The 115,556-nt window shown below is 46.4% G+C and overlaps 1 protein-coding gene across 2 annotated transcripts; it reads right to left on the bottom strand.

Annotated features, from left to right (window-relative positions):
• Positions 1–4,555: 4,555 nt before the first annotated feature.
• On the bottom strand, positions 4,556–113,361 carry phactr2 (phosphatase and actin regulator 2). Of its 2 annotated transcripts, XM_067988529.1 has the most exons (13): positions 113,030–113,361; positions 67,600–67,767; positions 59,319–59,399; positions 49,594–49,722; positions 43,330–43,569; positions 37,773–38,244; positions 29,306–29,520; positions 27,580–27,736; positions 14,929–14,984; positions 12,358–12,419; positions 10,863–11,000; positions 9,210–9,286; positions 4,556–8,030 (listed from the first exon to the last, which is right to left on the bottom strand). In XM_067988529.1, the coding sequence occupies exons 1-13, from the start codon at positions 113,070–113,072 to the stop codon at positions 8,015–8,017; spliced, it is 1,854 nt and encodes a 617-aa protein (XP_067844630.1). In that variant the 5' UTR covers positions 113,073–113,361; the 3' UTR covers positions 4,556–8,014. The 2 variants fall into 2 exon arrangements, with proteins under 2 accessions (XP_067844630.1, XP_067844631.1); XM_067988530.1 differs by lacking the exon at positions 43,330–43,569.
• Between the last annotated feature and the right edge of the window lie 2,195 nt (positions 113,362–115,556).

Genomic DNA, 115,556 nt, shown 5'->3' with positions numbered 1-115,556 from the left:
ACACTGGCACCCTTTGTTTTATGGGGCCTGAACAGAGGGTCTGTATAACAGGCCCCGTTTATCTGGGGACACCATGCTGACTGGCAGGTGCAGTGTAAGTCTAAGGGATGTCCATGGGTGGAGCATCCGACATTGGCAGCGCGAGTATCCTTGCAATGCAAAGTTCTGCCACTAGGTGGTGGCATCAGCTCAGTGCCAGGACCACAACCTCTCTGCAGTTCCCACTATCACAGGCAATGGATGGGAATGGGGAGTTGCAACAGGTCAAAAAAAGACTGAAGTTTTTAACAGTACATAATATATATTAATGATATATAATAGGTACTGACTCATATATAATGTACATTGATTGTGTTATCATCAGTTTGGCTGAGTTAGAAGGTTTAAACCCCGCTCTGGAATTTGAGTACACAATTTACGTTGACATTTCAGTGCAGTACTGAAGGAGTGCTGCTTTGTCAGAGGTGTCGTCTTTCAGGTTAGTTGTTAAAACAAGCCTCCGTCTGCTTGTTCAGGTGGACGTAAACGATCCAATGATACTATTTGAAGAACAGATAAAAGTGCCCTGGCCAACATCCCTCCCTCACTCAAAAACACCAAAAACAGATGATCTCGGCATTTATCTCATTGCTGTTTGTGGGATCTTGCTGTGCGCAAATTGGTTGCCCTGTTTCCTACATTACAACAGTGACTACACTTTAAAAGTACTTCATTGGCTGTGAAGCGCTTTGGGACGTCCTGAGGACATGAAAAGGTGCTATATAAATGCAAATGTATTATATACTAGTCAATCTCTTGTGACTTTGCACATGGGGAGTTAAGACCAATTGTTGTTTCCAAGTGGAATGGGGTTAGAGGGTGGCGGATAAATAGAGCAGGGCGCAGACATAATTCGGTTCCCATTTTAAAGTCAGACATTACCCCCATATTTATATTTCCATTATAAATTCCTATGTCCACATTTATAATGGGAACTGCCTATGTAAACTTGTCACTGTGTAATTACACCCTCCGAGCAGTGGTGGTGCTGCAGTGCCTTCACTGGTGGGAGGGTGTAATTACAGCCTGACAAGTTTTAAGTGCACGGTTTCCATTATAAATGTGGACATAGGAATTTATAATGGACAAAAGTTGACAGGAAGTGGGTGCAGATTTTTAATCTGTTCCTGATCAACCTCCCGTGGCGTTGCACGTGGTAAGTCAGGGAATACGGTCACTCTCTTACCTGTCTCTGCTGTCTTCGTGTTACTGTCTCTCTCTCTGTCTCGGCTTTTCTGCTTCTCTCCTCGAACTCTCTTTTAGCTCTTTTTTTCTTATCTTTTGGGTGGGAGGAGGTGGGTGGCATGGCGAGGGATGTAGCAGGGAAAGGAGGCAGCAATAGCTGCAGGCTGTATTTGGGGTGAGAGATAAAGGGAAACCATGGACCTCCCATCCCATTTCCTGCCCCACTCATGCTCCCCTCATCCCTTCTCTTCCATTGTCTCTGCTGCCTCTTCCTACATTACAACAGTGACCACATTTCAAAACTACTTGACTGACTGTAAAACGCATTGGAACGTCCTAAGGTTGTGAAAGGCTCTATATAAATGCAATTCTTCCATTCTGTATCACTGTTCAAAAAGGCCCTGCAGATCTCGGGGCCTACAGTCAAATTGACCTGCTGACACTCAGGCCAGAGATTCCACTTCTGAATCGGTGTATAACCGCGGGGCTGGCAAGCACAGGAGTGAAAAACCCAGACCTCACCGTCTAGGCTCACACATGGTGAATGGTGCAGCAACTCGCCAAGGCTTCTTCGGCAGCACCTCCCAAACCCGCGACCTCCGTCACGAGGAAGGACGTAGGCAGCGGGTGAATGGGAACAACACCGCCTCCAAGTTCCCCTCCAAGTCACACACCATCTCAACTTGGAAATATATCGGCCGTTCCTTCATCGTCGCTGGGTCAAAATCCTGGAACTCCCTCCCTAACAGCACTGTGGGAGAACCTTCACCACACGGACTGCAGCGGTTCAAGAAGAAGGCTCACCACCACCTTCTCAAGGGGCAACTAGAGATGAGCAATAAATGCCGGCCTCGCCAGCGATGCCCACACCCCAAGAATTAATAATAAAAAAAACTGGGCAAGAGAACGAAAAGTGAAAAAAAAATCAGGCTTTAACTGCGTATTGTACCCTCAGTGCTCTGCCCCACAATATTGTGTTAATTCCAGAATAAGAAAAGGAGCTGGTTTCTGGAGCCCAGCGAAGAGAGCCATTAATTCAGCGTTGATTGCAAGTGTTGCTGCATCTTGGTGTTAGTTGGGTATAGAAGGATCACTCTCCATTAAGGTAGCTTCTCATGGGAGAATGTAATTGGAAAGAAAGGCACTGAGACACAGACAAATTGCATGTTGCAGACAGCTTGTCTAGATTTTAAAAAATCAGCATGGAACTCAGACTTTTCCCGGACTGGTAAAATGCCAACAGGTTATTCTGTGGCGCCAAAGAAGAGGTTTAAGGATCTCAGGAATTAACGATTGATTTCCAGGGTGATGGAGGTTTGGTTTTCCAGGCATCGAAGTCAATACACAGCCCTGGGACCAGGGTGAGACCCCAATAGACTTTCAATTTTAAGTTAAAAAACACACACAAAAAAAAATGCTGGAAATCTGAAAGGAAAACAGAAAATGGGGAGAACAGAGTTGGTCAGTCACTTTCTATCAACTTCACCGTCTCTCCCTCCACTCTATCTCTCTGCCCACCACCACCCCCAACCCCCATCCTCCCCCACCCAGTCTCTATCTCTCATATTGAAGATGTTGGTACAGTGGTGAGCACAGCTGTGAGATTTTGTGCAATGTCGGTACAGTGGTGAGCACAGCTGTGAGATTTTGTGCAATGTCGGTACAGTGGTGAGCACAGCTGTGAGATTTTGTGTAATGTCGGTACAGTGGTGAGCACAGCTGCCTTCCAAGCAGTTGTAAACAATTTTACAACACCAAGTTATAGTCCAACGATTTTATTTGAAATTTACAAGCTTTCGGAGGCTTCCTCCTTCCTCAGGTAAATGTCAGGAACTCTGACATTTACCTGAGGAAGGAGGAAGCCTTCGAAAGCTTGTAAATTTCAAATAAAATCGTTGGACTATAACTTGGTGTTGTAAAATTGTTTACAATTGTCAACCCCAGTCCATCACCGGCATCTCCACATCATTCCAAGCAGTTGAGCCAGGTTTAGTTTCCAGCCGGTACATTAAGTGCCAGTGAAGTGTAGTACTGCTGCCTCTGAGTCAGAAGTTTGTGACTTCATTCCAACTCCAGGGCTTGAGCACCTAATCTAAGCTGACACTTTGGTGCAGCCTGAGAGAGTGCTGCATCGTTCAAAGAGGAGCAAGGGAGTACCAGGGAACATTCATCCTTCAACCAACATAATCAAGGCAGATTATCTGGACATTTATTTCATTGCTGTTTGTGGGACCTTGCTGTACGCAGATTGGCTGCTATGCTTCCCTACATTACAACAGTGACTTGGAAATATATCGCCGTTCCTTCATCATCGCTGGGTCAAAATCCTGGAACTCCCTTCCTAACAGCACTGTGGGAGAACCTTCACCACACGGACTGCAGCGGTTCAAGAAGGCGGCTCACCACCACCTTCTCAAGGGCAATTAGGGATGGGCAATAAATGCCGGCCTCGCCAGCGACGCCCACATCCCATGAGCGAATAAAAAAAGACTACACGTCAAAACATTAATCTGCTGTGAAGCGCTTTGGGACGTCCTGAGGATGTGAAAGGCGCTATATAAATGCACATTGTTTCTTTCCTCTCTTATTCCTCCCAGGCTCTGACATGCAATCTACCCCCTCACTGCACCAAGTGGCATCAACACTCGTTGCACCCTCTCCATTCATTCATTTCCAGATCCTCAAAAGCTGTAGTGCTCTTACCTTCCACTGGCCTCTCCTTCCTCCTACGATTAACAGGCTTTTAGAACCCACGCTGAGCTGTCAGCCATGGCTCACTGAGTAAGTGGTTGTGGGTTCAAGTCCCACTCCAGAGACTTGAGCACATAATCCAGGCTGACGCTCCAGTGCAGTACTGGGGGGAGTGCTGCACTGTCGGAGGTGCCGTCTTTCGGATGAGACGTTAAACCGACACCCCATCTGCCCTCTCAGGTGGACGTAAACGATCTCATGGCCACTATTTTGAAGAACAGGGGAGTTCTCCCTGGTGTCCTGGCCAATATTGATCCCTCAACCAACATGACTAAAAACAGATGATCTGGTCATTATCACATTGCTGTTTGTGGGATCTTGCTGTGCGCAAATTGGCTGCTGCGTTTCCTACATTAAAACATTGCCTTCACTTCAAAAGTACTTCATTGGCTGTAAAGCATTTTGGGACGTCCCGAGGTTGTGAAAGGCGCTATATAAATGCAAATCTTTTTTATTACTTCTTGAATGCTTCCATTTTCTTCCCAACCTTGGTGTGACTGGCACGAAAGGACCTTCACCAGATTTCTCAATTTTTTTTTTGTTGTTGAAAAAAATGATAATAACTGAATGAACCAAAATGCAAATGAGCATGTGATAGAATTTTATTAAAGAAATCTTGACACATTGTAGGACGAATCAGCCAAGCCGTGTACTAAGGCACTTTAGAAATGTGCGCAGTGATAAAAGCCAATAGTTAGCTTATAACATAATGTTGTCACATTAAATACCCATAAAAGAGAATAATGTACAATGTAGGAATTTTAAAAAGACACACAGACACAAATAACCTGGGTTGGCTGTACAAACATAAGGGGAACAAAGCATGGCATTTAAAACAGAAAGAGCGTTGGTTTTTTTTGGGAAAATATATATATTGCAACACTTTACAAAACACATGGACGGGTTGTAAAATTATCTGTGGATTCGTGACAGCTTACATTTTTCTAGTTATTTACAACCAGTACAATTTATAAATCAAATTTACATTCATCTGTTGTACATCAGTAGAGACCGTCCATGTACAAGACGGAGGACAACACAAAGTTAAAAGAACAATAAAAGGTTAGCAGCTGCCAGTGTTGGTTGTCGGTTGTGTGGGATGGGCTGGGTGATGCTGCTTTGCGTTCCTGGAACGTTTGATCAGACATCAACGTCCAGTCTCGTTGCCTCAAACACTGCCCAAGCGAAACCTTATAGAGATTTGGTTGGGTGGTCAAGACTTGCAGGGAAGGGGAGAATTGCTGACCCATTTATCTCGGAAAAAAAACTGGGATTTAATTTCATGCTTTGAAGATACTTTGTAAACTTGTGAGGATTAGTCCTCTCTCCCCAGTCACACTGCAGGAAACTGCTTTAAAACATTTCCAATATGCATTTTAAAGAATTAAAGTGAGGTTTTTGTTCTCTCTCTCATTAACTTTCTTTGTGTTTCAGACCCTGTTGTGTTAAGAGAGAGAAAGATCCTGTTAAAAAGGATGTGACAGGAGGTGTGACGCCTCTCCCCAAAGGGCAGGAGGATAATCAATAAATAAGAGGGGTCGAGTCTCTTCCTCCTCCATGTTCCCTAGTAGTCTGGTTACGAAAAGTATCAGGGGCCTGATGGGGGGGGGGGGGGGTGGGGGGGGGGAGGGGAGAGAAGGTCACAGTGTCCAGCGTTAGGAGGTTTTACTGGGGTTGGGCAAGTGTGACAGGTGTCTGAGGCAAATCGGAATAAGCAGCCCTCAATACAGCACAACACGGGACAGTTCATCTGGCAACATGCTGGGTTGGCGCACCATTGTATACCAACATCCACTTCTTAAAAGCTCGGTCACAGTTTAGGTGAAGACGTTAAATTCACAATCAGTTAGTGCACATTCAAAGACCTGTAGTCGTTTGCTTTTCTCTTCCCCTCTCCCCCCACCCCCCATTCACAAAAAAGTCATACCCCAATTCCAACAGTTGGTAACCAATGCCCCCCTCCTCCCCCACCCCGGTATCATGGTGTTTGCAACTTTCATGTCCCATTGCAACTGATTGAAATAAATGCTCTCCTGGGACGCTCTCCTGGGACACTCTCCTGGGACACTCTCCTGGGACACTCTCCTGGGACACTCTCCTGGGACACTCTCCAACCAACCCCTGTTAGTGCAGCTTATACCCTCTGACTATTCGACAGTCTACAGCCTGTCCCCTCCTTGCACCCATCCCCTTGGCTTGTCCTATAGAGATGATTGTACATTAAAAATGGCCGGCTGGCGCAATCCATTTGGAAAATTGGCCCTCGTCATTTCCATTTGCTTCCTTCAAGGCTGGAAACAAAAAATGCTGAAATGAAGCTCACAACCTGGTTTCAGTCAGATCTCTCACTTCTCTTCAATTTTGGTAACTTAAAAAAAAACTCCACACCACTAAAAATGTTGTTGAACAAAAGGGACAGTTGAGTCAATTGAATGGATGATGGGGCCACAGCATCTCCCCTCGACAACATGGTGCTGAGGCCAAGCCCAGCTCGACACTGCAATCAGACACTGAGTTCTGACTGTAGCATGCTGCCCTCCCCATCTGTCTTTCAGGTCGAGACCGTCCCCCACCTCCTGAAAAACCCGTAATTCGCAGGTGCTAATGTCTGCGGGCGACTTATGTAGACCTGGCCAAAAAATTGGCCAACACCCTGAAGATTGGACAGGAGGACATGGAGGGTGGGGAGAGAGGAGGGGGGATTCTCTCAGTGAGATGATTGTAAAACAGAAAAGGAAACACGTACATTTATAAAGCACCTCAAGACATCACATAGAGCCTCACCGTCAATTGGATAGCTAACACTCAGCCCCACACTTCCCCTCAAGTGAACAGCTCGGAGAGCCGGAGGGAGCTGTGGTGAAATCGGGGTTCGGGGCCAAGCGGGTAAAAAGTCAGGGGCCATTCTCTCTAACCCCCTTCACCCCACCCAGCTCCCCTCCATTGTCAGGCTGAGCTATCTCAGGAGGAGAGAGGTCCAATTGCAGAATTCCGTTCAACACGTGCCAGCAAATCTTTCTCTTCCCCTCTCCCCACGGGAAAGGTCCCATCCGTTCAGTTATTGATGACTGTCGTGGACCTGCTTCTCTGCAGCTCTCCTCCCACACAGTCCCCTCGCCCCCGCCTCTCCCCCAGTCTGCAAGCTCCTTGTGGCAAATTCACACGTCTAAAAATCACGCTCAGTCTCGAGGCAAACTTTTTTTTTAAAACACTTTGTCGAGAAACAGTAAAACAATATTTTCTTTTTGAGATAGATAGTGTCGACAAGAGCTGTGATTAGACACCCATTAAAAATATCACCGACCTATAAAATTAGCATCGGGGTAAGAGAGAGATCAGTAACAAGACATATGCTCAGGCTAAAGACTGTTTTGTTCAAATGTGTATTTTATGCAGAATATGAGCTGTGTACGGCTTTGAGCCATAATCAGGACAGCTTTCTGTGCAGAGTTGAACAGGTAATAGCAGCAGTTTGCCGTAGTTACATCAAGATACAAAGAAGCTGATTCCCTTTCCAGTCTGATTTTGCTCCCTCGAAGGGACGAAAGCTGAAACCGGTTAGTAAACGGCAGGAAACGATATCCACACCGCGATTTTCGACATGGCAGCAATGCACGACATTTGATTATTGGCGACCTGCCTGGTATCATGTCGACAGCAATAATTTAATGCAATTTGCTCTCTGGACTGGCTTTTAAAAGTGCCCTTAATTCTCTCTGGGTTCAGTTTTCCCCAATGCACTGCCATTACATTATTATGTTATTTTTCCTCCAGCCACAACAAAAAAAGCCAGCCTGCCTCCACTGAGAAAGAATCTTTTAAAAAAAATTACTTAGATATTAAAACTTCTCTTTTGTTTTTAAATCAAGCGGTGCCTTTTTTCTGTTGCTTGTGGTCAGTCGTCCGTTGAACCTCTGCTCCTGACAGGAAGGTGTACAGAACACATGTTAAGTCCAGAGTAGCCTTGGTAGCGATCGACAATGCACCATCTTCAAAGCCTCAATGATTGAGTCACTCGTGGAGCTTTCTGCTGCTTCGTTTATGGCCGGTGGAACCTAGAAGTGGGGGGGGAAACAGATTGAGATTTCATTAGCACCAACAGCAATAACAAACAACTCCCATTTATATACAGTGCCTTTAATGTCCCGAGGTGCTTCACAGGAGCGATTATCAGACAAACATTTGATACCAAGTCACATAAGGCAGACAGGTGGCCAAAATCTTGGTCAAAGATGTAGGTTTTAAGGAGCGACTTAAAGGAGGAGGGAGAGGTTGAGAGGCGGAGGGGTTTAGGGAGGGAATTCCAGAGCTTAGGGCCCAGGCAGCTGAAGGCACGGCCGCCAATGGTGGAGCGAAGAAGGGGCACCGCCATCTTCTCAGGGCAACTAGGGATGGGCAATAAATGCCGGCCTTGCCATTGACGCCAACATCCTGAGAACGAATAGGTAAAAAAACCTGGGGATTGAGCAGTGTGAGTGGGGGAGGGTGGAGAGGAATTGAGGGAACAATCCAATTATGGGCCATAAATTTTACTGTAAAGAATGAAATTACTTTGGGTGGCCCCCGTTTTCTCAGTAGAAGAAAGCAGCAGCAGTTTGGGAGTGAGCAAGCACTAACGCATTAATGCCTGAGTAATTTTGTTGCTGTTCTCAGTTTGATCACCCAGGAGGGTTCAAAGCCTGGCATTTGAAAGGTGACGAGATGAGGCAGTGCCTTGTGTGGGATGCCTGAAGTACCTGAAGCTGACTCATGTTCGAAAGCACTAGGGGGGGGGGGGTGATTGCTGTCTGAAATGGTGCAAATTCATCAGCTGCGTCACTCACAACAGTCGAGGGAGAGGTGTGGGAGGGCCTGATGTCATAATGCAGCATTAACAATAGAGAGGACAAGAACGCTGGTAAACAGTCTGTTGTGACAGAGGGTGAGGGGCGGGAGACAGACAGAGACAAAGAGTCAGACAGAGCAGGTGACAGACAGTGAGAGAGAGAGACAGTGAGAGAGAGAGGGAGAGACGGACAGAGACAGAGGGAGTGGGAGAGTCAGACAGAGGCAGAGAAAGTGAAGCAGTCAGAAAGACAGAAAGTAAAAAAGATAAAGAGAGGGAGTCAGACAGACAGTGAGAGAGAGAGAGAAAAAAAAAAGAGGAGGACAGCATAAGAGAAGGAGAAACAGGGGGAGAGCAAGAGACATGGAGACTGACAGACAGGGTCAGACAGAACACAAGTCCAGCGTACCTCGTTAAATGTCTGCTTTCTTCGTGGACTTCCATTTCTCGGCTTTTAAATTCGTTCAGCTCTTTGCGTATTGCAGCCTTCAGAATCATAGGGAGAGAGAGAGAGAGAGAGAGAGAGGCGTCATGTGACTGAACACAGCAGGCCAGGAATTTAACTGCATCCGATGACTGGCATCTCACTGAATGCTGAGTGTCCTTCAGCAGCAAGCTGCTCTCCTTCAAAACTGTTAGCATCACAAGCCCCGCAATCTGCAGAGACCCGTAACGTCCCTGCCCCCACCCCCCGCCTCCAAATGGAGACGACTGCTTTGAAATCATTCCCACAAAATGCCGTGTCATGTTTCTCTTTTAACAGCATGGGATCAGGTGGACAACATTAACTCCATTATTTTGTTTCTCTCTGCTGCCCCTGGCCATCACCGACAGACGGGGTCTTTCTGTGCAGTTGACGTGCAATGACGCTTGTGCTGAAGGACCAATAATCAAGTGAGAATCGTTGCACCGTTATCAATTGCCAGAAAATAAACCATAGTTACATTTCTGTCTCTGCCCCCCGCCTCCCACCATGAACACTTGCATTTATCCAGCACATTTCACAACCTCAGGACATCTCAAAGGGCTTTACAGCCAATGAAGTACTTTTCTGAAGTGTGGTCACTGTTGTAATGTAGGAAAAGCTGCAGCCAATTTGTGCACAGCAAGATCCCACAAACAGCAATGTGATAATGACCAGATCATCTGTTTTTAGTGATGATGGTTGAGGGATAAAATATTGGCCAGGACACCGGGGAGAACTGCCCCTGCTTTTCTTCGAAATAGACCCGTGGGATCTTTTTCATCTGAAAACGCTCTTTTGAAGCACCTTGGAACATTTTATTACGTTAAAGGCGCTATATAAATGCAAGTTGTTGTTGTACTGCAATGTTTCTGTTCAGCAAGGTCTAAACATTGTCAAATTCAAATAAATATCCATTTCTTTCAAGTCAAGATGGTACACCTGCAGCCTCAAAAAGACAAAGAATATAAAAATATCTGCTTCTGTGCACTTTGGACCATTTAAATACTGTAAGTTGTTTGTAATGCGTCACTATAGAGACTGGATACACCATGGGATCCATTTCCCACATGCACAGCTTTTACACTGGGGCACTGCAGGCTGATCCATCAAAGCAAGAGAGAGTCAGAGAGAGAAAGAAATAAGAAGCCGCAGAAAGGGAGAGACTCCACGAGAGAGAGAGAGAGTGAGAGACACACGCACACACACACAAAGTGAAAAGGGGTCACAGGAGAGAGGCAGATCCTCATTAAAAAGACACACACACACAGAGAGAGAGAGAGACTCAGAGAAAGATAAGTGGAGTGACTCAGGGGTGGGAGGGGAATGGGACTCAGAGAGAAAGACACAGAATGAGAGATTCAGAGACAGAAAGCAAGAGAAAGGGACTCAGAGAGAGAAAAAAAAAGAGGCACAGTGACTCACAGAAAATGAAAGAGAGGAGAGAAGCCAGACCTTGGCTTGAATGACACGAGGACTATTACAATTGGACCCATGTGCTGTTACTTGTCACATTCTGGCTCCAGTACTGCGTAAATGGGGCTTAGCAGAAAGTGTTTCAGGTAAAGCAGTGTCAGGCCAACCGCTCCACGTTCTCACCTTATCAGCAGGCGTTAAGCGAGTCCAGGGCTTGTCAGCACGCCGGTCGTAATCCTGGGCCTCCGTCACTTCCACGTACTCGTTAAAGCGCAGGATCCTTCGGGCTTGTAACTCTGCTACTGTTGGCCTCAGGCTGAGCTGCGAGGGGCAGAGGAGGAGGAGTTGACAGGTTATTAGCCAGGGGAAATCTGCAAGGCCCAGTCAATTAAATACTTCATAGGCTGCACCAAGAAGCTGGATTTCACTGAGGAGCACAGTGGGCATAGTGCTGGATGGGTGCCCGCCAGCACTGGCAGGATGGGCCGAATGGCCTCCTTCTGTGCTGTAAATTGCTAGGATTATCTGACTCAGCCGTGCTGTTACTCAGCAGGCAATCGGAGGATCACAGTAACACAGCATACTTTTTTGTACAACAATGTTTTTTTTCTGCTCGTGACCCCGATGAATGAGTCCTGTGAGCGACAGCGTCAGGTTAACAGTCACAGGGGTATAAAATCACATTGGGCAGGAGCGCAAAACGGGCGATGGCGAATCGGCAGCTCGGCCTGATTTTCTCTTCAGCTGACTCCCGTCGGAAACTGTAAACTGGGCGGGGCTGTAAAACGGGGGCTGCTTATCCACTATCGCCCGATTTGTGCGACGGTCCGAGATGAATTTATATCCCTTTTACAGTATCTAGAAGTGGACTGGAAGGACTTTTCAGCACAGTCTCAGCGGGTAGAGTGCGAGAGACTGAACCCACATTCAACTGGGAAGGTGCAAAGGTCCCACGTTCAGATTGGCCGATGTTAAAAAGAAAAGTCTGCTCTTCCGTATCCCTGCTCGGTAAAATATCTGAGATTTGAAAATCGGGAACTGGCTCCACCATAGAGACAGAGAATAAAATAAATTGCACTGTCATTTCTTCAGAGGCACAGGAGATAATGGTGCTCCTTTCTGGTGAGTCATGTTTTTTCCCCCACACACAGCATCCTCTTAAAGCCGCTAAGTAATTCCCATGTTCTAGGTGGGAAGGCAGCCTGGTTTTATGGACTCCCACAACCCACATGATGAGCAGGGGCCACCCACACCCACTGGACGTCGACCAGGAATTCGGAGCCGGAGCTCCCGTCTCCACTCGCCCGGACTGTCTGGGGCTCCCGTCTCCACTCGCCCGGACTGTCTGGGGCTCCCGTCTCCACTCGCCCGGACTGTCTGGATTGAGATTGGAACCCTGCACCGTCTGACTCGGAGGCTGGAATGCTCCCACTGAGCCAAAGGCTCGTGCTCCAGGTCTCAGATGAAGCTTTGAATTTCCTCGCGCTTCTCAAGAGTATTTTGATTCTACAGAAGATTAATTTGGGGAAAAAAAAGCTCCTACATTTGCTATTTAAAGGCTTTGCCCCAAGGGACCAACTCATCCCATAGCTCAGAGGCAGGGTCATTAAAGTGTGAACAGGGGTTTGTTGCAGAGATTGGGGTTAAATTGCTTCAAGTAATGACAAGTGAGGTTTACCTTGCGAGTCAGTCTCCTCCTGATCTCCAGTCTTTCCTCGTGCTCCTCCTCTTCATTTCTGTCTGTTTTTACAAAAACAGGAAGGGAGGGAGAGCGTCAGACACAATCTAAGGTTCTTGCAAACGCCACCACAGTCATTCAGCACGAGTTACACACTGAGGGAATTCCGCCTCCGGTGACTTTCATTCTGACAGCCCTCTGTGTTTTCTCTTTAAAGCAGTGCCTTGTGACGTATTAAGACACCTCCTACAACCACGTCATCGTGCGTTCCGACAGAGACCTGTTTGTACCTTCCTATTTCTGGCCCCACGTGGCCAGCGACTCACCGCGAGGCAGTGGGGGGGGGTGGGGGCTTCGAGGCTCGGATCTGGCGGGCAGCCATTGTACCGTTTGCGTGACTGAGATTCCCCCCACCCCCAACTCCGGCCCCAGCCCGCTCCCAACGCAAAGCGGGGAAACCGGGGAGGGGAGGTAGGAGTTCTCCTTTTAGAAACACACAGGGGCTTGACGTAGTATAGCGCCTTTAATGTAGTAAAACATCCCAAGGCACTTCACAGGAACGTAATCAGACAAAAACTGACACCGAGCCCACATAAAGAGATATTAGGACAGGTGATCAAAAGCTTGGTCAAAGAGGTAGGTTTTTAAGGAGTGTCTTAAAGGAGGAGGGAGAGGCGGAGAGGTTTAGGGAGGGAATTCCAGACCTTAGGGCCATTGGTGGTGTTGTTTATGAAGTGTTCTGATGCTCCCTCTACCACCACTTGTGGAATCAGAGGGTCTGCAACAGTGCAAGAAACAACAGAGACCCAGGGACGCTGAGATTGATTGGCCTGTATACCCCGAATTACTTTCTTGAGCTCACTGCTAGATCCTTGTTATTCTGCATATCACACAGTCTATTTTTTTGCCAGTGATAGATACCACAAGTCAAAGGATAACAGGATATTAATAGAAATACTATTACGATAATAATAATTCCCCTTCCCCCCCACCAAGGAAAATCTTTACACGACATGTTGCACATGGGGTTAATTCCCAGTGAATCTCCGATCATAGAATCATACAGCACAGGAGGAGGCCATTCGGCCCATCGTGCCTGTGCTGACCCTTTGAAAGAGCTATCCAATTAGTCCCACCCCCCCCTGCTCTTCCCCATAGCCCTGCTATTTTTCCCCCCTTCAAGTATTTATCCAATTCCCTTTTGAAAATTATTGAATCTGCTTCCACCGCCCTTTCAGGCAGTGAATTCCAGATCATAACAAGTCGCGTTTCAAAAAAATTCTCCTCATCTCCCCCCAGTTCTGTTGCCAATTATCTTAAATCTGTGCGGTCTCTGGTTACCGACCCTCCTGCCACTGGAAACAGTTTGTCCTTATTTACTCCATCAAAACCCCTCATGATTTTGAACACCTCTATCAAATCTCTTTGGCTCTAAGGAGAACAAACCCAGTTTCTCCAGTCTCTCCACACAACTGAAGTCCCTCATCCCTGGCACCATTCTAGTAAATCTGCAGAGTCAGGCCGGTGAACCTTGCCTCCAGCTCTGGATGATCTGTGAAATCTCCCCTGATACATCGGCAGGTGACATTATAATCTTTTGTATTACAATTAGGTGCTTAAATTTTATTTTACCGCCACGAACGAGCGGGTAGTTAATTCTATAAAGTGATGGAGAGCAGTGTGACCTCCCCACCCCACCGATCCTCACCTCCCACCCACCAGCCAGAAACCAAGGCTGGGGCTGGGAGGGTGGGGTGAGGGGAGCCGGAAGTGGAGCCGACTTTCCCGCGGCGGTGAAATAGTTACACTGAAAGTGTCAGTGTCTGCATGACGTCACGGGGAAGCCTCCATGACGTACTTGGAACGTGGGAACCCATTCTGGTCGCTCCCACGCACCGGGTGAGTGAGTGGGGGGAAAGCGGGGGCGGATTCCCCTCCCTATCTCCCCCCACCCCCCCCCCTCTCCTCCCACATGTGTCTGCACCCTGGCGCTCTGCGGCAGACAGGGGCACCTTGTTTAAACCTATTAATCCCAAGGCACCGCACCAGAGAAACTCAATTAACATTAAATTTAAGCATCATCTGCGCTGGGTCAGTCAGCTTCTCTTGATTTTAAATAATTTGCTCGCTCCTGCAGTAGTGAAATTATGCAGCATGTGTCATTTTTTTTAAAAAACGAGTATTCATTCTTCATAAACTTTACATTATAAAAAAAAGAGGTCTCTCCCCACCACAGCTTATAAAATGCACACAGAGTTATTTTAACCACAGAGCATCCGGAATGTTATTTATTTTTTGTGAATGTCTGAAATGACAAATCATTGCAGCCCGGACTCCAAACCCCCCCATTTATTCAGATTCAGACCCAGGCAACCTGCTCGAATACCTGGATGCAGAAATTCTGCTGCAGTTTTTGTTTACATTGCAATGGAACTGCCGTTGTGTGTTGTACAGAGGCACGGTGTGTGGGAGAGAGAGATACCCCGGCAGTCTGCACACACACATTAAATTCAGGACAAATTCACAGACACAGTTAAGAGATAAGAGCTTCGCAGATCTGATTTTACTTACATCTTAAGATGTTTCTCTGTTCCAGTTCTTCCAGTGATGGTCTTTGGCTCAGTCTCCTACCGAACACAATAACAATCGAATAGTGCACCATTTTTAAAAATAATAATTCCTTCTCTCTCTAAGTAAAACAAAAAGGCTGGTAGACGGGAAAACCGGCAGAGCACAAGTAATTGATGCTTTCGGCTGGTGAAATCTCCCGATCTCTTCTCACTTCTTGCAGCAGAGGGACCTGTGTGGCTGTCAGCTTGCAATGACTCACTGGCAGAACCTCCACTCGCTTTATATATGCTCTGGCTGACTGTTCCGGAAGAAGTGAGGGGAGGGGGGAGAGAGGGGGAGAGAGGGAGGAGTAAAGAGAAGTTCGTAGCTTCGTAACAAAAAGCTAGATCACATTATTCATCCACGTGCTTTTTTTTATTCTCGCTCTCCATCACTCTCGTACAGATTGGCATTTTTTGAAAATAAATAATATTGTCCTCCTTAGAGCAGGGAAGGTTGAGAGGAGATTGGACGGAAGTGTTCAAAATCATAAAGGGTTTAGATAAAGTAAATAAAGAGAAACTGTTCCCATTGGCGGAAGGGTCCAGAATCAGAGGACACAGATTTAAGGTGATCGGCAAAAGAACCAGAGGCGACATGAGGAAAAACTTTTTTACGCAGCGAGTTGTTATGATCTGGAATGCGCTGCCTGAAAGGGCGGTGGAAGCAGATTCAATTGTGGTTTTCAAAAAGGAATTGGATAAATATTTGAAGGGAAAAAATTTGCAGGGCTACGGGAAAAGAGCGGGGAGATGGGACTAACTGGATTGCTCTTACAAAGAGCCAGCATGGGCTCAATGGGCCGAATGGCCTCATTCTGAGCTGAAATGATTAACATAGCAACATAGGAACATAGGAACAGGAGTAGGCCATTCAGCCCCTCATGCCTGCTCTGCCATTTGATAAGATCATGGCTGATCTGTGATCTAACTCCATATACCTGCCTTTGACCCATATCCCTTAATACCTTTCTATGATGATAGAATTTGTTACACATTTAACCATCAGAGGGAGCTGATATTTTTCCAGAAATGCTTTATTACACCTGTCACACCGTGTACATGAGGGGACAGCAGCTGTCCCTACATCCCATGATGGGCACAAGCAACATCCAACCTTACTTAGCACTTACTTACAGTGCAGATAGGGCAAGTTGCAAAATCTTGCCCCATGTCTGACTGTATTTTTCGATCGTCGAAATGCAGGTCATGGGCTGCGGTTCTAAATCTACACACACACACAGCACAAAGTGCGTGTCACAGTCTATGATCACTGCCCGGTGCTGAACCGCACAGCCATGGGACGGAGAGGGTTGTCTCAAATGTCAACACACCAATATTGACAATACCATGTGCCTCCTCTCCAGCAGAAACCAAACTCCCCAATGCAAAAGTTGAAAATCCCAGTGTTTCCCCCAGAGTAAGGGCTGACAGGAATACAAAAGCAAAATACTGTGGATGCTGGAATTCTGATGAAAGGTCATCGACCGGAAACATTAACTCTGTTTCTCTCTCTCCACAGACGCTGCCTGACCTGCTGAGTGTTACCAGCATTTTCTGTTTTTATTTAAGGGTTCCCAGTGTCACGAGTTCCACTGAGTTGAACAGGCCTGTCCTACCCATGTGTGTAAGCAGTTAAAACAAAAGGCCAAGATAGTCCACTATTCGCAAAAAAAAACACAACCTGGGGGAAATGCCTGTTTTAGTCCAAAATATCAGAATCCCGGGAACGTGCAGCCTTTTAAAAAATTCATTCTCAGGATGTGGGAGTGTTGCTGGCAAGGTCGGCATTTGTTGTCCATCCCTAGTTGCCCTGAGGAGGTGGGCTTTCTTGTTGAACCACTGGTAGCTGTTTGATACAAACTGAGTGGCTTGCTGGGCCACTTCAGAGGGCAGTTAATGGTCACCCACATTGGTGTGGGACTGGAGTCATGTATCGGCCCAGACCGGGTAAGGACGGCACGTTTCCTTCCCTAAAGGACATCAGCGAACCCGTTGAGTTTTTATGACAATCCAACAGCTTCATGGTCACTTTTACTGAGACCAGACTTTTATTTCAACTGAACTCAAATTCCCAAACTACCACAGTGGGATTTGAACTCATGTTCTCTGGATGATTAGTTCAGGCCTCTGGGTTACTAGTCCGGTAATTTAACCACTACACTATCATACCCAGGAAATGTATAATATCTAAGAGTGTGATTTAGTTAGCAGCAATGAATAACAAAAAGCAGCCAATCAGGGAGCACCCTCTAATAACGATCCAGTTACAGTTTAAAAGCGTCTAATAGTTGTGAACAGGATGCTCATTTTTCACACGCAATTTAAAAAAAAATGGAAAGTCGGCAAATGAGCGGAAACAGGTTTAGCGACGAGGCTTTGCAAGTGCTGATGGCATCTGGATCACCCAAAGATCACCCGAAGATATACAACAGTGCCACGTGTGGCAATATGTAATTAATAGCATGAATTCTGCCTCAGATGTCATAGCTGGGAGTCAGGAAGAAGCTGTACAACTTAAAAAACACACACACACACACACACACACAGAGGTAAGGGACTAGCCCAGGATACACACAGATAGGAAGGAATGTAGTAGTTGTTAAAGAAATGTGCAAAACAAATTGCTGCACCAACACAGAGAATTGTTAATTAAGATTAAAATCAATTAATTATTATTGATGCATTTAAGGGGAAGCTAGATAAGTACATGAGGTAGATAGGCTGATAGGGTGAGATGAAATAGGGAGGGAGGAGGCTCGTGAGGAGCATAAACTCTGGCATAGACCAGCTGGGCCGAATGGCCTGTTCCTGTGCTGTAAATTCTATGAGTGAAAGTATCAGGGATTTGAAAATTATATTCTACATACAATAACGGGAGAGAGAATATACTACAGGAAGGAATTTTAATGGTCCAACTCACTACTGGGCTAGATTTTCCACCCATTCATTGTTAACGGTTAGAAAAGCCAGTCCATGGGTCATCACCAATGCTCATGCTTAAAGGAAAAATTGGTAGAGAGCAGGAGGGTAGATTGTGGGACCAGCAAAAGACCCCATGTCATTAAGCAACACACTCCTGGCCATGATAGATCTACACAAATCTGCCTCTGAAAGCAATGGGACCACCATGTCCAAAGCAACAGAGAACCCTGGCAGTCACAGGTCCATACAGGCTAGAATACATCTACAACCAAGATCACAGGAGAGAGCCAAGAGAAGAAGGTCCATTCAGCCCATCCATCCAGGGAAATGGCCTCCCTTGCCTGACCTGGGAGTCCACTCCAAGTGTTGAACATTCTTTATCTGAAGAAGAGTTTCCTGACATCGGTCCTAAATTTGTCTTTCACTGGTTTAGATTTGTTGCTCCATTTAGTAGTTCATCACACACAGGGGCAAACACATTGAACACGCTTTCCACTAGCGCTGCACAACTTAATGAAATTTGCTTTTGATATATCCTCCGGTACTTGGCATGCAGTTTAAGGGCAATGGTGACCTTCCCTGCCACTGCAGTGCAGATGGCAGACTGCAGATCTAACTGGACCATGTGGCACAGAATGCCCAGTGAGTCTAAGCCTCCTGATGCTCTACTGCTCCACCCAAGGCCAACTACATCCATTGCCTGGGGTGGAATGTGCTGTGAACTGTGCACCTGCTATCCCAACCTCCCCCTTCTCCCTTCTCCTCTGCACCACAGCTATACAAATATCAATGGCCAGTACACACATTGGGGGTCATTTTAACTCTTGGCGATAGTGTAAAATGGATGATATTGAATCGGCCGCCTGTTATACACTTGCCCTGGTTTTTCTTAAAGAAATAGTTGCCCGTTTTACACTTCCACCAAAAATTAAAATGACCCCCTGGCCTTGGGCAGAAAACTCCCCAGTACCATTCATCTCTCTCACTGAAATGGCAATAAATCAAAATCCATTACGTCTGTGGGGGAATGCATTGATGTGACATTTTGATTTTGTACAACAGCCATTCTTATGGCTTCTGTGAGTGAGATTGCTAATTTAGTGCCAACTAGTGCCAAATTCTGGGCAGATCTGTGCTGTAGATTCATGCCAACTGAATCGAGACTGCCCCTAGCTCATTCCAAATAGGACCATAACAGCCGATGGAGAGGAGAGGCTTTCATCCTATTTTGCCTTGTTGGATTTGAGCCCAAGTTCCACAGGTGAAAGGGAAATGTTCTGGCAACGTCAACCAGTCCCTTCCACTCTTCCCTGAAATGGAAACCTAGAACGTTTGGCTCTGTGGCCAGGGTCGGGAAAATAAATGGGAAACAATCTGCTCAGATTGACTAGTAATGTAACGGAGGATCATTTCTCCCCTAATCAGAAGTATTTTGAGTGTATCAGGAGTGTTGGGTGATCTGCTTGATAGCAAAACAGAGATCAGGATGGAGGTCACCGGCTTAAAGACCCACTCCCTTCACCACCGGCGCACTGTGGCTGCAGTGCGTACCATCCACAGGATGCACTGCAGCAACCCACCAAGGCTTCTTCGACAGCACCTCCCAAACCCACGACCTCTACCACCTAGAAGGACAAGGGCAGCAGGCACATGGGAACAACACCACCTGCACGTTCCCCTCCAAGTCACACACCATCCCGACTAGGAAATATATCGCCGTTCCTTCATCGTCACTGGGTCAAAATCCTGGAACTCCCTTCCTAACAGCACTGTGGGAGAACCGTCACCACACGGACTGCAGCGGTTCAAGAAGGCGGCTCACCACCACCTTCTCAAGGGCAATTAGGGATGGGCAATAAATGCCGGCCTCGCCAGCGACGCCCACATCCCACGAACGAATAAAAAAAAAGAGCAGCGGGAGGTTTACGGAAGGAATTCCAGAGCTTAGAGCCTAGACAGCTGAAGGCACGGCCGCCAATGGTGCGGCAAAGGAAATTAGGGATGCTCAAGAGTATACCTACCCCAAATTATACAATTATCTAACCCTATGGTTCGTTTTGCCCCTTCCCCCCACAAAATGTAGGTTTTGTGCTCTCCTGAAATTGAAGAGAGTTATGGATGGTCCCTAAAGTGACGGAATCAATGAATCATTGCTCCGCACTTACACAGCCCCTCACACCTTCTGCTGTCATGATTCAGTAAAAGCTGCAAAGGTCACTGTGTCGTTGGAATCCGAAGAAATGCAGGCTGAAGAACCAGTGGCAGTGACCTCATTGTTACACATTTGTCTAGAATTGACTGCAGTTGATTATAGATATTTCTACAGCCAGCAGTTAAATGGGCATGTAAAATATCAACTGAAGCGAGACAGGAAGAATGTCCCAAAATAATTCAAAGTTTTTTTAAAAATGTGTGACGGGATAAACCTTTCCCCACTTCCCTTCCCAGTTATTTTCTCCCAGAGCTACGCCCCTTGTGCATCACAGATGACCCCCTGCCACTTTCAACACCCTCTGAAGTTGGCCGCTAAAATCGGCATAAAGGCAACTTCTCTCTATCATAGTAGGAACAGCACAGGAGGAGGCCATTCAGCCCATCGTGCCTGTGCCGGCTCTTTGAAAGAGCTATCCAATTAGTCCCATTCCCCTGCTCTTTCCCCATAGCCCTGTAAATTTTTTCCCTTCAAGTATTTCTCCAATTCCCTTTTGAAAGTTATTATTGAATCTGCTTCCACCGCCCTTTCAGGCAGTGAATTCCAGATCAGAACAACTCACTGCTCAAAAAAATATTTCCTCATCTCCCCTCTGGCTCTTTTGCCGATCACCTTAAATCTGTGTCCTCTGGTTACCGACCCTCCTGCCATTGGAAACAGTTTCTACTTATGTCAAAACCATTCATAACCTTGAGCACCTCTATCAAACCTCCCTCTCTCTCTCCTTCCCTCCCTACGGGGAGATGCCCAGTGTCCTGTCACGGTAATAGAGTTGAGATTTGGAGCCTGGGCGAAACGTAGTGACACAAACTCATGTCCCGCCGCTGCCTCATGTCTTCCAATTTCTTTAGGGTCAGGGAAATTTCTGCCATTTCTCCAGTGGTTTCCAGCAATCTTCTGCCAATGTTAATGTGGGCGATCAGGGAACCCCCTTTGAAATCGCTATGTGGGACGTCCCAAGTAGTGATTTTCTCATGCTTCCAAGTGACAAATAGGAAAGATACAAAAATAGCTTCTAAAGGAGGCCAAATATAGAGCTTAACCAGAGCTCTGCACCCTCCAGGGGCACCAGTACCTAATTTAAGTGAACTCCTTTTTTACTGGGGCAGTGTAGTGGTTACCGTCCTGGCCTAATAACCCAGCGGTTGCGAGTTCAAATACCACCACGGCAAGTTGTGAAATTGAGTTGAACAATTCTGTAGCCTGGCACCGGATAAAATGACCATGAAAGCTGCTGGATTGTCATTAAAAACACAAGTGGTTCACTGACATCCTTCAGGGAAAGGAACTCGGTCTAGACTCCCGTCCTGTCCCACAGAACATGGTCAACTCTAAATGGCCTAGCAAGCAAATCAGTTTTAAAACAAAATCTAGGGATAGAATTTAAAAGCAGAGGGGTTATGTTAAACTTGTTTAGAACCTTGGTTAGACCACACTTGGAGTATTGTGCACAGCTCAGGTCTCCATTATTACAAAACGGATATAGAGGCACTGGAAAAGGCGCAAAAAGATTCAAAAGGATGATATCAGAACTGAGAGGTTATACCTATCAGGAAAGGCTGAACAGGCTGGGGCTCTTTTCTCTAGAAAAGAGAAGGTTGAGGGGTGACCTGATAGAGGGCTTTAAAATTATGAAGGGGTTTGATAGGGTGGATGTAGGGAAGATGTTTCCACTTGTGGGGGGATCCAAAAATAGGGGTCATAAATATAAGATAGTAATAAATCCAATCGGGAATTCAGGAGAAACTTCTTTCCCCAAAGATTGGTGAGAATGTGGAACTCGCTATCACATGGAGTGGTTGAGGCGAATAGCATAGATGCATTTAAGGGGAAGCTCGATAAATGAGGGAGAAAGGAGTAGATGGATATGCTGATAGGGTGAGATGAAGTAGGATCATAGAATCGTTATAGCACAGAAAGAGGCCATTCGGCCCATCGAGCCCATGCTGGCTCTTTGGGTGGGAGGAGGCTCGTGTGGAGCAGAAACACCGACCAGTTTGGCCGAAAGGCCTGTTTCTGTGTTGTAAATTCTATGTAATTCTAGTCATTTATCTCTGTTTGTGGGAGCTTGCAGTGCGTAAATTGGCTGCCATGTTTCCTACATTACAACAGTGACTACACTTCAAAAATACTTAATTGGCTGTAAAGCACTTTGGGACATCCTGAGGTTGTGAAAGGTGCTATATAAATGCAAGTCTTTCTTTCTTTATGTTACTGGAGAGAAGGTGCCAGCAGTTCCCCAGAGGGGAGGGGAGAATAAATAAGTTAGAGATCGTCGCGACTTCAGCCGGGTTGGTTGTAGAGCACGACAATTGGCTCGAGCATTCCTAAGTTAGGGAGGAGGGGAATTAACAAATCGGGCAGGGTTCCTGCTACTGATCGCCACCCAGCAACCCCTGCCTGAAGTACACCTGTGTGGACATCAAGTGAGGACAGGATTGGATTTGACTGTGATTCCTCTACAGTCGAATAGCCTACCGCCACTCACTGTTTGGACTCGCTCGTGAATAACATGGGTGATATGCTGGAGGGCAGCCAAGAAACCGAACCCCAGGAAGGAGTTCATGCTTTCGGGACAGGAGGAGGGGAGGGGAGAAATACTGATGGGAAGAGAAGCATAAAATGGAGAGCTGCTCTCGTGCACATCCTGCGTGACACAGACCGAGGCCTGAGAGTGGGTGCCATTTCTCCCATTCCTCTTGTCTGGGGGAGAAGGGGTGAACGCTGGAGTTCCGCTGAGGGAAAATAGAGGAGAAAAGATAAGGCCCTCAAAGAGGAAAGGGTGCAAGTCCTCAAAGGGTTAACAGGGAAATACTGTAATCAACAGCTCCTATACAGTAAGGGACCATCTCAAAATTATCATAAAAGGAATAACAGAGAAATTATATAGGGCTCTGGTGAGGCCACGCCTGGAGTACTGCGTACAGTTTTGGTCTCCTTATCTAAGGAAGGATGTTCTTGCCTTAGAGGCGGTGCAACAAAGGTTCACTAGATTGATTCCTGGGATGAGGGGGTTGTCCTTTGAGGAGAGATTGAGTAGAATGGGCCTCTACTCTCTGGAAATTAGAAGAATGAGAGGTGATCTCATTGAAACGTATAAAATTCTTAGAGGGCTTGACAGGGTAGATGCTGAGAGGCTGTTTCCCCTGGCTGGAGAGTCTAGAACTAGGGGACATAGTCTCAGGATAAGGGGTCGGCCATTTAGGACTGAGATGAGGAGGAATTTCTTCACTCAGAGGGTTGTGAATCTTTGGAATTCTCTACCCCAGAGGGCTGTGGATGCTCAGTCGTTGAATATGTTCAAGGCTGAGATCAATAGATTTTTGGACTCTAGGGAAATCAAGGGATATGGGGATCGGGCGGGAAAGTGGAGTTGAGGTCGAAGATCAGCCATGATCTGATTGAATGGCGGAGCAGGCTCGGGGGGCCGTATGGCCGACTCCTGCTCCTATTTCTTATGTTCTAATGAAATACAGTAATCAACAGCTCCTACTCAAAGGGACCATCTCAAAATTATCAACACACAACGATAAGGAGAGGACGGCTCAGTAACATTAACCAGTGAGCAGCTGAGCAGGACCTGATCCAAGGCCTGTGCTGAATTCAGGTGCTTTTACACCACACAAGGCTGCCTTTGTACTGAAGCTAGTTCATTAGGTTGGAGTTTGGAAGACTGAGGTCCACAAGTTCCCGTCTTGTGTTTACACCACTCACTAAATCCGGCTCCCTTATCTCGTAGACCCATGAAAACCTGGATCTCTGATTCTGCTGTCAGGATGAGGGGAGCCAGATTTAAGGGGTGTAAATGCCAGAAACCAGCTCGGCAACACCTGGTCTCCCAGAAGCCAACCTACACCGGCGGCAGATATGTGGTACTCTCTCCGCCAACAGCACCCCCGAGTGACCTGAAGTTCGGGGACCTGACGGGAGTCATAACCCCACAGAACTGAATGCAACAACAACAGCAACAACGTGCATTTATATAGTGCCTTTAACGTTGTAAAAGGCCCCAAGGCGCTTCACAGGAACGTAATGAGGCAAAAATTTGACACTGAGCCACATGAAGAGATATTAGGACAGGCGACAAACAGGTAGGTTTTAAGGAGCATCTTAAATGAGGAGAGGCGGAGAGGTTTAGGGAGGGAATTCCAGAGCTCAGGACCTATACGGCTGAAGGCACGGCCGCCAATGGTGGGGCGAAGGAAATCGGGGATACACAAGAGGCCAGAATTGGAGGAGCGCAGAGATCTCGGAGGGTTGTAGGGGCTGGAGGAGGTCACAGAGGTAGGGAGGGGCGAGGCCATGGAGGGATTTGAAAACAAGGATGAGAATTTTAAAATCGAGAGCCAATGTAGGTCAGCGAGCACAGGGGGTGATGGGTGAACGGGACTTGGTGGGAGTTAGGATACGGGCAGCAGAGCTTGGGGGGAGGATATGGTTGTTCTGGATGGATGGACGATGGGCTGAATGACATCCCCATCCACAAGTATCCTGTGATGCTGCGCATTCTATTAAATTGAAGGGACACAGCAAGGTTTTATGGTGTTTCGATCGATCAATGTGGCGGGTGTATAAATGGGGCTAAGGACTTTGGTTTCAGTGAAGTAGCCATGGCAGCTAGTCCCGCGCACCGTAAAAGCAGGAGAGGGACCCAAAAGCAGGATCCAAGAACTGACAGAGGCGCAAAAGTCGGAGAATCGTTAGCCGACCTCAGCCGGGTCAGCAGTGGGAGGGTCTACAACCAGTCTCAGTGCCCCTGGGCTGGGGAAAGGGAAAACCAGTCAGGCTTCCCGTGCCCGCCAAAAGTTTGATGGAAAGTGCCTGCGTGTGGGGGCAATCGGGTAAGGGCAGGACCCGGCCGGGCTGTGGTGCTGCCGCTTGTAGCTGAGCAGCCTGCTCATCCTCACGGTCAAGGCTCGCAAGCAATGGTGATGGGCGAGGTGCTGGGGGTTTGGGGAGGGGGACGCTTGGCAGCTGTACGGGGAGTCAAGAACTTCAGGACAAGGGCGGTAGAGGGGAATTTAAACAACCATGGTCACCCTCCGTGACACCATCATTTCAAAACTAAAGTACGGGGGTGGGGGGGTCATTTTAAGCTAACCCCTTCCCCCCAAAGCGGGAAACTGAAGGGATCGGATTGGTTGCCCATTTTACACCGCTGAAGTGAACAGAAAGTAAAATCGAGCAGGGTGTAAAATGGGTGGCTGATTTAATCCCGTCAGATTCCCGCTGGGGAGCGTGGGTTAAAATGAGCCCGCTACATCTTTGGGCGTAATGGGGAATGCGCTCTTTTTACCCTGTGGAAACAAATGCAAATTATAGATGGTCCCTAACACACTGCTCATTACAAGGTGCTTTATGCAGTATGTGTGTGTGTGTATCAGAGAGGGGAGGGCTGACTACTGACAGCTTCAAGTGCCACAACCTGTGATTACTGACAGGATTCCCATCACCAGAGAGAGAGAGAGAGAGAGAGAGAGAGAGCGAGAAGCAAAAGAGGAAAATCAGTTTTCAAAAGCTCTGCGTCTCACACCCGCCGCGGATCCCTCGTCGGCGCCCAACGATCGCGGCAGGCAGACGGTGTCTCCTGGTTTATTTTGCTTTGCCCGCAGTCATTCCCCATGTCTGCCCACCCTCCCTCTCCCCATCTCAGACACACCCACCCACTCACCAACGCCGTCTCCAGGCACCCACAGCACTTCAAGCCCACGGCGGCACTTGTTCAGAGACAGGTGGTAACCAGGCATCCATACACAAACCCTCACCCATTCGCTGCATCACTGCGATTGGCGGGGGGGGGGGTTTATAAAATAAACAAAGAGCTGGATTGGATCAGGAGGATAAAACTGCAAGACCCAACTTGCTGTTCCATTTTGATATATATTTTTTTATTTTGTATTTTTTTTGCTTTTAAATTTAAAAAAATGAAACAGAATTCAGACCATCTGAATCATCTGAATCAAAGTAAAGAGGGTGTGACGAGCTCGTCTGTGTAGATGGGCAACAGGAAGCCTGTTTGTAAAAGGATGTCAAGTGTTGGTGGATCATTCAGACAGAGTCATAATGTGAACCAGATCTGTTGCCGCTGTTTATTTAATTCTCTTTCACTTTCATGCGTATTAGCACAATAGAAAGCATTACGTTCGCCAGACGTCACTGAAACTATTACATCTTGGAGGCTAGAAATCACTTTCAACATTTGACACTTCAAAGGGCTATTGCACAAACACTTTCATTATTTGGGTAGCACTCTGGTTTCTGAGTCAGGAGGTCGTGGGGTTCAAGTTCCCACTCGAGAGGTTTGAGCGCATAACCTCGGCTGACACTCCCGGTGCAGTATCGAGGTAGTGCGATATTGTCAGCGGAGCCGTCTTTTGGGTGAGACGTTAAACCGAGGCCCCGTCTGCCCTCTCAGGTGATGTAAAAGATCCCACGGCACGATTTGAAGAAGAGCAGGGGAGTTCTCCCCGGTATCCTGGGGAATATTTATCCCTCAACCAATATCACCAGACAGATTGTCTATGGTTCTATTGGTTCTGTTGTCTGGCCAGTTATCTCATTGCTGTTTGTGGGATCTTGCTGTGCGCTAATTGACTGCCGTGTTTCCTACATTACAACAGTGACTACACTTTAAAAGTACTTCATTGGCTGTGAAGCACTTTGGGACGTCCTGCGGATGCAAAGGCTGCAACATCTTTTCTTCTGCTAATTATAAACAACAGCAATTTCTATACTTAGAACTTTTATTTCCCTTTGTTAATTTACTTTTGAGGGAAATGTGTGCATTTCTGATTTCTGTTTAACTCTCTTGCTTTCCTCAAGCAGCATGGACACCACCACAAGCAGTTACTGTCCTTCCCTAGTTGCCCTAAGTTGTGATTGGTTTCACAATTAGGCCACTTCAGTGTCAATCCTGTAGTGTGTGACTGGAGTCACGTGTAGGCCAGACCAGAGTGACAGGTTTCCTTCCCTGCATATTTTTCCTTTTCAAGCATTTATCCAATTCCCTTTTGAAAGTTATTTTTGAAACTGCTTCCACCGCCCTTTCAGGCAGTGAATTCCAGATCATAACTCGCTGCGTAAAAACAAATTCTCCTCATCTCCGCCTCTGGTTCTTTTGCCAATTATCTTTAATCTGTGTCCTCTGGTTACCGACCCTCCTGCCAGTGGAAACACTTTCTCCCTATCCACTCTATCCAAACCCTTCATAATTCTGAACATCTCTATTAAATATCCCCTTTACCTTCTTTGCAAAAACCCACTAAAGTTCACTAAAGTCCTTTTAGGGAAGGAAACCTGCCATCCTTACCCAGTCCCACACCAACGTGGTTGATTCTTAACTTAAAAGAACCCTCAATTGTATCAAACCTGGCCAATTAGGGAGGGGCAATAAATGCTGGACCTGCGAGCGACGCCCACATCTTGAGAACGAATGAGAAAACAAACCGCGGTGAGGAAGTTTGGCGGGTCGCCTACCTGATGAGTTTGGTCCCAATTTGTTGTCGCAGTTCCATCCGCTCCTCGTCCGAGTTACGAGGCAGGATGTTCTTCTCCTCCAGCTCCTGTTTCGTTGGTCGATTGCGGAGCTTAATGGCGAGCGTGTCTCTCCGTCGTATTTTATTGGCAAGAGCACCTACCGTGGAAGTCACAAACTCGCGGTTACCGAGTGTCGCTGGTTGTGGGAGGGGGATCTGAACACAGACAACGGTTACAGTATACGAACTGCGTTCAATCGAGGTGTTTAAAATGGTAAAGGGATTTGATAGGGTACGGTGGTGTAGTACTTGTATTACTGGACTCGTGATCCAGAGAACATGAGTTCAAATCCCACCAAATGGCAGTTTGAGAATTTGAATTCAGATGAAATTTAAAAATTGGTATCAGTAAAAGTGACCGTGAAGCTGTCAGATTGTCATTAAAAACCCAACTGAGTCAATCACATAGAGTAAGACTGGAGTCACGTGCAGAGCAGGCCAGGAAGGGGTGACAGGTTCCCTTCCCTGAAGGACATTTGAGAACTCCAGTTGGGTTTTTATGACAATCGAGCAGCTTTCAGGATCATTTCGATTCTGGTGTCGGCCCACAAATTTCCAGGTTTATTGAATTGTGTTTCACAACTGGCAACGGTTGGGATTGGGTTACTCGCCCAGTACCAGAACCACTAAGCTGCTGTACCCTAAGGGAGTTCCTGACCTCAGCCAACTGGTGAGGAGGGAAGGGGGAGGGTGGGGGGAAGGTGCTGAGCAGAGGCCAGGTATTTTCTCCACAATGGAGCCTTTCTGGCTGGTTCATCAATATGGAGGCTAAAAATGGACCATGTAGGAGATGTAGAAAGAGCAAAATATGGAGGAGGGAACAGAAATTTTTCTGAACCAAACTAATCATTTGAAATTTGGCAACTGGCTTAAAATTCCCTTCCACGCAGAGAGATTTAGGGATCCATGTACTGAAATCACTAAAAGCTAGCAGACTGGTACGGAATTAGAAAGGCTAATGGTATGTTGTCCTTTATCTCAAGGGGGTTGGAATACAAATGGGTGGAAGTTATATTACAGTTATGTAAAGCTCTGGTCAGACCCCATCTGGAGATACTGCATTCAGTTCTGAGCATCGCACCTCTGGAAGGATATATTGGCCTTGGAGGAGGGGGTGCAGTGCAGATTCACCAGAATGATACCAGGGCTATAAGGATTAAATTTCGAGGACAGGTTGCATAGACCAGGCTTGTATTCCCTTGAGTATGGAAGATTAAGGGGTGATCTAATTGAGATGTTTAAGATGATTAAAGGATTTGATAGGGTGGATGGAGAGAAACTATTTCCTCTGGTGGGAGAGTCCAGAACAAGGGGACACAACCTTAAAATTAGAGCCGGGTCGTTCAGGGGTGATGTCAGGAAGCACTTCTTCACACAAAGGGGAGTGGAAATCTGGAACTCTCTCCCCCCAAAAAGCTGTTGAGGCTGGGGGTCAATTGAAAATTTCAAAACTGAGATTGATAGATTTTTGTTGGGTAAGGGGATTAAGGGTTGCGGAACCAAGGCGGGAAAATGGAGTTAAGATACAGACCAGCCGTGATCTAATTGAATGGCGGAACAGACTCGAGGGGTTGAATGGCCTCCTCCTGTTCCTATGTTTCACGCACTTCCCAAACTGTACGAGGTGTTACCGATGGTGTGGACAGCACAACCATCAGAGTTCTTACTGTTTAAACATTCATCGTCCTCATCATCTTCATCAGAATCATTTCTGTATTGCAGTGAGCCATCGGAATCAGAGTCGCTCCCTGCCGTCTCGGGATAGGCCACGCCAGGAATGATGATGACCGGTGAGGATCTGTCCAGCTGCACACGGCTCTTCTTGGTGAAATGACCTGCCGTCGTCTCCGGTTTCTCACCGCTGTCAATTTCATCAGACGTGCTGCCGAAACAAAGGAGAGAGGCGATTAACACGGGTGGACATTAGCACCAATTTGGCGGCACAATGTTCAACAAGGGCCTTGAGGTGGCATAACAGGCGGCCGGCTCCGAACACAAAAACAATGACGCACAACTCTACCACATTCAAAGTAATGCTGCTGTAGTCTCAGTTTAATGTCTGCAGGTTCGGGGTTGCCAACCCTCCAGGGCTGCCCTGGAGTCTCCAGGAACTGAAGATTAACCTCCTATATAGTGCTGCGAGCAACACCCGGGAGGAAAAAAAAAATCATAGGGCGTTCAAAAACTTTTATGAGTTTTCGTTAATTTCTCTGAATACTTTCATTTATTAGTTATGAAAAGGCTGTTTGACTGGGTGAGGCGGCTGGGAGGCGGGAGGAGCTCAGGTGATGAAACCTCCGGGATTACGTCCTCCCAGAGTTGGTAACCCTACACCCTAAAAAACATCCGATCCAAAATCGGGCCAAACCCATTTTTCAGGCCTCTAGGGCATACGCCAATGAGGGGCTCAAGGCCTGTTTTAAGGACCTTCACAAGAAATCGGGCTGTCCCTGAGTGGAGCCCCTGCTCTGAGGAGAACAATCCCAGCCTCTCCACATAACCAAAGTCCCTCATCAGCTGTTGGGGATGTGGATGCAGCCACTTAAAGGGTGACTGACATTTTTAAAAAACTTTCTGCGAAGCCAGGAAAAGCCGCAGTGTTCCTCCGGGATCCACAGTAAGTCCCAGGGCCGCTGCCACGGCCCCCCTCCCCCTATTCCCACACCCACCCCCCCCTCCCAGAGACTTACCCGAGGGTTGCTGCTGGCCTGACATCAAATGCTCTCCTGGGATGATCTGCCTGTCGAGGTGTGACAGGCACCAGGCTCATCCTGACCATTTAGATGAGGCCTGAGAACCAATTTTTTGCGACCCCCCTCCTCTCCCCCGCTCTGTCTTCAGGGCCAGGGATCATTCCCTGCGCCCATTTAGGATCATAGAATCTTACAGCACCAGAAAGAGGCCATTCGGCCCATCTTGCCTGTGCCGGCTCTTTGAAAGAACTATCAAATTAGTCCCACTCCCCTCCTCTTTCCCCATAGCCCTCAATTCTTTTCAAGTATTTATCCAATTCCCTTTTTGAAAGTTACTATTGAATCTGCTTCCACCGCCCTTTCAGGCAGTGAATTCCAGATCATAACAACTCACTGCATAAAAAAATTTCTTCATCTCCCCCTTTGATTCTTTTGCCAATCACCTTAAATCCGTGTCCTCTGTTTTACCGACCCTCCTGCCAGTGGAAACTGTTTCTCCCTATCTCCTCTATCAAAACCCTTCATGATTTTGAACACCTCTATTAAATCTCCCCTTAACCTTCTCTGCTCTAAGGAGAACAACCCCAGCTTCTCCAGTCTCTCCACATAACTGAAGTCCCTCATCCCTGGCACCATTCTAGTGAATCTCCTCGGCACCCTCTCCAATTTCCCGCGTTAAAGTACGGCCTAAAGGTGTTTCGAAGCCTTTGAGGCAGAGAGGTGCCTGTTGGCACATGATACAGTGTGTGCTCGCTCACACCTTGCTGCTTGGGATTCCCCTCAAGTCAAGTACGTGGTCTTATGCCCACAACTCAGGAAGACTGAAGGGTAGGGGAGAGGAAAGGGAGGAGAAACATTTTGAACCAAGTTTCTAATAAGTAAAAATAAATAAATTTGAGCACTGGTCCATGACATTCTGAGTAAACGTTGTTTGTCTTCATTCACCCGGAAAAGGAGTGGGCAAGAATGATTCAGGGCTGAAGGTTGTGGGATACGTATATCTGCGGATGTTCCTGATATGCCAGGAACACAGTGCGTGCCCTGTGCTGCTGGGGTTCAGGGAACGGCATCGTTAGTGGGTGTAGTGGATTGTAGGCCATTACATTGGGACATCACAGGTGGGCAGATTCTGCACAAAACGGCTGCCTGTAACTTGATTTCTCGAGCATGAAACAGAGCAACAAGAGGTGACCGAGAGATACCAACGATAGTGTCACAGAATCATACAGCACAGAAGGAGGCCATTCGGCCCATCACGCCTGTACCGGCTCTTTGAAAGAGCTATCCAATTAGTCCCACTTTCCCCCTGCTTATTCCCCATAGCCCTGTAAATATTTCCTATTCAAGTATATATCCAACTTCTCCCTTCATACCATTTAGGGTTAAAGGGGGCAATTCATCAGAAATTGTTTCCTCTTTAAGACGGCAAAAAGGAAAAGAATTCAATTGGTGCGAAGGCCAAAAGCACAGTGTGAAAAGTGGGACATGTCAAACCCACCCTGGGCGAGGTAATAAAGATCTGTGCCTGAGACTTGACTGGTTAACTCACACTTGTCCTGGTCCAATCTATATCGTTTAGACAAACAAGTGAGTAAGTACTTGTTGGCAGTACTTAAAAGCACATTCGAAGGCCTTGCCCTTAAATGTCCTTATCCACCAGTATCAGTTTTTTGAAAAGTACAGACCGGAATTCAATTTAAAAAAAATAAAATAAATGAAATCTGCGACTTGAACTTGTGTTTTTAATTAAAGCTCGCTGTGAGATGCTTGCCGTCCTGATCAGGGCCATCACTTACAAGGTCTCAGGACAGAAACATTATGTTCTATCACGTAGTTTCCTAGATCCAGCACCTCCCTCCTCCATCAGTTATCACCCCACAGAGAAATGCCTGGTGAGAGGAGACAAGAAAACAACTGCTCGCCATTGCGTGATATTTTGCGAACTTGGCTCTCCTCGCTTCCCACCCCCACCCCGACCCCAGTGCACTAATGTCAAAACCTGCAGTACAAACTTCTCCACGGCCTTGTCCCATCCTTTCCTTGCAGCATCCTCTAGCCTCGTATCGTCCATTTTCCCTCTCCTCCCCTTCCTTCAACCCACCGAGTCTCAGCACCCTGCAACTTCCTTCGAAAACCCTTCCTCTTTGCTTTCGGTTCAAAACCCTCCTCCTCGGGCAAACCTCCCAAACCCATCCCTCATTTGGGAGTATCCAACCCCCTCCCCTCGAGAAACCCTCGGGATGTCTTGCTTTGCGAGTAGACTCTGTCCAGTGCGAGGTTTTGCAAATGCATCTTTCTGGCATCATTTTATTTTTGTCAAGACAACGTTAGCACCACGAGATAGTGCAACTTTACACAACGACTGTGGCCCTTTAACCTAAGGGTAAGCTTTAGAGTTAAACAATTTAATCAGCAGAATACCAACTCTTTACCCAGGGATTGTTAAACACTAACACTGCCCCACTGAAGCCGGTTATTGAAATATCAACAAGATATCTTGAACCAATATTGATTATTTTTATAATCCTGGAGCAGGTTGAAATGCGGATACGGTTCCATGTGTGTGAGTTTCATTCACAGTAGGTGACTCTTCACTCATGCTAGTTCTGCCTTTTATCCTGATTGGGCCTGCACACACTGCTCCCTGTCCTTGGATGGGATAGTGGTCTCCCCTTGATTCTGCAACGCTACTCTGAAACCAGCTGCATGGATGTTGAGTGACAGTGCACTCCGGGGAATGGCTTTCCCCAATTTCTCCTGAGTGGGTAACCCACTCTCCTTCCTCGTTTAACCCACTGTCATGAGGCTCAGAGGACTGAGCTGTGCTGCGGGAAACTGAGGGACCAGCCAATATTGTCCAATCTGTGGCACCGTGCACTGGCAGTCAAATATAACTGCATGGCACCCTGCGTTGGCAGTCAAATATAACTGCATGGCACCCTGCGTTGGCAGTCAAACACAACTGCATGGCACCCTGCGTTGGCAGTCAAACACAACTGCATGGCACCCTGCGTTGGCAGTCAAATATAACTGCATGGCACCCTGCGTTGGCAGTCAAACACAACTGCATGGCACCCTGCGTTGGCAGTCAAACACAACTGCATGGCACCCTGCGTTGGCAGTCAAACACAACTGCATGGCACCCTGCATTGGCAGTCAAACACAACTGCATGGCACCCTGCGTTGGCAGTCAAACACAGGATGACTTGGTGCTACCTGATTTTTCAGTTGCTTTATACACTTCCAAAAGAAGCAAAATATCATTTGGTTTTCCTTGATGCTGATGTATATCAGAGTGTCCTGAAGGGGGTGCTGTTTCCAATTTATTGACTCGTCAAAATCCATCAGCATCTTTCACCCAAAACGGCAAAACCCTTTCAGATATTTCCTGCACCCCATGTGGATCACTCCATTTATGGAGAATCAGGAAAAGTTGGCATATTTAAATTTTTAAAAACAAGTAGGAGAAAACAATGGTTTATCCTAAAGTAATTCTAAGTCTAGGTAAGCAGCCTTGAGTGTTAAAGAAGTGGTTATCTTATTGGATTGTCTCTTTCTTTAAAATGTATTTTCGGGATGTGGGCGTCGCTGGCAAGGCCGGCATTTATTGCCCATCCCTAGTTGCCCTGAGAAGATGGAGGTGGGCCGCCTTCTTCATGAACCGCTGGTATCGGTTTGACACATCTGAGTACCTTGTTTGGACACTTCAGAGGACAGTTAAGAGTCAACTGCAGCAACTCGCCAAGGCTTCTTTGACAGCACCTTCCAAACCCGTGACCTTGACCACCTAGAAGGACAAGAGCAGCAGGTGCATGGGAACAACACCACCTGCACGTTCCCACCATCCCGACTTGGAAATATATCGCCGTTCCTTCGTCGTCGCTGGGTCAAAATCCTGGAACTCCCTTCCCAACAGCACTGTGGGAGAACCTTCACCACACGGACTGCAGCGGTTCAAGAAGGCGGCTCACCACCACCTTCTCAAGGGCAATAAATGCCGGCCTTGCTAGTGACGCCCACATCCCATGAATGAATAAAAAAGAAACACCTTGGTGTGGGACTGGAGTCACATATAGGCCCAGACCGGGTAAGGACGGCAGCTTTCCTTCCCTAAAGAGACATTAATGAACCAATTGGGTTTTTAAAACAATCTGACAGCTTCATGGTCACTTTTATTGACACCAGCTTTTTATTTCCAGATTGTTTTTTTAAACTGAATTTAAATTCTCAAACTACCATGGTGGGAATTGAACTCCTAGTTCTCTGAATTATTAAATCCAGTAACATAACCACTACACTACCTGACCCCATCACTTGCCCGATATAGAGAGCGCATTCTGGCCCCACAGGAACATGTCCGCATTTATATAGGTCCTAGGTCCATTACAGAGCTTGGGGACACCCAAGTGTGCAAAGGAGGGTGGGGCGAGGTGGGGGGGAACTGCTGGAATATAACCATCGAAAAGCCATGTAGTTTACTAGCACAGAGCACCAGTACACTGTCTAATGCTCGCCCAGCCAGGGCACCTTGCCTGTTAGGGCACTGACTTGCAGGGTTATGTGGACATGAATGGGAAGTATCCCAGCAAGAAGTGACAATTCTCCCCCCCCCCCTCCAGGCTCCAATAGTGAGTGAGACTGGCTGGTCAACTTAGGATAACAACAACAACTTGCATTTATATAGCACCTTCAATGTAGTAAAACGTCTCAAGGCGCTTCACAGGAGCGGAATCGGAAACAATTTGACACCGAGTCACATAAGGAGATATTAGGACAGGTGACCAAAAGCTTGGTCAAAAGAGGTAGGTTTTAAGGGGCGTCTTAAAGGAGGGGAGAGAGAGGCGGAGAGCTTCAGCAAGGGAATTCCAGAGCTTGAAGCTGTAGGCACGGCCACCAATGGCGATGGAAATCGGGGATGAGCAAGAGGTAAGAATTAGAGGAGCGCCGAGATCTCGGAGCGTTGTTGGGCTTGAGGAAGTCACAGAGATAGGGAGGGGCGAGGCCAGGGAGGGATTTGAACACTTTGATTTTGAATTCGACACACTGTGGGGATTGGGAGCCAGCGGACGCTGTCGAGGATGGCGGGTGACAGCCCAGTGGGACTTTGCGTGGGACAGGATGTTGGATTTCAGGCACTCCACTTCAAACCTAGACTGTCCGGTCCAAAACTGGACAGGTGACCTCTACAGACGTTTGTAACACCAGTGCCTTATCTGAATCTCCCTCGAAGGCCATCCTGAGCTGAGGTGCTGCCGACAGTCTCCAATCCTAGTGCACATCATGTGAGAGGTGGCTCCTGAAGTGAGAGCTGAGAGAACTCTACACAAAATGGCCCACAAACGGGGGCTGCCAGCTATATTTCACCAAGGGCCAGAGTCTCCCAACTAATATCTCACTTTAGGACCACTCTTAAAAATGCTGCAGAATTTTTAAAAAAATATTCATTCTCGGGATGTGGGCTTTGCTGGCAAGGCCGGCATTTATTGCCCATCCCTTGATGCCCTTGAGAAGGTGGTGGTGGGCCTTCTTCTTGAACCGCTGCAGTCCGTGTGGTGCAGGTGCTCCAACAGTGCTGTTATGGAGAGAGTTCCAGGGTTTTGACCCAGCGATAATGAAGGAACGGCCGATATGTGTCCAGGTCGGGATAGTGTGTGACTGGGAGAGGAACTTGGAGGTGGTGTTGTTCCCATGCACCTACTGCACCTTCTAGGTGGTGGAGGTCGCGGGTTTGGGAGGCGCTGCTGAAGAAGCCTTGGTGAGTTGCTGCAGTGCATCCTGTGGATGGTACACACTGCAGCCACGGTGCGCCAGTGGTGAAGGGAGTGAATGTTTAGGGTGGTGGATGGGCTGCTGATCAAGTCGACTGCTTTGTCCTGGGTAGTGTTGAGCTTCTTGAGTGTTGTTGGAGCTGCACTCATCCAGGCAAGTGGAGAGTATTCCATCACACTCCTGACTTGTGCCTTGTAGATGGTAGAGAGGCTTTGTAGAGTTAGGAGGTGAGTCACTCTCCACAGAATACCCAGCCTCTGACCTGCTCTCGTAGCCACAGTATTTATGTGGCTGGTCCAGTTGAGTTTTTGTGGCTACGAGAGAACGGAGTGATGGGACAAGCAATCTGCACCTGCAATTCTCTGTACGGTGCACTCTCGTTTCAGTCATATGGTGTCAGCTGTGGCTCAGTGGGTAGCACTCGTGCCTCTGAGTCAGAAGGTCATGGGTTCAAGTCCCACTCCAGAGACTTGAGCACAAAATCTTGTCTGAGACTCCAGTGCAGTACGGAGGGAGCGCTGCACTGTCTTTCAGATGAAAAGTTAAACTGAGGGCCGTTTTGCCCTCTCAATTGGAAGTAAAAGATCCCATAGCATTATTTGAAGACAAGAGCAGGGGAGTTCTCCCTGGTGTCCTTGTCAATATTTATCCTGCAACCAAAATCATTAAAACAGATGATCTGGTAATTTTTTCTCATTGCTGTTTGTCCCAATATCCCACAAACAGCAATGAGAAAAATTGGCTGCGCATTTCCCTATATTACAATAGTGACTGCTCTCCAAAATAACTTAATTAGCTGTGAAGCATTTTGGGACGTCCTGAGTTTGTGAAAGGCGCTATATAAATGCAAATTCTTACTTTCTTTTGTCAGACTTACCTGGAACATAAGGTTGTATAGTGATTATGGTACTTGACCAGAGGTCGTTAGGTCAAGTCCTACCATAGCAAATTGTCAATTCAGTTTCACAATTTGTTATCGATGGCCTCTCGTTCTGGACCCGTCAACTACTGGTAACGATCTGCTACTATCTCTCTGTCTCATCCGTCAATAATTTTAAACACTTCTATCATATCGTCCCACAATAACATATAACAATATCCTGTGTAAACCCAACACCCATGACAAAAGATCATAGAATCTTACAGCACAGAAGGAGGCCATTCGTCGTGCCTGTGCCAGCTCTTTGAAAGAGCTGTCCAATCAGTCCCATACCCCATCTTTTTCCCCATAACTCTACAAATTAATCCTCTTCAAGTACATGTCCAATTGCCTTTTGAAAGTTCCTCTGGAATCTGCTTCCACCACCCTTTCAGGTAGTGTGTCCCAGATCTTAACAACCCTCTGTGTGAAAACATTTCTCCTCATTTCCCCCAGTGCTCTTTTGCCAATTATTTTAAATCTATGACCTCTGGTTACCGACCCACTTTCCAGGGGAAACAGTTTCTCCCTATTTGCTCTATCAAAACCCCTCGTTATTTTGAACGCCTCTATTAAATCTCCCCTTAACCTTCTCTGCTCTGAGGAGAACAATCCCAGCTTCTCCAATCTCTCCATATAACTGGTATCATGCTGGTAAGCCTCCTCTGTACCCTCTCCAAGGCCTTGACATCCTTCCTAAAGTGTGGTGCCCAGAATTGTACACAACTGTACAAAAATATCTTGAGGGTTTACCCTTTTAGTGTTTCTCCAGTTATTTTCAGGCCAGTGGCTGCCTGCTGCTGGGAGACCTCCATTTCTCCACCAGTAACGACGGGCTGAATGGGCTGGCTGGGGTCTGCAAGGGGAGCATCCTTCTGAAGGTCCTGCTGTTTGGACGGGTCTGACTGGGATGGCTGGGCGGCTCCTTGGTCAAAAACCGTATCGGATTTTTCAAACTCGGCCTTTGCCTTCTGGGCGAGATCTCCTGGCTGAGGTGGTGCACGGCCTACTGCCGAAAGTCCCGAGGAGTCGGTTTGGTTCGGTCGCAAAGAAGAAGGTTGAGAAGGAAGGTCAGAATACGTTCCAGATTTCCTGAGAGTGTCTCCCGTGCCAGGGAAACCTGGCGTCTCCTGGGTACGGTTAGTGTTTGTCGCTGAGCGAAGCTGAGATGGAGACTGTGGCGGTGACAATGGTTTGGAGAGTTTCTCCAACTGGCAGGAGTTATCTGCAATCAAATTGTATAATGGGCATCAAACAACCAAATCAAACAGTCTACAAAATAGTTTGCTAACCAGCTGCAGTAAACCCATGAAAGTATTTAAAAGACAAACCATGACTTTTGTGTGACACACTTTATACACGACCCCAGAAAACCCTCTTACATCAGGTATAGAATGAAGTAGATGTACAGCCCACTGGGGTATCTGTCAGCCTTGGCTCAGTGGTAGTGCTCTTGCTTCTGAATCAGAAGGTTGTGGGTTCAAGTCCCACTCCAGCGACTTGAGCTCATAATACAGGCTGACGTTCCCACGGCAGTACTGAGGGAGGTGCTGTCTCTCTCTGATGAGATGTTAAACTGCGGCCCTGTCTGCCCTCTAAGCTGCATGATGTAAAAGGTCCCTTGGCACTATTCCAAGAAGAGCAGAGGAGTTCTCTCTGGGTTCCTGGGGCCAGTATTTATCCCTCAACCAATGTCACTAAAACAGATTATCTGGTCATTAATCTCATTGCTGTTTTGTGGGACTTTACTGTGTGCAAATTGGCTGCTACATTACAACATTAACTATACTCAAAAAATATATACTTCATTGACAGTAACATGCTTTGAGACATTGTGAAAGGAGCTATATAAATGTAAGGTGTTTCTTAATATGAGGTAACCCCAGAGTAAAATGCACTCTATGCTTCTTAGCCAAGCACTTCCAGAGCATGGGATGGGTGCAGAGCAAAACTCTCTTTACATTGCCCTCAATCAATGTGTAACAGTTTCAGGTAACAGACCCTTTGGTTCATCTTGCCCACCTATCCACAATACTCCTTTGGTGCATTTCTAATAACCCCGGATCTCAGCTGTTGACAGGAACCTGTCTAGTTCCTTCTTGAAACCCATTACGGTTTCTTGTTCCAACACCCGTGCCAGTAATCTGTTCCGCATACTTACCACTACCCTTAAAGCCAACTTTAGAATTTCATTAGTGTAGTATTTCCACTCCCTGCACTGGGAGTCCATGCAAGCTTTCCGATGCGAGTCGGACAATTTAAGACCAGCCCTCCTGAATTATAGTCAGTTTTACTGCTGGACGCTGACAGGAAACCAGGAATAGGATTGAAATTGCCCACACTCATCTGACAAAACACCATGACCATGTGAAAGACAAGACTTTCATCTGGTTAATCAAGGCTGGATTCCAAACCAGTTCACTGGGTCAAAAGGACAGTATGTTAACCAACAGTTGAGGCAGCATGTGCTTTCCGGATTGAAACCAAAAGGAGCAGCTTAGTACTGACACTAAACCACTGAATTCTCAACCTGTAGACCTGACTTCAAATTGCTGCTTTTCCAAGCACAGAGTTAGCTTCAGAACGGCACTTGAAAGGAGTGATAGAAAATGGGCACAGAGAGGGAAAGAATGACCAACAACCTTCTGGGAAAGCGGGAGCAAAAAGTTTTACAGAAACTGCGGAATGGAAACTGTTGGGCGTATGTGTCTCTTCACGTTGATGGGTCCACCTTGGGGCTTGTTCGTTGTGGGTTAGGTCTTCCCGTGCTTCCAAAAGCAGACAATTGGGGCACTGGCAAAAGTAGTAGAGAGGAGTCAGAGGACAAAAGAGGGAGCAGAAATATAACCAACCAGTAAAATACCACCAAATAAGTTTGCATGACCAAACCAACCTAAAGCATAGAAGTGTAAGGCAAAAATTATTTTAAGCTGAGTTTAAGTTCTTTAATAATGGCATCAAAAGAGAAAGCTGATATGATTTTACCGAAAGTAATATTATTCAATCCCATTAATGTATGTTTTCCTTATTATTTACAACAAATTCAACCTTCACATACAGTTAGGATTTATTATCATTCACCTGGAAACACTGTCCATTTAAGAAGTTTTTAAAAATTTATCCTTGGGATGCGGGCGTCGCTGGCAAGGCTGGCATTTATTGCCCTTGAGAAGGTGGAGGTGGGCCTGCTTCTTGAACCGCTGCAGTCCGTGTGGTGAAGGTTCTCCCACAGTGCTGTTAGGGAAGGGAGTTCCAGGACTTTGACCCAGTGACAATGGAGGAACGGTAATATTATGATGATCTGGAATGCGCTGCCTGAAAGGGCGGTGGAAGCAGATTCAATAGTAATTTGCATAAGGGCAGTGGATATATAGTTAAAAAGGAAAAATTTGCAGGGCTATGGGAAAGAGCAGGGGGAGTGGGACTAATTGGATAGCTCTTTGAAAGAGCTGGCACAGGTACGATGGGCCGAATGGCCTCCTTCTGTGCTGTATGATTCTGCATGTCCAAGCCAGGGTGAGTTTGAGGGAAACTCGGAGATGATGGTGTTCCAATGACATTGCTGCTCTTGCCCTTCTTGGTGGTAGAGGTTTCAGGGGAGGGAGGTGCTGTCGAAGTGACTTTGTTGAGTTCCTGCAGTGCATCCTGTAGATTGTACATACTGTAGCCCCATTGCACCAGTGGTGGAGGGGAATGGATAGTGAATCCAGTGCCAGGGACACAGATCTAGCAGCTCAAAACTGGGTATCCATGAGGCTCTGTGGGCCATCAGCAGCAGCAGAATTGTATTCCAGCACAATCTAACCTCATGGCCCGGCATATTCCTCACTCTACCATTACCAACAAGCCAGGGGATCAACCCTGGTTCAATGAGGAGTGTAGAAGAGCATGCCAGGAGCAGCACCAGACGTACCTAAAAATGAGGTGCCAACCTGGTGAAGCTACAACTCAGGACTACATGCATGCTAAACAGCGGAAGCAACATGCTATAGACAGAGCTAAGCGATTCCACAACTAACGGATCAGATCAAAGCTCTGCAGTCCTGCACATCCAGTCGTGAATGGTGGTGGACAATTAAACAACTAATGGGAGGAGGAGGCTCTGTAAACATCCCCATCCTCAATGATGGCGGAGTCCAGCACATGAGTGCAAAAGACAAGGCTGAAGTGTTTGCAACCATCTTCAGCCAGAAGTGCCGAGTGGATAATCCATCTCAGCCTCCTCCCGATATCCCCACCATCACGGAAGCCAGTCTTCAGCCAATTCGATTCACTCCACGTGATATCAAGAAATGGCTGAGTACACTGGATACAACAAAGGCTATGGGCCCCGACAACATCCCGGCTGTAGTGCTGAAGACTTGTGCTCCAGAACTAGCTGCGCCTCTAGCCAAACTGTTCCAGTACAGCTACAACACTGGCATCTACCCGACAATGTGGAAAATTGCCCAGGTATGTCCTGTTCACAAAAAGCAGGACAAATCCAATCCAGCCAATTACCGCCCCATCAGTCTACTCTCAATCATCAGCAAAGTGATGGAAGGTGACATTGACAGTGCTATCAAGCGGCACTTACTCACCAATAAACTGCTCACCGATGCTCAGTTTGGGTTCCGCCAGGACCACTCGTCTCCAGACCTCATTACAGCCTTGGTCCAAACATGGACAAAAGAGCTGAATTCCATAGGTGAGGTGAGAGTGACTGCCCTTGACATCAAGGCAGCATTTGACCGAGTGTGGCACCAAGGAGCCCTAGTAAAATTGAAGTCAATGGGAATCAGGGGGAAAACTCTCCAGTGGCTGGAGTCATACCTAGCACAAAGGAAGATGGTAATGGTTGTTGGAGGCCAATCATCTCAGCCCCAGATAATTGCTGCAGGAGTTCCTCAGGGCAGTGTCCTAGGCCCAACCATCTTCAGCTGCTTCATCAATGACCTTCCCTCCATCATAAGGTCAGAAATGGGGATGTTCGCTGATGACTGCACAGCGTTCAGTTCCATTCGCAACCCCTCAAATAAAGCAGTCCATGCCCGCATGCAGCAAGACCTGGACAACATCCAGACTTGGGCTGATAAGTGGCAAGTAACATTCGCGCCAGACAAGTGCCAGGCAATGACTATCTCCAACAAGAGAGAGTCTAACCACCCCCACTTGACATTCAACGGCATTATCATCGCCGAATCCCCCACCATCAACATCCTGGGGATCACCATTGATCAGAAACTTAACTGGACCAGCCAAACAAATACCGTGGCTACAAGAGCAGGTCAGAGGCTGGGTATTCTGCGGCGAGTGACTCACCTCCTGACTCCCCAAAGCCTTTCCACCATCTACAAGGCACAAATCAGGAGTGTGATGGAATACTCTCTACTTGCCTGGATGAGTGCAGCTCCAACAACACTCAAGAAGCTCGACACCATCCAGGACAAAGCAGCCCGCTTGATTGGCACCCCAGCTACCACCCTAAACATTCACTCCCTTCACCACCAGCGCACCGTGGCTGCAGTGTGGACCATCCACAGGATGCACTGCAGCAACTCGCCAAGGCTTTTTCGACAGCACCTCCCAAACCTGTGACCTCTACCACCTAGAAGGACAAGAGCAGCAGGCACATGGGAACAACACCACCTGCACGTTCCCCTCCAAGTCACACACCATCCCGACTTGGAAATATATCGCCGTTCCTTCATCGTCACTGGATCAAAATCCTGGAACTCCCTCCCTAACTGCACTGTGGGAGAACTTTCACCACACGGACTGCAGCGGTTCAAGAAGAAGGCCCATCACCACCTTCTCAAGGGCAATTAGGGATGGGCAATAAATGCCGGCCTCGCCAGCGACGCCCACATCCCATGAACGAATTTTTTAAAAATCAAGCCAACGGTTCTGGAAGGTGATGAGCTTCACAAGTGTTGTTCCAGTTGGATAATTTGAAATTTATAAAGAGAGGCTCTCTTCTGTCAGGTTAAGTTGCTACAGGAAAGACCCCAAATCCTAGACTTCTTGAAGACCACTCTCTGGAGGGATTGAAAGGGCTCCTAAGGTCAATATCCTCTGACTGGAAAGCACCTAATGTAGGTGAAGCCTTGAAGTGGTTATGCAACTCACACCATGATACAATAGCACAATGCACAACGGAAAGGAACAACACAAACACAATCATGTGTGCTTGCACAGTGTTATTGGTTAAAAGTTATACCAGGCCCCTCTCTCTCTCTCTCTTGAAAAATAACACAATCTATCTGATTAGTCCAGAGTCACCAGCAAAACAACACATTATAGCAACGTCAGCACACAGGACACAACTTACGCTCCACATTAATGGTCCAGTTCGTTGGTTTAGGGGGCACGGGAGGGTACTTGGGCACAGGCTGGGGGCTTTGCTTTACAGAATCATCTTCTTTAGCAGCATCAGCAGCAGCAGCAGGAGCAGGAACAGGAGCAGCGATGATGGTGGTGGTGGAGTCAAGCAGTTGGGGAACTGGTAGCGACCCTGGCTGTGCTTCCTGAGAAGGTTGGACTTTGCAAATATGGCAGTTTTCAGGCGTTTCTACAGGATGAGAAAGTAGTTCAAGCACAGAGCAACAAATTAAAGGCCACATAGAGCAAAGCTACAACCTCTCTGCCCTGGAGGAGATTCCAATCACACCCACCACTAGATCAGGAGGGGGTGTTTGGGGTGGGGGGGTGCAGGGGGAGAGAGGGGGGATGCATTCATCATTCCTGTGCTCACAAATTGAAGGATATCAGAGCTGGGGAATGAAACTTTTTCTTCTTTCTTTTCACGCCCATTGTTGGCACTAAGTCTTCCACACAGAACATGCAAGAACATTAAAAAACACCCAAGGTAAGAAAAGGCCCTTCGGCCCATCACAGTTCATTCCTCTAGCTCCCTAAATCCCTCAGTCTGGTATCCAACTGCACCTTGAGCACCCTTAATGTCAGTGTCTCTATTCTTCTGTCAGTTCCTCCTGACCTTGGGATTTAAATTTACTCTTCATTAGTTTATATGTATGCCTTATGGCCTCATGGCCCCGCCTTATTTTAAATTAATATTCTGGACTTAACCTGTCTAACCCATTTATATGCCCCCAAGGTACCCCATCGAGTGAAGACTCTGGGCTGTAGGGGAGACTTTGGCCTTCTAATTACAACTGGGGCCATGGTGCCAGGAGGCTGATACTCCAGTCGGGGCACTGGAAAATGTCACAGTTACCTGGTCCTGCCAAGATTCCGTCTCATTGGTAGAAGTTCTGAGGGGGGCGGGGTGCTGTGGTCATGTTTGGAGGAGTTTCCAGGCTTCCCCTGAAACTCCACCCAGTACCCCCTTTGGAGGCCTCAGTGGAACCAACTGCAGCTGAGAGCTGGCACGGGTACTCCCTGTAGCCCACGGACTCTTCCTGCTAAAAAGGTAATTGATCCCAGAGGCAATCGACTGCCTTGGAAAATGCCCCTACCGGCTCCGTCGAGAGCTGAGAATGGTAAAACTGTACCTGGTCGTTGGGCCCTTCCTGGACCTCCTGTCCTCTGTTGGTCCGAGGGGTCACTCCGACTGTTGCAGGTGGATTGGGGTGGAGTGACAGCCAACGCACTCTTACCCACACACCGAGCCCACGCCCCCAAATATGGAAATGACCCCCATCCTGTAATTTGGAGCAAGGTCCGGGCCTCCTTGCTTGGGTGCTCTTACAGTCCACCATAATTGCACTCCTACTGGCAGAGTAGTCAGGTGGAATTTCAGGGCCCAGGTTTTTTCTAATCTTAGTCCATCCTCCCTTACAATTGGAATTGTTCCTCTTTTCCTCTTCTCGGCATCCTCTCCAACGCATGCGGAATGGTGACTGGAATTGTGCACTCTACTCTATGTGTGCAGCCTCACCAGCGCACTGTACAGCTTTAGGGAAACCTCAGCACCCATGCATTCCATTGCTCTGCCTGCATATATCCCCGGCGTTTTACCAGCTGTTTTAATTGCCCTTCCACAATGTCTGGAGGTCGACAGCGACAAGTCCATTGTTACTCGCAAGCTCCTCATTGAGTCTCGCTTTACTGATCCAATTCCAATCAGTTTGTACTTACCACCAATTGTCAATCTGTTTTGCATTTATTTGCCAGTGTTAAATTTAATTCATCATCTATCCACTATATTCCACAAATGATCCAAACCCTTCTTCAAATCGTTAGCTGCATCTTCCATTTCTACTGCCCTCCCTATTTTAGTATCTTCTGCAAATTTGCTAACGTAGAATCATAGAAAGGTTACAGCACGGAAGGAGGCCATTCAGCCCATCAAGCCTGTGCCGGCTCTATGCAAGAGTAATCCAGCTAGTCCCACTCCCCCGCCCTTTCCCCGTAGCCCTTCAATTTTTTTCCTTTCAAATACTTATTCAGTTCCCTTTTGAAGGCCATGATTGAATCTGCCTCCACCACCCCCTCGGGCAGTGCATTCCAGATCCCAACCACTCGCTGGGTAAAAAAAGATTTTCCTCATGTCACCTTTGGTTCTTTTGTCAATCACCTTAAATCTATGTCCTCTGTTCCTTGACCCTTTCGCCAATGGGAACAGTTTCTCTCTATCTACTCTGTCTAGACCCTTCATGATTTTAAATACCTCTATCAAATCTCCTCGCAACCGTCTCTGTTCCAAGGAGAACAATCCCAGGTTCTCCAGTCTATCCACGTAACTAAAGTCCCTCATCCCTGGAATCATTCTAGTAAATCTCTTCTGCAGCCTCTCTAAGGCCTTCACATCTTTCCTGAAATGCAGTGCCCAGAACTGGACACAATACTCCAGTTGTGGCCAAACCAGTGTTTTATAAAGGTTCATCATGACTTCCATACTTTTGTACTCTATGCCTCCATTTACAAAGCCCAGGATCCTGTATGCTTTTTTAACTGCTTTCTCAACTTACCCTGCCACCTTCAACGATTTGTGCACATATACCCCCAGATCTCTCTATTTCTGCACCCCCTTTAGAGTTGTGCCCTCTAGTTTATATTGCCTCTCCTCGTTCTTCCTACTGAAATGTATCACTTCGCATTTTTCTGCATTAAATTTCATCTGCCACGTGTCCGCCCATTCCACCAGCCTGTCTATATCCTCTTGAAGTCTATCACTATCCTCCTCACTGTTTACTACCCTTCCAAGTTTTGTGTCAACTGCAAATTTTGAAATTATGCCCTGTACACCCAAGTCCAAGTAATCAATAAATATCAAGAAAAGCAGTGGTCCCAGCACTGACCCCTGTGGAACGCCATTGTACACCTCCCTCCAGTCCGAAAAACAACCGTTCATCACCTGTCCCTTAGCCAATTCTGTATCCATGCTGCAACTGCCCCCTTTATTCCATGGGCCGCAATCTTGATGATAAGCCTACCGTGCGGCACTTTATCAAACACCTTTTGAAAGTCTATATGCACCACATCAACCACATTGCCCTCATCTACCCTCTCTATTACCTCATCAAAAAACTCTATCAGGTTAGTTAAACACGATTTGTCTTTAACAAATCCGTGCTGGCTTTCCCTAATCATTCCACACTCGTCCAAGTGACTGCTACTTCTGTCCCGGATTATTGTTTCTAAAAGTTTCCCCACCACCAAGGTTAAACTGACTGGCTTACAGTTTCTGGGTTTATCCTTACACCCTTTTTTGAACAAGGGTGTAACATTTGCAATTCTCCAGTCCTCTGGCACCACCCCTGTATCTAAGGATGTTTGGAAGATTATGGCCAGCACCTCCACAATTTCCACCCTTACTTCCCTCAGCAACTTAGGATGCATCCCATCCGGACTGGGTGACTTATCTACTTTAAGTACAGCCAGCCTTTCTAGTACCTCCTCTTTATCAATTTTTAGCCCATCCAGTATCTTAACTACCTCCTCTTTTACTGTGACTTTGGTAGCATCTTCTTCCTTGGTAAAGACAGATGCAAAGTACTCATTTAGTACCTCGGCCATCCCCTCTGCCTCCATGAGTAGATCTCCTTTATGGTCCCTAATTGGCCTCACCCCTCCTCTTACTGCCTGTTTACTCTTTACATGCCTATAGAAGACTTTTGGATTCCCTTTTATGTTGGCTGCCAGTCTATTCTCATACTCTCTCTTTGCCCCTCTTATTTCCTTTTTCACTTCCCCTCTGAACTTTTTCTATTCAGCCTGGTTCTCACTTGTGTTATTAACCTGACATCTTACTCACAATCTCTTTTGTCATCCAGGGAACTCTGGCTCTTACATTAGCCTCAGTATCCATGTTAATTCTTATATACATTAAAAACAACAGAAGTCCAAGCAGTGACTGGGGTGGGATTGCATTTAAGGCCTTCGCTGGTCAGACATTACACCTCTCGTTCATATTCGATTTCCTTTCTTCCAATCAATGTTACGTCCAGTCCCTTGAATTCTCATCGTTTTCATGCCAAACCTTGCCAAAGCCTCTGAAAGTCCAACATATTATAGAGTTCCACTATCTATTATCTGCAACAGCTTCAAAGTCATGGAGGTTTGCTAGACATCACCTGCCCCTTCTAAAACCATTGACTATCTCGGATTATTGTAAACAATTTTACAACACCAAGTTATAGTCCAGCAATTTTATTTTAAATTCACAAGCTTTCGGAGATTTTCTCCTTCCTCAGGCAAATATTTTCTCCTTCCTCAGGCAAATTTTCTCCTTCCTCTCCACATCATATCTCGGATTAGGTTACTGCTATCCCTCCAACCTACCTAGCAACAACCACAGGCTGCATTGGGAGTAAAGCTCCCTCTATTCTCGGCACAATGGGCCGAATGGCCTCCTTCTGTGCTGTAAGATACTATGATTCTACCCTTTGCTTTCAATTATCAGCTGGTAAGCAAATAAATAAAGAGATTTGTTTACTGTTTGGTTGTCAAGATTTTGGAACTCTTGTCAATCAAATTCTCCCAGTCATTCACCTTAATCAAAAAAAACCAAAATGGCTACTCAGCGAGAAGTGAAGTTCAACAATTGTGGGGTGTTCTCATCTCACGTGTACGATGGGTCTCGGAACATTTCAGAGCCTGTCCTTATTTTCGAGATTTGGCAACACATATGGCCAAGAAAACTACAACGTGTCGCTGACTAAACACAAAGCTAGTCACCAGAGAGCAGGTGGCATCAGCTCCTTATAAATAGAGTGAATCCTGAACTGGGCGAATTAATGTCTAAACAACGTCATGGAGCGTCTCCCTTTTTTTAATCACTGGTGCGATCTACATGGCACCCAGTCACAGTCATGGTTTCCTATCATCCGGAAGCCCAAGGGTTATGTGGGATATAGCGGAGTGAGCTATTACTCATTGAAGGACATCAAGGACAATGGAGCATATACAAAATGCACAAATGGGGATCCCCTATCAGTACACGGCCGGCATGGTGGTCTGCACCCCTGGGGTCTCCCTACCTTTCTTCCGTCACATTCCCGGGCCACGGTAACCTTCTCCTCTTTACCACATTTTCCATGCTTCCCTCCCTCTCTGCCATTCCCATTTACACCTCACTCTGGATCCATCTTTTGTTTCTCTTCTTGTCCCATTATCACCCCCTTTTGCTTTGCACCATCATCACTTTTGTTCTTTAATCATCCCCTGCTCTCCACCCTATCCCAGACTTCTTCCTTTTGTTCTTTTCCTGCACCCCTGTTTCTCTTTTTACAAAATGCGCTCCCAGTTAGTCCCAGGTCAGTCAGGACCAACACAGAGTACATTAGCCCCACAGCACAGTGCAGCTGTCAAGAATATCACGATACTCTCAGACTTCATTGAGATGGGCAAGGTATGTGGAATGACAATAAAAACAGGTAATTTATATAGAAAAAAATTATTCCATTGGGATGTTACAAAGCACCTATGACCTTGTACGTTCTCTCCTACGCCTCGTGTCGGACCGTACTACGTAATGCCCCAACCCAGAGGTTCGGGGGGGGGGGTGACGTGTTTCCAGACTTCTAGCTCCACCGTAACTAGCTGTTGGAAGGCATTGAAAGAGTGCTTCTCCCACCCGCGTGGTGCCCCTCCCTCCGACTGTGCCCCCTTTACTGTGCAGGAAGATTCTGGCTAGGCTGATATCAGTAACTCATCACGAGGCACAGAGTGGGAGGGTGGGTCTTTGCAGGTATGGGTTCTCCACGTACTGTCAATTCCAAGGTCAGCTGTGCTGTCAGGGGGAAAGTGGCTGAGAGAAATTGTGCGTTTCCTCCACAGAATGGTCCAGGATACCTCCGGACTGGCAGCGAGTCACCACACGGACTGCTCTTGAGCACCTCTGAGTGACCAACTAGAGACAGTGCTGGTCACCGGCTCGCCCTCTTGGCCTGGGTGCATTACGTTTTTTAAAAATTCATTCTCGGGATGTGGGCGTCGCTGGCAAGGCCGGCATTTATTGCCCGTCCCTAGTTGCCCTGGGGAGGTGGACCAAGGTCACATCAGAGGGCAGTTAACAGTCGACCATCCACTCCGTAGCACAGTGTGCTGTCAAGGCCCTGATTCACCTTCCGCACGATGCAGGATCCAAGCATTTGTAATCGAGTCATTTGAACAGCACTTTCAGCATTACCTGTCCCTTGCTGCGGAGGCACCGTGACTGTAGAACCATCGTTGGCTGTGCTTTCTGTCGTGGATTCTATTCTGATGGGTATAGCATGTATAGTGTCTCCATTCCTGAACGTCACCTCAGAGTGTCCATCTTACAAAAAGAAAAGAAAGTTTGACGTTGCATAACATGGCAGAACCAATCTTGTGATGTGCTGGGCCTTGAGAGTGAGACCAGATTCAGTGGATGAGATTCCACAGAATCAGCGGTTTGAAAGTCACGATTCATAACTTTCTTTTCCGGCCGACAACGATTACCCTTTGGCTGGGAAGACCCGTACAAGCAAGCAGGAAATGGCACTGCTGTCTTGCATGAGCGGCAAGGGTTGGGAGGACCATGGTGTCCCACACCTCTGGCAGCAGCTGGTTACACCTGCTACTGCCTTCCAGGATGTACCAGGGAGACCAAATCTGGAGACTTGGGAAAAAGAGAGAGAGAAAGAGAGAGGGAGAAAGAGAGAGAGAAAGAGAGAGAGAAAGAAAGAGAGAAAGAAAGAGAGAGAGTGAGAGAGAGAAAGAGAGAGAGAGAAAGAAAAAGAAAGAGAGAGAGAGAGAAAGAAAGAAAGAAAGAGAGAAAGAAAGAGAAAGAGAGAGAGAAAGAAAGAGAGAGAGAGAGAGAGAGTGAGAGAGAGAAAGAGAGAGAGAGAAAGAAAAAGAAAGAGAGAGAGAGAGAAAGAAAGAAAGAAAGAGAGAGAGAAAGGTACTTTTGAAGTGCAGTCACTGTTGTAATGTAGGAAATGCGATAGCTAATTTTACTCACGGCAAGCTCCCACAAACAGCAATGAGATAAATGATCAATTAATCTGTTTTAGTGATGATGGTTGAGGGATAAATATTGGCCAAGGCACCGGGGAGAACTCCCCCTGCTCTTCTTCGAATAGTGCCAAGGGATCTTTTACGTCCACCTGAGAGCGCAGAGGGGGCCTCGGTTTAACGTCTCAGCTGAAAGACGGCACCTCCAACAGTTCAGCACTCCCTCAGTACTGCACTGGGAGTGTCAGCCTGGATTTTGTGCTCAAGTCTTTGGAGTGGGACATGAACCCACGACCTTTGAATTCAGAGGTGAGCTTGCTACCCACTGAGCCATGGCTGGCACCGTAAAATTGAAGCTATAAATTCATGAGGATGATGCCGGAGATGGGAAACTACAGTTTTCAGGAGAAACTTGAGATACTGGGACTATTTCCACTGGAGCAGAGATGGTTAAGAGGAGATTAATAAAAGGTTTTTAAAATTACGAGGGGTTTCAACGGAGCGAATAGGGAAAGATTATTTCCTCTGGTTTGTGACAAGGTGGGAATTGATAATTGTCACTAAGAGAGTGGAGAGAGAAATTAGGATAAATGTCTTTACACATAGAGCTGTTAGAGCATGGAACGCTCTGTTGCAGGGAATAGCTGAGGCAGAGACCAACGTATCTTTTACAGGAAGACCAGATAAATATTTGAAGCAGAGAAAGGCACAGCGATATGTGGAAAGAGAGTGGGGCGGTAGCAATAGTTTTTGGACTGCTCGAGCAAAGAGTCGCCATAGACACGATTGATCAAATGGCCTCTTTCTGTGCCATGAACTTCTGGGGCTTTACCATAGAGTGCTTCCCAAGGAAGGGCTGCAAGCTGCCAGTCTGTCCCTATTCACTCCGTTGAAACCCATCGTAATTTAAAATTATAAAGGGGTTCGATAGGGTAAACGTAGAGAAGATGTTTCCACTTGTGGGGGAGGTCAAAACAAGGGGCTATAAAGATAGTCCCTAATAAATCCAATAAGGAATTCAAGAGAAACTTCTTTACCCAGAGTGGTGAGAATATGGAACTCGCTCCCACAAGGAGTAGTTGAGGTGAATAGTGTAGATGCATTAAGGGGAAGCTAGATAAACACATGAGGGAGAAAGGAATAGAAGGATATGCTGATAGAGTGAGATGAAGTAGGGAGGGAGGAGGCTCATGCAGAGCATAAACACCGGCATAGACCAGTTGGGCCGAATGGCCTGTGTCTGTGCTGTAAATTCTATGTAATTCTACGTAATTCGATAAACCTCTATTAAGTCTCCTCTTATCCTTCTCTGCTGTCTTTGGAAATAGTCCCAGTATCTCAAATCTCTACTCAAAAATGTAAGGTAAATGCAGCATTAGATGAAAACCCTTTGACTTTCCCAAAGGCGCGATTTATACCATTTAAGATAAAACTCCTGTTTCTTTCTCTCTCGCTCGGCAGATAGCTTTTTCTAGCGGCGGCTCCCATTCTTTCCTTTCTTCCCAGTCCGTGTGGGTTTGGCATACTTCCTCTCCCTCAGTAACTTCCATTCACCATCCTCGGTTACAGAGGTGCTGCACTGGGATGAGCCTGGGACATTATTTCGAAATGAGCCAGCCCAGAACCTTGCAGTGGGAAATCCCGCCTCCTCGCAGAGTCAACAAAATAAGGCCATTCATTGTCTGGAAGCTGATGATGCCATAAAACCCCCCATTCCGTGTTGCTTTGCAAAGTAATGGCGGTCATTCCATGTTGCTAAGCAAAGAGTTTCGTGTTACAAAGTCTCATGATCGTGATGAGGTCACAATGTCTCCCTCCTTGAACTGGGCAACAAAGATGAAATCATCATAAGTGACGAGTCAAAAAAGGGGAAGCTGAATTAATGGGGGCAAAGGCACCAGCTGGTGTACTGAGGCAGACAGACCAGAAAGTCCCCCCCCAACGCCCCGCCAAGGTTTGATCCCTGGTCTGCACTGGGTCAGCTGATCGCAGCTGTGGCAACAGTCCCAGCGCTCCAATTGGCTTCAGCAGTTCTGAGTTTGGGAATAAAAGAATACAGCCAAGATTCCCAATCGTTATCCAGTGTCTGCCACTGGAAAGTGTGCGTGTACATGTGCACGTGTTTATGTGCCTGTCTGCGTAAATGTGTGCGCATGTTCGTGTATATGTGCACGTTTAGATGTGTGTGTGCGTGTCTTTGTAAATGTGTGCATGTGTGTATATATGCGTGTGTGTGTGTGCGCGTGCGCCTTTGTAAGCGTGTGTGTGTGTGTGTGTGTGTGTGTGTATACGTGTACAAACACACGTGTGTAAATATTGGAAAGACTGAAGCCATCGTTTTTGGTCCCCGCCACAAACTCCGTTCCATGCCCCCATTCTCCCTGTGCACTGTCTGAGACTGAACCAGACTGTTCTCAACCTCACGTCCTATTTGACCCTGAGCTGAGCTTCTGACCCCCATGTGCTCTCCATCACTAAGATCGCCTACTTCCACCTCTGTAACATCGCTCATCTCCGCCCCTATCTCATCCCATCTGCTGTTGAATCTCTCATCCATGCATTTATTCCCCTCCAGACTCCCACCTTGCACCCTCCGTAAACTTCAGCTCATCCAAAGCTCTGCTGTCCGTATCCTAACTCGCACCGAGTCCCGTTCATCCATCGCCCCTATGCTCGCTGACCTACATTGGCTCCCGGTCTGGCAACACCGCGATTTTAAAATTCTCATCTTTGAATTCAAATCCCTCCATGGCCTCGCCCTTCCCTATCCCTGTAACTTCCTCCAACCCTACAACGCTCCGAGATCTCTGCGCTCCTCCAATTCTGGCCTCTTGCGCATCCCTGATTTTCGTCGCCTCACCATTGGCGGCCGTGCCTTCAGCTGCCTCGGCCCTAAGCTCTGGAAATCCCTCCCTAAACCTCTCCACCTCTCTCTCTGCCTTTGAGATACTCATTAAATCCTATCTTTTTGACCAAGCTTTTGGTCACCTGTCCTAATGTCTCCTTATGTGGCTCGGTGTCAAATTCTGTCTGATTACACTCCTGCGAAGCGCCTTGGGACGTTTTACAATGTTAAAGGGCGCAACGTATACGCAAGCCGTTGTAGTTATTGTTCTCAATGTTTAGCCGGAGGTAAAGGTGTGAGGACTGCAAGAGAGGCCAATGATGGAGATGCTCTGGCTACAATTGGACAGGTAAGAGAGGAGCCAAGTGAAGGCTGTCCCACCAAGCTGGACAACGGATGAGAGGGGTTGGAGAAGGATAGTACAGTCTACCATACCATAGGCTGTAGAGAGATTGAGGAGTGCTAATGACCCATGGTGACAGCCAGAGAGAATGTCATTCGATATTTTGATTAGGGCCATTTTGGTGCCATGGGAGGAATGGAAACCTGATTGAAGAGATTCAAACAGTTATATCAGATAGTAAATGGTGTGGAAAAGGTTAATCCGGAATGTTAATTTAAATTAAACTGTGGGAGTAGGACAAGTGACACAGATTCAAGCCAGCAAAAGGTAACTTTAGAATGAATATCAGGAATGGACTCCCAAATAGAGTGGTGGAGAAAAAAACCCTGGAAAGATCTAAGAAACAATTAGATGCAGCAGCGGTGGAAGTGTCGGGTTGTTCTGGATGGAATCTGTTAAGATGTGCCGAATGGCCCTCCTCCTCCATGAGAATCTTGTGAACTTAAGATTCAGGCACTTTACAACTTCTTGGGAGTATTCCTTTAAATACAGAAAAGTCTAGAAAAGAGAAGGCTGAGGGGTGACCTAATAGAGGTCTTTAAAATTATGAAAGGAATCGACAGGATTGTCGTAGAGAAGATGTTTCCACTTGTGGGGGGATTCAAAACTAGGGGTCATAAATATAAGATAGTCACTAATAAATCCAATAGGGAATTCAGGAGAAACTTGTTTACCCAGAGAGTGGTGAGAATGTGGAACTCACTCCCACAAGGAGTAGCTGAGGCGAATAGTGTAGATGGATTTAAAGGGAAGCTGGAGAAACACATGGGGGAGAAAGGAACAGAAGGTTATGTTGATAGGGTGAGATGGAATAAGGGGGGAGGGGGGAGGAGGCTCGTGTGGAGCATAAACACTGGCCTAGACCAGTTGGGCCGAATGGCCTGTTTCTGTGCTGTAAATTCTACGTAGTGTTAAAAAGCCCGTTAGTGACCACACTCTCAGACAGGATGTGCTGTTAGTGGGAATGTTTGTAATCTGTATTCATGCCCCCTCTTGCACAGCTCACTTCCTCATTCACGAACGCAAGGAAGTCCTGATTTTGGTCCCAGTTCTCCATTCCGTGCACAGTCAAAACTGTCCAACTGACTCAGACATGTGAATGCAGCTCAGTTGCCAGCTCCTATTCACCCTTACAACAGATGTTCTAATCAGGCAATGTTTACATCTGTTCTGTCTTATTCTCTATGAAACTGGATTCCTCAGAGAGCTGCGGGGTGGGTGGGGGATGGATTTCATTGGCAAATTCTCACTTAATTCACTTGTTTTAGTTATAATTTTGTGCTTTTTGGGAAGGGCGGTGATATCGCGGTGGAGGCAGGCCAATTGCCTGTGGTGTAGAGTGAAGCCCAGTTAAGAGTCCTTATCACAGGTTTGCGGTAACAGGGAACACTTTAAGCAGAAAGGAGACCGTTGACAGGCAGACCGTCGACAGGCAGTCATGCCTCATGAGATCACAAGATAATTACCCAGGAGGAAAGCCATTCATGCTATCTTAGTTCATCCATAGAATCATGGAATCTTAAAGCACAGACAGAGGCCATTCAGCCCACTGTGCCAGTGCCAGCTCTTTGAAAGAGCTGTCCAATTAGTCCCACTCCCCCGCTTTTTCCCCGTGGCCCTGCAAATTTTCCCTTTTCAAGCATTTATCCAATTTCCTTTTGAAAGTTACTGTTGAATCTGCTTCCACCGCCCTTTCAGGCAGTGAAGATCTGGTGAGATCCTAACGCACAGCCCCATCCCCCTCCCCAAGTTACAGGATCCAAGTGGCAAAAGAACCAGAAGGGAAATGAGGAGAATTTTCTTTACGCAGCGAGTTGTTATGATCTAGAAGGCATTTTACTGTACAAAAAAGAAGTTTGATGACTATAGTTTCCCAGTAACAAATTAAGGTTCTGACGAAGGGTTCCAGACCTGAAATGTTAAGCTAACCGTTTTCCTTTATCCACAGATGCTACCTGACCTCCTGAGTGGTTCCTGCAAATTTTTGGTTTCTATAACCAATGTTATAACCTATGTTGTTGTAAAAAGGTTGAAAGAATGAGGCTGTCCCCACTGCAGAGACTTCTAGTAATTGCCTGGGATGCATCCCAACCATCCTATGGTGCCATGACATTAAGCATTTCACGTGATTTCCGCCCGCACTAATGTAAACGGAATACCTTCACCAATTACCCGAAGGCATTCTTCATTATAGCAGAGGAGCTCCTGGTAAAGTACAAGCCAAACACTGGAGTGACCCTGTTTAAAAAAAGAATTAGGCTCCGATCTCAACCTTTGTCCAACCTCGTCACAGCTTCATAATTAACTTTATAAAAGGTGGTCTCGGTCATGAAGAGAAGCTCAGGCTCCACAGAGAGAGGTTACGAGGCAAGGATCCCACCGAGTTGGACAAATTATTATGTATCCCCAGAATATCGCTTTAAATTGAGCAAGGAAAGTAGTTTGATTTTAAAATTCTCATCCTTGTTTTCAAATCCCTCCACGGCCTTGCCCCTCCCTGACTCTGTAACCTCCTCCAGCCCTACAACCCTCCGAGATCTCTGCGCTCCTCCAATTCTGGCCTCTTGCGCATCCCTGATTTTAATCACTCCACCATTGGCGGCCGTGCCTTCAGCTGCCTGGGCCCTAAGCTCTGGAATTCCCTCCCTAAACCTCTCCGCCTCTCTCTCCTCCTTTAAGACGCTCCTTAAAACCCATCTCTTTGACCAAGCTTTTGGTCACCTGTCCTGATATCTCCTTATGTGGCTCAGTGTGAAATTTTGTTTGATAACGTTCCTGTGAAGCACCTTGGGACATTTTACTATGTTAAAGGCGCTATATAAATGCAAGTTGTTGTTGCTGTCGTTGTAGTTCTGTGGGACATGAATTTAGATTGGCGAGCATTAGTTTAAAAACTGATGTCATGAGGAACTTCTTCATTCAAAGGTGCAAATGTTTGGAAGAATTGGCCAGGTGGGCTAATAAAGGGGGTATGGGGATATTGAAAATGAGGCTGGTGTTACAATGGGCTGATTATCTGCCTTGGGACATTTTCCCACGTTAAATACAAGTTGTTGCTGCTGTTGTTAAACGGAGGCCCAGTCTGCCCTCTCAGGTGGATGTAAAAGATCCCACGGTATCATTTGAAGAAGAGCGGGGGAGTCCTCCCCGGTTTCTTGGCCAATATTTATCCCTCAAACATCAACACTGAAGCAGATTATCGGGTCGTTTATTTCATTGCTGTTTGTGGGATCTTGCTGTGCACAAATTGGCTGCCACGTTTCTTACATTACAACAGTGACTACACTTCAGAAGTACTTCATTGGTGGAGAAGTGCTTTGGGATGCCCTGAGGATGTGAAAAGGCACGATAGAAATTCAAGTCTTTCTTTCTCACCAAACAAGCCAACCGCTGAAACAAAAAAAATCTTTAAACAGTAGGACCCTCAGGAAAAATTTAAAAAGTAACGAATTAATTTAAAGGTCCAACTGAAGGTGTGCACACTTCTTTAACTCATTCACTGCTGAAATTCCAACTGCGCTACACTCCCACTACATTCCCTCCCCCGGGTTGGGAGTCGGTTACGTTAGCTGTGCAGAGTACATTCAGCCTGTACCAAGTGCAGCAAGAGGGTTAAAAGCAGCAGGTTCATGAGAATCATCTTAACTGAAGTTCACACGCTCAAGGGGAGGAAAGCTTTTGTGTTGGAACTTATTTTTTTTCTTCAAAAGACAGAAAGGAAAAAAAAACATCAAAACATCACTTCTTGACAATCTCAACTGTTAAAGAAAGGAAATTTGAACAGGAAATGGTGACCAAAGTTGATACAGAGATCTAGTTCAGCGCCAAGCAATGCAGAGAAGGTGTTGGTGCAGTACCACAGGAAGTGGGGAGAGGGAGAGGCACTAAATTACTTACAACAGTGTTTTACCGATTGTTCGATACAGCATCCATTTTAAGCCAATCTTACTGTGAAATAAATATTTTTGAATGATCGAGAAGGAAGGTCAAGGCTGATAACCATAGCTGAGCTGTGCCATGCAGTCATCACCTGGGATTCTGGGGGCAGAGTTTGGTGCACAGAGGTAACCCGTCCCTGCTAGCTGACTCGCCCTTGTTGGACTGTGCAATAGGCCACCAGCCAGCTCCGGCCTTCATCGCGGTGGAAACCACCAGATTCCTTAGCCCCCGATGCTCCCAGGAACCACTACGGTTAACGCAGTGTCTGGCACTTTTTAGATGCTGAATAACCTGCCATGCATTTCCGCTTTCAACGCCACTGAGGTATATTTGAGAGGGATCTGGTTTAAATCTGGTTTGAAGCAGTCCGAGCCCGCATGCAGCAAGACCTGGACAACATCCAGGCTTGGGCTCATAAGTGACAAGTAACATTCGCGCCAGACAAGTGCCAGGCAATGACCATCTCCAACAAGAGAGAGTCTATCCACCTCCCCTTGACATTCAACGGCATTACCATCGCCGAATCCCCAACCATCAACATCCTGGGGGTCACCATTGACCAGAAACTTAACTGGACCAGCCATATAAATACCGTGGCTACAAGAGCAGGTCAGAGGCTGGGTATTCTGCAGCGAGTGACTCACCTCCTGACTCCTCAAAGCCTTTCCACCATCTACAAGGCACAAGTCAGGAGTGTGATGGAATACTCTCCACTTGCCTGGATGAGTGCAGCTCCAACAACATTCAAGAAGCTCGACACCATCCAGGACAAAGCAGCCCGCTTGATTGGCACCCCATCCACCACCCTAAACATTCACTCCCTTCACCACCAGCGCACAGTGGCTGCAGTGTGTACCATCCACAAGATGCACTGCAGCAACTCACCAAGGCTTCTTCGACAGCACCTCCCAAACCCGCGACTTCTACCACCTAGAAGGACAAGAGCAGCAGGCACATGGGAACAACACCACCTGCACGTTCCCCTCCAAGTCACACACCATCCCAACTTGGAAATATATCGCCGTTGCTTCATCGTCGCTGGGTCAAAATCCTGGAACTCCCTTCCTAACAGCACTGTGGGAGAATCTTCACCACACGGACTGCAGCGGTTCAAGAAGGCGGCTCACCACCACCTTCTAAAGGGCAATTAGGGATGGGCAATAAATGCTGGCCTTGCCAGCGACACCCACATCCCATGAACGAATTAAAAAAAATGCAAGCGAATGATGCTTTTAGGTTGGCCAATATTCATCAATATTGTTTTAAGTCTTGAGGAAAGAAAGATCAAACAAACTTTTGAAGTGTAGTCACTGCTGTAATGCAGGTAATGTGGCAGCCAATTTGCGCACAGCAAGATCCCACAAACAGCAATGTGATAAATGATCAGATAATCTGTTTTAGTGATGTTGGTTGAGGGATAAACATTGCCCAGGACACCGGAGAGAACTCCCCTGCTTTTCTTCGAATAGTGCCAAGGGATCTTTTACGTCCAACTGAAAGGGCAGACAGGGCCTCGGTTTATGTCTCATCCGAAAGATAAGTAATGTACTTTAGATGTACAAAAAATTGTCATGCTTTATTGATTGTCTTAAATTTGCCAGGAACCATTATCTACTTACTTCACTGTCTCGCACAAATTTCTACCACAGCCACTGACTCACCGTGAGCAATCGCATGGGAGGTCATCCCCTACTGATGTTTACGTACTGTAAGACTCTCTCTCTGCAGCTCACGGCTCAGTGTGACTCACCCTGATCAGGAATCTCCTTTAGAACGCCTCTCCTTATCAACTCTTCCCGACTCTGTCTGGTTGATATTTTCCTCTCCAACACTAAGATAAAGAGGGTGAAGGGAGAAAGAGAGAGAAAATTAATTTAAATGCAGCACATTATCAATCAATAAGAGATCTCTTCTGATGGTCTGCATTCAAAGAACACCCCAAACTTCCTACAACAGAAGGTACAAGTTCACAGTTAGTCTGTAGTAATGACAAGCGCATTATCAGTAAAACTCAAATTCCAAGGCACACCCATTTGCAAACATCCATCAAACTGGGGATGATATAGGAATATATTTTTATACTCAACGGACTGAAAGAAAGGAATGATTTTCAGGGAGAACTGGATGGCACAGTAAGTTAACGCTAGGACCTGTCTCATATCCAACCCAGACTGTTGGGATGTCTCTTTTTACAGATACATGTGGAATCAGTCAGGGCAGTCTCAATTCAGTTTCTTTGGGGTGGGAGCCTACACACAAACTGCCACTAATTTTGCCCAAAATCATGAGTTTCACTCAACAGGAGCCACAGGACTGGCCTGGTGTGGGAGGGGGAGATGTCACGCCAGTGAAGTAATGAGGAGATGACACCCTGGTGCAGTAACAGGGAGATGTCACGCCAGTGCAGTAACAGGGAGGTGTCACGCCAGTGCAGTAACAGGGAGATGTCACGCCAGTGCAGTAACAGGGAGATGTCACGCCAGTGAAGTAATGAGGAGATTACACACCGGTGCAGTAGCAGGAAGATATCACACCGGTATAGTAATTGGGAGGTGTCACACTGATGCAGTAACTGGGAGGTGTCACACTGATGCAGTAACTGGGAGGATGTCCCACCGATGCAGTAACTGGGAGGATGTCCCACCGATGCAGTAACTGGGAGGATGTCCCACCGATGCAGTAACTGGGAGGATGTCCCACCGATGCAGTAACTGGGAGGATGTCCCACCGATGCAGTAACTGGGAGGATGTCCCACCGATGCAGTAACTGGGAGGATGTCCCACCGATGCAGTAACTGGGAGGATGTCCCACCGATGCAGTAACTGGGAGGATATCACACCGATGCAGTAACTGGGAGGATATCACACCGATGCAGTAACTGGGAGGATGTCCCACCGATGCAGTAACTGGGAGGATGTCACACCGATGCAGTAACTGGGAGGATGTCCCACCGATGCAGTAACTGGGAGGATGTCCCACCGATGCAGTAACTGGGAGGATGTCCCACCGATGCAGTAACTGGGAGGATGTCCCACCGATGCAGTAACTGGGAGGATGTCCCACCGATGCAGTAACTGGGAGGATGTCCCATCGATGCAGTAACTGGGAGGATGTCCCACCGATGCAGTAACTGGGAGGATGTCCCACCGATGCAGTAACTGGGAGGATGTCCCACCGATGCAGTAACTGGGAGGATGTCCCACCGATGCAGTAACTGGGAGGATGTCCCACCGATGCAGTAACTGGGAGGATGTCCCACCGATGCAGTAACTGGGAGAATATCACACCGATGCAGTAACTGGGAGGATATCACACCGATGCAGTAACCGGGAGGATGTCACACTGGCGCAACTTGGACTCAAGTTTACTGTAAAATTTGCCACCACTGCAACACAATTAGGCAGTCTGATTTAGAGAAGTCATGGGGATGCCTGGTCCGAGATATCGAAATGTCACACTGGCGCAGTGAAGGATGCTGATTTGTGTTTGGGGTTGAGTTGAGGGAACTTCACTCTTAGCTGAATGAACTGTGCTGTGCCTAACCAGGGAGTGCTTGGTATTCACTAACAGTGTTTGCAACAATGGTGAAATGTTCCATTCTCCAGGCTGTCCTGTCAATCATGAAACACCAGCAGCCAGGGGTGGGGTGTGTGTGTGTGTGTGTGTGTGTGTGCATACTGCGCCAGTGTGGTATCTCTCCATAATGCAAATTAATTCAAGTTAACACTCGGGATATACATGCACACAGTAAGGTCCCAAAAACAGAAATCAGATAAAAGACCAGATATGTTTTTTTAGTGATGTTGGTTGAGGGACAAATATTGACCAGGTTACAGGGGAGAACTCCCCTGCTCTTCTTCGAATAGTGAAGTGGGATCATTTAAGTCCACCTGAGAGGGCAGACAGAGCCTTGGTTTAATGTCTAGGCCGAAGGACTGCACCACTGACAGTGCAGCACTCCCTCAGTACTGCACTGGGAGCACTCAAGTCCCTGGAGTGGGGCTTGAACCCACAACCTGATGAATCGGGGTGAGAGTGCTACCCACTGAGCCACAGCTGACACGAATGACCCCAGAAATAGACAAACTCTGGGCAGCAAAGGTATTGATGCAACATTACAATCTACCTGATCCACATTGACCTGTCACAAGTCACTTTTAAAGTGGCATTTGCTGAGATTGCATTGGTGTAGACTCAGCAATCCAGCTCTCTGTCGGTACATTATTACTTCCAGCTGCCTCATTCCAGCGACAGGATCATAGGCCCATGGAAAACTGAGGCTTCAATTGTGCTGCTAGAGAGCTAGATTTAACAGTGTAAACGCAGGAAGCTAGCTGAAGGACTGCGGTCTCCCATTATCAGAAGTAAACAAATGATGTTATAGAACTGGCTGTGTTCCACAGTGACCATTCCATTTATTCAGAACAGGACTGAAACCGTGGTGTTCACTGGAGCAGTTAGTGATTCTCCATCCTTTGGATGAGACGTTAAACTGAGGCCTCCATCTGCCTGTCCAAGTGGAAGTTAAAAGATCCCCTGCCATTATTTTGAAGAAAAGCCGGTGCGTTCTCCCCCCCGGTGTCCTGGTCAATAGTCCTCCCTCGACCAACAACACCAAAAATTGGTTATTCATCTCAGCTCCCAGTTTGTTGGATCTTGCTGTGTCCACATTGTCTGCTGCTTTTGCCTAAATAAAAATAGGGACTCCACTTCAAAGCAATTCATTGGAGGTGGAACGTTTTGGCACAATCTGAGGATGGAATAAAGCAATGCATAAATGCAAGTTCTTTCTCTTTGCCTACAGTTAACCCTGTGGCCTGTAATCTTGTTCTAAACTTGATACTCAATGCGCTCCTTTGTGAAGGAGTTAATTAGCACAGCATTAACTACTGCACCTTCAAAGGGAGCCTATTCCATGTTTCCATGACTCTGTGCAGAAAAAAAAACCCACCTCTAATCTCTAGTCCTGCTCAATGATTGCTCAATTTTATATTGAAGCTTTCCAGTTCTGCATTCAGAATCCAAATTAAATAACTAGCTTAAACCCACATTACCGTCACATAACCGCTTTTGAACATTTCCAAAAAGGCCCATTCTGTCAACCAATCAAGTCCAGATATGATACTTTTTGCTCATTTGCCTATTCCGGAGGTTCTTTTTTAAAATTATTACTTGTTCTAAGAATATAGGCTAGGGTTAACACACTGGCAAGGCAGGATTTATTGTTGATTCCGAGTTGGCTCCAGGGCATTAGAGTCAATCAGATAGTGTGGGACTGGATTCGCATGTAGGTCAGACTTGGGGGAGCAAGGCATTCGGAGGAGATGCAACAGTTCATCTGAGGCCAGAGTGGATAACGGGCACTCATTGGAGGAGTTAGGTCAGGATGGTGGGTGTGGGAGGGGTGCGGGGAGGGGGAGGGATGGGGGGAGTACTGAGGGAGGTGTCCCAGGACTCGATGTTGGGTCACTACCTATCTAATTGACATCAATAATCTGGGCACCGGAACTCAATGTAAGTTGGTCAAATTTGCAGATGATGCTGAACTTGAAATTGAAGGAAGCAGCTGGAAAATGACAGAAGAAGGAGTTGGACAAAGGTCAGCGGGCAGAACAATGGCAAATGAAATTTAATGCACTTTTAATACAGTGTAAAGTACTGTAAGTAGGAAGGGAGAACGAGCAACACTTGTATACGTACTCAATGAACTGTGTTTAATTAGACCAAGGAGTTTTAGTAGACTCAACCCTCAACAGGTCCAAGCAATGCAGAGCAGCAATCAACAAGGCAAATGAAATGTTGAACTTAAACAGCCATGACGGTAGAATACAAACCAGTGAACATCACAATCAAAGGAAGGAGGTGATAGCTATTCGTTAGGCTTGAGAGGCATGAAAACACTGTTGCGTTCGAATTGCACTGTGCTGCAATTAGAAACATGCAATCGTTAAAATAGCAGACAGAGAAGATTCATAAGAATGTGAGGTTATTCACTTTGGTAGGAAGAATAGAAAAACAGAATATTTTTTTAAATGGTGAGAAACTCTTAAATGTTGGTGTTCAGAGAGACTTGGGTGTCCTGGTACAAGAAACACAAAACGTTAGTATGCAGGTACAGCAGGCAATTAGGAAAGCAAATGGCATTTTGGGCTTTATTGCAAGGGGGTTGGAGTTTTTTTTATTCATTCATGGGATGTGGGCGTCGCTGGCGAGGCCGGCATTTATTGCCCATCCCTAATTGCCCTTGGTGGTGAGCCGCCTTCTTGAACCGCTGCAGTCCGTGTGGTGAAGGTTCTCCCACAGTGCTGTTAGGAAGGGAGTTCCAGGATTTTGACCCAGTGACGATGAAGGAACGGTGATATATTTCCAAGTCGGGATGGTGTGTGACTTGGAGGGGAACGTGCAGGTGGTGTTGTTCCCATGCGCCTGCTGCTCTTGTCCTTCTAGGTAGTAGAGGTCGCGGGTTTGGGAGATGCTGTCGAAGAAGCCTTGGCAAGTTGCTGCAGTGCATCCTGTGGATGGTCCACAGTGCACCGGTGGTGAAGGGAGTGAATGTTTAGGGTGGAGGATGAGGTGCCAATCAAGCGGGCTGCTTTGTCCTACATTGTGTTGAGCTTCTTGAAGGTTGTTGGAGCTGCACTCATCCGGGCAAGTGGAGAGTATTCCATCACACTCCTGACTTGTGCCTTGTAGATGGTGGAAAGGCTCTGGGGAGTCAGGAGGTGAGTCACTCACCGCAGAATACCCAGCCTCTGACCTGCTCTTGTAGCCACTGTATTTATAAGTTTCTGGTCAATGGTGACCCCCAGGATGTTGATGGTGGGGGATTCGGCGATGGTAATGCCGTTGAATGTCAAGGGGAGGTGGTTAGACACTCTCTTGTCAGAGATAGTCATTGCCTGGCACTTGTCTGGCACGAATGTTACTTGCCACTTATCAGCCCAAGCCTGGATGTGGTCCAGGTCTTGCTGCATGCGGGCACAGACTGCTTCATTATCTGAGCGGTTGTGAATGGAACTGAACACTGTGCAATCATCAGCGAATATCCCCATTTCTGACCTTATGATGGAGGGAAGGTCATTGATGAAGAAGCTGAAGATGGTTGGGCCTAGGACACTGCCCTGAGGAACTCCTGCAGCAATGTCCTGGGGCTGAGATGATTGGTCTCCAACAACCACTACCATCTTCCTTTGTGCTAGGTATGACTCCAGCCACTGGAGAGTTTTCCCCCTGATTCCCATTGACTTCAATTTTACGAGGGCTCCTTGGTGCTACACTCGGTCAAAAGCTGCCTTGATGTCAAGGGCAGTCACTCTTACCTGGCCTCTGGAATTCAGCTCTTTTGTCCATGTTTGGACCAAGGCTGTAATGAGGTCTGGAGTCGAGTGGTCCTGGCAGAACCCAAACTGAGCATCGGTGAGCAGGTTATTGGTGAGTAAATGCCACTTGATAGTTCTGTCGACGACACCTTCCATCACTTTGCTGATGATTGAGAGTACAAGAGTAAGGAAGTCCTACTACAATTGTACAGGGCTTTAGTGAGACCTCACCTGGAGTACTGTGTACAGTTTTGGTCTCCTTATCTAAGGAAGGATATACTTGCCTTACAGGCGGTTCACTAGATTTTTCCTGGGATGAGAGCGTTATCCTATGAAGAGAGGTTGAGTAGAATGGTCCATTCTCTCTGGAGTTTAGAAGAATGAGAGGTGATCTCATTGAAACATATAAGATTCTGAGGGGGCTTGACAGGGTAGATGTTGAGAGATTGTTTCCCCCGGCTGGAGAGTCTAGAACTCGGGGGCATAGTCACAGGATAAGGGGTCAGTCATTCAAGACTGAAATGAGGAGGAATTTCTTCACGCAGAGGGTTGTTAATCTTTGGAATTCTCTACCTCAGAGGGCTGTGGATGCTGAGTCATTGAGCATATTCAAGGCTGAGATGGATAGATTTTTGGACTCTAGGGGAATGAAGGGATATGTGGATCGGGTAGGAAAATGGAGTTGAGGTCCAAGATCAACCATGATCTCATTGAATGGCGGAGTAGTCTCGAGGAGCCATATGGCCTACTCCTGCTGCTATTTCTTATGTTCTTATGTAAGAATACATGATCATGGTTGCTGTTAGACGTGCACAGCATGAATTCAATTATCATGGGGGGTGATTTTAGGAGGCAATTGTGGGTGCGTTGGGGATGGAGGGGGGGCTCCTAAAATTGCAGAAATCCCTTTCAGGTTTGGAAGTCGACTCCAACCCGCGGACTTCTGAGTTTCCCAGGCACCCACCTGTGTGCGCGCGGGTGACCCGAAAATGGAAATCCTGCCGGCAATTAAAGCCGGCTGGATGACAGTCAAAGGGCCAGATGTACCTCATTGAGGTACTGAAAGCAGGCATGAAGGGCCGGATCAGGGAAAATGAAACTGAATAAACTAAATAAAAAACGATGCAAGGAAGTGAAAACACTAAATGAACCTACCTTTGAAACCTGCTCCGACGTCCGATATCTCCCGCCCCGATGTCCGCCTTTCACCCTCCTAGTGTCCCCCCATCTTCCCCTGATGTCCCCCTGATCATCCCCTCTCCCCCCCCCCCCCCACCCCCGATCGTCCCCTCTCCCCTCTGATTGTCCCCTCTCTCTCCACCCCCACCCCACCCCGGTCTTCCGTTCCAGTGCCAGATGACGTCTCACTCTCTCTCTCTTTCTCGCCCCTCCCCACTTTGCATTGCAGCTCCTGGCAGCCAGCCTGTCAATCAGACTAGCAGCCAGGCTCAAAACCCGGAGAGGACGTTAACCACCATCAATCAACGTGCGATCGCGTCAGAAACGGTAAGTTTGGTTCATGCGGGTTTGCCACGCACACCTTCACCCCCCCCCCCCCCCCCCACCACGCTGCCAACCCGCCACCATGGTAAAATTGAGCCCCATGTCTTTGAAGAACTGAAGGAAGCAAGATTTTCAGGGTTGGCCCATTGAAGAGTGTGCGTCAGACCAAGATCTGGCAATTCAGACACCACACCTGCATGAGGACAGGAGTTGTGATCATTGAGGACATGCACTCTGAAGGAAGTTAAAGAGCACAGAGCACAACGCCTACATCCGTCTAGAGTAGCTAGGTGGAAAAATGAGTGGAAGATTTATATATGAAGGAATGGGTTTATAAAGGACACATTTCCAACTTTGCTACACATAATGCACAAAAGAATATCTTTCCCCAAAGTGGGAGGGTGATTTTAGCCTGAGAAATCGCTGAGTTAATGGAAAAAGAGTCAAAGGATAAGACATTAACTAAAGCACAGACAGAGCAATTTGAAAATAAAGACTTGCATCTATATAGTGCCCTATTACATCTCTCAGAAGGGTCCTAAATTGCTTGACATGAATTACTTTACAATGCACTAATTTGTTATGCGGCAATTCTGCTCTCCACAGCAATGAGATGATTGAGCAGCTGAATAGTTTTTGGCGACGTTACTTGGGGGAGGTTATTGGAAGTAACTCCCTACTCCTCTTCAAGCAATGGAACAGGCCCAGTTTTACTTCTGATCCAAGGAGGCAGCACCTCTGACAATGCGGCACTCACTGGGCACTGAGCTGGAGACACGTACCAAGAAAATGTCTTTAGTTCCAGGGGTGGGGCTTCAATCTGTACCCTTGTGCCTCAGGAGTGAAGGCGTTACCAATTGAGCCAAGCCGACACATAGAGAGAGATAGAGATAGAGAGATATAAAGAGAGAGAGAGAGAGAGAGAGGTATATAGAGAGAGATGGAGATAGAGATAGAGAGATATAGAGAGAGAGAGAGAGGGAGAGAGAGATAGAGAGAGAGGGGGAGAGAGATAAATATAGAGATAGAGAGGGATAGAGAGCGATATATAGAGAGATGGAGATAGAGAGATAGAGGGATAGGGAGAGATATATAGAGAGAGAGATGGAGGTAGAGAGATGGAGATAGAGATAGCCCTAACCATGGCTTTGGTGGGAGGTTATGCAAAAAGCACCCATAACAAAGCCAGGGTTAAAGGAGTAACTTACATGCAGACGCCTCTTGGAACTTCTCGCTCGCTTTTTTCTTCCGCCACTTCCATGGTTTGAAGATTTTTCCTATGGATGCCAGCTTGCTCTTTCGCTTCAGTGGCGGTGTTCCAGATCCAGGGGGCAACCCTTCCGTGTTTGTGACAGCACACTTATCCAATCCATCAACTGCAACCAGAAAGACAAGCAGGTGAACCCTCCGCCTGCCTGCATTTCTACGATGTTAGAAGGATTTTAGTGTTGGACAACTTAGAGTCAATGGCCTCGAGTATATTCTCACTTTTGGCGGTGACGGAAAACGGGTGGTAGCGGATCGGCCACCTGTCACACAGCCCGCCCGTCACACAGCCCGCCCGTCACACAGCCCGCTCGTCACACAGCCCGCCCACTACCCTTTCCCCAAACTTTAAGTTTTTCCTTTTCCCAAATATTTATCCAATTCCCTTTTAAAATCCATTCTGGATTCTGCTTCCCTCACTGTTTCTGGCCAGGCATTCCATGTCCCAACAATCCTCGGAGTAAACAAATTATCCCACCCCCTCTTCCTTTTTTTTTGGTGATGATCTAATATTTATGTCCTTTAGTTACTCATTCACCAGTGGAAATGTTTTCCTGATTTACCAAAACCCTTCATAGTTTAGGATCGGTATTGAAAATTTTCTGAAATAAAAATACTGCAGTTGCTGAAAATCTGAAAGAAAAATTAGGTAAATGGAATGGGAGCCATGAAAGTGGGTAAGCCATTTTTTTCATACTTCCCATTCCACTTATCTATCCCTGTTTAGCTACTCTCATAGGATTTGCTGGATGAGAAAAGACCAAGGTCCATCTAGTTCACCTTCTCCCATCAATAATGGAGTCGATGACTAATCACAGCAATCAATCTCCATCCAGCGGTGGAGAGCTTTGGGAACCATAATTCCAAAGTCACCTGTTGCTCCCAAGAATGCTACACCTACCACACGTCATGTCTCAAATTACTCAGATACTATATCCCAAAATATTATTTTCTGAAAGATATCAATCTAATTTGCATTTGAATGAATCAACACTATCTGTTCCCACCCTCTCCCCAGGGAGCCTGTTCCATAGATTGACCACTCGCTCACTGAAATATTGTTTCCGCAGATTAGTTTTGAATTGACCCCCTTCAAACGCAGGCTGTGACCTCAGGTTCTACTGTTCTGGACAAGGTGAAACAGCTGGTCATGGTCGACATTATCCAGGCCCTTTAGAATCCCAAAAACAGCAACCAGATCACCTCTCAACCTTCTCTTTTCCAGTGAGAACATGCCCAATTTACATAATCCCTCCTCATAATCCAATCTCTCCATCCCCTCAATCATTCTGTATCCTCTCAATAGTTGCAATATCATAGAATCATAGAAGTTACAACATGGAAACAGGCCCTTCGGCCCAACATGTCCATGTCGCCCAGTTTATACCACTAAGCTAGTCCCAATTTCCTGCACTTGGCCCATATCCCTCTATACCCATTCTATGATTCTATGTGCTTATCGAGCTTCCCCTTAAATGCATCTATACTATTTGTCTCAACTACTCCTTGTGATAGCGAGTTCCACATTCTTACCACTCTTTGGGTAAAGAAATTTCTCCTGAATTCCCTATTGGATTTATTAGCGACTATTTTATATTTATGACCTCAAGTTTTGGACTCCCCCACAAGTGGAAACATTTTCTCTATGTCTACCCTATCAAACCCTTTCATTATCTTAAAGGCCTCTGTCAGGTCACCCCCCAGCCTTCTTTTTTCTAGAGAAAAGAGTCCCAGCCAGTTCAGCGTTTCTTGATAAGGATATCCTCTCAGTTCTGTTATCATCCTTGTGAACCTTTTATGCACCTTCTCCAATGCCTCTATATCATTTCTATAATATGGAGACTAGAACTGTGTGCAATACTCCAAGTGTGGTCTAACCAAGGTTCTATACAAGTTTAACATAACTTCTCTGCTTTTCAATTCTATCCCTCTAGAAATGAACCCTAGTGCTTGATTTGACTTTTTATGGCCTTATTAACCTGCATCGCTACTTTTAGTGATTTGTGTATCTGTTCCCCCAGATCCCTTTGCTCCTCTATCCCATTTAGACTCTTATTATCCAAGCAGTATGTGGCCTCCTTATTCTTCCTACCAAAATACACCACCTCACACTTATCTATATTGAAATTAATTTCCCTAATTGTGCATGTGACCCCTAGCTTTAGATCATTTATGAAGATATTAAACAAGAGGTTCCAAAACAGATCCCTGTGGGACCCCACTGGCAACATTCTCCCATATCCACTGCCTTACCCCTATCAACCTTCTTTGTCATACTTTCAAAGAAAACCAATAAGTTAGATTAGCAAGGCCTCCCATTCTGACAATCTTTTATGATTTTATTTCTATCCAGGTGCTCCGCGATCTTATCTTTGATAAGGGTTTCCATAACTTTACCCACAATGGACATCAAACTCACCAGTCTGTAATTTCCTGGGCTACTCTTGTTACCTTTTTTTAAAAATAAGAGTAGTATCTGCCTTTCTCCAGTCCCTTGGCACCTGTCCAGTATTCAGTGATTTCTGGAAGATTTGTGCCAGAGTTCCTGCAATTTCCTCCCTTAATTCTTTAAGGATCCTCGGATGCATCTTATCCGGCCCTGAGATTTACTTACCTTCACTCTCATTGCCTTGTATATGTCTTTCATTTCTTTGATTTCTCTCATTATGCCTCCTTGTATCTCCTGTGCAAATCACTTCCTCCATTTAACCATCTCCTGTTCCCCACCGTAACACGTTACAGGTCATTCGATTCCTTTTCCTGTCTATGTGGTGGTTGTGTGTGTTTTTATCCCCTTCCTCTTCCCCTTGTTCTGTTCCTTTTTAAAATCAGTAATAACTTCAGTTCTGCGGAAGAGTCTGTACCAAAAACGTCAACTGATTTGTGCTCTCTCAACAGATGCTGCCTGAATGCCTCCAGCGGTTTCTGCTTTTGTTCCTAAACTTTCTAAGCGACTCATCCTCAACATGCTCCGTGCAGTTTGAGCATCACCCTCACCCGTGCCTTTCTGACCTCCAGACTCGACTAATCCAATGCTCTCCTGGCCGGTCTCCCATCTTCCACCCTCCATAAACTTCAGCTCATCCAAAACTCCTTACCTAGGGAAGGATATAGTTGCCTTAGAGGGGGTGCAACGAAGGTTCACTGGATTGATTCCTGGGATGAGAGGGTTGTCCTGAGAGGAGAGATTGAGTAGAATGGGCCTATGTTCTCTGGAATTTAGGTGAATGAGAGGTGATCTCATTGAAACGCATAAAATTCTTAGAGGGCTTGTCAGGATAGATACTGAGAGGCTGTTTCCCCTGGCTGGAGAGTCTAGGACTAGGGACCATAGTCTCAACATAAGAGGTCAGCCATTTAGGACAGAGATGAAGAAAAATTTCTTCTCAGAAGATTGTGAATCTTTGGAATTCTCTACCCCAGAGCGCTGTGGATGCTCAGTCGTTGAATATATTCAAGGCTGAGATAGATAGAATTTTGGACAATAAGGGAATCAAGGTATATGGGGATCAGGCAGGAAAGTGAAGTTGACGTAGAAGATCAGCCATGATCTTATTGAATGGCGGAGCAGGCTCGAGGGGTCGTATGGCCTACTCCTGCTCCTATTTCGTATGTTCTTATAGTCTTATGTAAACTTTGCTGCCCATATCCTGACTTGCACCAAGTCCCGTTCACCCATCACCCCTGTGCTCGCTGACCCACATTGACTCACAGTCCAGCAACGTCTTGATTTTAAAATTCTCATCCTTGTGTTCAAATCCCTCCAAGGCCTCGCCCTTCCCTATCTCTGTAACCTCCTCCACCCCCACAGCCCTCGAAGATGTCTGCGCTCCTCCAATTCTGGCCTCTTGTGCATCCCCGATTTCCTTTACCCCATCATTGGCGGCCGTGCCTTCAGTTGCCCAGGCCCTAAGCACTGGAATTCCCTCCCTGAACCTCTCCGCCTCTCTTTCCTCCTTTAAGACTCTCCTTAAAACCTACCTCTTTGACTGAGCTTTGGGTCACCAGTCCTAATATCTCCTTTCGTGGCTTGGTGTCAAATTTTGTTTGATAATCGCTTGGGATGTTTTATTATGTTAAAGGCGCGATATAAATGCAAGTTGTAAAAGAGAGCACCATGTGTGTTACTGGGACCATTCTAAATGCCAGGAAGACGAGAGCTCCTTTAATGCAAACACGGCTCACGGTGGTGCTGCTAAGCAGCGGCAGGTCCGAAGGTTAACAGATGGCAGTATTTGTGCTGCCTGCAGCCACCTTGAACCAGTGGTTCTCAATCATGCATGGCTACAAGCACTGAAAGCCATTGAAGGAGGAGTGTGGAATTATACTCCTCACACAAAAAGTCTTCAGAATTTCATACCCCCAAATCTCCTCGTCACTTTCCACAGAGCAGTAACTCGTCCACACCCTCCAATAAAAAGAAAGACTAGCATTAATACAACGCCTTTCACAACCTCAGGACGTCCCAAAGCGCTTTACAGCCAATTAAATACTTTTGAAGTGTAGTCACTGTTGTAATGCAGGGAAACCCGACAGCCAATTTATGCACAACAAGATCCCACAAACAGCAATGAGCAGATAATCTTTGGTGATGTTGGTTGAGGGATAAATATTGGCCACAACACCAGGAGGAACTCCTCTGCAAACAGTGCCGTGGGATCTTTTACGTCCATCTGAGAGGGGTAGACGGGGCCTCGGCTTAACGTCTCATCCGAAAGAGAGCCCATACTGACAGTGCAACACTCCCTCAGCACTCCCAAGATTTTGTACTCAAGTCTCGAGAGTGGGAGTGCGAACCCATGAATTACTGGACTCAGAGACAAGGGCGCTACCCACTGAGCCACACCTGACACCTAAGCACAAGCAGCTCACACATTACACATGTCAAAAATCAGGAACGCTACATTAAGTTGAGGTGCCCCCAGGGGAGGAATTAATTGAGCGTGGCACCAATATTCACCGGCCACTCACACAGCTAAGCCTTCAGTGAAATGAACATTAAAGAGACTCCGTCTTTAATAATGATTATTTGGTTTGTTGTGAATATTATATTTGTTATGTTTTCAATGTAGCCATCACATCAGTACTATCAACACCCTATATGACAGCTATCCACGTGAGCTTTAATTCCCTTGAGAGATACCTAGAGCGTCCTTACTAATCTGCTGATGTTAAATTCCTGCCCGTGCGATGTTAATGCAGGTGTTAACCCGCCCATTTTAAGAGTTGTGTGAAAGGCAAACATGTTGTGCTAAAAATAGCACGCAGAGTAAATGAAAACCTGTGGGAGTTACCGGCATTCCCAACTGTTCCTGAATTTCCAAATGCGTCCTGAAATTATGAATCTGGTCCAAGTTTCATTCCTGATTTGAAACTGGCTCCAGTTGCAAAAAAAAAAGCCCCCTCATATTTACAAACACATGTTCGTTAGCCAACTTGTCCCTGAACTGGATGAAGAATTCTCCCATTAGAACTGAGTGGTTCATAGGATGGTGGCAGAATGATTGCTATCTGATATGACCCTGATACTCTGCAGCCTATCCTCCACGCTGAGAGACAGGCACCTAAGGTTCACCAACAAGGAGGTTATGGAGAGATTCAAAACTATGAGGGGTTTTGATAGAGTAGATGGGGAGGAACTGTTTCCACTGGCAGGAGGGTCGGTAACCAGTGTCCTGGCCAATTTTGATCTCTCGACCAATATCACTAAAATAGATTATCTGGGTCATTATCACACTGCTGTTTGTGGGATCTTGCTGTGTGCAAATTGGCTGTGGAGTTTCCTACATCACAACAGTGACTACGCTTCAAAAATACTTCACTGGCTGTAAAGGGCTTTGGGGCGTATGTGAAAGGAGATATATAAATGCAAGTTCTTTCTACACCTTTCATACATACCATCAGAATCAACCAGCATACACAGTGTAACAAGAAGCTTAACAGACTTAGTCATAAGGATTACACTTTGTGAGACGACTTAATAACTTCGTCAAACACTCCCACACATATTTATTATAAATATATATAAATCTATACACACACACACACACACATACCAGCTGAGAGTAATGCTGTGTGACGGGAATCTCAATGTAGTGTGGGCAAGAATGAAAGCAACTCACGCTAAATGCACTTGAAATATGATTTGTAACCGGATTAACTAGTCACCCACCCGCCATCAGAAGGCAGGGGGCGGGGGGGAGGGGGAGGGGTGAGGGGGGGAGGGAGGAGGGGGGAGGGGGGAGGGAGGAGGGGGGAGGAGGGGGAGGGGGGTGCGGAGGTGGTGAAAGAGGGCACGCCATCGTGAAACTGAATGATCAAAACGGTGCTCTCTGTAAAGTACCCACAAGTCCATAAAATCGGAAGAGGCAGCTCAGAAATTGCAGAATAAGTTGGACAAAATATCTAACAGTGGCTGATGGAATAGAACACAAACAGTGTCAAGGTGCTGGTCAGGCCGCACCTCAAATACTGCGTCCAATTTTGGTCACCAAGAAACAAGGGAGAGCTATTCCAGCACCAGAGGGCTGAGAAGGGCCATGAGGCTGATCCTCTGGGTCAAGGGTCTGAACTGTGAGGAAAGACTGGAGAAACTTGGGCTGATCAGCCTGGAAAGGAGGCTTCCGAGAGGTATATAAGATTTTTAAGGCAATAGGAAGAAAAAAAGACTTGCATTTATATTGCTCCTTTCATGACCTCAGGACATCTCAAATGAATGAAGTATTTTTGAAGTGTAGTCACTGTTGTAATGTAGGAAATGCAGCAGCCAATTTGCGCACAGCAAGATCCCACAAACAGCAATGTGATAATATGCTTTTTTTAGTGGTATTGGTTGACAGATAAATATTGTCCAGGACACCAGGGAGAACTACCCTGCTTCAAATAATGCCATGGGATCTTTTACATTCACCTGAGAGGACAGACAAGGCCTCGGTTTAATGTCTCATCCGAGAGACAGCACTGTCGAAAACTTAATTACCTATTGTATACAATGCATTAAGTCCAAACACTTATTTTCAGTCAAGTAAGAATTTTAATTAAAAGAAACTTGAGCTCAAGGGAAGATCTGCTCTAAACAATGGTCAGAACAACCTCTTCTCTGAACAAAGTAAAACCGTTCACATTTATACAGTTTAATTAGTAATGTCTGTCTATCATAGAATATGGGCGTACATGTACATTCTTTATTAGTTCAAGTGGTTAGTCAATCAAGTAGTGAGCTGCCTCCTCTGGACATCCATAGCTCATTCCTGTTTTGGCACGTAGGCCTCGTAGGCCTGAGAGCACTACCTCCCTAAATTCCGAAGCTGGCTTATCAGTAGGGCTGAAGTCAGTCTCAAGGCCACATGGCCTCTCAAGAAACTGTATTCTCATTATATTTTATAGTCAGCAATACCCTTATCTGCACGGGGGGAGGGGGGGCAGACAGTACCAAGCACCTGGACAGCCAACTTAATTATCAACATACCAAGGACAATTGTGTCTTTCTGTGTGTGCGCGCGCTGTAGCTACCCCATGTATGGGAGTCAAGGAGTTAACATTGGTCAAATATCCATCATGCATTTTTTTTCTTTTTTATGGTCAAGTAACTGTTCACGTATTTCTACATTAATGTGGTCTTTATGGTTTTCCACATTCCCTCCTTTTGTCCTATATATATATGTAAGGACAATACTCTAATAGAGCATTATTCCACCCAGACGTTCAAACTCCTCCTGCACCTCATCCTGTGTCACCCCTACTTGCACCATCAAATTTGTGGGCGCTATATGTGTACCCAGATTGGACATCATAGCACAGCAACATTTAAGTAAGCAATAAACTATAAGAATTATAACAACAAATATGACTAACCCTTGAACTAGAGAAGTCCCAATAGAACCCAGCCATGTTTCATCAATACACCTTTGTACTCTTATCTCTTCTCAGGAACAGACTCCTTCTAAACATTTCTCAAGTAAGCTGGGAATGTCCTTGGTCAGCTAAACCTATCCATGTTAGTTTGAAAAGGGCTAACATAGTCAAATATCCCATGGTGCTTTATATTTTGTTTCCAGCCTAACCAGACTGAATGGCACCTTTCAGACCATTTTATACCTGTGAATTGGGGCCCTCCCCTTTATATCCCTTAATCCAAATTTTATCCCTACAATATCCCCTTGGCTAAGCCCAAGATAGCCAACCTTTACCCGTCACCCATGGTTGCCCGTAGGTATGCCCTGCTCAGTGTTGCCCTCTTGCAAGTACCTAGGCATCCCCTGAATTTTACATATGCAAGATGCTGTACCTCATCTTAACCAGGTTCCCTTCGTGTTGGCCACCAGTCCGGGTGGAAGAGAGGCAGAGCATCTGATAATCCTATCAAACTATGATTGTCTCCCCTTTTACATGCACCTTACCCCAGCGGGTGCTACTCCCGGTACCATTAAGATGTTTTCTTAGTTGAAATCACAGAGACAATGGGGACATTCTCGCCCAGGCTCTGTTTTACTATCTTTGCCAAACCCTTCATCCTCTGCTTACATTTATTACATGCAATGAAAATCAAGACGCACATTACAACAGCACCTCCAACAGTACAGCACTCCCTCTGTACTGCACTGGAGTGTCAGCCTAAATTTTGTACTCAACTCTCTGGAGTGGGACTTGAACCCATGACCTTCAGACCCACACCAGAACATTTCATCAAATTAGACTGCTGGAGTCGAACTAGGGGACACAGGTTCAAACTACTAAATGGTAATTTTAGGACTGATATCTTCTTAAAAAAGTGATCAACATGTGGGATAAACTTTCGGATGAAGCAGTGGAGGTGAAAACCCTGGAATCATTTAAGAAACAGTTTGTTGCTACAATAGGGGACGGTGGGTGCCTCTGGATGGATGAATTAAGATGGGCTGATTGGCTGCCTTCTTCCATAATTATCTTGTCAATTTTGAAGAGTCTGAACAGAGCTGAGCAGCCATGCCCGTATCCCAAACCTACTGTAGGTGTAGCTACTGAATTGATATTTAACACTGGTATCTCTGGCACAATATGTACAGAACATTAGTCATTAGCCTCAAAGGAATGTTCAAACACATCGGGTGTGTGAGCATTACCCTGGAACTTCTTACTCCCCAACGTTGGATGAGAAAAATAACCCAGGATGGTGAACTTTACTTTTAAATTGACAGGTTCAAAATAGGCTTGGGCTGTCACAGATAGTGAGAAGTTTAAAATCAGAGCTCGTTAGAAGGGCAGCAAATCATACAGCACAGAAGATGGCCATTCGGCCCATCATGCCAGTGCCGGCTCTTTGGAAGAGCTATCCAATTAGTCCCACTCCCCCGCTCTCTCCCTAGAGCCCTGCAAATTTTTCCCCTTCAAGTATTTATCCGATTCCCTTTTGAAAGTTATTATTGAAACTGCTTCCACCGCCCTTTCAGGCAGTGCATTCCAGATCATAACAACTCGCCGCGTAAAAAAATTATTTTCATCTCCCCTCTGGTTCTTTTGCCAATTATCTTAAATCTGTGTCCTCTGGTTACCGACCCTCCTGCCAGTGGAAACAGTTTCTCCCCATCCACTCTATCAGAACCAGTCATAATTTTGAACACCTCAATTAAATCTCCCCTTAACATCCCTTGCTCAAGGTGCCCAAATGGTTACCGTAAGGTTTTATTTTCAGTCAGGGCTGAAGATGGGAAGAACTGCTGAACCCAAGTGATTTTTGTAAGCCTTCCATTAAGAAACCAAGGTGGAGGGTTAATGCCCACAAGTACAGAATACAACCAGGCTTGAAAAGAATAAATAACAAGGAGGGGTTAGTGAGTCAGCCACAGTGAGCTTGGATCTTAAAAAGCTGAAGACTGTCAGAGGAAGGAAAGGTCAAGGAAGGTGAGGAATTCCATAGTTTTGAGTGTCTTGAGAAAGAATTAGTTGGGGTAGACGACGACGAGATGAATATCAATCTCAAAAATGCAGAGATGTGGAGCAGAGCAGGGGAGTGTATTTTTAGTTTAGGAGGATCAGGAAATTGTACTGGTGACACCCACAAGCAACAGACTTCCCATAGCGTAGGGTAAGCTCCAACAACGTGCATGATGGGCTTTGTTGGGTAATGCAATAAACACTTAGTTTTGAATTGAAAATCGCCCACCAGCTTTCATGCTGCTCACACTTGATAAAAACCAAGAAAAAGACTTGCATTTATACAGTCCATTATCACATCTCTCAATAATGTCTCAAAGCTTCATCTGCAAGTTACTTTGAAACGCAGTCACTGGAGGTGGCACCCTGTGAGTCACTCTCACAGCAAGGTGCGGTGTTCGAATGGCCCTGGAGGTTTTCAAACTCAAGATTAAGTGTGATTATGGTGAGGCCACACTTGAGCTTTAAAAGCCTGTAGACTGTCAAAGGAAAGGGAGCCCCAGGCAGGAGAGGTTCTAGGAAAGAATGACTTGGAGTAGGAGACCTCCCAATGAGTCTTCACCTCAGGAGGATGAGGATGCGTGGAAGAAGAGGAGGAAAGAAAGACGTCTCAAAGGGCTTTACGGCCAATGAAGTACTTTTGAAAGTGTAGCCACTGTTGTAATGTAGGGAAACGCAGCAGCCAATTTGCGCACAGCAAGATCTCACAAACAGCAATGGTGGCCGGTTTCCATGTCGTAACTTCTATGTGTTTCCATTTGGGAGGTGCCACCTTTCAGATCAAACATTAAACCAAAGCCCCGTCTGCCCTCTCAGGTGGGCGTAAAAGATCCCATGGCACTATTTCGAAGAAGAGCAGGGGAGTTCTCCCAGTGTCCTGAACGATATTTATCCCTTAACCAACATCACAAAAAAAACAGATTATCTGCTCATTTATCTCGTTTCAGTTTGTGGGATCTTGCTGTGCGCAAATTGGCTGTTGCATTTTCCTACATTACAACAGTGATTGCACTTCAAAAGTGACTCATTGGGTGTGAAGCACTATGGGATGTCCTGTGTATGAGACAGGTACTATATAAATGCAAGGTCCCCCTTCCTTTCATTTTCAGCAGGCAGGGCACCCACTGATGCAGAAAGGTAATTGTAGGACCGATAGCAGGAAATTAATTTCCACACAAAGAGTGATCAACATGTGGGATAGACTTTCCAGGTAAAGCAGTGGAGGTGAAAACCCTGGAATCATTTAAGAAACAGTTTGTTGCTACAATGGGCGACTGTAGGGAGCCTCTGGATGGATGAATTAAGATGGGCTGATTGACCACCTTCTTCCATAATTATTTTGTCAATCCTGAAGAGTCTGAACAGATTAGAGCAGCTGTGCCCGTATCGGGAAGATCTCTGCCATTTTTTCGCAAACCCACTGTAGATGTAACCACTGAATTGATATTTAACAGTAATATCTCAAACAAAAACATTCGTTCCCCCCCATGAGCATTTTCTTAATGAATTAAAACATACAACTGAAGGCGAGCACACTGCTTTAACTCATTCACTGCTGAACCCCCAAGTTTTCTTTTATCTCCTCATCCTCCCCCAGTCCTATATCCTCCCCTTCCCCCACCTCAACGGACTTCCTGTTCCACTGACTCCAGCCTTTTGTTTTTCCCCCTTTTCCTCTGTCCCATTGATGGGGGCAAAGTCTTCGACCACCTGTGCCCCACTTTCTGGAACTCCCTCCACCCGCCCTCTCCTTTCTAAAGCTCCTCGGAACCTACCAAGATTTCAGCCATCCCACTCCAGTCAACCTCTCTTTTCCTGGCTTGGTGTCTGTTTTCTATACTGTGAGGTGCCTACAGATGTCCTTTGCATTGTGTAAATGCAAGCTGCTCACATAAAAATGCACATTTTGTGGTATTTTCTTCTTTCATTCTCAGGGTGTGGGCATCAATGATTTGAAGTTAAGCCTCACCCAGTGGGACATCTCTTGCCTCTGAGTCAGAAGGTTGTGGGATTGGTTTTTATTCATTCTTGGATGTGGACGTCGCTGGCGAGATTTATTGCCCATCCCTGGTTGCCCTTGAGAAGGTGGTGGTGGGCCTTCTTCTTGAACCGCTGCAGTCCGCGTGGTGAAGGTTCTCCCACAGTGCTGTTAGGTTGGGACTTCCAGGAACAGCGATATATGTCCAAGTCGGGATGGTGTGTGACTCAGTGGTGAGCATGGAGGTGGTGGTGTTCTCATGCATCAGTTGCCCTTGTCCTTCTAGGTGGTGGAGATCGGGGCTTGGGAGGTGCTGCTGAAGAAGCCTTGGCGAGTTGCTGCAGTGCATCCTGTGGATGGTGCACACTGCAGCCACGGTGCGCCGGTGGTGGAGGGAGTGGGTGTTTTAGGCTGGAGCGCATTGCATTTAAACACTGGAGCGCGCATCCCTCTATTGATAAAATATAATGAGCCTTAACATGACCACGCCAAACCGAACATGAACCACCCAAGCATTAAATCACAACAGGCTCTAGTCAGGCCTGGCATAAGTTTCACACTGTTCCTGAGAATGTTGCAACAGTGACAGGATTCCACAAGCTCGCCCGCCCGCCCTCCCTCCCTCCCTCCCACACCTTGTTCTGTAGTAACTGAGAGTTGCAACATATGGAGTGAAGAGGAGGTGCCGGCAAAACAAAAGCAGCCTGGGTTTCCTGACTGGGTCCCACTCGGTAATTTGGTCGGAGTTCCCTCACGCCTGATCGCTCCACCCACTTGGCGACGCACGTAATTTCCTGTGGGCTGAGAAAGCAGTTGGTGGAAACGTCTGTTCCAAACAGGCGGGAGCACAAATCAAATATTAATCTGTGGCCGTGAATACCCTTCAGGCCGTAGCTCTGTCCTGCAGGACGTCAGTTCGATAAAATGTCCCGTGTGAAATGGGTGCCTTGTTTGGCAATGAACGTTCCCACTTAGAGAGTTCCTGATAGTGGTGTGAGAAATGGAAATGTCACACTTGGTGTACGAGGAAGAGCTCTTCTGAGGTCGGGATTAATCAAACCTTGTTGTAGCAATGTTTGACAGTTATACCTGACTGGACACACTGTAGAAGGAACATCTGACCCATGCTTTACCTGAACAGGGCAGTGAGAGGTTTACACTACATTTATCTTATAATAGGTATATATAAACTTATAATAGGTGTCAGCCGTGGGTAACACTTTGACCTCTGAGTAAGAAGGTCGTGGGTTCAAATCCCACTCCAGAGACTTGAGCGCAAATTGTAGGCTGGAACTTCAGTGCATTGCAGTACTGAGGGAGTGCTGCACAGTCAGAGGTGCTGCCCTTCGGATGAAATGTTAAACCGAGGCCCCGTCTGCCCTCTCAGGTGGACTCAAAAGGTCCCATGGCACTATTTCAAAGAAGAGCAGGGAAGTTCTCCCCGGTGTCCTGGGGCAAATATTTATCCCTCAACCAACACCCTAAAAAACAGATTATCTAGTCATTATCTCATTGCTGTTTGTGGGATCTTGCTATGTGCAAATTGGCTGCTGCGATTCCTACATTACAACAGTGACTACACTTCAAAAAAGTACTTCATTGGCTAAAAGTACTTCAACGTGCTTTGGAACATCCTAAGGCCACGAAAGATGCTGTATAAATGAAAGTCATTCTTTCTTTCTTCCTTCCTTCCAAGGTTGGGATTAACCCAACCTTGCTGTAGCAATGTTTTACACTGCTATACCTGACAGGGCACAATACAGATGGAACACCTGACCCATGCTTTACCTGGGCAAGGCAGTGCAACAAGAGCTTTACCTATATGTAACTTATGCCACTCCTGATCTCAGAGAGCTTGACGGGGCTGGGTAGATGGAGATTTACTCTGCATCTAACACATACCATACCTGACTTTAGGATGCTTGAAAGGGGAAGAGTAGATGCAGTTTCATTCTGCGTATAACCCATGCTGTACCCGATCGTAAGAGTGCTTGATGGGGTTGGATAGACGCATCTAAACCATGCTGTACCTGATTTACTGGCGCTTGAATGTGGCACTGCGGCAAAATGGAAACTGTTCTCCACAAGGATTGTGAGGTCTCACCGCGATAAACACAAAGACCCTGAGATTTCACATGTTTCCCTGTATCTCTCACCAGAACTTCAGATCGAGACTGGCAGAACCCCTGGAGAAACAGCGCAAATCCAGGGCCAAATTTTCTGCCCAATTGAAAAACACACCGTTCTCATTGTGGTAACAAAGCTTTGGGGATTAAGTGTGTTTGCTGGAAGGCACTGAGCATTCACTCACTGAATCTCCATCAGTTATAAATATTTAACTTACCTTAGTTAATAACCATACATTTTTAAATAATGTGTTCTTATTGTAAAGTAAATACAAATGAGGACACATTAGATAAACGAGAACAGGCATTTGGAATAAGTTACCAGTGAAACTCTCAAAGTAAATACTGTAAATGGCTTTGTGAAAATGTGGGGTTTACAAATGCTGCGTTGGATTGTTGGGTGGGGGCCGTATCCACACAGAATGGCAGAGCCCCCCGCAACTGGTGTCCAACTACAAAGTGAAATGGGGAAAGAGAGTCGCATAGAGGGCACTCACCATCACCAGCATAACAGGGCAACAGCACATCTCCGTAGTAGGAGGGAACGATAGGGCACGGTGAGATGGTGGGGACATGACAGTGGAGATCAATCAGAATGGATTTGTTGAGGCTGTATTTTGAAAAGTTAGAGAGGTACAATGTAACAGAGAGTTTTATGTGCAATATCCAAATACAAGAATGGTCCCTCGTAGAGACACTCGCTCTTTAAGAAGGGCCCTGGTAATTGGGACTGCCTTTTCAATCATTTACTATGTGTGGTGGCTGGATGGAAACCAGCTTGCTGAAATATTTGGTTTGCTAATCTGCACAATTTTATATTAACTAACTGATGGGTTTACATAACAACAATCAAACCTGACCCGTGCTATCAATCTCCTTTCAAGATAACCTGAGCTGCAATCTTGGTTACACATTACCAGCTCCAAAGCTCACTACAATGGAAGCAGATTAGGAGGGGCACAAAACTGGCAGCAGTGACTCGGCTCCTACCTGATCTTCCTTTCTACCGCAGTCATCGATCCTCTACCATCCAAAAGCCCACCAAAATAACGCTCCCCCGGTTACTGGATCAAACACTTTAAGCTCAGTGTACATTTTGAATCTGGAGGTGCAACCAATGGCAGGTCTCCCTTTGTTGGTTTCCCTCTCTGGTGTTAAAGACCGGGGGGGTGGGTGGGTCAATTTTAACCTAACCAGCGACTCAGGAAACTGAGGGGGATCGGTTACAACGTTGATTTTACACCCTGCCCGATTTTGCCCTCCATTGAAGTCAGTGGAGAGCAGTAGTGGGCGGGTGTAAAACCAGTGCTCCACCTGATGCCGTGCGTTTCCCGCCCATCGCGCTCGGTTAAAATTACCCTCATGGTTTTTGGGAGAACCAGCAGTGTATAATATGCCTTTGGATTAAGGTGGTCTGTTCCAATAAGGTTGACAAGTCTTTGTAGACATGCTGGACTCTACGCTATAATATGGATACTCAGTGTTCATGTTTGCACGGATGGCCTTCGCATCATACGGTTCAGCCCAGTACACTTACAGAAGAAAGAAAGACTTGCATTTCTATAGCGGCTTTCATGATCTCAGGATGCCCTAAAATGCTTTACAGCCAATGAAGTACTTTTGAAGTGTGATCACTGTTCTAATTTAGGAAACGTGGCAGCCAATTTGCGCACAGCAAGATCCCACAAACAGCAATGTGATAATCTGTTTTTTAGTGATGTTGGTTTAAGGATAAATATTGGTCAGGACACCAGGGAGAACTTCCCAGCTCTTCTTCGAATTGTGTCGCGTGATCTTTTACATCCACCTGAGGGGGCAGACAGGGTCGCAGTTTAACGTCTCATCTGAAAGACGGCACACTCCGACAGTGTAGCACTCCCTCAGTAGTGCACTGAAGCGTCAGCCTGGATTATGTGCTCAATGTCTCTGGAGTGGGAATTGAACCCACAACCTTCTGACTCACTCAGAGGCGAGAGTGCTGCCCACTGGGCCACAGCTGGCACTATAAAAACCAACGTCAGAAGTGGGAACCTACAGAGTCTGATTCCCGTCACTAGGTTTTCGAAAGTCCCCTTTTAATCCTTTTTGTGAATATCTTGAATTCATACACCCTCATCACCATCTCACCAAGCAGTGGAAACAATCTGCAAACTCCATTCAGATCCAGCTGCTGTTCCAGAGGCCACAGACCAGAGGTTGCTTAAAGAAATGGGAGCTGTGCTAAAATGAGCCCCTCGCTCAAACATTCAATAGTTTGTTGGCGATCGATCCTGGTGACTGGTGTAGGTGTTGAGAGGAACATCAGCGATTGCCTGAGGGAACTCCTGTCTAATCCTGGAGCCCTTCGACCAACGTAGTTTATCAGAGAAGGAATGAAAGAGAAAGTTTGTTTCAAGATTGCCTCAAACATTTTTCCTCAGTCACAAGTTCGAATAACCTACTTAAGAATGTGGTAATGCACACAGGACAACTAAATGATTGTTAAACAGGTTTTGCTGCAGCTTTTTATTTTTTTTTTAAAAAGACTAAAGAGAAAAAATGGAAATCTGGGTTGAGAAAAGATAGGTTCATATATCGGGTGCAGGCCTTTCATTTGAATAAATATTAACCACCACTTCTCTTTACCAATACTGACAGGCCTGCTGTGTATTTCTAGCCTTTCGTTCTTTAAAAGTAAGACTTATTGTTGTGAGTTCAGTGATCCAATAGGGAACAGGAACTGTGGATACGCTGACCCTCAATTCGAAGATCAGGGACAGGATTTCATTGGTGACCAAACGATCAAGGTGCGAATCTTGGAAAGATTGTAACGCTCTCTCAAACAAAGCGGCAAGACCCTTGCAGGAATGATTCGCACCCTCTGCCCTCTCCCAACAGTCAATGGGCCATTACATGCCAGCTAAGATTTTCTGTTCAAGTCCTACTCTGAAGACATGAGCACATCATCTACGATGATAACATCAGGGCAGAACTGAGGGAGTGCTGCACTGTCGGAGGTGCCGCCTTTCGGATGAGATGTTAAACTGAGATTCCGTCTGCCCTCTCAGGTGGATGTCAAAGATCCCACGGTGCCATTTCAAGATCAGCAGGGGAGTTCTCCCCAGTGTCCTGGACAATACTCCCCCCTTGACTAACATCACCAAAAACGGGTTAATTAGTTGTTCACCTCAATTACTGTTTGCGGAAAAGACTTTCTGTGTGCAAATTGGTTGCTAGTTTAGCCTATGTAATAACAGTGACTGCACTAAAACAGTACTCCATTGGTTGTACAGTATTTGGGGGGACTCCTGATTTGGGAAGGCGCTAAAGAAATGTAAGTTGTTTTCTTTCCTTTAAATGATTCTGCAGCAGATTTTCCTTCCGTTTATATTTAGCTGTGTTTGATTTTTTTTTTACTTTAATTACCATTTCATACAGTTCATTAAAATTTAGTGAGATCTCATTTATTGTTAGTTTTGCTTCCAGTTAACTTAGCCATCATACCCACAGACGGCATTGTGGACTCTTATCTCTCCATTTAATCACCTGGCAGAGCTCTGCTAAATATTTCCGAGTCCCCCATCCCCTCCCACAGTTCGTCAGCACACTTGTAATAAAACACAGAGCCACGTTTAAAGGGACAATGCTACCACCCCACACCTACTGCACAGAGGTTGTGCTTGCAGTTTGCATGAATTAAATGTAGCCCCAATCTTCTGACCCGCACGCCCCTACTCCAGTGAGTGTGGCTCCACACTGGGAGCATGGAATTACTCAGAGAGAGTCTACGCTTGTAGCAAGGTAGTGTAGTGCTTCTGGAACTAGACCAGCAACTCTGGGGCCATAAGTTCAAAATCCTGTCAGAGCAAGTTGTGAAATTGAATTCAGTAAATCTGGGTAATTTGTGGGTCATAAAAGCTAACAGTTTGTTATAAAAACTTAACTGGTTCATGAATGTCCTGCAGGGAAGAGAACCTGGTACTCCTACCAATACCTGACTTCAATCCCAATCCGAGACTTACTGCCGTGTGAAGTGGCCACTCAGTGTCAGCTTCAAGCGCCCCCAGGTCAGGTACAGTAAATCCTGCCCCGTCAGACGTCCTCCCTGGAGCTGGGGCAGATCTCAAACAACACAAGAAAGAACCTGCATTTACATAGTGCCTTTCAGGATGTCCCAAAGTGCTTTACAGCCAATGAAGTACTCTTGAAGTGTAGTCACCGTTGTAATTTAAGAAACACGGCAGTCAATTTGCGCACAGCAAGATCCCACAAACAGCATCGTGATAATGACCAGATAATCTGTTTTTAGTGATGTTGGTTGAGGGATAAATATTGGCCAGGACTCCGGGGAGAATCCCCTGCTCTTCTTCGAAATACTGCCGTGGGATCTTTTACGTCCACCTGAGAGGACAGTTGGGCTTCAGTTTAACATCTCATCTGACAGACAGCACCTCCAACAGTGCAGCACTCCCTCAGTACTGCACTGGAGTGTCAGCCTAGATTACACAGAAAGTACAGAACAGAAACGGGCCATCCGGCCCAACTGGTCCATGCCGGTGTTTATGCTTCACATACCTTTGCCCTCCCCTCTTCATCTAATCCTATCAGCATAACCTTCCATTCCTTTCTCCCTCATGTGATAGATTATGTGCTTAAGTCTCTAGAATGGGGCTTCAACCCACGACCTTCTGACTCACAGGTGAGAGTGCTACCCACTGAGCCATAGCTGACACCTATCCATTAAGCATCTCTTGACTCATTCTCACCTCTGAATTAGAAAGTTAATGTTGAGCTCATAATCTAGATGACACTGCAGCGGGTTGCTGCATAGTCAGAAGTGCTGTCTTTCAAATGAGATGTCAAAACAACACTATCGACATGAGGCTAACACTCCCCAAATCTGTCAATTCAGGTGGATAGGAAAGATTCCAGGGCACTATTTGAAGAACAGTTTTCCCAGTGCACTGCCAATACTTATCCCTCAACCAACATCACTAGGAAAACACAGGTTGTCTGGTCACTCATTTCATTTGCTATTCATGGAACCTTGCTGTGCACAAAGTGGTTGCTCTGTGTGCCTAGATGATGCAATTTATTGGCCGTGAAGTGCTTTGAAAGAAAGAACTTGCATTTATATAGCGCCTTTCACGACCTCAGGATGTCCCAAAGCGCTTTACTGCCAGTTAAATACTTTTTTTTTTGGAAGTGTAGTCGCTGTTGTGATGTAGGAAACTTTGGGATGTTCTAAGGATGTGATAAGGTGCTACATGCTTCTGTCTTACATACGTCTATAATATCTCCTCCAAGACATTCGTTGAGTCTGAAAGAACCAACTTAGTCAGTGGCCCCTCACAGCTCACCCCTTTAACACCAAGGATAGGTCTAATTATTCTCTTTTGCACTACCTCCCAGTCCTACATGGTCCCTTAATGATGTGGTGACCACAACTGTACATCGTACTCCAGATACGTCCTAACCTGAACACCTCTGGGGTTTTGAACTCAATTGATTTGGCCACATGACCCTGCATTCTTTGTTTACTGCCTTGCACTATTTGAATATGGGGAACAATAAGAACATAAGAACATAAGAAATAGGAGCAGGAGTAGGCCAATCGGCCCCTCGAGCCTGCTCCGCCATTCAATAAGATCATGGCTGATCTGATCCTAACCTCAAATCTAAATTCATGTCCAATTTCCTGCCCGCTCCCCGTAACCCCTAATTCCCTTTACTTCTAGGAAACTGTCTATTTCTGTTTTAAATTTATTTAATGATGTAGCTTCCACAGCTTCCTGGGGCAGCAAATTCCACAGACCTACTACCCTCTGAGTGAAGAAGTTTCTCCTCATCTCAATGAATCAACTAATATCCCTGAGGCGATTTCCCTCCTCTCCCCATCACACACGCATATATATATATATATATATACACATATACTCGTGCAGACACATACACAGGCACACACACACGTACAGACACACGGCAACTCACAACTGAGAACAAAATGGCACACCTGAAACCACCAGTTTGCTCACAGCTGACTGCGCTCCTTATTACAATGTTTTGGAGGAAAAGGGGGCATCTCCTTTCTCATTTCCGATTTGCCCCCTTTCCTCTCCTGATTTATGCTGGGAATAATTCCACAAGCATAAGCTGCCCGCTGGTGTCTGGCCAAAGTGGCCATTTTCATGTGTGAGCCTAGCCAATGAGATTCAATGGGTCATTTGATTCCGAGGGACATCCCAGTTTGGTCAGAGTCTGTCCTCACCCGACATCCACACAGTGTCCAGCAAGAGGCACTAGATTGTGAGTACAGGGGTGAACCTTGGCTCATTTCATCCCCTCTCTTGCTCAGGAACACTGAGGTCATTTGTAGTACAAACCTCCAAGATCGCTCCAGCTAAGATCAGCTGACACAGCACAGGCCAGGGACTGAGCCTGGGAACATTCCTGGCCCGCATGCATTTTCAGCATTGGCCCTGCTGCCTATATCAGTGTGAAATTTACCAGCATGAAATGCACGACCATAAAACTCACCAGCGACTGTCACCACCTTCATAGATGATGAAAGAGGAGAAACTTAGGAGTGCCAATGAAAGGAGTGCTAGTCCTGTCTCCCCTCCTCCTCTCCTCCTCCCCCAGTCAAACTGGCAACCTCACTTCCCCCCTCCCCCCACCCCCCCCAACAGCAATGGTGCATTATCCCAAGTCACTTCACTCTCTCAATTTTCCTTCTTTCCCTTAGGGCAGCCCATCCCCCCCACACTAAACACCCGCTCTCCCCCTCCCCATACACTAACACCTGCCCACCATTCCATCACCCCAATATATACCCACCACTGCTAGACCAACACCTGCCCACCACTTACACACCAACACCTGCCCACCCCTTACACACCAACACCTGCCCACCACTTACACACCAACACCTGCTCACCCCTTACACACCAACACCTGCCCACCCCTTACACACCAACACCCGCCCACCCCTTACACACCAACACCTGCCCACCCCTTACACACTAACACCTGCCCACCATTCCATCACCCCAATATATACCCACCACTGCTAGACCAACACCTGCCCACCACTTACACACCAACACCCGCCCACCCCTTACACACCAACACCCGCCCACCCCTTACACACCAACACCTGCCCACCCCTTACACACCAACACCTGCCCACCCCTTACACACCAACACCTGCTCACCCCTTACACACCAACACCTGCTCACCCCTTACACACCAACACCTGCCCACCCCTTACACACCAACACCCGCCCACCCCTTACACACCAACACCCGCCCACCCCTTACACACCAACACCCGCCCACCCCTTACACACCAACACCCGCCCACCCCTTACACACCAACACCTGCTCACCCCTTACACACAAACACCTGCCCACCACCGCTACACCAACACCTGCTCACCACTTACACACCAACACCTGCTCACCCCTTAAACACCAACACCTGCCCACCACCGCTACACCAACACCTGCCCACCCGTTATACACCAACACCTGCCCACCCCTTACACACCAACACCTGCCCACCCCTTACACACCAACACATGCCCACCCCTTACACACCAACACCTGCCCACCCCTTACACACCAACACCTGCCCACCCCTTACACACCAACACCTGCCCACCCCTTACACACCAACACCTGCCCACCCCTTATACACCAACACCTGCCCACCCCTTACACACCAACACCTGCCCACCCCTTACACACCAACACCTGCCCACCCCTTACACACCAACACCTGCCCACCCCTTACACACCAACACCTGCCCACCCCTTATACACCAACACCTGCCCACCCCTTACACACCAACACCTGCTCACCCCTTACACACCAACACCTGCCCACCACCGCTACACCAACACCTGCCCACCCCTTATACACCAACACCTGCCCATCTTTACACACCAACACCTGCTCACCCCTTACACACCAACACCTGCTCACCCCTTACACACCAACACCTGCCCACCACCGCTACACCAACACCTGCCCACCCCTTATACACCAACACCTGCCCACCTTTACACACCAACACCTGCCCACCCCTTATACACCAACACCTGCCCACCACCAATACAGCAACACCTGCCCACCCCTTACACACCAACACCTGCCCACCCCTTACATACCAACACCTGCTCACCCCTTACACACCAACACCTGCTCACCCCTTACACACCAACACCTGCCCACCACCGCTACACCAACACCTGCCCACCCGTTATACACCAACACCTGCCCACCCCTTACACACCAACACCTGCCCACCCCTTACACACCAACACCTGCCCACCCCTTACACACCAACACCTGCCCACCCCTTATACACCATCACCTGCCCACCCCTTACACACCAACACCTGCCCACCCCTTACACACCAACACCTGCCCACCCCTTACACACCAACACCTGCCCACCCCTTACACACCAACACCTGCCCACCCCTTATACATCATCACCTGCCCACCCCTTATACATCATCACCTGCCCACCCCTTACACACCAACACCTGCCCACCCCTTACACACCAACACCTGCCCACCCCTTACACACCAACACCTGCCCACCCCTTACACACCAACACCTGCCCACCCCTTATACACCAACACCTGCCCACCCCTTATACGCCAACACCTGCCCACCACCGCTACACCAACACCTGCCCACCCCTTACACACCAACACCTGCCCACCCCTTATACACCAACACCTGCCCACCCCTTATACGCCAACACCTGCCCACCACCGCTACACCAACACCTGCCCACCCCTTACACACCAACACCTTCTCACCCCAATACATACCCATCACTGCTACACACTAACACCCGCCCATCACCCCCATACCAAGCACCAGCTCACCCCCCTACATACCAACATCTGCCCACCCCAATGAAGCCAACGGAAGAGGAAGTCAGGCCCGGTGTAAATCGGGCTGCCGATTCGCCATCGCCCGTTCCACCCTATTGCTGTAGACCATTGTCACACCCACGATGGCAGTAAAAAAGACATCCAGCAGTTTGTGGAAAAGAGCCACACTGGTTCTCTCTCTGCTCAAGGCCAGGGTGAGGAGGGAACCAGTGGACAAAACTATTCCATTTAGCACAAAACACTCTTCTTTGTGTGAAGCCCGGTTTCAGACATCTGCTCAATGTGTAGATTACACACTCGTCCCCCCCGTCTCCTGCCAATCATCAGTACTAAGCACACGATACAGCTGGCTGCGTGCCTGCCCCAAAACAAGATTAGTTCAAGGATTCATTCTGCCAACGCAATTAAAAATGCGACGGCCTGGAATCCCTTCTGTTGAATGGAAATCTTCCACATGTTTCAGCTTCTCCTCATTAAAGGCAGTCTCTAAATCAAATCCAGTCACAGCCCATTTTTTAAAAAAAACACGTGCTTTGATAATCCTACACTGTTATGCTGGCCCAAGCAGAAGCTGCTTTATTAACTTCAAAGGGAGCAGCGGGTTTAGAAGTTATTGACAGAAAGGTATTGCTTATAAGAACATAAGAAATAGGAGCAGGAGTAGGCCAATCGGCCCCTCGAGCCTGCTCCGCCATTCAATAAGATCATGGCTGATCTGATCCTAACCTCAAATCTAAATTCATGTCCAATTTCCTGCCCGCTCCCCGTAACCCCTAATTCCCTTTACTTCTAGGAAACTGTCTATTTCTGTTTTAAATTTATTTAATGATGTAGCTTCCACAGCTTCCTGGGGCAGCAAATTCCACAGACCTACTACCCTCTGAGTGAAGAAGTTTCTCCTCATCTCAGTTTTGAAAGAGCAGCCCCTTATTCTAAGATTATGCCCCCTAGTTCTAGTTTCACCCATCCTTGGGAACATCCTCACCGCATCCACCCGGTCAAGCCCCTTCACAATCTTATATGTTTCAATAAGATCGCCTCTCATTCGTCTGAACTCCAATGAGTAGAGTCCCAATCTTCTCAGCCTCTCCTCATATGTCCACCCCCTTGTCCCCGGGATTAACCGAGTGAACCTTCTTTGTACTGCCTCGAGAGCAAGCATGTCTTTTCTTAAGTATGGACACCAAAACTGTATGCAGTATTCCAGGTGCATGTCATGAACAAATCATAGAAACCAGTCACTAAACTTGAACTGGCAGATTCTGCTTATGGATCAATAAGTATTATTGCTCCTCACATAGACCAGATGTTGGGAATTAGTGGATACTCTAAGGACTTCAGTTATGTGGAGAGACTGGAGAAGCTGGGGTTGTTCTCCTCAGAGCAGAGAAGGTTAGAGGGAGATTTAATAGAGGTATTCAAAATTATGAAGGGGTTTTGATAGAGTAAATAGGGAGAAACTGTTCCAAGTGGCAGGAGGGTCGGTAACCAGAGGACACAGATTTAAAATAATTGGCAAAAGAACCAGACGGAAGATGAGAATTTTTTTACGCAGTGAGTTGTAATGATCTGGAATGCGCTGCCTGGAAGCAGATTCAAGAGTAACTTTCAAAATGGAATTGGATAAATACTTGAAAAGGAAACATTGCAGGGCTATGGGGGAGTGGGGCGAATTGGATAGCTCTTTCAAAGAGCCGGCACAGGCACGATGGGCTGAACGGCCTCCTTCTGTGCTGTAAGATTTTATGATTCCATCTAGAGCAACAACACGTTGGAGAAGAATCACGGGGCGATGTTTCACAACTGCACTCCCTCGAGGTCACTTGCACACCTGCTCACTGGGAATGGTGGTCACGAAAGACCAAAGAAAGTGGAAGCAGAGAACACAGAAATTTTTAGGTACAAATATAATAAAAGTAGATTTCATTTCATTGTGTTGTACATTGCTCAGTAGCATTCAGCCACCACATTCTGACATTTGCATTGCAATAAATGGACAGTGTATAGTTCTAAATACCCCCATTGCACGTCTTGTATTTATACAGTGCCTTTAATGTAGAAAAATGTCTCAAGGGGCTTTACAGAAGTGTAGTCAGACAAAAACACACTGGAAAGACTTACATTCATATAGCATCTTTCACAACCTCAGGATGTCCCAAAGTGCTTCACAGCCAATGAAATACTTTTCAAGCGTAGACACAGTTGTGATGTAGGAAATGCGGCAGCCAATTTGCGCACAGCAAGATCCCACAAACAGCACTGAGATAATGACCGGATAATTTGTTTTAGTGACGTTGGTTGAGGGATAAATATTGGCCAGGATGCCGGGAGAACACCCCCGCTCTTCTTTGAAATAGTGTCTTGGGATCTTTTACATCCACCTGAGAGGCCAGGCGGGGCCTCAGTTTAACTTCTCATCCACTACTTTGTATGCTGGTAAGAAACTGGGAGGAGGTCACAGCAATATAGGAAAACTGCACTTGTGACTGTCTGCTATTGTTTCTCTCCTCCTTTCCTCAAGGTACAATTCCACTGTCCTTTAGCATTTCGCCAAGTATGGAAGACAGCCAGTGTGAGAACGCTATTTGATCATAAGGGACATTGTAGCTGACTCTGATCTTCTCCTCACTTGACATTCACACACACACATTTCCGCTGCAACCTTCACTGAAATAACCTGGGTCAGCACAGCACTTGGATCAAACATGGGACCTTCTTGGTCTATATAACTCAGTACCACCGCCATTTATCTACTAAAGCATCGGGGGAGCCTGGTTCAGTACTTTCAATGTACAATCGTGACAAGGAAATGAGCAGTTGAGTGTCAGAAGGCGCATCACTTTATGGCTCAATTGCGAATTAACAATGGATAATGATCAGACTCTGTCGTGCAGTGGGTTATAACACCTTTAGCCTTTCATCTCTGACACCTCAGTTCATAGCCAACCCAAGAGTCTCCTCCATTTGCTGGCTGCTCTGTGAAATGAACTGATGATACCAGAACTGAGAGATTACATCAGGAAAGACTGAACAGGCTGGCTCTCTTTACTCCAGAAAAGAGAAGGCTGAGGGGTGACCTGATAGAGATCTTTAAAATTATGAAAGGTAGATGGAGAGAAGATGTTTCCACTTGTTGGGGAGTCCAAAACTAGGGGTCATAAATATAAGATAGTCACTAATAAATCCAACAAGGAATTCAGGAGAAACTTCTTTATCCAGAGAGTGGTGAGAATGTGGAATTCGCTACCACATGGAGTAGTTGAGGCGAATAGCTTTTAAGGGGAAGCTAGATAAACACATGAGGGAGAAAGGAATAGAAGGAGATGCTGATAGGGTAAGATGACGAGGGGTGGGAGGAGGCTCATGTGGACCATAAACACCGGCATAGACCAGTTGGGCCAAATGGCCAGTTCCTCTGCTATGCATTCTTTGTAGTTTGGAGAGTCTGAATCCAGTCCCTAGTAGGCATGGGCCTGCAAACCAACGTTGCTCTTATTTCGATACAAACTGGGAAATGGAAAAAAAAAAGGTCACACTGGTGCAGTAGGGACTATTCCTTTGAGGGTGGGGTTGAAGCACTTTGTTGGGGAACAGTAGAGGAAACTTGACCATGCATTTAACTGTGATAGCATTAAGCACTTCCAGAGCTAAGAGTGGGAGCCTGAAATGGAAAATGCTCCACACCCAATGACTGCTATCCCTCACCTTGATCCAGACAAAAACATTGGTAATCAATAGACTAGTTGAATGTGTTTGGTCAATAATGGTAATATATGGTTGAATCACCTTGCCACAACTGACAGATCATGATCACCAATTCCCAAAAGGAAGAGACTTTTGAATTTGTGCAGAATCGCAGAGAATTGTTTCCAAGACAACTCTCCTTGGATTCCAGGAGTTGAGGGAGTGTGAGAAATGTTAATCTGTTACTCATTTGTAGAGGAGCAATGAATTAGAGTACATAAACAAGTGAAAATTCTCATTCTTTATTAAAGAAAAAGGATCAAGCTTTCATCTGTTTATCAAGTCATAAACACGTACTTTATACTCATGCTTATGATTTCCACACAAAGGAAACAGAGAAAATCTTTGCCACAGGTTTATATTATAAATTGGGCAACACTCGTGAAAGCATTCAGCTCCAGGGTGAAAGTTATAAAATGATACTGTAATCTGACAGACAATTCATCCCGTTTTCCATACACCTCTCTGCAAAACACCTTCGGATATTTCAAGGACGCTATAGAAATGCAAGGTGTTAGACAGAATTACATAGAATTTACAGCACAGAAACAGGCCACTCGTCCCAACTGGTCTACGCTGGAGTTTATGCACCCCACAAGCCTCCTCCCTCCCTACATCATCTCACCCTACCATCATATCCTTCGAACTGTTGTTGTTCAGTTCTGGAGACCCCTATTATAGGAAGGATATTACAGCCATGGAAAAGGTTCAGTGACGATTCGCTAGAATGACACCAGGAACGAGAGGTTACAGTTAAGATAAGTTTTATAGTTAAAAGGATACAGAGGCACTGGAGAAGGTACAAAAAAGATTTACAAGGATGAGACCAGAATTGAGCGGTTATATCTATTAGGAAAGACTGAACAGACTGGGGCTCTTTTCTCGAGAGGAGAAAAGGCTGAGTGGTGACCTGATAGGGGTCTTTAAAATTATGAAAAGGCTTGATAGGGTAGATATAGAGCAGATGCTTCCATTGGTGGGGGAGTCCAAAATTAGAGGTCATAAATATAAGACAGTCATCAATAAATCTATTAAGGAATTCAGGAGAAACTTCTTTAATCAAAGAGTGGTTAGAATGTGGAACCTATTACCACAAGGAGTAGTTGAGGCGAATAGCATAGATACATTTAAGGGGAAACTGGATAAACACAAGGGAGAATGTTATAGAAGGATATGCTGATGGGGTGAGATGAAGTAGGGAGGGAGGAGGCTCGTGTGGAGCATAAACACCGGCATGAGTCTGAAACTACTGTATTAAACTTAAATAAGGACAACTATAAAGGAGTGAGGGCGGAATTGGCTGAAGTGGACTGGGTAAACAGATTAGATGGTATGATGGTGGATAAACAGTGGCAAACATTTAAAAAGATATTTTATGACTCGCAACAAAAATATATCCCTGTGAGGAGGAAAGACTCCACAAAAAGGGTGAACCAACCATGGCTAACTAAGGAAGTCAAGGATGGTATCAGGTTAAAAGAAAAAGCATAGAACATGGCAAAGATTACTGGTAAGCCCGAAGATTGGGAAAACTTTAAAAACCAGCAAAGGATGACCAAAAGAATAATAAAGAGGGAGACAATAAATTATGAGAGTAAACTACCAAGAAATATAAAAACTGACAGTAAAAGCTTCTACAAGTATATAAAAAGGAAGAGGGTAGCTAAAGTAAACATTGGTCCCTTAGAGGATGAGACTGGGGAAATAATAATGGAAAACAAGGAAATGGCAGAAGAATTGAACAGATATTTTGTATCTGTCTTCACAGTAGAAGACACTAATAACATACCAATAATAGTAGAAAATCAAGGGGCAAAGGGGAGGGAGGAACTAAAAACAATCACTATCACTAGAGAAAAAGTACTAGGTAAACTGATGGGTCTAAAGGCTGACAAGTCCCCTGGACCTGACGGCTTGCATCCGAGGGTCTTAAAGGAAGTGGCTACAGAGATAGTGGATGCATTGGTTGTAATCTTCCAGAATTCACTAGATTCTGGAAAGGTCCCAGCGGATTGGAAAACCGCAAACGTTACACCCCTATTCAAGAAGGGAGTGAGACAGAAAACAAGTAACTAAAGACCAGTTAGCCTAACATCTGTCATTGGGAAAATGCTAGAATCCATTATTAAGGAAGTAGTAGCAGGACATTTGGAGACTCATAATACAATCAAGGAGAGTCAACATGGTTTTATGAAAGGGAAATCATATCTGACAAATTTATTAGAGTTCTTTGAGGAAGCAACAGGCAGGGTGGATAAAGGGGAACCAATGGATGCAGTATATTTGGATTTCCAAAAGGTATTTGATAAGGTGCCACATAAAAGATTACCACACAAGATAAGAGCTCATGGTGTTGGGGGTAATATACTGGCATGGATAGAGGATTGGCTAACTAACAGAAAACAAAGAGTCGGGATAAAAGGGTCATTTTCCAAATGTCAATCTGTATCTAGTGGGGTGCCGCAGTGCTCAGTGCTGGGGCCTCCACTATTTACAATATATATCAATGACTTGGATGAAGGAACAGAGTGTCTTGTGGCCAAATTTGTTGTTGATACAAAGATAGGTGGAAAAGCAAGTTGCGATGAGGACACAAAGTGTCTGCAAAGGGATATTGACAGGTTAAGCGAATGGGCAAAAATTTGGCAGATGGAATATAACATGGGAAAATATGAAGTCATCCACTTTGGGAGGAAAAATAAAAAAGCAAAATATTATTTGAATGGAGAAATATTACAAAATGTGTGGTACAGAGGGATCTGGTTGTCCTCGTACATGAAACACAAAAAGTCAACATACAGGTGCAGCAGGTAATCCGGAAGGCAAATGGAATATTGGCCTTTATTTCTAGTGGGATGGAGTATAAAAGCAGGGAAGTCATGCTACAACTGTACAGGGCGTGGTGAGACCACACCTGGAGTACGGCGTACAGTTCTGGTGCCCTTATTTAAGGAAGGACATACTTGCATTGGAGGCAGTTCGGAGAAGGTTCACCAGGTTGATTCCGGGTATGGAAGGGTTGTCTTATGAGGAAAGATTGAACAGGTTGGGTCTATACTCATTGGAGTTTAGAAGAATGAGAGGAGATCTTATTGAAACATATAAGATTCTGAGGGGACTCGATAGGGTAGATGCTGAGAGGGGAATCTAAAACTAGGGGGCATAGTCTCAGATTAAGGGGTCGCCCGTTTAAGATGGAAATGAGGTGGAATTTCTTCTCCCAGAGGGTCGTAAATCTTTGGAATTCTTTACCCCAAAAAGCTGTGGAGGCTGAGTCATTGAATACATTCAAGGCTGAGTTAGACAAATTTTTGATCAGCAAGGGAATCAAAGGATATGGGGAAAGGGCGGGAAAGTGGAGTTGAGGTAAAAATCAGATCAGCCATAATCTCATTAAATGGCGAAGCAGGCTCAAGGGGCCGAATAGCCTACCCCTATCTCTTATGGTCATAGATCTTTTGGGCCGAATGGCCTGTTTCTGTGCTGTACATTCTATGTAAAAACGACACAAAACATTGGGGATTTTTTCCACTGGCACAGAGAAAACTAAGGGGGCCGCCTACTAGCTTTTTCAAAATTATGAAAGGGTTTGAGAGGGTAGATAGTGAAAGATTGTTTTCACTGGTTAGCGAGTTGGTAATAAGAGAGCACAGACTGAGGACCATTACTAGGAAAATGAAGGGAGAAGGCAGAACATAGGATGCTTTATTGTAAGTGGCTACTGAGGCAAAAGCTATAACATTATTTGAAAGGGAAAAAGGAATACCAAAAAGAAAATGGAAGAAAATGGGACTAGCGTACACAGCTCCTGTTGGAGATAGCACCAGTGCATGCATGATGGGCTGAGTGGCCTCATTTAGCACTGTAATTTCAATGATGCTCTGCCCTGGGCTCTGCAGCAATATGGCATCACCTTGGAATGGGTTTCAGTGATTGAAAACTGCATTGTGTAATCAGGTTTCACATTGCTGCTGTCAGTCTCCTCCAGAGTTGAGGCCTGTTTAAAACAGGTAGGACCCATTTTGCGCACAGCAACGTCCCATAATGAGATAAATGACCAGATAATCTGCCTTTTAGCGATGTTGGTTGAGCGATAAATATTGGCCAGGACACTGGGGAGAACTCCCCTGAGTTCGAATAGTGCTGTGGGATCTTATACGTCCATCTGAGAGGGCAGACGGAGCCTCGGTTTAATGTCTCATCCAAAAGACGGTGCCTCCGATAATGCAGTACTCCCTCGGTACTGGAGGGTTAGCCTGGGTTATGGGGCTCAACTCCTTGGAGTGGGACTTGAACCTACGACCTTGTGACTCGAGGTGAGATTGCTGCTACCGAGCCAAGGCTGACCCTTTTTATCAATATTACTACAGTCAGTGCTCTTCTCTTGTGCTTTCTGAGGAGGAAATAGGACTCTTTGTCTCCCCTGCATTCTTATGGTGTTGAATTCTAGATTCATCACAGTCTTCTTCTCCAACTCATTCTTTTGCAGGATCTCAAAACTGTGGCATTCCTCATCTCCCTCAGTCTTCCCTTTCTTTTTCATTCTAAATGCTTTTAAAAACCCAATCTTGACATCACTCACCACTACTTCCAATATTTCTCATCTTCTCTCCTTCTCCTTTCAACTTTTGAGGTGACTTCCATTGCAGGTCTTCACTCTTCACCTAGGTTTCTCAGTAGAAAATAAACTCCTCAGACAATTATGGTATTCCTCAAATGACACTGTATGCAAACATAAGGGAGGTCCCACATTTAATCCAATATTCACTTGTAGAATATTGATAGAGTAAATAGGGAAAAACTGTGTCTACTGGCAGGGGGAGTCGGTAAGCAGAGGTCACAGATTTAAGATAATTGGCAAAAAACCCAGAGGGGAAATAAAGAGAATTTTTTTACCCAGCGAGTTGTGATGATCTGGAATGCACTGCCTGAAAGGATGGAGGAAGCAGATTCAATGGTAATTTTCAAAGGGGAATTGAATAAATATTTGAAAAGGAGAAATTTGCTGGGCTATGGGGGAAGAGCAGGGGAGTGGGACTAATTGGATAGATCGTTCAAAGGGCAGGCACAGACACGATTGCCTGAATGGTCTACGTCTGTTCTGTATGATTCTATAGCAAAGCTTTGTTAATTTAAAGAACTTACATTGGTTTGCCACTGTAAAAAGAATACAGTATAACTGTCCCAGTAACATGACATTTATACAACTTAGGAACCCAACTGAGCACACTTACTCACTCATGTGTTACTTGGTTGGTTCTACATATTTGAGTAATATGGTATAACACTGGGATCTGTGCGATTGCTCTTGATGGGTATACGGGTAGCCACATAAGCTGAAGAATGACAATAACACCATCATCCTGATAAGAAAAAAACCATGAACATAAAATAGTGTGTGAATAAAGAGCTCATCCCAGGCGTTTTTGCCAGTGAGTCTGTGGTGTTCACACTCTAATGAGCAGGAACAGCCTAGATACCAAGATAACGCACATCCTGCCCAACTTTTCTCTTTCTCTCTCCCTCTCCCTTCCTGAAGGGTTGCATTCATAGATGTGATTCCCAACTAATCAGATTGAAGAACAAAGACATTAACATTGACTCTCCACTGAAGAGTTTGAAATCACATGTATGAAAAAACAGCCAGGAAACGTAACAAGATAAATTCACTACATCCCACATTCCCAACAGGTAGTTTTGTGCTAGAGAAGATCGGTCAGATGATCAACACCACAGTACTGAACCATGCTTTCCACACGCTCAGATCGTGGCTGGAACTGCAGGATTCCACAACATACCCTAGGATACTGAAAAACAAACGAACCTGCTCGCTGTGTATCTCCGAGGAGGCTGCACAGCTACACAAAGCCAAAACCAGTTGGAGGAGGTGCTCACAGCTCCTGTCGTCAAAGAGCATACAACTGCAACTGTTGTCATGTATCGAGCCTCATACCCGGAGAACCAGAAGTACGCCAATACTGCAGCCCTGCAGCCTGGCACCCAGGGATACATCCATGAGGCAAGCCTGTACCCTGAGCACCAGAAATACACCAGTGCTGCAGTCCTCTATCCTGAGACCCAGGGGTACACTAATGCTCCAGCCCCATACCCTGAGACCCAGGGATGCACTAATGCTCCCGTCCCGTAACCTGAGACCCAGGGATGCACTAATGCTCCAGCCCCATACCCTGAGACCCAGGGATGCACTAATGCTCCCGTCCCGTAACCTGAGACCCAGGGATGCACTAATGCTCCCGTCCCGTAACCTGAGACCCAGGGATGCACTAATGCTCCTGTCCCGTACCCTGAGACCCAGGGATGCACTAATGCTCAGCCCCATACTGAGACCCAGGGATGCATCAATGCTCCCGTCCTGTACCCCGAGACCCAGGGATACACTAATGCTCCAATCTCCCATCCTGGGACCCAGCAATAAACTCAAAACCTATTGTTTAGGACCAAGGGGTAGACTCTTGTGGCTGCTGTCCTGGATACACAGACACACACACAGACATACCATCGGCAGCATCTGTAGAGAGGGTGGGAATATACTTCCGATGAATGGTTAAGTGAATTTTATGGTACAATAAAGGGCAGAGGGCTATGCCTTGTGTTGTGCTCAGCTCAGGGTCTCCTATGCTGGTATAAAACATGGTGGCTGCCGTTCCCTATTGGGCTTCTGCTTGGCATCTCCCTCTGGTAGCCTCATGCTGGGTCTGTTGCCAAGTACGGGAGGTCAACAGTGAGAGATCCATCAACCACCAGTCTTCGACACAACAGGTTGTAGATGTATCAAGATGTGCCACCAGGAAGCTCGGATGGATTATTTGATGGGGTAGGGGGTGTTTATCTAACCACGCTGCTGTAATGTAAACAAATCAAAAGGATCGTCACACAGTAACAGGACATACAAGGTCAAGAAGACTGGAGATAAGCATTAACACAGCCACAATTAATTTTCTGCACCTGATGGATTTGCTTACAAGCCCTGCATCTGTGCGGTAACCATTTATAAACAACATATTGGCTTTTCTAATGTTTATTGTTAAAGGAAGGTAAACAAAATACTTGTCTTCGTACCACTATTGTTTTCTCACGTCTCAGCGCCATCTCAAAGCAGTTCACACACAATGAGTGATTTTTGAGGTGCAGCGACTGTTTTGTGAGCAAACGTGGCAGCGGCTGTGCGCACAACACGATCCCAGAAAGCGCAATCCGTTCTGGGGTTGCGGGGGAGGATCAGTGGCTCCTCCGAACAGGCACACGGGAACCCGGTGCAACATCTCACCCACCCCGTCCTGCACTGGAGCCTCAGCCCGGATCATGGTGCTCAGGTCCAGAAATCCACAACCTCCCGACTCCGGGACAAGGCTGCGCTCGACGGCTGGAAGTGGCGAGGGTCGAGGGTGGAGTATCCGCGGGGACCCGGCCAACCTCCCACTGTGACCTGGAGGGGAATCCTGGAGAAACAGTTTCAGTGATGTTTACGGTGTAAATGAAGTGATCCTGCAGAAATTCTACCCGGCAATTTTTACGTCAACTCTCATTGATTGGAGTGGCTTAAAAATTACTTCGACTTTAATATAGACAGAGCTCGCTCTCTTTAAATGGATTTCACTTTTTTAAATCCTAAAATCTAAATCCCATCATCTTCTCGATGTTGCCTTTTAAGATTTATTAGTAGGATTTTTTTTCAATAGTTGGTTCTGTTTGTTCTCCTTCTGATGCTTGGTGTTCTTTGTCCAGTCTGTTTTACGAAGGGAACCTCATTATGTTGAGTGTTGACTGTTGAGGAGAGCTTTACCCTTTGTGTTGTTTTTAGGCGCGTTGATGATTTGCTTTGTGCTTTAGGAGAGGGTTGTTTTTTCAGATCAGTCAAAGGTTTCCTGTGAAATGGAAACACCCTTCGAGCTTCCTCCCTGTCCATTAACCCTCTCCCACTTCCCTGGGACTTGCAGGATTTCACCGTGAGCATCACACAGGTTTAAAAAAAACCCAGCAAACGGGAGTAGAATCGTTAGCCAAAATAGTGCAACTTGTCAGGGCTGTTACTTGGCAGGCTTTGGTGAAGAAATGTAAAAAGACGAGACCAGAAGCCCTAACTATAATAATCTTCCAAAGTTCTCTCAATTCAGGAACTGTTCCTTTAGATTGGAAAATTGCACAGGTCACTCTGCTATTTAAGAAAGGTGAGAGAGGGAAACCAGGGAATTATAGACCAGTTAGCCTAACATCTATTGTCAGGAAATCACTAGGGTCTATAATTAAGGATAGAGTGACTGAACACTTTGAAAATTTTCAGCTGATCAGAGAGAGCCAGCATGGATTTGTAAAGGGTAGGTCATGCCTGACAAACCTGATTGAATTTTTTGAAGAGGTGACTAAGGTGGTGGACAGGGGAATGTCAATGGATATTGTTTATATGGACTTCCAGAAGGCATTCGATAAAGTCCCTCATAAGAGACTGTTAGCTAAAGTTGAAGCTCGTGGAATTGAGAGCAAATTATTGACCTGGTTAGGAAATTGGCTGAGTGGCAGGAGACAGAGAGTAGGGATAATGGGCAGGTACTCAAATTGTCAGGATGTGACCAGTGGTGTCCCACAGGGATCTGTTTTGGGGCCTCAACTACTCACTGTATTTATTAACGACTTAGATGACAGGATAGAGAGCCATATATCCAAGTTTACTGATGACACAAAGATAAGCAGCATTGTAAGCAGTGTAGATGGAAGCATAACATTACAGAGAGATATTAATAGATTAAGTGAATGGGCAAAACTGTGGCAAATGGACTTCAATGTAGGCAAGTGTGAGCTCATCCACTTTTGACCTAAAAAGGATAGAACAGAGTACTTTCTAAATGGTGAAAAGCTTGAAACAGTGGAGATCCAAAGAGACTTCGGGGTTCATGTACATAAATCATTAAAATGTCATGGACAGGTACAGAAAATAATCAAAAAGGCTAACAGAATGCTGGCCTTTATATCTAGAGGACTAGAATACAAGTGGATAGAAGTTATGCTGCAGCTATGCAGGGCCCTGGTTAGACCACACCTGGAGTACTGTGTTCAGATCTGGGCACCGCACCTTAGGAAGGATATATTGCCCTTGGAGGGAGTGCAGTGTAGATTTACTAGAATGATACATGGATTCCAAGGGTTAAATAACGAGGAGAGATTACACAAACTAGGGTTGTATTCCCTGGAATTTAGAAGATTAAGGGGTGATTTGATCTAAGTTTTCAAGACATTAAGGGGAACTGATGGGGTAGATAGAGAGAAACTATTTCTGCTGGTTGGGGAGTCTAGGACTAGGGGACATAGCCTAAAGATTAGAGTCAGGCCTTTCAAGAGTGAAGTTAGGAAACACTTCTACACGCAAAGGGTGTTAGAAGTTTGGAACTCTCTTCCACAAACAGCAGTTGACGTTAGCTCAATTGTTAATTTTAAAGCTGAAATTGAGAGATTTTTGTTAACCAAAGGTATTAAGGGATATGGGGCTAAGGTGGGTGTATGGGGTTAGGTCTCAGATCAGCCATGATCTCATTGGATGGCGGAACAGGCTCGAGGGGCTGAATGGCCTACTCCTGTTCCTATCTTCCTATGACATAATAAAAGATCCATCTCACTGTGCTGATAGGTGAGACACCCCCAAGAACATAAAATTTTAGAACAAACGACAATCAGCCCAATGAGCCTTTTCCCTTTTTAGAGAGAGATTGACTCTCACCTATCCACCTTCTAACCATATCCTTCAATTACAAATTACACAGAATGTACAGCACAGAAACTGGCCATTCGACCCAACTGGTCCATGTCGGTGTTTATACTCCACACCAGCCTCCTCTCGCCCCTCTTCATCTCACCCTATCAGCATATTCTTCTATTCCTTTCTCCCTCATGTACGTATCTAGCTTCCCTTTAAATGTATCTATGCTAATCGCCCCAACTACTCCCTGTGGTAGTGAGTTCCACATCCCTTCCTTTTCTCTATCTCTCAAAACCAGCATCTAGTTGACTCTGGATCCCATTTACGCTTTAATGGTCTTCCCTGGTTATCTTATTCCACAAACCTATTTACTGTTTTTAGTGAAAAGTTCTCAGACTTTACTTCATGCTCCTAACATCATCCTTTGTAAGTTGCAACCCTTGGCGTTTGAGCCCTTCTCTAGAATCAACAACCCTGATCAAATTCCCTTCTAACTCTTGAAAACCTCAGCTGGGTGACATCAAACCGCTCCTTCACGAAGAAAACAAACCCAACTTTCCTGGTCTATGCACGAGTGTTCCTTCAAAATTTACTTTTGCTTTTCGGTGAGATAAAATTGCGGCTTAATCTTCCCTTTTGTGACTATTTTCCAGTGTTGGTGCATCATCGGATCAGAAGGTTTTGGTTCTCCATTCCCCACCAGAGATCTGGAGGATCAACATGTGATCTGGCTCTGCAGGTGCAGTGCTATCGGCTTGCCCCCGGCGATCATGGGTTGCAGTCATAGGAACACACTTATATATAGGTTCCGTCACACAAGCAGAAGAAAGCATGGAATGAGACACGGTCACATGACCCATCCAGCCAGCCCCTTCCAGAGATCTTGTTCAGTTTGACTCGATCCCACCTGTCAAATCTCCTGAGGAAATGTTTGCAAGATTTCTTTGACTCTCAAATTCTGGGAAAACCAATCATTTTTACATCTTCTTAAATTTAACTCTGGTTGTTTGCTTTCCACAATATTAAAAAAATTGTCTTTGGTCACAGCAACAAAGGAGCAGTCATATCCTGTGGAATTCTCGATTAACCTGGTCTTATCTAAGCAATGGCCAAGACACGGGAAAACTCCCCTGCTCTTCTTTGTAATGACCATGACTAAGTGGGAGCACTCTCACCTCTGATTCAGAAGATTATGCATGGGTTTATGTCCCAATCCAGACACTCCCATATTGAGGGAGCGCTGCACTGTCAGAGGTGCCATCTTTCAGATGAGACATTAAACCAAAGCCCAATCTACCCTCTCAGGTGGATGTAAAAAAAATCCCACAGCACTATTTCAAAGAGCAGGGGAGTTCTCCCTGGTGTCCTGGCCAATATTTATCCCTCGACCAACATTATTAAAAACCATACTATCTGGTCATTATCACATTGCTGTTTGTGGGATCTTGCTGTGCGCAAATTGGCTGCCGCGTTTCCTACATTACAACAGTGACTACACTTCAAAAGTACTTCAATGGCTGTAAAGCACTTTGGGACGCTCTGAGGTTGTGAAAGGCGCTATATAAATGCAAGTCTTTCTTTGTAAGTCACTGACGGGCATGCATTTCAATCCAGGGGACACACCCATGGGCCGTCAAAACCTGGCAATGAGCAATTCCACAGAACCAATTCCATTTATATGTACCTTTAACGTAACAAACATCCCAAGACACTTCACCAGAATGAAGCGTATTGAAAACTTGGCTCTGAAACTACCAGCAGAGCTACCGGTGTGCAATTAAAAAATAAGAAAAGGCACGTGAGAGTTATTTTTTCACTGGACAGGTTGCCAGCTGCGTCTTTATCTCACCGACAGTGATAAGAAGTGAAGGACATGACGGGAAAGGAATCGTCACCTCCTGCCACCCGACCTCAGCCCACGATCTGCTGAAGCGGTGAATGTACAGGGTGCCGCAGAAGGGCCGGCAAATGACTACTCGGAAAATCAATTCAAGAAGCCCAGCAGCAAGTGCTGGCAAATCAGGCTTGGTGCACACCCTGATTGCACTCGAGTCTTGAGCACGTAATCTAGGCCGACGCTCCCAGCGCAGTACTGAGGGAGTGCTGCACTGTCGGAGGTGCCCTGTTTTGGATGAGATGTTAAACCGAGGCCCCGTTTGCCCTCTCAGGTGGACGTTAAAGATTCCATGGCACTATTCGAAGAACAACAGGAGTGCTCTCCTGTATATTGATCGAATATTGGTCCTGGGCCAATATCTATCCCTCAACCAACATCACTGAAACAAATTATCTGGTCATTTATCTCATTGCTGTTTGTGGGATCTTGCTGTGTGCAAATTGGCTGCCGAGTTTCCTAAATTACAACAGTGACTACACTTCAAAAGGTACATCATTGGCTGTAAAGCACGTTGGGATGTCCTGAGGTCGCAAAAGGCTATAAATGCAAGTCTTTCTTTTAATCGTTAGAGATGTATGCTGAACTCAAGAACTCACATTATGCAAAAGATAAATTGCAATCTAAATCTCCCCCCACCCCCTGCCCCCTCCCCAGCTGTGAGACTTCTGTTGATTTGAGTTATCCTCTCTGGTTTCTGCCTCTCTTCCCTTCACTGTGGGTGTCAGAGTTTTCAGTCGCCTCAGGCCTACTCCTTGAAACTCCATCTCTACCTTCCTTTAAAAACCTCCTCCAAACCCACCTTCTTGACCTAGCCTTCAGTCACCTCCCCTGACCTCTCTCCCATGGTTCAGCCTCCATCCTCCCCATCATTCCTTTGTAAAGCTCCTTCGGGGGGTCTTGTATAGTAACGGTGCTGAACAAGTGCAAGTTGCTCCTGTGGTCGTTAGTAGCCCCCTTTAGGTATCACCATCCAGAAACTCTACAGCCCCCCAACCACCCACCCCCAATGCTGCATCGAATTGTTTCTTCAATGATCCCAGGATTTTCCTGGATGACGACAACATTAGCCATGTACCAATATCTCCTCCTTTGGCTCGGTGTCAATTTTTGTCTGATTACACTCCGGTGCCTTGGGACATTTTACTACATTAAAGGCGCTATATAAATGCAAGTTGTTGTTGTTATTAACTGAGCTTGGATTTGCACATTAAGTTGCAACAATTGGTCAGAAAGGCACTTTTTGCAGTCCCATGCCCCACAACTCTAACTAAAAAGCTACAATTAGTAAAACTCATTACTCCTGCACCAACCATCCAGTTTCTTTCAGATTTCCTGCCTCTCCCAAACCTCTCAGCGCGGGAATCACCTCACTGGACAAAACTATTTTGCAATGCAATTATTTTTCATTATTAGTTTACACCATCACCTCAGGCAAGAACTCAAAGTATGAGTCATGGGCGGCACAGGAAATCCTGCCTTCTCGCTCCCAAACACACACAGCATAAATCGCAGGTTCAGCAGCTGTGCGTAAGACAGCCCGTTTCACAGGTGACTCTGTACGAAGATCTTTTACATCCACCCGAGAGGGCAGACGGGGTCATGGTTTAGCATTCCATCGAAAGATGGGACCTCCGACAGTGCAGCGCTCCCTCAGTACTGCACTGGAGTCTCAGCCCAGATTTTGTGCTCAAGTCTCGGGTGGGGCTAAGAACCTACGACCTTCTGACTCAGAGGCGAGAGTGCTGCCCACCGAGCCACAGCTACCAATCTGCCTCACAATACTGAAAATTTTATTTGCAGAACGACCAATTTGATTTGTACCTTCTCCCCTTGCTTGGGCCCACCCGTGTCACAGCCCAAAGTGCACAGTGAATGCCCGGCCTCAATATGGCCCTAAGGAGACTCTTCCTCCTTACAACAACAACTTGCATTTATACAACACCTTTAGCGTAGTAAAACATCCCAAGGCTCTTAACAGTGTTAACTGTGTCCATGTGATCAATTAGTGTTAATTGTATTCAGGTGGTGCGTATCAATTGGGAACTCTCTTGTATCCATATATGAAAGCTGATCTAAGGTGTGGTTTGTGTTGTTGTGTGGAGCTCTGTGAATAAAGTCTTGGAGCAACTGGAGACCAGGCTCTAGTATTCTAGCCTTCACCACCCGGCTATCCAGTTTATAACACACAGGAGCGATTTTCAAACAAAATTTGACACTGAGCCACATAAGGAGATGTTAAGACAGGTGCTTGGTCAAAGAGGTAGGTTTTAAGGAGCGTCTTGAAGGAGGAGAGAGAGGCGGAGAGGTTTAGGGAGAGAATTCCAGACCTTGGGACCTAGGGAGCTGAAGGCATGGCCAACAATGGTGGAGTCACTAAAATAGGGAATGCGCAAGAGGCCACAATTGGAGCACAGAGATCTCGGTGAGTTGTAGAGCTGGAGGAGGTTACAGAGATAGTGAGGAGTGAGGCCATGGAGGGATTTGAAAACAAGAATGAGCATTTTAAAATTGAGGTGCTTTCAGACTGGGAGCCAATGTGGGTCAGAGAGCACAAGGGTGATGGGTGAATGGGACTTGGTGCGAGTTTTGGATGAGTTCAAGTTTATGGAGGGTTGAAGATGGGAGGCCGGCCAGGAGAGCATTCCAAGGGAACATCTGTCCACCTGACAGTGACTCAACCCATGAGCAAGCATCAGGCATCAACTCTGACTTAAACCAAGGTGCAGGAGAGGTCAGGACAATTGAGAAGTGGATCAGTGCAGCCCTCCATCGGTGTGACTCAAACCACACATGGTGTTGCTTCACCACGTCCTTCAGGGTCCTAATAATTGTACTTTTGCACGTTTCGCTCAACAACCAATTTTAATCAGTGAATTTATTTCAACAGTGGGGATGTTACTGCTCTATTCACAATATTAACAAAGATTTGGGGCAACTACATACCTGGGTCAGCCACGTGACAGACCTGTGCAATCACTCAACAGAAAGTCACGAGCAGACTGGGACAGGTACACTGAGGCAATTGGATGGAGAGTGCACAGAATTCACACCACAGAAACAGGCCATTCGGCCCAACTGGTCTATGCTGGTGTTTATGCTCCACACGAGCTTCCTCCCACCTTACTGCATCTCACCCTATCACCATATCCTTCTATTCCTTTCTCCCTCATGTGTTTACCCAGCTTCCCCTTAAATGCATCTGTGCTATTCACCTCAACTACTCCTTGTGGTAGCGAGTTCCACATTCTAACCACTCTCTGGGTAAAGAAGTTTCCCCTGAATTTCTTATTGGATTTATTAGTGACTATCTTATATTTATGACCCCTAGTTTTGGACTCCCTCTAAGTGGAAACATTTTCTCTACATCTACCCTATCGAACCCCTTCATAATTTTAAAGACCTCTATCAGGTCACCCCCTCAGCCTCCTCTTTTCTGGAGAAAAGAGGCTCAGCCTGTTCAGTCTTTCCTGATAGTGAGGCACATGGCTGTTTCTGCCACACGCTGAGATGAGTTCACTGTGAATATATTATTGCAGTCCTGTATTAGCAAAGCACTTATAAAATAAAAATTCCTGACACAGGTGGGGACAGTCACACCATTGACACTCCTTAACATAAGAACATAAGAAATAGGAGCAGGAGTAGGCCATACGGCCCCTCGAGCCTGCTCCGCCATTCAGTAAGATCGTGGCTGATCTTCGACCTCAACTCCACTTTCCCGCCTGATCCACATATCCCTTAGAGTCCAAAAATCTATTGATCTCAGCCTTGAATATACTCAACGACTGAGCATCCACAGCCCTCTGGGGTAGAGAATTCCAAATATTCACAACCCTCTGAGTGAAGAAATTTCTCATCTCGATCCTAAATGTCCGACCCCTTATCCTGAGACTATGTCCCCTAAGTTCTAGACTCTCCAGCCAAGGGAAACAGCCTCTCAGCATCTACCCTATCAAGCCCCCTCAGAATCTTACATGCTTCAATGAAATCACCTCTCGTTCTTTTAAAACGCCAGAGAGTAGAGGCCCATTCTACTCAATCTCTCCTCATAGGACAACCCTCTCATCCCAGGAATCAATCTAGTGAACATTCAGTTGTTCGGGGTTCTTGTTCATACAGCAATGTATACACGCTGTCCACTGTACCCTTTGAGGTATGAGAAAGCACGGTCAAATGCTAGGAACTGAGCCACTGGGGCATTATCGTAATTACCGATGGCGGTAATTTCCTCGGGGCTCCTCCCGCTCCACCGACATAACTTTGGCGGAAGCTCAGCGGAAACCCTGTTTACACACAGTGTTTCTGCTGATGGTTTAGAACATTGGAACAGGAGGAGGCCATTCAGCCCCTCGAGTCTGTTCCGCCATTCCATTAGATCACGGCTGATCTGTATCTTAACTCCATTTACCCGGCTTGGTTCCAATACCCTTGCCTAACAAAAATCTATCGTTCTCAGTTGCGAAATTTTCAATTGACCCCCAGCCTCAACAGCCTTGTGGAGGAGAGTTCGAGATTTCCACTACCCTTTGTGTGAAGAAGTGCTTTCTGATTTCACTCCTGAATGGCCTAGCTCTAATTTTAAGTGTCCCCTCAATTTAACCCTTTAAGCCCTGTATCACTGGTGAATCTATAGTGTATGCTTTCCAAGGCCAATATATCTTTCCTGTGGTGCGGTGCCCAGAACTGAACGCAGTACTCCAGATGGGATGTGACCAAGGCTCTGTATGACTAAAGCATAACTCCCTCCCCTTTGTATTCCAGCTTTTCACAACCTCAGGATGTCCCAAAGCGCTTTACAGCCAATGAAGTACTTTTGAAGTGTAGTCACTGTTGTAATGTAGGAAACGTGGCAGCCAATTTACCCACAGCAAGATCCCACAAACAGCAATGTGATAACAACCAGTTAACGTATTTTTAATGGTATTATCTAAGGGATAAATGTTAGCCAGGACACCAGGAGAACTTTTCTTCGAATAGTCCCATGGAATCTTCTACGTCCACTTGAACAGGCAGACAGGGCCTCGGTTTAGTTTATCATCCCGAAATACAGCGCCTCCGACAGTGCAGCACTCCCTCCCCAGATTACGTGCTCAATTCCTCTCGTGGGACTTGAACCCATGACCTTCTGGCTCAGAGGTGACAGTGTCATCAACTGAGCCAAGCTGGCATTTAAAGGATAGAGGGAGAGAGCAATGGAAATGGAATCAGAGCAGACAGCTCCCATGTGGAGCTAGTACCGACACTGGTACAATGGGACAAATGGCCTCCTCTTGTCGGGAGATTTTTAGGTTTCTATACGATTCCATGGTTAACTATAAATAATGAGACAACATGACAAACAAAAAATCAAGGAATATTGTAAGTTGTCAGGCAGGAGGGGAGGGAGATGGCATCACTGACTTAGAGCTCGGTGTAAGAACATTTCATGGTTTTGTAGAAAGGGTTGTTGAAAACCCCCCGACTGGTCCCTGACAGGAGAAGGAACCAAAGGCAACAAGTTAAAGGCATCTAAAACGAACTGCACTGTGTCAAACAACATCAAAAAGAAACCAAACTTCCTCTCTTCCACCCCCTAGTATAGACATCAAGTGTGGAAAGGAACTTCCCCAACAGCCAGTCAAAATGCTCAGGAAGCCAGTTGTTCCCGAAACTTCTCTTAATACAACTGCATCACCCCTGTGAGAAACATTCTCTGGTTTAACAGTTTTATGAAAATAACCCCAACTTATTAGAATTTCCCTTTCCATATAATCATCTGAATGGCAGCTCCTCCATCTATGCTTACTTGGGATTGCTCTCCATGACTAGATTCTTCCGGGCCTGCTTTCCTTTGAACCCCCAGGAGATGCACAATTCTCTAAAAATAAACAAACTTCCCCTCCCCCCCCCTCTCACCACATAGCCACTTCCTCCCCATGGCAAGCCTTAACTTGTGACCCAAATAAGGTTCCTTCAGGCCAGCACCTCAAGTCATGTGATACGCATGGCTGAAGACGACCCTTCAGCCCTTTCCATTTGATATCTTTTGCCCCACTCCGTCTCACCTCCTGCACTCCCCCCTAACTACAGTAACCTTTGGTTGTTACCTCCTCATCAGGGTCATTAAGATTCCTCCCTGAATGTTCAAACCCTTCTCTTTATCAGTAAAACTTCCCCCTCGTCACAGGAGGTTGATATCTGAGGTTATTTTTGTCCGGTAAGGGTATTAAGGGTTACGGAACCAAGGCAGGTAAATGGAGTTGAGGTACAGATCAGCCATGATCTAATTGAATGGCGGAACAGGCTCGAGGGGCTGAGTGGCCTCTTTCTGTTCCTACGTTCGATGGGAGGCAGCCCACCCCCGACCTTCACTGACGCTGCTCTGACTCCGGTTGACAGGGGGTGTAAACCAGCACAGCTCCTCTTCCCTCCCTCCCTCCATTCCCCCCCCCTTCCCCGCTTCACCCCTCACCGTAAAAAAATACAGTCTCTGATTTCCCTCTATCACCTCATCACTGCCTGACTCATCTCGACTGACGCCTGAGGATCGAGGCGCCATTCGGTGTCTCCAAGGCAACACACTCACATCTTCAGTCTCAGTTTCATGCCGTAGAAATTTACGGAGTTTAGAGAAAAAGGAGAAGTGATGATTGGCGTCAACAGATTGGTGTCTTAAGTAAGGAGTCGCACTGCTCTGAAAAGTAAAGACATCCTCCGGTTTGGAGGACAGATGGCGGATATAAATCACTGGCTGCTCCAACTGCTGTGTAGACTTTGGGATATTTAACAGGGTAAGGGTTAAACCTCAATGTGCATATTCAACACAATGAGTACTGGGGGGAAGGAACGATAAGTGCAGATACGCAAAACCGGACAGAGTTGAACAGTACAGAGAGGCAACAGGATGCCAGTACGGTACAATATGCAAATTCACTTTAAAACTACCCCAAGTATTTAATTTATGTTATTTGGTTAACCGTTCTTTAAAAAAAATCACAGTTTTAACTGACTTTTAGCAGAAAACTAGTTTTTTTTTAAAAGTCACTAACTCCATTCATTTGAAACACGAATCCCTCAGTCTGGAGCCGCCTCAGCTGAAGCTCTGGAGGGAGAGTCACTGCAGTTTTACTCACCACTTGCAGTCTGAGAGGAGCTCGACACTGACGTCTGCCCCATTTTCGTCCTGCTTAAACAGGAGCCCTTTTATCCTCTTTTGCATGAAGTCAATAAATCGTCAAAACAGTCTCAGACACTCTACAGCCACATCTCCACCACCAGTCAGGACTCCACGAGTTCATTTCACTTTCTTTTCCGCAGGGAGGTTTTCGAAGCTCACTCACTCACTCACACACACAAACACACACACACACTGATTGAAAACTTTCTCAGCTCTCTCTCTCCCGAGCACCCAGCCCTTTTGCTTCAGACTCCAGCCCCGTCTGTTCCTGTTGAGCTAAAATGCTTGTCATTCCTTTATGCAGATTAACTCGGAGGGGTCAGAGGGCATGGGGAGGGAGTCCCAAGCTGGTACAGCGTTACTGGAAAGCAAATCCCTTCTGTGGATTTGTATCCCTCTTGTGTTCCACAAGGGAAATAATCGTGAAGGGAGGGATAGGAAAAAAAATGTATTGAGAAAAAAAAGTGTTTCTGCAGCTCTCGACTTCAAAAACAATTTTTTAAAAAAGTTAGATTTTCAATAAAAGGAAAGGTAGAATAATTTCAAATCTGGAAGGTGCAACTTTTTGGGCTGGGTGCTTTTTGGGTGGGAGACGGGGGAGGGAATAAATTCAGTAGAGCTCTTTGCACAAGGTAACTGAACATCGTCATCAGTCAGCTTGAGGGCCAAAGGAGAGGGACACAATGGGTCCCACAACCTTTTTCAAAACAAATGTCTCTATTCCCCTTCTTTGAAGCATTTAAAAAGGGATCGTTAAACCCTTATTTTCACCGCTTTTTTCTCCTCACCCTGTGAGGTTTGCTGAGCCACTCATTGCTCAACCGAGGGGCCTGGGCCCAAATTGCCTGCCATTCCTGCCCTGAGTCAGGGGCCGAGAGGTTCGGCCCAGGATCAGCCCGTGCCTGAATGGATTGGCCCAAGGCACACCCAATATTGGGCCTTGGACCTCATCATCATCGAGCCGGCGAACAGCGGACACCTAATGGGCGTCCCCTAGGCAGCTCGCTGACAGAGAGGAATGGAGGTCCAGGCGGCTGAGGTGCCATCGGCGGCCCTCAGGTAAAGAGGTTGGGAAGGAGGGAGGAGGCGGGTGTGACCGGGAGGGTAGGCGATCGGGGAGGGAGGGGGGGGGGTAGCAGTGGGCGGTGTTTGGGAAGGGCAGAAGTCAGGATCCGGGGGGCAGGGAGGTTTAAGTTGTGCCGAACAGTAGGGGGGTGGGTGCGGCAGGAAGCGGTGGGCAGCGATCGGGGAGGGCTAAAGTCAGGATCGGTGGGGGGGGGGGAATGGGTTCGCGGTGCCGATCGGTGTTGGGGGGGGGGGGTAGCAGTAGCCGCGGCAGCAGCCCACCTGCTTTGAATGTGGGGTCACGAGGAGAAATATTTGTTGGTTGCAGCCTAACAGGACAAACCAATCTTGCAGTGGGGGCCTCGAGCAGGCATTAGGCCTCTTTCAGGTACGGGCATTACACGCCGATTTTTTGGCATTTACCAATATGGCAGGTGGCGCATTTCCAGCCCATAACGAGCGTGTTTTTCCTGCCCACCATTTTGGAGGCATAGGAAGCCGTTTCGCGATCCAAAAACAGGTGAATGTCGACGCCAGGACGTCAGAACGTACAAAACAGCTGCCCGGTGATGATTTCCCTCCCCCTCCGCCGTGAGAATGTGCCTGACCTCTACTCGCCACTAAAGTACGGCAGCCATGTTGAGGGTCCCCTTCCATTCCCACTCCCCGCACCCTCCACCCTGGTCACCTGTATTCATGTATTCATTAAATGCATCAGTTCACACAAGGGTCGAACTAGGCTAGGTGTTAGGCCGTCCTTCTACTCCCAGAGAACAATAGGCCGTTGGAACAAGTAGCTGGATTGTGCGATCATGGAATTAACGTCGATTATGGAACAGTTCCTGCAGATTGGAGGGTGGCAAATGTAAACCCACTATTTAAAAAAGGAGGGAGAGAGAAAACAGGAAACTACAGACCTGTTAGCCTAACATCAGTAGCAGGGAAAATGCTAGAGTCTATTATAAAGGATGTGATAACAGGACACTTAGAAAATATCAACGGGATTAGACAAAGTCAACATGGATTTATGAAAGGGAAATCATGTTTGACAAACCTACTGGAGTTTTTTGAAGTTGTAACTGGTAGAATAGATAAGGGAGAACCAGTGGATGTGGTTTATTTGGATTTTCAGAAGGCCTTTGATAAAGTCCCACCTAAGAGGTTAGTGTGCAAAATTAAAGCACATGGGATTGGTGGTAATATACTGGCATGGTTTGAAAATTGGTTAACAGACAGGAAACAGAGTAGGAATAAATGGGTCTTTTCCGGGTGGCAGGCAGTGACTAAGGGGGTACCGCAGGGATCAGTGCTTGGGCCCCAGCTATTCACAATATATATCAATGATTTGGATGAGGGAACCAAATGTAATATTTCCAAGTTTGCTAACGACACAAAACTAGGTGGGATTGTGAGTTGTG

This window comes from Heptranchias perlo, chromosome 8 (genome assembly GCF_035084215.1).
Source record: "Heptranchias perlo isolate sHepPer1 chromosome 8, sHepPer1.hap1, whole genome shotgun sequence".
Taxonomy (NCBI): domain Eukaryota; kingdom Metazoa; phylum Chordata; class Chondrichthyes; order Hexanchiformes; family Hexanchidae; genus Heptranchias; species Heptranchias perlo.
This window is presented reverse-complemented; position numbering and strand designations above follow the sequence as displayed.

Excerpts from the sequence above, each read along its gene's own strand:
- phactr2 (XM_067988529.1), bottom strand. The coding sequence starts at position 113,072 with ATGGGGCAGACGTCAGTGTCGAGCTCCTCTCAGACTGCAAGTG. Across the intron at positions 67,768-113,029 it reads CTCCTCTCAGACTGCAAGTG|TTGATGGATTGGATAAGTGT; the intron begins GTGAGTAAAACT and ends TTCTGGTTGCAG. Across the intron at positions 12,420-14,928 it reads ACAGAGAAACATCTTAAGAT|ACAGAAATGAAGAGGAGGAG; the intron begins GTAAGTAAAATC and ends TTGTAAAAACAG.